Genomic DNA, 139,948 nt, shown 5'->3' with positions numbered 1-139,948 from the left:
AGACCGAGAACAGAAATAAATCAAAAGTCTAGTGTTTTATTTCTATCAGTATTTACTGACTAAGCGTTCAGAGTCACAATGCCAACGCACTTAACTGTGGACTAAAATATTTAAGCACAGCTGAGTCTGCACCTGAATCCTCATGACCTTCCTCCCATCTATCCGTTCATTTAGATCACTTAGAATATTTCATACTTCTGCTTGATTGCCAGAGAAGATATTTGCTGCGTAACTTACGCTTTCAAATCCAAAGCTGAGCACGCATTTGGGTCGGAGATATGCCCAACTTCCCACAACTCTCCAGGTACAGCCATTACCCAGCTGGCCAGCAGCCACGTGAGTAACATGCATTTTCCTCCCATATGCAAACATAGGCTACTACTGGAAGAGTCCACCAGAAATCACAGATTAATAGGAAAAAAAAGAAAACCAGGAAAAACAGACAAAGTTTTCAATATAAGAGACACTGGGTATCAATGTAGAGACCCCCCACCTGCAGAATGCCAACTAGAAAAGATTTGACTTGCTGGAGGCAGAAGTTTTCCCAGTCCCAATCATCAAATGGTTTGGGTGGGAAGGGACCTTTCAAGGCCATCTAGTCCAACCCCCACCGTGAGCAGGGACGTCCCCAACCAGAGCAGGGTGCTCAGAGCCCCGTCCAGCCTGACCTGGGATCTTCCCAGGGATGGGGCATCCACCACCTCCCTGGGCGACTCAGGCTTGATGGATCAAGGAAAGGGTCAGAATTGCTTCCAAATCTTTTATATAATGATTTTAATGATGGCAATAAACATTCTCAAGCGTATTCAAAGATCTGATCCATTTTTTCAGGAGATGAGGATTTTTTCAAAAGCCTGAAAACACTCTCTAGCAACAGAGCCCATGAGTTTTCCAGATTTATTCAGCATGCCTAAATCAACACACCTTAAAGGGATTTTGTTCTTGAACCAGCTTATGTCCTTGGTGTAGCATGTTTGAACTCAACCATTAGTGAGAGCTGTTCTGAACGGCTTCTTCCCTTTTACATAATATTTACAGAGCAGAACTGGAAGTGGGAGAGGTCAGAAAGCGCTGGGCCACCCAAATGGAGAAGATTTTATTCATGCCCTTTACATGATGTACTTCAGACTTCGGTGGTTGTAAAGCATCGTTCCCTGCAGAAGTTCTTAGGAAAAACCGTATTCACAGATGGTGTAAGCCCCTGAGGAAAACAATCTTTCATTAACACCCATAACAGCGTCAGTAAGTGTATCTTATAAGTTTTATTATGCAAAAATGCATCACACTCTAATACCACAGGGGTTAGGCTCTCCATGGCAGACTTTACCCGTTTCATAATTTTATTTCCAATTTAGCAACAGGAATTAAACATGTCGTGTATGCTAAGCGCGAAGAATCAGAACGACATCAGAAAGAAATCAGGTTTTAGAGGAACCTGAACAGAAACTAAGCACTAGCTCTGAGCAACTTCAAGCTTTTTCTGCCAGTCAGTGTGACCTTCCTGCAGCAGGGCTCTCAGGTTATCATGATATATACAGGTATGTTCTCCATACAGTGTTATGAATACCCACGTGGCTTTTTTTTTTTTTTTCCCCTCTCTCCTGGATTTGCTGTTTCTAGCTCCTAAGGAAGCCCCGGCTTCGTTGGATGATGCAGAGAGGGAGGAAATAGTGCCAGCCACGCTCCTGCCACACAGCCCACACACTTGGGTTGCGCAGCGGTACACAACAGCATCTCTTGTAGAACAGCTATACTGATTTTAGGTTTAATACTGAGGTGAGACGGTTCCCCTCTAGGTTAACGACGCCAGCAAGCAGCTCAGACCCCAAGCTAACCGAGCAAGCCGGAGATTCCCCAACCACAGGACTGTTCTCGGCGAAACCGGGTGCTTGGGGTTGAGCTCAGCGTTCAAAGCAAGCAGCTGGCAACCGCTAAAAGCAGGAAAAATCTCCTCAGCGGCACTTCTGACAACACACCTCCAGCTGCGAGCGGCAGCTCCCCTGCTATTGCAACAGGTCCTGACGCTATCGGGGATGAAAATCTGTACAAAGAGTTTGCACTATCCTGATTTCTTTCTCCGGCTTTGGACTGGCAGGGCAATTACAGGCATCTTGCAAACATCTGATCCTTAAACGAACTCGACTCCAGCTTTAGCTTCCTGCAGAGCCTGGCGGGTGCCTCTCAAAGAGCGTTCCCTGCTACAGCAATCGGCGGAGGAGCCAGTCGTATCACATTGTGCCAGGAATGCTGAGATGTAGACAAGCGCTCAGTTAAAAAAAAAAAAAAAAAAAAGCTGATGCCATCAAGCTATCAACTGCTCAACGCGATCTGAAGCCAGGAATACAAAATGGAAGTGTCAGTGCGTGATCTCAGCCCTCGTGCAGGCAGGTGATTATCAAACCCAAAGCTGCCAGACAGGAACCAGGTCCTTGTTCCAGTCTTAATGAAGAGGCAGGGAGGGCTAAAGCAACCCCATCCCATTTTCTAGTGGCTCAGCAGGTCATTACTAGTCCAAGTACAGAAGCGTGGCAGTCTCAGTGCTGCAGTAAGCCACAGACTTGTTTTGATGCAATAAATCCCTTGAAAGAAAGAAAAAAACAACTTTGGCTGGGAACTAATCTTCTTTGATAAGAATCAGCGTGGGAACTGGAAGCTCCAGTAACAACTAGTCAAAGTCTATTTATACAAGACATCCATGCCAGAGATCTGTAAGAGAACTGACATTTGAAAGTATGCACAGAGAAAGTCTCCACTAATGCACTCATTTCAGCAAACGAGAATTTGGAAAATACAGTTTCAGCGGTTTCACGAACCTCTGTCTAGAAACCGTTATCTCATACTATGCTTTTATCATTGAACGATGGCTTTCAGATTAGAACGATCTCTGCGACGGTGAGGCTAACATCCGATTATTTGGAAACAGGACAAGTGTTGCAGCCAAGTCCAGGTCTTGCACTGGGCGTTCACCCAAGGCTTCACCATGGCCTTGAGTGAACTCCAGGCACTCACTACTTCATCTTCATCTCCACACCTGTAAAGCAATGACATTCACCCTCCCATCACCCTTCAGACAGGGGCTCAGGTTGGAAACACAACTGATTAGGCCATTCCAACTAAAACCAAAGGCAGAATATGAATTAGCAGCAGCTGAATGTCAGAGCCCTCCTACTAGGCTCAGTTAGGAGACAGAAAACCAGCAGGAAAGAGCATAAGCATCTTTGGCTCGGTTAATTAGGCACAGGTTTGTAGGTTGACCATTTAAAAGGAAAAGCAGAGAGAAGTTTGAGTTTCTACATGGAGTAGTTGGGAGTTTGCTTCCAAAACTTGGGTTTTTGCTGTGACCATAGAACTGGGAGCAAAAAATCCTCAATGCTTTTCCAGCCAGCACATGCTGGTGCAAGCTTAAAGGCCACAGTCCTGCATGTTTTCGACTCTAGCCATGGCTTTATCCTCCTGCATCTTCATACTGTGGGGACCAGCTCCCTTCCCAGCACACACCCACCTCCAGCGCATGCCCTCGCTGCTGTCCTACGCACTATCACAGAGCTTTCTGAAATGAGAAAAGCCACCCAGAAACTCCATCCAGTTGGACCAGCCACAAGAATTGCCTCAAGAGTCTTGCCTTTGGCTTTAGAGTACTGCCTGCTGCTTTGATGAGGCTTCTTCTGCCCACACTAATCCCTTTCTCCCATCATTTCTTCTTCCTTCAGGTAGATTTATCAAGGCAAGCATCCCAGAGAACAGCTGTGTTAATCATTTTGCTTCGTTTATCTCCACTTTTTTTGACCCTCTCTATTGAAGCCGTAAGTTCTTCAGAGCAGGAGCCATCTACTGCTCCGCAACGCCTTAGATGCGCTACACTGAGCTCCACACCCAGACACATCCATCGCTGCCACAGCTAACAGCAGCGACCTTTCACTGCAGCTCTTTGAATGTTATGAATAATAATTCAGATCATTCCTGAGGCAGACAATAATATTCCAGCTCTACCACCTGCAGCTCCACAATGGATTTCATCAGTAACTCAAAACAGCACCTGCCTCTGAGCCAATTACTTCATTGTCGGTGTTTGCTTCATATCCCTGCTCGGAGCTGAGCACGCTTCAGGAGCATACTCAAACGGGTTCTTCAGTGCTATTATTTTCCCTTTTAGAAGCAGATCACCTCAAATTAAGATACTGGACCTGATGAGACAGAGACATCCGCTGAAGAGTTGAGAGAGCCGGGGGGCTCAGCCTGGAGCAGAGGAGGCTCCGGGGAGACCTTCCTGCAGCTGCCAGGGCTGAGAGGGGCTGGGGAGAAAGGTGGGGACGGGGCTTTTAGCTGGGCCTGTAGCGACAGGACAAGGGGTAACGGTTTTAGACTGGAAGAGGGGAGGTTTAGACTAGACATAAGGAAGAAGTTTGTGACCATGAGGGTGGTGAACCCCCGTCCCAGGCTGCCCAGAGAGGTGGTGGATGCCCCGTCCCTGGGCACATCCCAGGTCAGGCTGGACGGGGCTCTGAGCACCCTGCTCTGGTTGGGGACGTCCCTGCCCATGGTGGGGGTTGGACTGGGTGAGCTTCAACGGTCCCTTCCAACCCAAACTGTACTATGATTCTATAAGTGACCCTCGGCGCCTGGAATCTTTTGGGACTCCCTGGAGTCCAGCACCAGCTTTCACGTAGAACTACTAAGTGCATCCAGCTGGTCTGGAAATGGATTTCCACCACTCAGATTTCTGAAGCCCGGTATCAGACACGACTTCCAGCGGTTACTCACTCACCGGACCGGAAAGGCCGAAGGCAGCAATGGGACAGGGGTGCGAGCAGGCTGCAGAAGGCAGCGATCCCCCGCCACACCACACCTTCCAGAAGCGCCGACATTACCTACAGCCCCACAACTTTGGGAACAAACGCTCCCTTTGAACCGCTTTTCGCTTTCGAAGACGACAGCAGCCCAGGTAAGAGACGTGAGCTGTAGAGGGCTTTCAGCCTGGGCACCACAGCTGAGCTTCCACGGCACCCCCGAGGCTTTGAGACCACGGCAAGGGATGGGGCGCCGGAGAAATTCTCTATACAAAGAAAAGAGAGTTTTATAAATTGCAAAGGCGAGGCGTAACAGCCAAAGCAGAGACGTTGTTTCTGAGCACCTTTTGATTCTTTTCTACTCGAAAATGGACAGAAAAATTACCTTTTATGGCGCATGAGCTTACTGGGCCCACAATCCGTTTTAAAAATTACTGAATTTAGGTATTTTTGACAGTATCTCCATGTGGCCACAAATCAATTCCAGCTACTAATGATTCATCTTGCTATCCAGTAGCTGCACCTTTGATGTTTCATTATTCCCTATAAGCCTCACCACTCCTCTTCTGAAAAGCTGTAATTTTTTGATCAACAAATATATCAGAGGTGAGATCTTGTGCTTCTGGGCACGTAAGTGCCCCCAGGTCTAAAATAAGAGCTGTATCTTTAAAGCCAAAAATATGTTGAAAGTCCTAAATAATTTCAGGAGTCTCCAGTATCAGGTAGGTGTTGGGGGGGGGCGGAAAAAAAGTGCTTCAGATGCCTCCTCTGCATTTAGGCTTTTAAACTTAAAGTAAGATCCTATTTTAGGCATATTTTGATTTGGTGTTTTGGCCAGAGAGGAGAAGACAGAGGAATCAGACCACTGAGACCCAGGTTCGGCCGCACGCTTTGTTAGCTGTATTCATAATTCTCCTGAGCGAGGCTGGATCAAGCAGCTCCGCCATATAAATTGCTGTTTATTTCCCTGTTAAGTCATGAATTCATAAACACTTCTTCCACTCTACCCCGATGCTCTGAATGGCAAGCGAGCTCGAAGGAATTAACAGGAAATGGGGTTTGGATTCAATAATAAAACTCACATAGTCAAACACGAGCTACGCACCAACAGTTGTTGTGAACTCCAGATCACCCCAGCCATTCCCAAGCCGTTGCTATTTCAGTGCTGCAGCGTTTGCGTCCTTGGAAGAGGAAAATCACGTCTCTGCGGCGCCGCGCTTTGCGTCCCGTGTACGAAATGTTTCCTCTCCCTCACCTGCTTCCCAGGTGCTTCCCGGTCCATTTATGACCGTCCGTTCTCCGCACGCGCCTGGCGTTGAAGGACGGTCTCAAACCTCTCGGTACAGCCAAAGAGAGACTATCCAGGTTGCAAAACAGGAAAAAAAGTTCTAGTGTGACCATGTCAGAACACCACAGGACTCAAATTTAGATTTTTTTTTTTGTAAATGATGTTTCGTTCTTTTTTTTTTGTTTGGGCCATTTTTATTTTTAGGTATAGAATAATTATGTGGGATAAAAAGATTAAACAATTGTGAAAATTCTCTTACTAAAGTTATAATGAAAAAGTTGATGAAACTACTGAGACTACAGACTCTATTCTTACTGTTCAACAGCTGAACACAGCATAAATAACTTTCTTATTTTAAAGTTAATTTCGTTTTTAAGGGTAGCCCTTTTTACAATTATTTCTTTTAACCTTGACGGCTTCCAATTTTATTCGATAGTAGCTGTTGAGACGAGAAACCACTTAATCTCACAATTCACCCTAAGTTACGCAGCAGGTCTTGGTGAGCGTGATAAAGCCGTATTTCCAATTTACAGGCACAACCGATTTTACGAGGTGAATAACGCACTCCCATTTCCACTCCAGCAGATAGTCAGCAGCTGTATCTCCTACAAACAAGGACAAGCACCATCCTGTAAAGAAAGGCTGGGGAAAACCAGGCTGAAGCATGCCACCGTTGCGCATCTGCTCAATATACTCCACCGTGGTCCTCGGACTACCCAAGAGGAGTCACCAGAGGAAAAGCTGCCACCAGATGTGCAGTCAGGAAGAGGAGACCACAAGACAAGCTTAAGCAGCATCAAATCACAGACTTATGAAATGCCTAGGAAGGGGAAAGAAGGGAAGAAGTCACCCCCAAAATCCTGTTTCATTTCCTGGTAATTTTAGCATCAGAAATGGGCCCTCTGAGCAGCTTACCAGACAGAGCAGGAATCAAAGCCCTCAGATACACATATACCACCTGATACACTAAATATTTTTTCAACCCAAGCGATCCAAGCATCTTTCTGGCTCACACAGATCCTGAGGGTCACCCCTGGCTCGGTCTATTCTAGAAACCATTAACTTGAGTATCCACGTGGCCTCTCAAATGTGTTTGTGTTCTTCACAGAAATGGAAACAAGAAACAGAACTAAGAAATGCAAGACAGCAATCTGACCGCTAGCTTGGATGCCCAACAGATTTGGCACACCCATATGATGGATTTCACTAGTGTAGTGGTGAAGATGGGATAAACCCTGCTGGGCCAGAACAGGTCTGTACTTTTCCAACGGTGACATCAGGAGATGCTATTTAAGCATGGCTTAGTCACCATCTCCATCCCCCCGGAGAAGTCCTCTCACCCATGCCAAACACATGTCCTACCAACTCATGGTTAGTCCTCACTCTGGTTCCAGTGCTGTTGGGCTTCGAGCAGCTCTGCATCCACCTCACCACCACCCTTCTGGGTCCACAAACATCACATTCCCCACCACCACCCAACTTCTCCATAAGTGGAAGAGCCCCAGCCTTTTCACGGCCTCTTAAGACAGCTGCTTTACCTCCTCGATCATTCTCATTACCTTCCTCTGTACAGACAGATCTCTAGTAATTTGCCAAGAAAAGTGCAATTCAGCCCTTATTTGGATTGTTTACTGCGTTAACAACCAACACCTAAATGCATCTATCTTATCTTTGATTTCTTCGCTATATCAGCTAGAAACTCCATGTCATAAATAAATCTCAGACTCTGTCCACTGTGCAAAAGTCAGCTCCAGATAATTCCTTTCAGCGGATGCACACGTGATGCACTGGGCACTTCCCAGAATACAGAACAGGAGAGCTCCTGCCCAGGTAAGGTCAATCTGAAGAGTTCATGCACCTGAAAAGTAGAGTCCTGCACCCTCGAAGAGCTTTTTCATAGAATGACAAAACAGTTGGGGTTAGCAGGCAGCTCTGAAGATCACCTCGTCCAACCCTCCTGCTAAAAGCAGGGCCAGTCAGAGCAGGTTGCTCAGGGTTGTGTCCAGTTGGCTTTTGAACATCTCTAAGGATGGAGACTCCACGGCCTCTCTGAATTATTCGACAGCACCTTCCACCAGCTTCTCCACTGACAAATAACACAGATGGGGATTATATGACTTCACATCTGACACCTTAAGCTTCAAAGTACCTGTAACACCTTCACAGATAGACCTTCAAGACGAGTTATTTAAGTTTGTGGGTAGAAGCGAATTGTTGTATTATGTGGCACTCCTTTCAGAGGTGTAGAACGACAAAAGCTGGAGCAAAGTGATGAAATGAACTTAGCTATGAAAACCTGAGACCAGACTTGGTACAAAACAAATATTTGATACAAATACCGGCTTTTCAGGATCTCAGAAATCCAACCCACGTAACATTTTCCCCAAGCCTTACTAAGATAACTGAAGTCAGAACTAGCTTTCCCTTCTTCTAGGCTCCACCTTGCACGTCTGACAGATCCAGGATATTGATTCTCTCTTCTGTAGAAGTCGACAGTTCAGAGACAGCCTCTATCCGCCTCCTTTAATCCTGTTCTGGGACACTCACTCCACCAACGAGCCTCCCTCCAGTCCCAGGCGGCAGCTACATCTACCACCACGAGCCTCCCTCCTTGCAGTGCTGCACTGGATTTTGGGCGCAGGAAATGAAAGGGCTATTGTGAAGGTCCCTGAAAACATCTGGCTGAGCACTCACTCCTTCAATGACCCTCTTTGTTTAATGCGCCACATCACGTTCTGCGGTCCAGGCTGCATTACGAGCCATTCCAGTGGAGTGAGGCAATATCTTAGAGATTCACAAGTTTCTGCTTCTGTGCCCTTCAGCCCCGCTGCCTTCTTGCCTCTCATCTGGGAAGAGCTTCTAAGCTTTCATTTTGCAAATCAAGACTCGAGATATATTTTCAGACACTCAAGCGAGATCACAGCTAACATTTGAGCTGCAAATTTTGACCTTTCTACAGTGCCTCCCAGAGAGTCGGAAAAGGCTCTGAAGTAACGTAGCTTCTTCAGTCCAAGTTTCCTATTTGTTTTTGATCTCCACTTAACCTTTCGGTTTTAACAACCGAAATGTTGAGAGGACAAGGAATCAAATATTCAGGAGCGCCTTTTGTCTCCTCCCTCTCGCCACCGATCACTGTTAATCATCACCACGCCAGCAGCCATTTAAAGAAGTCGGCACGGTCTTGTCTGTCTGTCAGGTGGGAAACACCAGTTATATAAAAGGAGCGATGTACCTTGGGTGCGCTGGGGCTAGAGTTACTGCTGTTGCTTGGCACCATGTCTTCATTTTGAGATAAACTAATTCAGACCTTTGTTTAAATACATAGATGCACAGGGCGGGGAATTAAAGCAGCACGTTGTTCTCTGATGTCACCCAACTCCACCGGCGGTGAGAACATGCCTCTTGTTGGCTGGTGCCTCCAAATTCTTTCTGCACTGCTCTTGTGTTTGGCTTCCTGGGGCTACTTGACTGAGTCTCCGCACCCTGTGGCGGGTACCATCCGTTGTAACACTGGTTAAAAGCCATTCAAAGAAATATTGTGCAGTCTTGGAACCAAATCTAACTGCTTTGTCTCCAAAGCCCATACTTCAATCAAAAGCCTGCTCTTCCAGCAAGACCTCCACATCCTTTGGTCTTGCACCAGCCTTCTCATCCCTTTAGACCCCTATTACCACGTGCGAAGGTTGGGAGCTGAAACCAGCCAAATGCCAACCACTGAACAAAGAGGAGATGCTACATGAGTTTTCAGGTTGCATTTAATGATACTGCACACAGACCCGCCGTACATCATACCTAAGACTGTGCCAGCTTAGGTCACCAGTAACAGGGCTGACGGATTTAGCAGACAGAGCTCAGCAGCAGGGAATATTTATCACCTGGCTGTTCCTACCAGTAAATTTCAGAGGCACCACCCAGCATCTCAGATACCCAGATCATTAGGTTAAGAAATCTATTCAATTCCTTTCAACTTCTACTATATCTAAGTGCCACGGCACGCATAAGCACACAGTAAATACCCAAGAGCGGGGCTTAGTCACTAAAACCAAGGTCAGTCCGCACTGCGCGTGCCTGGGGCATCAATCTGAAGCAGAAGGGTTTAGCGATGCCAGGGCTGACAGCTAGTCACCACTTGAGAGGTCTCCCCATCTCTCCGAAGGATTCCTTCCCCGTTCCAACTTACTGACTTTAAATATCTGCTGCGCAGCACCATTACATCATCTTGGCAGGTCACCGGCTAAGCACCCACTCTCCGTCCAGCAAGCCGCGCTCCCATACCGCTTTTAAAGAACTGAAGCAGAAAAGGAAGGATAATAAAAACACACAGGATCGTTTCTGCTATTCCACACTGATGGTGAGGACCACCTCCCAGTTGCAGAGCCCGCTGCAAGTCAACAGCGGCGTTTGCAAGCAAAGGTGCAACCTCAGAACAAATAAGGCTAGCAAGTCTCGCTAGAGCAGATTTTGGCTTTCAAGAATAATTTGCAAAGGTGCAATTTAGATACCAAAGGACGGATTATATCTGGTTTTCCCTGTGGTCCAGGTGGTTGCTTGCACAGGGGAAACAACTACGCAAAAAATAATAATAATTAAAAAAAATCCTCTGTAGTGACCCACTCCTTAGGTAAGTTTGTGACCATAAAGCAATTTTCCAACCTGAAGAATTTCTCACAAAATAGCAGGTCATGGGAACCATGACAGCTTGCAGATGACAAATCCTGTTTCAAACATGTTCCTTCAGCTGTGTCCGCTTGGCTCCTTGAGGAACTGTGATGCCAATGACAAGAGTTTAACTACGCTAATACCATGCACAGGAAAGTGTGCTCGTATTTTTAGAAAGCACATGAGGACTTCAACATTTTCTTTTTTAATTTTATTTTAAACTTTATTTCACTCAACTGGAGGCACAGCTAAGAGATGCTACTCCGTAGAAGTTTATATGCACGCAGTATGGCATGGGTGGATTGTGAAAGCATTACTGCAAGCACCACAGATTTACAGCATTACTCACAAAGGACAGAAACTCAAGTGATTCATGCTCATCTTTCTAGAAAAGCAGCTTAAGTTTCCTTCCCATCCTTGCATGTCTAGGACAACATGTTCATGAAGGTCTCATTGCCTAACTCTTCCCTCAGTACTCGTCATAACTTCCGTCCAAGATGTTGGGCTGTATTTTCTGGTGGAGATACAAGTTCCTCAAAGAATAAGTCTCTAAAAAGAATTAGATGCTACTAAAGAATAGTCAATCAATAGAAGGGCAGCCTTGCATTTGCGTTGTCCTTCAAAGCAAATGCTCTCAGCTGCGTTTTGCATGACCTTGAGCTCTTACTGAATTGCCAGCCCCAAAAGAGCAGCCCTAACGCCAGAGAGAGGGGTGCTGGCAGGTTTCCATTGCTGTGAGTCTTCCCATGAAGACACCCACCTTTGTTCCAGTCCTCACAACATTTGTTTGTTACCCTGCCGTATTTAAGCTTCTCCGTCATCATACTGTGGGACGTACGTCACAGGGAAAGAAAGGCAGCGTGATAAAGGGAATATTCATCTCCGAAGGTTGACAGGGCAGGAAACCCACTTGCCTGGTTGATTCTTGGAAAGCGTAGGACAGCAGTGAAAATGTTAAAGTTTACATTCATGAATTTCACGTTTGGAGCCTGTTCCCTCTATAACAATATCATCTTGTCATGCTGCTTTTTAAAATTCACTGACCACTTCCCAGACTCAAGCGAATTATTCTGGGTGAAGGTGGTAATTTTAGTTTGGCAAAATGCAGTTCACTTCATCTACACCAAATAAAAAGCGACTCAAAAGAGCCAAAACAAAATACTTGAGACATATTAACTTAGAAGTCAACAGAAGATGACTCCACCACACTCCACCAGCTCTTTTCTCTGTCATCCTCTGGGAGGGACGGCTTTGTAAGTAAACTCTTAGTCAGAAAGAGACACAAGTGCTTCACGAAACAGTATTACAAAAGCCATATTACAAAATCTCCCCCAAAACAGGAAGAGGAGTAAGGCCCAGTCCACAGGCAGGAGGGATACCATGACTTCACTAATTCTGAGAGATTATTGTAAACCCTTCTTAATTAGGGCTTTAGTCTGCTAATTCCACTTAATAAAATCAGAGTTTTTATTTGGTTCTGTACCTCATAAAAAGGGTATTGGGAGAAGTTCCTTCCATCTGTGTAGGATCAAAATGGAGATACAATTTCTGGACCTACGGGCTGAGAGCACACCAGCTGTCCAGGTGTTTTGTGCACAGAATTAGCCTCAGTGTTTGGGTTTCCTTAAAATCAAGGACAACCCATCAGGATGCAGAAGTCCACGAGAAAGACTTCTGCCATTGCTGGAAGAATCAGCAAAGGTGTCCTCAATCATTACTCCAGTATCATCAGAAGAGACTTTACCCAGTCCCAAGATCTGCGATTTCCCATGTCATTTCAAACCAACAAATGACAGCCAACAGAAGAGCAGCCTTTCGTCCTCTTCCTTCCTCTCCATATTCTTCTTACCCTGCCCCACTGGAGCATTAACAGTTTTTGTCTGTTGATTTTTCAGCTGAATCAGGCCCCCAGCAGATTTACACTAACACAAGCACAAGGGACTGCTCTTTGCCTGCCGACCTCTGTAGGTTAGCTTCAAGACATCTTGAGGCTGCAGCTTTTGGAAAACCAGGTGAAGGAGATCAAAATTTCCAGTGAGCTAAGCTTGTATTACTGGTGCTGGTATCTTCAAAGGAAAGAAAACCAACCCAAAACCCAAACCCAAACTGTTTTGTGGCCTCCGAGGTCTGCAGTCAAGAACGAGTGTCTCCAAGTGACTTGATGTGTTAGGTATCTGCCCTCTTTCCGCTATCCTTCCATAAAAAGAAAAGAATCCCAACCTCCAACGGCCCCAGTCTCCCATCCGCCGCCACCAGCGTCACCAGGTGCTCACTCACAGCTGCACTGTGCCTCCCAGCAGTGTTGGCCATCACCAAGGCAAAGAAGTTAGAACCAAAATCCAGGGTCTCTATAGCTATTGGGTAGCCCGGTGCAGTTACTGGCCATTTTGGTTAAAGCCTGCCATACAGGTTGCTCAGTAGTGAGGTTGTGCTGCTCTGGAGCTAATGAAGCATCACAACTCATCAAGCTCTGACGGCCTGACTGTGCAAAATCCAACAGTCATGGAGACAAATGCCCAACCCACCAGCAGACAGCCAGGAGGCCTCACTCTACCAAAACTCTACTGCTTACGACACAGATGCTGTGTCTCAAGCAGCAAACAAATGCAAGGGATGATTACAAGCTGCTGAAGAGTAATTTTCATTACATCCCAGTAATCTATTAGCAGTACATTAGGACAGCTGAATAACCTCCTTTCCTTTCAGGGCCACCTGGAATCCTACTGGTTCAAAAAAAGCTCAGACAACCCAGACCAGACTTCTTGTCCCAAGCTTCAAACCAAGCAGATGCTTGTCTGCCCAAGGCCAAAAACTATTATCTGCCCACCTTAAATACTAGCTCGAAAGTATGCTGACCTTTACAGTAGCCATGACAGCTATGTATTGAGAGAGTTAGGTCATACGCCATGATGGGGACAGCTGCTAGAAATAGTTTAATATCATCACTATGTCAGATGCTTATTGCAGTTCTTCCACTTTGCTTGGCACTCACGAGCTTGTCGTTGCATGATGGCCTTGGCCATCGACTGCGTTTTAAATACAGGAAACGTAGCGCAGCAGTTCAGATGTCCTCAAGGCCATCCTAACACCAGCTCCACGTAATCCTCAGAGGGTCACTGCTGCAGTGCTCCTCCCAGCTTTTTACCTTGCAGAATAGAGATATCCAGCCAGAACAGCAGCAACGTTTTGGTTATGAGACACTGTGGCATCATTATCCCCCAACACAAGACATCGCCTAGCTTTTCCTCCCTCCACTGTCCTTTAACTCCTCCAAAAAGGCATCTAGTTCAACAGCAGCCCTCACCAAAATGCTTCTGTTGCAGTTTAAGAGCAGCTTTTATCGAAACCAAACTTTTCATAGAAAACATGAATGCTCCAGCAGGAAGCAAGTCCATCGGCCACATTCCTTCACTCCAAGATTGCATCATCATACGCACGTTACTGCTGGGCAACCACATCTCACCCTGAGGTGGAGGAGCCCAGGTTCCTCCACACGGGAGGAGCCTCAGCAGAAGTGATGGCAAGTTGTGCCTAAACCAAATCCCCAAGGCCATGAGAATCCACCATTTCAGAGAAAGATTGCCAGAACGAAGAGATTGGCATAAGTGACCTAAGAGCACAGCCTGTTAACTTTAACAGAATGACTCTGTTTAAAGAGTCATACAGGTTTCTTCTGTTCCTCATTTGTCAAGCTATATAAAGCAGGATACTCTGCGACTTTTTTTTTTTCCTCTCCAATTTTTATTATTACCTAGGAAGATTGCTTAAGAAACTGAGTTGAGAACCAGTGGAGGACTTAAGTGCATGCTCTCAATGGCATAAATTATCTTTTCATTTCCCTAAATTCAGTATTACACAAGATGACTTCTTGAAGAGTGGCTGAACTCCTACGGTTACTGCTTACAGGTGGAAAAACAACAACATTGCACAATTTCACAGTTAAACAGGGTCACCTTCCTAAGAAGTCATGCAAACACGAATTAAGATATTACATGCAGTTAGATACCTATTCATCGTTCTGTGCAACATCAGGAGAGCCAGTAAAGCAACTTCACTAATACAGAAAAAAATTAATCCCCAAAAGAAGTGCTATCCAGTCCACAACAAATCTTGTTTTCCATCTTTATTCTTTAAGGTCAGATTCGCAACAGGCTAGGAGGAACGAAGAGGAAGCAGCCTGCCAAATGACATTAAAACATAAGCACTCAAAAATTTGGACTGTGGAGACACAGATGAATACGCAGTATTAGAATTTATACTCAGTAGGTGTAGCAATCAAGAAAAAAACCCATAGCATGACATAAAAAGCCACGGCAGAGCAAACAGTTTAGACTGCATTAGAACCCGTAATGGACACGTGCCAAATCTAATGGTTGATGGTAGCCAGCCATCCCTGAGGTGAGGGTGGTGGTGGTGGGACTGCATGTCCCTTCGTTTACAAGGTCAAGGGGATTCTGCCCAAACCACCATGCTCCACACGTGATCTCAAGGGTTCAAGCCCTTCCATCACCAGCACCGCCATGCAGACCTCCGCAGAGTAACCAGCTACCTTGGCTGGCAGCAGCAGGTTTCCAAAGCAGAGGACATGACGACCACCTCCTACCACTCCAAATCAGCAGGAAGCTTCCTGGCTGGTGACAACCCAAAAGAAGAGAGAGGATCATGCCAAGACAAACCAAACACGGTTGCCAGGGGTTGCTTAGAAACCTTTGAAAACTACATTGAAAATTCAGATTTTGATGAAGCACAGTAAAACAAGCAGAAGTTTTGCTTTAAATCAGCTTTTCCCAGAGCCAAGTACACTGTCTCCAGTGTCTTCCCGTTCCCCTCACTCCTGCTGCTTTGCAGGTCACCTTTGGGCCCGAATGCTTCAAGGTTTTCACAAGCTCGGTTGGCAAGCACACAGCTGGGTACCTGCCTACAGGGCTAAGTCTTTCTAGATGGTCAAAATCACCCAGCAGAATAATATTTCAATAAAAGATGGTGATGTATGGAGGGTACATGCTGAAAAGAGAAAGAATGAAGTTACTGCAGCACGGTGCAGCCCTGGCATCTAATCAGGGAGACAGATGAAGGCAGCAATCTGTCTCCTTAAGATATGCACATTTTAATTTTTTTTTTTTTTTTTTTTTTTATTGCTGCATAACTGTATTTGAAGATGCTCATAAAATGGCTGCAGCACGAGGGGGCTGCACCAGGAGCATTCCCCTGCAATCACCACGGAAGTAATGAGAAATCTCGTCATTAGCAGTGTTTAATTGCCAGTAGCCAGAACACTCCTTAACATCCATTATTAGCTTTGGAACATACCTGCAGACCAGGATCATAAACCAGGTTTTGCTTCAGAGCTTAAAATCCTGCTGCGGCTGTCATTGAAGGTCAGCTCAGGACGTCACCTCGAGACATTATGCGCAGATCTGTCACCGAGCTCCCCCAAACACCCAGGTGACTGTGTGGGATCACATGCACGAGTCCATTTTAGCCCACCCCAAGCAACCCTTCAGGTTACCTTCTGCACCGGAGCATTCCTCTTGGCTTGCAGTTGCACTAAAGACTCTCCCAAAATAAATTATACAGAGATCGGTTAGCAGGGCAAAGCAACGCTGCCCATCAACATACCAGAAGCAAGTGGGTAACTCATCTTCAGGTTCAGTGCAAGAACCCAGTTTAAATTCCTCCTATCTTCAAGGCTCAAAGCAACTCCACACCAGCCTACACCAGTCTTCGTTCCCCACCACACCAAAATCTGTCTCCTCCTACTCCATGCTATTTATTTTGGTGTCCCAGCTAGCCCATCAGCTACCCTGCACGCATGACGATCCCTTCTCATGCAGCCATTCCTTCCACTTATTAAAACTCAGTTACAAAGAGATGAATTACCCAAGTCTGCTCCAACCTACTGCTTCCCGCAAAACACCTCTCAAATGGTTAAGTTCTTCCACGGAGGATTATGGTAGTATTTTTTCTCCAAGGTAAACGTGATGGACATCCACAGATAGGAGTCATTTGCAACCATTCTAATAGCCAGGGAAATAGATACTCAGCAATGACTTTTGCATATGTGACTGCCAAAAAAATCCACCTGCGGATGTAATAGCAGAGCAGCAGTGAAAAGCTCATGTTTTGAAGAAATCTAGAAACCTGCACCTTCCACCCCACCACCAAGATGCACATATAGACTCGCAGCTGAGAGAGCGTCTTCAAAATCCCCACTTGGAAGGCACTTCACCCAGCAGGGGCAGAACCTCAAACCACCCTCCCAAAAGGCGAGAGTAACACATCGTGTTACTCTCGAGGAAGCAAGCTCACAGCGATCAAGGATTTTATCGTCACACAAACGAGAGCCATTTTACTGGGGCTCGACTGAAGATGTGAGGACATTCTTCGCATAATTCATGTTCTCACCATGTTTTTTCCAAATCCCACACCCTGGATCTTCATTTCAGCCTCTTGTTAACATGTGGTTACAGCTCACGGTGGTCAAACAACTCCACCCCCTCCCAAAATAGCCAGAAATTAATGCCATTTTTTACAGGGATTAGCTGCTAACCACAGTCTCTCAGCACGACGGTTAATTCCCATCAGAATACAGCAGAGCTATATCAGCAATACACCACCTGAGAGACAAAGCAAGGTACCAGCAGTGCAAAGAAGATGTAAGTTTGCGTATGCAGGCATCAAAGACGAGACGAGATCCTGGAGTGTGAAAACATCTTTTCCCTACAAGATATTGAAGGAACGGTAGCGAGACTAATGGGGGTGGGAGGACAGAAGAGGGGAGGGTGGGGAAAAAAAAAGACAGAGACAAAAAATGTGAGTGTATCAGCAGCTCAACAGTTGGAGAAAAAAAATAACCAAAAATCAAGCTACGAGAACAGCAGAAACAGCAACTTGGGCACAAGGAAAGCAGTCGTGCCAAGAGCATCGGGAAGAGCAATATTCAGGCACCTGCAGCAAGATGCAAGACAGCTCGTGCAGAGAATGACCACAAAAGCGGTGGGAGGAGAAGCAAACCCACAAGGCTGTTCCCAGAGGAGCAGGACGGAGGCCCTCGCACTGCAAAACGAGAAGAAGCTTCATGAAGCCCTTCGTTTGGAGTCCAGCAGGAAAAGCCACCAGGAGAGTTTCTTTTTGTTTCTGCAGCTTCTCACTAGAGCCGAGAAGGAAGAATCAAAAGATGTGAAAAAGCAAGAGAGTAGAACCGGAGCAGAAGAAAGAAGTGAGAAATAAAGACAGAAGAGGGCAATGAGGAGTGTTTTTCCAGCAAATCCCACATGGCTGCCCAGTACAATTCTCTGACCTCCCTGGCCCGTTACAACTGCCGGGACAGTCCAGCAAATCCTGGCGTAGCAGCTGCATAGACAACATGGAGGAGCAGAAACAAAGGTTGCGTGGAACGCTGTATTGTCAAGCCTCGGAAGGGGTAAGATGAAGAGAGGAAAAAAAAACCAAACCCAACATGAGGCTGAACAAAGTCTTCAGCAAGAAGGAGCCCAGCAACAGTAATGAGTTTAAGAAAATTGCATCACTGGTGGTATTTGTAATGTCTGCTGTTGGAGCAAGGCTGAGCCGACTACCTACAGAAATATGTATCCCTAAGAGTGTAATCCTGCACAGCGGCCAGATACAACCATTTATTCATTAGGGGTTTTCCACTCAACGCTGACATTCAAGATGAGGGTCTGGTTCCATAGCACTATGGGTTGCAAAACCACGCCAGGACAGATCTGCCAATGGGGGAAGTTACCAAGGGTAAGAGAGCCTCAAAAACCTTCCAGGAAAAGAAGATATCAAACCAGCAAGCTTGGGTTTAGTAATCTGCTGGGCTTTTTACACCAGAGGTAGATATGGACTGAACTTGAAGAACTTAAAACCTTGAGAGCTTTATTGCAGTTGCTGGTGTTGAAATACCATAACGAAGCTGCAGGGAGGTTAACGGGTTGAGAGTGGGGACTGAGGGAGTCATGGCAGCGTAGCTGGCACACCATATGCTTTACATTCAACTCACTCCGCATGAGACAGACGAGAGGCCCCGTGCATTGCTACGCATGCACATTTGCACGAGTACTCACCATGGAGTACTGACCTGCCAGACCCTCAGTCTAGCTTGCCATCCCTTAAGTGCTTTTTAGGGCTGTATCCCAACAGACATGAACAGGCTTATGCTCTAGAAACACGCTGGCTAGACTCCAGCATGAGAGTCACAGCCATACACGCCCAAGCTTAGCTATGAAGGAGCCTACAGCTCAGTGAGAAAATGATAAAACTTGGGTTTGTAGAGACTGTGTGGACAGATAGAGGGTCAAAGGAGGTCTTAACCCTTCTCCCAGTTGAAAACACATGGCTAGGTCTGCTGTTCCAGCAAGGCAGCCTGGTACCTGAGCACTTTTGAAAGTGTGGATCTACTGATCAAGTGCAGCACCCACATACCAGGCAGCTAAGACACACCAGAGACTCCAGCTTTATGAACATGCAGATGAGTAACACATACCCAAACACTTCTAGATGTGTGCAGGAAATCCTGGAGACCTGAAAACACAGCCCAACCGCCATGGGACACAGGGATATTTTTTGTGTCAGGGCTTTACTGACTCCTGAGCAATGGAAAAGGAGGTCACCAGTGTTGTAACCTCACAGAAAGGCATGAGATATGTAAGACTAATTGCACTTAAAAAAACCCCAAACCATCCCCATCCCCTTCCCTGGGCATCCAGTCCTCATCTGAACTTGTTGAGATGTCAAGTCACTAGAAGAATAGCATTAGTCTGGCCAGAAGCACGTCTAGCCTGGCACCCTACAGACAAAAGCAGATGTCTACATCCTAGCAAGACTAGTGCAAGCATATAGGAATTCTTTAACATATTAGTACTACACTAATGCAACAGGAAAAACCATGTGTAGGACAAAGGTTACAGTACATGAACACTATAGGAAAGGAGGAAGAACAGCTGACTGGCTAAGGTAGACACCGTAAAATAAGATTTGGTCTTATACCATTTAATAGTAGGTGCCTTGGAAGTCGTCACATAGCTGTCAGTATGATTAATTGCTATTTATTCAGTGCCAGAGCAGGTAGTGACTGCTGTGCTGGCAAGTGGGAAAGCCAAGTGAAGAGGAGTTGGGAGGGTAGGAGTGGGGGAAGAAATACTCTGGAGCCAGCAGAGATGAGGAGCTGACTCAAAACTTTGGGATCTGTGGTTAGAGTTACAGACTGGAAGCTAGACTGCAAGAGAGACTGCTGTGGGATAACCAAGCTGTAAAGTAAGTCTAGTCATGGAAATACCTGCAGTACTAGTCAAGTCAGGAACTTCATTTCACATAAGGCATATTTAAATAGATATTTTTAAGTCTTTAGGACTCAAAGCAGATTTTTAAGCTAGGCTACTACGCTATTTTAAGATGGCTCATCAGAGCAGCAAATTAAGTTGGCCAGCAGATAGCAAAGTCAAGCTAGTATCAACAGTGCCGGTTAACTCTGTTTTTTGAAGGAAGAACAGGTTGACACAGAATTTGGTGTGGTCTCAGGTACTCAAAAAAAGGATCCATAAAAAAACCAACAAAACCATTTTTAGCAACTTGGGTAGTGATGAGCTACTCTACAGCAAAGCCACTGATTAACTTCCTAGTATAAAGCCCACTTCCCTCGCCCCACTCAATTTAAAATGGAATTATTCCCTACTCAAGAGCCGGTAGCTTGATTAAGGCAAAGTTATTCCTGGCCTGTTTTCCCAGGCTTTCTCAAACTCGAACACTCCCCCCACCAAAAAATGCTCAAAGATGCAGAAGGTCAAGCTCCACCACTCCAGAGAACAGAACAGGAGAGAAGCTGCTATTGAACGAGAAGAGTTTCAGCAAGCCCACTCATCGCCCACGTCTTTGAAGATCTGGAGCTCTGGACTAATTGTTACAAAAATGATCCATTTTTTCAACGACAGTATTGAAAATTGTTACCTGTTACAGCAATTTTGGTATAACATGGCCAAGGACTACAGCAATTAAGGTCTGTTTTTATTACGTAGGACTGACAAGTGACCCAAGTCTCAACACCCACACACTATACGTAGTAAGAAAGAACGGACTACAGGCTACCAAATCCTTCTTCTGAACCTGCTACCTTTCTAGTTCTTTGTAAGAATCCTCAGCAATTCACAGCAGCATCTTCTTCCAATAATAGGTGCCTAGAACAAAGAACCAGAAAGGCTTGATTATATGAGCGATGCCTTAGGTGAGCAGATCAGACTCCTGTCCCTATGCAAGAGCAAAAACTCCTCTTTTATCCGTGCCATTCTTGTAACGGAGATGGCCAGGAAAAAGAGGGCAGAGGAAATGAAGAGATCCCTTTGAAAGGCCACAGAAAACCAGGTAATCAGGTTAAAAGGATGCTATGTAATAGAATTTTTAAGAATGACAAGAGAATTTGGACAGAACGGCTATATTTAACATGATTACCGGTGCAGCGGTGATTCAAGCTGGATGTTACTACGTGGCAGCTGAGTCACGGGGACTCTCCATGGAAAGGCTCTTAACCTGCTGCACCACCGGGGTGACTCAAAGAGCCCAACAAGCCTCCTGCGGTTAAACAAAGTCGCAGTACTTTGCTGACAGAAAGCCTGCGTGCACGTTGCCGCAGCACAGCTTTTACGGAGAAGCTACTTATACCAGCAGCTATTGTGTGCTCAAGTCTCACGGTAAAGCCTTTAATCCAGTAATACCGCCCTAAAAAAAGTTTGGGAGCTTGCTTCAAAATGACAAAGCCAAGCAGGTCCCTTGAACCCAAACAGCAAGACAGTAAGATAAGGCACGGTCTGCAGAATCAGCCAGACCTGCAATTTGCGTGCTGATGAGAACCCTGCAGCAGAGTACCGCAGCAGGAAAATTAGTCAAATCATCATCCAGACACCACTTAGTGACTTGAAGGAAACGCTGGCTGTTCGTTGCCTTTCAGGATAAGCGATCTTACCGCAACATTTTCTGGAACTTGGGGGACGACAGTTGTTATTTAGCCATGAACAAGACATCGTCATCTTCAAAACTTGCTTTGCCTGTCTTGCACAGCACGAGTTTCAGATGATGTTCGCAACTCACAATATCAAAGTGCTCTTTGCATCTCACACAGTTCAGCAGAAACATTTACCACCAGAAACCATCAGAACTTCCAAAGTCTGAACTGCTCCAGACATTCTCCAAGTAAAGCAAGTTTACGTAAGTATCTATGGAGAAAATCTGTAGTCAGCTTGACATGGGCTACAAAAAAGGCCACAGTTTTGGTTCTGAGATGTTTGAGAACAAGTTTATCTAATGCAGAGGCAATCAAAGGACGTACTGCTTAGAAAAACAGTAAAATTAAAAAACAGGTGCTACCAGCCAACAATGAAAGGCAAAGTGAATAACTCTGTAGATCTAAAAGGCTCTTCTGGAAAAAAATCCATCAAAAAAACCCTTTGAAGTCATGACACAGTCAAAAGTCCCCACTGCTCTGCGGTATTTTCATTCCAGCCTTGTACCACCTGGGCCTCCAGATCAGATCCTCAGCTCCTTTTATCAACTTGTTTCTCAACACCTAGAAGAGCAGATCACCACAAATGGGACTGCAAGTTAAACTGAGCATTCAGTTTAGAGTAAATCTTGTTATCTGCTCTCTAACAGTAGATGCTGCTGACACTTCGGCAACAGCCTGACCAGTCACTACGCACAACTTCTAAAGAAGTGGCAGCAGAAGGAGACAAACAGAACCATAGAACAGTTTGCGTTGGAAGGGACCTTCAAGATCATCTAGTTCCAAGCCCCCTGCCATGGGCAGGGACACCTTCTACTAAACCAGGTTGCTCAAAGCCTCATCCAACCTGGCCTTGAGCACTTCCAGGGATGGGGCATCCACAACTTCTGTAAGCAACTGGGTCCAGTGTCTCACCACGATCCCAGTAAAGAATTTCCTCTTAGTAACTATTCTAAATCTACCCTCTTTCAGTTCAAAAAAATCACGCCTTGCCCTATCACTACACTCCCTGATAAAGAGTCCCAGAATCTGCAGAAACATGAGAACTTGATGGTAAACTTACATACCGGGGGGACCCAGATTCATAGAATGGGTTGGGTGGGAAGGGACCTTTCAAGGCCATCTAGTCCAACCCCCTGCCATGAGCAGGGACATCCCCAACCAGAGCAGGTCGCTCAGAGCCCCGTCCAGCCTGACCTGGGATGTGCCCAGGGACGGGGCATCCACCACCTCTCTGGGCAGCCTGGGCCGGGGGTCACCACCCTCATGGTCAAAAATTTCTTCCTTAGATCTAGTCTAAATCTCCTCTCTTTTAGTTTAAAACCGTTACCCCTTGTCCTATCGCTACAAAACCTGCTAAAAGCCCCGTCCCCACCTTTCTCCCCAGCCCCTCTCAGCCCTGGCAGCTGCAGGAAGGTGTCCCCGGAGCCTTCTCTGCTCCAGGCTGAGCCCCCCCAGCTCTCCCAGCCTGTCCTCCCAGCAGAGCTGTTCCAGCCCTCGGAGCGTTGCTGGGGCCTCCTCTGGCCCCGCTCCAGCAGGTCCGTGTCTCTCCTGTGCCCAGGGCTCCAGAGCTGGACGCGGCACTGCAGGGGGGTCTCCCCAGAGCGGGGCAGAGGGGCAGAATCCCCTCCCTCGCCCTGCTGGCCACGCGGCTTTGGGGGCAGCCCAGGACACAGTTAGAACAGAAGTTGGTGCGGAGCCAGAAGCAGAAGCATTAGCACATCTGAAGGGAGATCTGGTCTCGATGCGGTGGCACTGCTGCCCAAGACAGATCAATGTTAGTCAATGAAGAGTCTTTCTGTTGGTTTACAGGGCTGTATGTTGGGTGATGAGACTTTCCTTTTGGGCTCATCAATATAATGTGGATGTTGACAGCTGTCAGGACAGATGCCAGGCAGGATACTGCTCAGACCACAGTTCAAGGTTGTTGTTAGAGGTCACCCTCCAAGAGCCATCCTTCCAAAGCGAGTTCTGTCACCAGCTAATGTCTACTTCTGTCTGCCTAGGAGATGGACTCCTTGGACTGAATTAGGGGAGAAACACCCCCCGAAGACACGTTTAAGCAATCAGAGTGCAGATGCAGTGAACAGTCTGCAGCTACTCACTGATACAGGTATAAGAAGATATTTTGCCTCTCCGCAGTCTGCCCTGAACAGAACTTTTATGCCCCCCAGCACTGTGTAACATCACACGTGTGCCCTCAAAAAGGGGAAAATGGCATTTTATCTGCAAGCAGGAGGGAAGGCAATGAAAGCTTCATTACCAGGCAGTAATAAGCTACTAAGTGGCATCAGCTTCATTGGCCTTCAGAAGCGGGATCTCCCAGGCCCCACGGCTTTGCTAGACAACACCACAGACCGCTCTGTTAGTCTTCTACACGCACACTGCTCTGAACATTTTGGCTGTGCCTTCTACCCCATAGCAGGTATGTATTCGAAATTTCAAGACAGTCCAGTGTTTTGAGGGAAAGGAAATCTAGTCCCAACCCGCAACACCATCACAAGAGAGACACCATAAACCCAAACGCTTGTGCTGAAAAAAAGAGTAGAAACTCATCAAGAACCAAGCAAATCCTTGCTCACAAGTTCAAGCTAAGATTGCCTGATGGTGTGGCACTCCGAGCACGCAGGAGAACCCTGCCCAAAGACAGATACCCCAGCAGTCCTACCTCAACTGAACACGAGATCTCCAGTCTGGAGAAATGACTATTTCAGCTGACTGGGCAACAAATTTCAAAGGAGTAACAGGAACTGCCAGACACGCTGAACATGGGTCGAGGGTTCTTCCTACACAGCTCTAAGCAATACCTTCCCTGCACTCGGTACCAGTGATTGCTTCACTCAACATGTCCACTCTGCTCAATTCAGCCTTTCCGGACACTAATTGCTCAGAGCAACTTCGGAGCTGGAAGGAAGCTTGCCTGCCAATCTGAAAGTCAATGACCCGTGCTCCTAAAAGCCATGGTCACACAGCCTAAATTGTAGCTAAAAATGAGGCAAGATGATAAGTAGAGACAATGAAGAAAATTTCTTAAACATCAAAGGTTTTTTTCCTAGCACATTTTATAATTTATTGCTATTTAGGCTGATAAATGGCACTAGTACAAAGTGCCATAACCAGAGGCAAGTGTGAGACATATGTTTAGTATAAAATGTGCTTGTTCCCCAATAATCAGGCAAGGCTAGAATTTGAGGTGGGGAGAGAGGTAGATATCCACCGAGATGCATCCTAAAGCAGCATCCCCAAGGAGATCCTGCCCATTTTCTCTTTGCACTTGAAACATGAAAAATTAAGTCCCACAGTGGCTTTAAACAGAAATAAAATTTACACACCATTAACAGCCAAAGCACAATGCGAGAGTCAATAAGCGACTCTACTATGGTCCAGCCATTACTCCAAGTGCACTCTGTATGTCCTCAGAAATTTATTTATAAAGCATTTTCTTTTTCTTCCCTCTGTGCACAATGGACACAGAGCACAACAGTTTTTATATGACAAATCAATAGAGAGTCCTAAAAACCAAATCATATTACAGCTGCATTAGAAATTTTCTTGGACTGTGGCTCATAAAGTATTGAATATTTTCAATTACTCTTCTTTCTCCTTCTCCAGCTGACGTAAGAGTTCCTGAGTCGGATGTAAAAATCTGCTCCAAACATTTTCACCCTATGGAGCAATTTAAGGCTTCTTCTTCTTTTTATCAGGTAAAAGAAAATTTGTGAACAACATGCGAACCTAAAACAGTGGTTGCATTAACTGTATCACACAAAATTGGTACACCAAGTTGGAAGAGTTTGCATTTAACAACATCTGTATTCTGTATATCTCCAGGAATGTGAAGAAAAGGCATCCTTTAAAAATAATACTTCAGTACAGTGGATTAAAGGGTTAGAAACTAGAACAACAGTATAGCTAAAGTGGAGCCCCTTCCTCTAATTTAAGAGCTGATCTGAGCTTAGGGAAGAGAGAGTTTCTTGACACCATCAAATAGCATGGCTTAGGAAGGCAAACTTGAGCTCACCTCCCAGAAACCATGAAAGCACGAGTCAGAGGATGCAGGTCAGAATCCACCAACAAAGCCATTCAAGCTCTATGTCGTGATGCAGGTGTCTCCTCTTCTTCCATCCCACATGTCATGGTAGCAGTCACCTCAGCAAGCTGGACACCCACAAGCACATCTTTGCTCTCCCTGGAAATCTACTAGGTTTCTAAGCTTTAGACTATGAAAAGTATGAGAAGAGATTTCAAAGCACCAGTAAACTGGATTTTTTTAGTTTTTGTTTAATATACAGAGGCTCCTCAGAAGCCTTACAGAATCATCAGATGGTTTGGGTTGGAACGGACCTTCAAGATCATCTAGTTCCAACCCACCTGCCATGGGCAGGGACACATTCTACTAGACCAGGTTGCTCAAAGCCTCATCCAACCTGACCTTGAGCACTTCCAGGGATGGGGCATCCACAACTTACCCTTCCCACCCCTTTTCTCATTTAAGGGATGCGCTCTGAGCTGTCCTGCCATCTCACCTCCCAGCCCCTAGACCTAAAGGAGTGCTTGGAAGGAGATGACTAGGAGATGACATTCCCCACACTTTGCCATTTCTATTTCATGTCCAGCCACACTCGGATTTTTAACTCTGAGTTCTTCGTGTCTTTTGATCTTCTGTATCAAATGGATTGCCGCATTAAGACTTCATTATCTTTCCTAGCCAAAAATACTCCAAGTATCTCAACAGCTCTGCAATGAAAGGAAGCATTTAGTCTTCGGTAGAAGAGACTTTCAAGGGAAGAAAGTAGCGTATAGCTTCAGCTCCAAACAACATCAGGAGAGCTTTGTTTTAATCTTCCTCCCCCACTGATACCAACCAGGATCTACAACCAAGGTAGCAAGCACACAGCCCAGCTGGTAATGAGGTCTACTTTGTCCGTCTATTTAAGTTTTATTCATTTTGCCTTTGCAACGATGCAATCACCGTAGGTTCAGTCTGACGGCTTTTCTAAAGCAGAGGTACTTAACCTTCAAATAATTCCCTTCACATTACAGCCCTTTATTTTTTCCCTCCTTGTTCATCCTTGCAAACCCTTCAGTCAATGCTGAAAAAAACTCCCAAACAATAAATTGGACAGGGCTGTGCATCACTTCCAAGCATTCTATACACAGATGTTGCCTAATACTGTCTTTAAAAAGAACACCGTGCAACCGCACTAGCATCCACTTTTTATCACTGAATACTAGCATGGGATTTTTTGTGGTGGTTGGATGCCATCACTTTGCTGCTTTCTGAAAGTCTCACTTCCAGCTTTCAATAAATACAAAACATTTCTAGGCAAAGTGTTTGTCTACAATACAAACTTCTGTTCATCAAGAAGGATCAGGAACATCTGCCTCTGTCCTGGGGCATCCTCAGACCATCTTTCTGTCCTTCAGCCTCTCTCTTTGGCTTCTTGCCTGTTCATGCACAGTTCACTTCTGTTGTTCCGGATGAATGACAATACGTCTTCCCAACCTCAAGTTCTCCCTTTCAGTTTTTGATTCTATGAAGCAGACAGAGCAAGAGCTACAACAAATCCTCAAATACTAATGCCAACTGCATCGTTAATAGCAGCTCAGGTGAAAGAGCAAAGGAAGTGCCAAAAGCACAGCTACTTCCAGCAAAATACCCACCACGCAGTAAAGCGGAGATGAGCACTCAGGAGTCACCCTGAGCATTTCACCCGGGGAAACAGAGTAGAGTTGGCCATGTTATTTCTACTCCGTTGAGTAGAAAATTGCAACTGCACAGAAGGCGGCTAGTAGTGATATCGATTTGTTAACCTGTGCTACTCCCTGCTCAGACAGCTCTTCTTCATATGTGACATAGGGAAACCTTCTGATGCTCACCTGAAGTCTTCCACTCTTAGTTTTTGCTTATAAAGCAATCATCATTCACATTATTTCCAAGCTAAGAGGATGTTATCTTTCATAAGACTGACTACATGAGCAGATATAAAGAGCATTTGCTAAACAGTTTAAACGGCGCTTTGTACAAGTCAGATTATTCCAAGTTAACTCCAAACATCCAGTCGCCCACACCAGGCTTCAGCTGGAGCCTGTCTGCAGACCTCTGCGGCAGAGCAAGAGAAGGTGGTCCTGCAGTACTGCACCACTTCCCCCTTGACACTATTCTCTGAAGCTACTCCAGCTCTCAAACAGTTGTGTACACCAACAGCAGAAAGTGGTAGTTTGAGACCCCACCCAGACTACTGCGTCCAGCTCTGGAGCCCTCCGCACAGGAGAGACACGGACCTGCTGGAGCGGGGCCAGAGGAGGCCCCAGCGACGCTCCGAGGGCTGGAACAGCTCTGCTGGGAGGACAGGCTGGGAGAGCTGGGGGGGTTCAGCCTGGAGCAGAGGAGGCTCCGGGGAGACCTTCCTGCAGCTGCCAGGGCTGAAAGGGGCTGGGGAGAAAGGTGGGGACGGGGCTTTTAGCTGGGCCTGTAGCGACAGGACAAGGGGTAACGGTTTTGAACTGAAAGGGGAGAGATTTAGACTAGATCTAAGGCAGAAATGTTTCACACTGAGGGTGGTGAACCCCTGGCCCAGGCTGCCCAGAGAGGTGGTGGATGCCCCATCCCTGGGAACATCCCAGGTCAGGTTGGACGGGGCTCTGAGCACCCTGCTCTGGTTGGGGACGTCCCTGCTCATGGCAGGGGGTTGGACTAGGTGAGCTTTGAAGGTTCCTTCTAACCCACACCATTCAATGATTCCATGATTACGCTGATTTTCCAAGACTTTTTCCCCCTCTACGACCCCTGTTCACCCTTCTAGTTCTGACAGTGCTTGTGCTGAGGTATATGCTGTTCTTGCTCTTGTACTTTCTACCGTATATCTTACCAATGCAAAAAGGGTTAACATTTATGTTACTACGCCAATATTTGCCACTATTCCAAGACACCTACACAAGCCTCTTGCTTACAAACTTTGTCTGGTCCAATCTAGATCCTACCACTTCAGGCAAGTCTCCAGGGAGGCCATTCTTAAGCTCACGTATCTCTGCACTGCCTAACCAAATACCTTGACAGCATTCCTAATTGCACAACTTTCCAGGACAAAAACGGCTAAAAAAAACCCAGAAGAGACATTAACTCTCCCTATATTCTCCCTGAATTAAGTTTTGCGGGAATATTTTTACATTTCCTGCTTTCACTATTGTACCCAAATGATTTCTCTCAGAGTTACAGTAATGAGGTAAAGACACGGCATTAAATACAAGTATAATTTAGGAACCCAGCGGTCGCTTAGGCACTGAGGTGCTGTCCACGTCCGCATCGCAACCACTCCGAACTTCACTGCGTTTCCTGCACTCCACTTCATTCCTCATCACTATCAAAGTTCCTCCCTCCGCACGCAACTTTGATGCGTAGCCTGGAGCATCCTCTCCCTCCTTCACATCCATTTTTCTTCTTGCTAGTTTACGTCCCTCTGGATTAACACTGTGGTTATGCTGGTTTTCTCCCCACGTTTCTACTTTGCCAATCAATCCTACCCTCCTGACACACCACCTTGTTCCTACTACTTTCTACCTATATAGGGCTTAAGTCATTTATTGCTCATTCCTTTCTCATCTTCTACTTGCTGACCTCTGTCCTTTGACAGACTGTTGCAGGTTTTTGTAGCCCTCTTGGATGTTTGTGCCTTTCTATTCCCAGTCTAAACACCTCTTAGGGATGTATTAGAAAGAAAATATGATTACAGGACACTGAAGTGTGTAGGTCACTCAGCAAGGATGCTGTTTGAGTCAAAACAGGTCTAAAGTTTCACGTAGCTCTAAGTTCTTACCAAGCTAACACCGATTAAGTTAAAAGGCGTCATCAGAAAACTAGCTCAAACAGCCACATCTTGCCTTAAAGGGTACTATGGACAGATGTTCTTAGAAATTCATAGTCCAGGGAGTGCAGTTTTTAATTGATTGCCATTGATCACTGCAGTTAATTGGATCTTGTCTTCCACCAGCCAATTCCTTGCTCTCCTGGCAAGAGGGTTCACTTTATAACACGGCCAGAATACTTAATAGTATGAAACACTCTCTTGGATATACTCCTGAATGCTATGGACCACATAACCATGATTCTACCTTGTCCACAATTTCATTACGGCTGCTAGTTTATGTCCATACTAGAGAGCCAACGAGGAAGGGAAGGTCTCCTGCTTCCTGGAGGGAGCCGTGCCTTTGCCTCCCGCAAAGGCTGCCTTTAAAAAAGACAGGAGATAACCAGCCTTTATATAGCTCCAGGATACAGATCTTCCAAGAGTCTACTCACAGAAGAGCGTGGCAATTATATTTCAGCACACTGTAGCATTAAAATATCACTTAGGGAATGGGAAAATAAAGGATACTTAGCAATATTTAAGATCCAGTTATTTAAACCATTAGGAGATACTCACCTCGAAGATATTTAAGTTCATGTGTTCCCAACACAGTCAAGTTATGTACTGGAGCTTTGTTAAGAGGACACCAGGATCACCAAAAATGCTAGCCTTTTCTTTATGCCATCCTGCCACAGTCCAATCCCCTTAAAAGCTCTACCGTCAGCCACAAAACCCTTTGGAGCTACACGAAGTCACGGTCCCAGAGCTGTTGTTGCTATATACCTATTGCCCAGGACCACAGAAGACGAAGACAGGCTCCACTCTCAGCAGACAGGGTACCGAGCTAGCAAACCTTTGCTCCAACTTGCTATAAACAATCCTATTTCGGCTCCTTTCCTTCCTGAATTCACACCCGAGCCCAAGCCTCGGGCATTACGTCGCAGATATTGCCCCCAAAGAGAGGAAGTGGTTTTATGCCAGTCCGTATTCCCAGCTGAAGTCAGTCACCAACGCAGCTCAGCGCTGACGCCAGACGATGTTCCCGGCCCCTCATACCTACTGTCCCATGGAGAGGTGTGGGAACCTGCCGCGAAAAAGCAGGGCAGCTGATACTACCCAAAAAGCCACTTTACTCCCCGTTTCAGGGGGGCAGGGACTGCGCTCCTTCCTTCAGGGCACCAAGCAGCACTGAAGAGCCGGCACTGCGGGGCTTTAAGGTCTCTGGGATGCAATTCTGCAACAAATGCCAACTGAGGCAGTTTGGTTTCTTAGGATTTAACCACGACACACTGGAATTGGAGCAAGCTGCGTGCCATAATCACACAAACGCACTAGAGGAGCGCAATAACATACCTGTGAGACATTAATTTCAGTTTTAGTTATCTTAACATGGTATTAATACCTCTTCTAGTAATTTCAATCAACAGATTACCAGAAAACTTCTAGCCTTTCAAATCTCTGGCTAAAAATCATCTGACCTCTATTTGTAGAACAACCAGTGCAGCGAGACTGAACTAGAACACACCCCTTCTAAATTTCAGTGCCACATCCTCGAGATGAACACGCACAAGGCTCTCACCACTTTGGGATAAATCCCGTGCCTGTATTCAGAACGGCAGGTCAGCACTCCGAGGACTGACTTTAAGTTGTCAATATACTGAAGAATCAAGGAAAAAAAAAAAAAACCAAAAAACGTTCTAGACCTAAGACAGCATTTTGTTAAAAAAAGATTCTGCTGCTAGGCAAGATCCCAGCAGCCTGATCCCAGCAGCAGAATTGAGTTGAATGACTGGAAACAAGATGAAAGTATGAAATAAAAAAAAAAAAGTATGAAAGTTATGTGACAGGCGCTTTCCTGCCACGCTGACACTACAGCCAAAGGCCCACCTTGGGATGGGATCTGCAAACACCGAGATAATCCTGAGGGTTAACTGATTTCTGCCACACAGGGATAGTCTGAAAAGCATAAGGAAAAGAGAAAGCAAGCACTCGTATCAGTTATGTGGGTGGAGGGAGATACGCGAGTCATTGATAACCTTTAATTACTTCAATGTGCAGATTGGCAGCCTTCCCCAGTAGCCTCTGTAGGTCCCTTTTCCAAGCTCACAAGTTCTCCAGAATGAAACCAACTCCAGGACATCTGTTCATGGCACTAGCATGTTAAATACACTGCCCTCGTCTCAATTTTCCCCATTTAGGTATTTTGCATCTTTCTGTGAAAAGGAACAAAGAAGGGAATCAGAATCCCAGTCTTAGCAGTGGGATCTGAAACAGAGAGGGACTACTCTTAAGTTCATTCTCTTTAGCTTTGAAACATCTAACCCCAGAGCGCCAAAATGAAGTATTTTTGTTTCAGTTTTGACTATACGGGCAGTTACGCATAACGTTTGCAGTTCTCCACGCTAAGGCAAAGCAAGCACGCTTCCATTCTGAAGGCTTGCCTTGTCATCAGCCCCTGGGAGGGTGCTTTGAAGCATGCGGTTATACTATGAGACACAAGACTTCAATCTGTAGTGGCTGAGTAGACTTGCTTTATAGGTAGGTATTCCTGCAAAATCATACCCCAAAAACGTTGCTTTCTCCCTGTTTAAAAGTCTTAATGAAAGATATTTGCACTCCACAGGGAGAAAATTTATACAGTGTTATCTGCAAGTGTGTTTTTAGTCCCATCATCCACATGCTCGAAGCGCAGATGGAGAGACATATGCCAGGAGTATCCAAAAGTACATAGAGATTTTCATATTTTCCCTCTTGCTAAAAGGATAGGCATCTCAAGATTCAAATGGCTACAGACCCCCCGGTTTAGTTATGAGACACATTGATTCACATGCTTGAGGAACAGTCAAATAACGCCCGCGGTGGTGCATGGGCAAGAACTGGTGGAAAGCTCATCCATAGTCAGGCAAGATCAAGCAAGACTATGACAGCAGAACATCCCAAATGGATAGCCACTGCCCATAAACTCCAGCCAAACGTTCCTTTGTGGTTTTGGAGCACTATCTCTAGCCATCTTTGATCCACTTTTGGAGCAACCTTCAATAGATTCCCATTTAATAGGCAGGAACGTTCGCAAGTACGCCTATCAGTACCAGCCACGGCGACACGAATATAACCTGTGGCTTACAGGACTGGATCAGATGCTTCCTACAAAGAAAAGCATCAGACAACAGAGGGTTCTGCTGCCAAACCTGTTCCTCCTGTGCACCAAGCTTGGTTTCTGCCACGGGTTTGCATTAGTCTCCTGTTTGGAGTGTCACCTTTCCAGAAGACAACCTGGGGGATTGTGGAGATGACAAAACAAGCTCTGGTCTCCCCCCACTGCGTTATTCTATGTTCCTCCTATAGCCTTCTCCGCACAAGCCCTCCTCAACCTCATTCTGTGCTCTGCTCTAAGTAGTGAAGTCATGCCTGGGAACAAGGTTGACTGTTTTCATCCTCCACTACAAGAACCTACTTTTTGACACTGTTAAGACAATTCATAGAAAAGGCCCTTTTGTCAAGAGTCTTGCCTCAGCTTGGAAGCCCATCCCATGGTAGAACAGATTTTGAGTAAGGCGGGCATTGTACCTTCTCAGTCCCGGTGGCTTTAAAACCCCGATCAACACAATCAGAGGAAGCCTCCTCTCCTTACAGAGCTTATTCCTGCTTCTATTTGTAATGAAAAACCCTGTCCACGCACCTTCTCCCTTCCAGCTGAAGAAGAAAGGTGCATTGCTTAGGCGAGTTCGAGTTTGACAGAAAAATAATTACTGCAGAGGCACTTGTCATGGTTTGAAGTTCTAGGCACATCACTTACCTTGAACAAAAACCTAGAGAACTTCCTATTAAAAGAGGGAACAAAAAAGAAAAGTCTAAGACAAAAAAATGTGCTAAGGTATTATCTAAACCACTGTTTTTTTTCAGGAGGGGGGATATTTTTTGAGCAGGTGCTCCACCTACTTTCACACGTACGATCCACGGCACTGAGCGGCCACACTACAATACAGATTCCTCAAGGTGACATTAAGGAGACGTTAGATATGCAGAACTAGAAGGGGAAAAGAAAAGGCTTCTAAATGAAAGCAGTGTTGATGTATTCATTTGCAATTTTTCCTTACAGCAGTGCTGCTGGGAGCTCTGACAGATTCAACAGCGTCTCTTGAAAATGGCACAGAAGGTGGAAGTAGGGACCTGAATGCTCTGCAGCCTTGGGTGGGGCAGGGGGGTGTAATAAAAGCCCTTTTAATCTGGGGAAAAAAAAAAAAAAAGAGCTTCCTTTATGCTTTTGTGACCCCACTGCTCAATTTCATCAAGCTTCGCTCAATTAGGGACACACATTATGATGCAAGCTACTGCGGCCCTCGCATCATCCACACAGGAGACCGCAAGTCAGCAACGCGAGACCTCCACCGCAGCTGAGAACCAGCAAGGAGACTTTCCCCTCCGCACTGTGCCAGGAAGCCCCAGGGAGGTCCAGCACGTCTCCATCAGTGCTGCGCAACTTCTGCGCCAGAGCTGGAGCACGAGGAGAGCGCACGTCTGCCCGCAGCCTCCTCCAGAAACATACCTCCGGTGGCCGCTGCTCGGCTGCTCTGGATGGAGGTCCTTCTAAACCGCTCAAAGGGGATGATAAGAAAAATGGAGACAGACTTTTTAGCAGGGCCTGCAGTGACAGGACAAGGGGTAACAGTTTTAAACTAAAAGAAGGGAGATTTAGGCTAGATCTAAGGACGAAATCTTCCACAGTGAGGGTGGTGAAACCCTGCCCCAGGTTGCCCAGAGAGGTGGTAGATGCCCGATCCCTGGGAACACCCCAGGTCAGGCTGGACGGGGCTCTGAGCAACCTGCTCTGGTTGGGGACGTCCCTGCTCACGGTGGGGGTTGGACTGGGTGAGCTTGAAAGGTCCCTTCCAGCCCAACCCATTCTATGATTCTAAACAGAATTCCCAACGGTTGGAGAGCCTTCTAAATGGCAGGTCCTGCCCTGTGCAAGCAAGTAAAGAAGCACCTTCCTGCTCTCCTGAAAGCCAGGCAGAGGAAAAAAAAAAAAATAATAATACGAGCTCTAACAATCCCAGTGCTTTTGATATTAGTCCTGGGTGTAGAGTGGCACGCTGAGATACATCTGCTCTTATTTCCCAGAGCGGGCCTTAGGTACAGGTCAAAAAGTTGAAGGGAAGACTTTTTGGGAAGCGTCTCCTTTCAAATATGCATCGAGATACATTGCCATGAAGGAGAAAGGCAAGAAACCCGCTGGGGATGTCGCAAAGGGGGTAGGTTTCAAATCACTCCCATCTGTCTCCTGCCTACCTTGGAAAGAAAAACTGTGTTAAAAAGAAAGCGTGCCGTGGGAATGGCTCCTTTAGGTGTTCAGCTGCCAGTGCTGCAGATGTCCTTGAGAGACAACCACCAGAAGCCCGAGGTAGCTCCTGCGACTTGAGCAACCTCTTGTTCTCTTCCCCGCGCTCCTTTTTGCGATACCCACAGCGGCGCAGGCTGCCAGGGACCGTGGGGAGCCAACCTGCTCCCTTCTCCGTACAACCCCTGGATTTAACTTCCAACGAGGGCTGAAACATGATCTCGACTCCAAAAAAACCCCAACAAAACCCCAAGCAGCAAGTAGCAGAGGTCACGCTTAGTCAAGCAGATGCAAAGCAGGGAATCAGAGTCTAGCAGCCTCAGCAGACAACCGCCTCCGTGCTCGTTTCACCCAAATCCCACTACTTTTCTGGGAAGTAGAAGAAAACCACACGCCTCACAGAGCCTGCTGATCCGGTCAGAGATGCATGCACACAAATCCCTCAACTCCTCTGCTCCGAATAGTGATTCTTCTGCTTGGTGGTTTGTGTTTTTTTTGGTGTGGGGTTTTTTTGGTTTTTTTTTCCCCCGTCTCCTAATTCTTCCCAAATGCTCCTGACCACATTAAATGTTACGAGAGTAAGAGGCGTTTGTGTTTTTGTTATTTTTTTTTAAGCCTCAGCCACCGCAGTGCACCAGGCACATGGAGAAGGCTCTACAGGATTTCTCCTGTCCCTGGCTTTGAGGGGATGTGGATTCACAGATGCACACGTTAGATTAAAGGGAGCAAAGCAGCTTATGAAGCAGAACAACAGCATCCAGAAAGCCAACTTCAGGTCGGCAACAGGATTCAGAAAGTACTTAAGAGACAGCTTAATTACTAATAAAACTGATGATACATCCGTATATCCTCCAAAGCCTTGCGTGCGTGCTCGGTGTGCTGCTTGGCCGGCTTGAGACGTGTTCCTCAACGTGAGCAATTTAACAGATGGACACCAAAAAAAAAAAAGCCCCAGCATACCAAAAGGAAGCAAGACCGGCTCTTCCAGAAGCAGCGGTTTCCCTTTTGAGTCCACGTGTAACTCTGCATCTCAGCACGCTGCCAGGGACAGCATGTTGCTGTTTCATTTCTAGTCTTTCAAAAGACTTAGACTTCAAAAGAGGGACTATTTGTCTAAACATCCCAGACAGACCGTGGGTTGACTCTAGTAACCTGAATTCCACCGTTATTTAAACGTGCCGTACCGTCCATCCTCCTCTTCCAGAAAGGAAACTGCCACGTGGCAGTCAATACGCGACTGCACTTTTCCATCTAACGCAACGATCTCTCCCAACTGTGTGTGAAGTGCTCTCAGGCTCGCAAGCAGCGCTACAGAAAGATCAATAAAAATCATAATACTATAGCTTCAATTCGCAGAGTAAGTAACGTCTCTGGATGGTAAAAAGCTTGGGTTTCCAAACACGTTGCCCGTGGAAGTCATTTACATTCAAGCAGAGCGCAGAGCAGAGAGGGAAGATCAATAAAAATGCAACAAGGCAGACAGAGAAGTGTCATCACCTCGGGAAGAGGCAGCCCAGAAACCGCGCGCATCTGACCAGAGCACAAATGGACCAGGCACGTGCGTTTTCTGCAGGGGCTACGCCATACGGAAGGCTCCTAGCTTCAATTCAGACATTTTTTTAATACTTCTCGGTGGTAAAGAGGATGGGGACTCCCGGCCCAGAAAGCTGAGATCCCAGACCTGGGCGTTATTTTACCGCATGACTTCTGACACATCAGGGTCTCTTCTCTTCCCATCTGTAGAATGGGAAGAGAGCTGGGGTTGCTCAGCCTGGAGAAGAGAAGGCTCTGCGGAGACCTTATAGCAGCTTTCCAGTACTTAAAGGGGGCCTACAGGACAGATGGATGGGGAAGGATTCTTTATCAGGGAGTGTAGTGATAGGACAAGGGGTAACGGTTTTAAAATGAAAGAGGGGAGATTTAGACTAGGTATTAGGAAGAAATTCTTTGCAATGAGGGTGGTGAAACCCCAGTCCAGGTTGCCCAGAGAGGTGGTCAATGCCCCAGCCCCGGGAACATCCCAGGTCAGGCTGGACGGGGCTCTGAGCACCCTGCTCTGGTTGGGGATGTCCCAGCTCATGGCAGGGGGTTGGACTTGGATGACCTTCAAAGGTCCCTTCCAACCCAACCCATTCTATGATTCTATATACACAGATGCAGAATATGCCCGTCCTACGGTGAGGTCAGAAATTCTATGTTTCAGTATTCAAGGCTGTATTTTTATCCAATGTTTGCTGAGGTTTTTAATCTAATTTATAACCCGCAGTCCCTATGCACAGCACTATTATAAAAGAAGAGCAGCCTGCAAAGCCACCTTCAGGTCAGGTATCGACTGATCCAGGGCTGGCTCAGTCACCGGTGTCCGTAACCCCTTCCTCTATGCCACATTCAAGCCCAGATATCGCTAATCCCCTCCTCCTTACACCTCTCCCTCCCTTCCAGCAAGGGCTTCACAGTCCAACAGTGTTTTAAAAAGTCAGCACAAACGAGCAAACTTTAACATTAACCAGAAGTCAAAAAGCTCTGCTCCATACCAGAAACATAACCTCCAACCAATGTTCAATCCAAGAACAAAACCTTCAAGGATCACACTGTCTGTAAAATACAATAAGCAAAACCTTCTCCCTCTGACAGTCTATTTCAGGCTTCATTTGCTGCAAGTTTTATGAGATGTTAATCAACAACCAAAAATCTCCACATCTTTCACTGCAGGAATAGTGGCTTCTGCTCTCTAAATTACACCACTGGGCTACAACACGTCACAGTTAATGAGCCCTCTCTGCCCGTTTCCATCTCCTTCCCATTTATTGTTTAAAAATACTTTGAACAATTTGAAAACAATATTTTTGTTTTTCCATTCGAGAGCGCAGAGATGAGGATGTCCAGTTGCCTGCCAACCAGCTGGGTCAGTACCGAAAATCAGAGTGATGTATTTGACTCCCTAAAAGTTGGGCAGCCATAAGGACTGCCTCTTGCAGAACTGTTTGTGAGAATACTTTGAAAGGGCAGGAGCAGCCCCAGCAGCAAGAGGAGGAAAATAAATACAATCACCAGATCTATTAAGGCCAGAGAAACGGTGAGAGATGCAGAATTTGAGAAATGAGGCACCTCCCCTTGTAACAGCACAATGTGGTTCTTTCACTGCTAGCCAGGAGCTGTTAAACCGAGAAAAAAAACCAGCTTTGGGGGTTCCTGTGAGCAATTTAAGGAATAACGACTAATTCCAAGGGCACGGTGCAGATGCTATCTCGAGAGTGCTCCAGTTCTTCTCCTCAGCACCTGGAGTACATTTATCCCTCACATGCTTCTTGGCAACTGGAATTAAAAATAGCCAGCCTGGATTAGTTGCGAAGTGAAAAAAAAAAAAAAAACCCACAAAAAAAAAAACAACAGAGAAGTATTACAGCAGAAATGTTTATTTTTGAGAAAGAAGAGGAAAGGTCTAGGCTCAATGCGTTATCTAGAGCATGTAAGGAAATAATCACTGAAGCAAAAATGCAGGAGGGAGCACATGGCTGCTGAAGACAGGAACAAGAAATTATTTTTTTAAAAGGTACTGGAGGAAAGAGGTCATCGTAACATTTGTTGTGATCTTAATCGGTACCAAAATGAAGTTCTCGCTGACATTTATTATCTGAGGCAAACATGTCCAAATAAGCATGCCATAAAAAGGCTGCTGTACAGTGACAGCGGCTACAGTCAAGCCTAAAAATCCTACACCTGGTGACTTACGATCCATGCCCGGAGCCAGTCTCCTCCACGGCTCTGCCGCACCGGCAGGGAACTTGCAACCCTACCAGATTATACATAAATTTTACTCCTGGAATCAGCCCAGTCCCTAGAGACTTCTCGGTTGTATTTAGTGGTTTCGTTTCGGTTTGCGGGTTTTTGTTTAAAGGTTGGTGGGTAGGGATTTTTTGTTTGTTTGTTTGTTTGAAATCATGTATATTCACAAGTTACTAGGGAGAATTTGTGGTTATATATACATATATATATATATACACACACAAGGTACTAGAGCTGCTAAAACCTTCATCTTTCAGAAGAGGAACAACACACCACAAGTCTTTGGTCTTAATATGATTGCCAGAATGGTTTGAGGACTTGAGCCTTGCCCAAACCGGTCTTAAACCATGATACCTACTCATGAGACACGATGTCTTCTATCTAGATTATAGTTTACTGAGAAACTTACCCAGAAAAACTTGCCCTGGATCTTCAGCTTCACCAGCCTAAATACAGATTGAGTAGACAAAGCAGATTGAGAGAGATAATGGTCAGGTCAGTTGACCTGAAGAAGGAGAAGCCACAAAAGGACTCTGCTGGAACAGGGATTTAGGAAGCTGCTTCTAGTTCACTATCTAAAGCAATTACTCTGTGGGGGGAAGATGTCTACACCAACATGCTGCACGTTTCAACATCTCAAGCCTTCAACCGCACAAACATTTCCCAGATGACAACTCCCACGTGGTGGCAGGAGCTGGTGGAATGCAGCGTAAGGACTTGTTCAAGACCAAAGTAGGTCACCTTCAAATCCAGGTACAGAACTATGGATTCACCTAATCCTCCGGGATAGCTCCTCACCAAGTTTTAAACAAGCACAAAGTTGAGACAACTCCTTCCCTGGAGCTCTACCTGGGAACATCAGGCTTATCCTTAGAGAGGACCTACATGATGCAACAGGTCTCTTCCACCTTCCTACTAAGGAAGGGTCACATTGGTCCATGTGACAAGATTTTCTGATTTTCTTTGTTCAGTCTAAGCTGAAATATTTCAGCAAACAAGACTCGATCATTTCTCTAGGAAGAAGGTTTCCCAGCAAAGTTCAGCGTCAGGAAGCACCCAACACGCAGCCTGGACATCCCTTAACCCTCCCTGGAAGTGTTAAGGCCAGGCTGGACGAGACTTTGAGTAACCTGGGCTAGCAGAAGGTATCCCTGCCCATGGCAGGAGGGCTGGAACTAGATGATCTTTAAGATCCTTTCCAACCCAAATCATTCTACGATTCTGTGATCTCGCCAGGACGGGCTTAAGGATTTTGGAAACTCAGAGTCCTAATTGAGAGATGAATTGTAGATATCACAACCACAGGCAATAAGGCAGTTCTCAACTGCTGAAAGCCACAGCTCTAAAGATAGACTTATGTACAGACAGGCTGCTGGGGTTGTCTCATATTTTACCAGGTTTTTTTTTTAATATTAAAGAGGTGGAGGAGCAGCTCTGTAAACAGGCAAGCAAAACAAACACACACCAGATCTACGATGAGCGGCACCGTGCTCCCGAGTGGCTCTGCCCTTGCGCAGGGCTGTTTGACAACACATGCCCAGGAGGTCTGATGTCAAACTGATCGTGCATGCGCAGTTGTTATTTTCCTATTTTTCAGAAGCCAGGCATCCAGAAAAGCAATCATTTTCCATAAGATACTTTAAAAAAAATTTATTATTTTAGACAGGATTTGGGATTCAACCACGTTATCTAGAGCACCTAGAAACCCTACAGCTAGCTGATGGGTTGGAGAAGCTTTCTCTACCATCATGTCTAGGCCCTATATTCCTGCTTCAAGATGATCATTCATATAGTTATAACCCACAATCATATATCACTCGTATAGTTATAATCCACAGTCACAGCTCCAAAACTCCCAATATAGGCTAGGAAGAATGAGGCAGAAGGGATTTACTTTTAAATCAGAATAAAAAGCTGGCCTTGCCATCCACATGACCTATATCATCTCACTGCTCTTACGCTGCCAGGTTCATTAGCGTATAGAAACATATCTTCATTAAACTTCATAAAGCTGGTCAAAAGTACGTCCAGCATCACTGTTAAACTTAACAGCTGCAGCAGCTGTCTAGGACTAACCGTAAAACCCACTTTGTGGTTGCAACCAGGGTAGAAAGTGGCTCCCGCCCCAACGGGACGGCTGCAGCAAAACAATTTTCCCCAAACCAAAATAAAACCCACGCGCGCACCAACCACACGCTCACCACCACGGGTATCAGGAGAATCCTTTGTGAAACGCAACGTCAGTCAGGATTTGGACAACCTCCAGCAGTCCAGACTTCAGATGTCCCCCTCTCCTTCTAACCTTTTACAGTTGGACGCGATGACCTTAAGAGTCTTCTTCCCAACCGAAATGATTCTGTGATTCTCTGACCCCTCCTCGCTTCCACCAGCCCAACGCAACACCCCGGCAGCAAGTCCCACCGCAGGCAATGGTGGGATCCTCCCAGCAAAGACACAGCCGGCACTTGATTTAACCACATTTATCCTCCTGCATCTATTCACCCACCTTTTGTTCAGCTGCAAGCTACGAAGCTCTGGGCTCTTGGCCAACTGGCTGCATCGCCTCTCTCTTGCTCTCTCAGAGCTGCAGGTTACAGGAGACGATGACATTTCTGCTTCTCTTATTAGGATAGTTAATGACCTAATTTAAGCCATGTAGAGTATACCCAGGAATTACAGTTACAGGCTCCTCAAATGAAGTTAACAATAAATCACAGAAATTCAGCTGTGAGCACTTCTCAGGCACATTTAGATCAGCAATATTAATTTTACCAGGAGGACAGCAAGTTTGCTCCCTCCCCTCTTTTTAAGCCACTGAAGAATCTTGATGTTTTGCTAGCAGCCTCCTTTGAAAAGCGCCTTTGAACCCATCTCCAGCTCCGTTGGAAGAGAGCTGGATGAAGACATCTGGCTCGCAGAGCCGCTAAACCTTGGTTTTGTCTCGATCCGCAGCAGGAAGAATACAGCAACCATAGATTTCAGTGGGAAATACCCAGTCAGTGGCTCCTTTAGCAACAGAGTGAAGGCTTCCCTAGAGATTGAGGGCCTCAACATTTGCCTTTCTTCCCAAAGGAAGAGCACTGAAATGATCTCTCCCGAGGGTATTAGCATAACTCAAGTCATTGGGATTAACATTAAAGAGTCATTTAGACTTGAAAGCTATCCCAGGTACCGGTGGAGTGAGGTGTGCTGCCATCTGCGTTTCCAACTCCAGCGCAGGGTTAGATTAATCCAAATTATAGGCTGGGAGGATAGCTCCTGATCAGCTGAGCATACGTACCAGCCAAGACACGCAGAAAGAAGTTACCGGTTGCTGATGGGCAAGGATCTACAAAACCCCGTGGGAGATGGCTGTGCTTCCCTTTGACCGCAGGAAGGGTAACACCACTAGATGTCTTGAGCTCTCCCTCTTGCACCCTTCCTAAGCGATGGGGGAAGAAATCTATAGCTTCTCCCTACCAAAAAAAGAGGTGTATGGCATGGAACAATACTCGGTAAGAGGACTACAAGAGGCATTTATCAGCCAGCGTAAGATCACACCTTGCAAGCACGAGCCAAGATCTTGCATCCACAGACTAATTCACATCCACAAGCACCAAATACCAAGTACTGTCAGTCTTCCCCCCCTCCTCCCCAAAGGCAGCAGTGAGACAGTTTTCAGCAGCCAGATGATGGAATTGCGAGGGTGTTGGTTCCCCCCCCTGCACCCCGCCAGCACCAAAGAAATCAGCTCTCAACGTTGCTGCAAATGAAGGCAACAGATTTTTCAGCAAGGTGCAATCACGCTGTTTTTAACGATCATGTGGTGTATTAACATTCAGTCGCCTGGGCGGACGCTTCATGGAGGAGATCAACCAACAATCCATGGACGGAAGCGGCAATGACACGGCCACCGATGCTGGCCCGGTGGCACGAAGCACAGCGTCACACCTTGCTTCAAACTGGTCCCAGAACACACCCCTGTCCAAGCCACCTGCTGCTTGCAGGCACCCGAGAGCTCACACCAAGCTCCCCAATTACATTAATTTTCTTTTAAAAACATATTCCCCCCCCCTTAAGCCCACCCAGCTGTATATGCCAGGTGAGGTACTGGAGCAGAGCAGCTGCGGATTTATCTGTAGAGGTCACTCAAGGGTTGATTAAACTGCTATTGCGAAGGAAGGAAGGAGGGGAAAAAAAAAAAAAAAAAAAGAAAAAATTCCCACCCTGCAGTTTTTGCAGCCGGAGAATGCAGGTCTGGGGAGGCAGCAGAGCAGCGCAGAGAGGAAAAAAAAAAACACCAACCAAAAATCCCAACCGGTGGCTCGCCATCCATCGCAGATGTGAAATAAATAAACCCCATTCCAGCAGAAACACCACAACTCGGCCGTTTCTCCCCTCTCCATGCCCAGTGCATCCCCCCCGCTCAGACACACAGCCCCGCGCTGCCTGCTGCAGCCCCACCATCCGCCTCCCCCAGCCCACCCAGCTCCTGCAGGCAGCCCCATCCCTGCCCGCACCCCTTCCCCAGCGCATCCCTGCATCCGCACCCACTTGTGGGCCACCCTGTGTGCCCCCCCCCTTCGCCCTGCCACACCTTACACCTCCATAAAAATACCACCCATGGGGTGGGATCCATCCCAGCCCTAACCCCCCTGCTGAGCATCCACAGGGACCAGGATGGGCTTGGATCCAGCCCGTCCATAGGGAGCAAGAGGGGATCCTTCCCCTCCATGGGGAGCAAGAGGGGATCCAGCCCCTCCATAACCCCTCCACAGGGAACAGGGTGGGATCCAGCCCCTCTATAACCCCTCCAAGAGGAGCAGGGTGGGATCCAGCTCTTCCATACCCCACCACAGGGAGCCAGAGGGTATCCAGCCCCTCCATAGCCCCTCCATGGGGAGCAGGGTGGGATCCAGCCCCTCCATAACCCCTCCACAGGGAACAGGGTGGGATCCAGCCCCTCCATAACCCCTCCACAGGGAACAGGGTGGGATCCAGCCCCTCTATAACCCCTCCAAGAGGAGCAGGGTGGGATCCAGCTCTTCCATACCCCACCACAGGGAGCCAGAGGGTATCCAGCCCCTCCATAGCCCCTCCACGGGGAGCAGGGTGGGATCCAGCCCCTCTATAACCCCTCCACGGGGAGCAGGGTGGGATCCAGCCCCTCCATAGGGTTCAGGGTGGGATCCAGCCCTTCCATACCCCACCATCGGAGGGTATCCAGCCCCTCCAAAACCCCCCTTCCTCAGGTAGCAAGGTGGGATCCAGCTCCCCTCCCCTTTGCCAATGTCCCCTGGAAATCAGGGTGGGGTTGGGATCCATCCCACCCCCCTATCTCCCTACCACAGGGAACCAGGTGGGTGCATCCAGCCCCACCCTCACGCTCCAAAAAGAGAAGTGGGGGGGCAAAGTGGGGTTAGGATTCAGCCCCCACCCCACACCCACAGAGAGCAGGGTGGGGTTAGGATCCAAACCTACCCTGTGCAGAGCAGGTGGGGATGCCCCCCCCCGCTTCAAATCAAGGTGGTGCTGGCAGCCCCCCCCCCGCCAGAAAGACCGTAGCAAAAGAAAACACCCCCTCCTCAAAAAGGGGCACAGATACCCCACAAGGTGGCGGGGGGGAGGGCAAACAGCCCTCAGGGCACCCCAAAGAGGTGGGGGCACCCCTATAACGCCTATATAGGTCTATGGGGGGGGGGGACAGGGAAGAACCCCCGACGGGTAATAAAAAGGGACCCAGACCCCCCTCAGCGCCCCCGGGGGGGCTGATGGGGGCCTGGGTCCCTTATGACAGGGGGGAGCAGACCCCAACCGCCCCCCTCCATAGGCCTCAGGCCCCTCAGAGGGCTCAAGCCCCCCCCCAATCCCCAACCCCCCCCTCCGGCCCCCCCCGCGGTGCACGGTTCTCACCTCTCCGCCATGTTCCCGGCGGCCTTACCGCTCGGCGGCAGCCCCGGTCCCGGTCCCGGTTCGGCCTCCCATGGCCCCGGTAAAACCAACCGATGGACCCGAATCCCACCCCCCTCCCTCCCCCGGTTGTCCCCTCGGCCGCGCCGCCACCGACTGAGGCCGGCGCTCGCGCCGCGGCCCCGCCGCGTCCCGCCGTCACCAGCGACAACGGCGGCGCCGCCAATGGGGAGAGGCGGAGGGGGCGGAGCCGGGTAGGTTTCGCCACGCCCCCTCCACCCGCCTCAAGCCGCGCCCTCGAGTGGGCGGGGAGAGCCGCGAGGGTTGATGGGAGCGGTAGTTCGGCGGCGGGCGCGCAAGTGCGCATGGGCGGGGAGGGGCGCCGGCGCGTGCGCCGGGCACACGCGTGTGCGCGGACGCGGTGGGGGGGGTGTGCGTGGGGGCGTGCCTGCAGCGCACGCGCGCCCGCACACACCGGTATGCTTACGGTGCACGCGCCTGTACACACGTACAGCGCACACGCGCGCGCTCACAGCACGCGGCGCAGTCGAGCGCGGGCACCCGCAGAGCGCACGTGTACGGCTGCGTGCGCACGGGTCCAGGTAGCGCGCGTGCGCGTGCCCGTGCAGCGCACGCGTGTACACCGCGCACCCGCGTGTGCGCGCGTACGCGTGCGGCTATACCTGCCTCGAGGACTGCGTGCAGTCCCGTACGCGCGTGTACGCATGCAGCGCGCTGTGCGCGCGCCCGTACAGCTCACCCCGGCGTACACGCGTGGACGCGCGCGCCGGCGCGCCACATGCGCGCCGGCACGCGCCGCACACGGCGCACACGCTAACAACGCACACCGGTACACGTCGCGCGCTCCACGGCCGCACATGTGTGTGTGGACGCAACACACCGCGGTGGCGCACGCGCGCGTGTAGGTACGCCCGCCGCGCACAGGCGTGTGCACGCGCAGTGCACGCACATACGTGTGGTATGCGTACACTTACACGCCGCACGTGCACATGTAGAACTGGTGCAAACAGCGCACGTACATGCACATGTGTCCTGGAGCATTGTACACCTATAGTATGCACACGCACACGCGCATGCTACAGGTGCGCATGCGTGTGCAAACACGCTGCACACAGGTACACGTATAAGCACCGCACATGCTGTGTGCACGCACATGCACACACATTTTCCAGTACACAACCTGCACACGTGTTAGGACACACATGCACACTGCATGCACGTATACTGTGCACTCACGTGCCCACACAGCACACGTGTGTGTTACCTATACTCACTACATGGATATATGTACATGGTGTGTATGTGTGTTTACGCTTACACACTGCGTATGCATGCACAAGGCGCCCAGTGCCCATATATGTCCATGTACACACACGTATGACTGTACAACGCGCTGCACGCGTGTGCAGAGATGTACATGTGGTACATACGCGTGCACAGACACACGCCGCACACCGCACGTAGGCACGCGGCACGCTGTGCACGTACACGTGCTGCGCACACAAACTGCACACGCATTAGCGTGTACGCACCGCACGCATGCGCGCGCACACACACGCTGTGCCCCGCAGCAACCCACGGGTCCCCCGGAACCTGCACCCCACAGGGACCCCCTGTGCCCCACAGCCCCCCTGTGTCCCCACAGCCCCCTGACCCCCACCCATAGCCACGTACCCAGCCCCTCCCTGGTGTCACTGGGACGGCGCGGGGGACCCCAGACCCGGGGGGGGACACCAGCCCCTGGGGCCGCGCCGGCACAGCCTGGTCTCCCCGACGTGGGGGTCCCCGCTGCAGCTCGGCCCCTCCGGTCCAAACTCTTCTCTTCGCAGCCGGGTCTCACCTCGTCTAGCCCGCTTCCCGTCACCTCGCTCCTCCTGCTCCCGCGGATGTGTCCGCACCGGGATGCCCATCAGCACCTCCCCCCGCCGTCCCCCGCCGTGCGTAATGGGGGGGACACCCCAATGGCCTGAACACCCCAAGGGTGAAGCTCAAAATGGTTGGGAGTGGGACCCCCCCGCCCCCCTGATGAGGGACACCTGGCCAGGGTGAACCGTGTCCTGGGCTGCCCCCAAAGCCGCGTGGCCAGCGGGGCGAGGGAGGGGATTCTGCCCCTCTGCCCCGCTCTGGGGAGACCCCCCTGCAGTGCCGCGTCCGGCTCTGGAGCCCTTGGCACAGGAGAGACACGGAGCTGCTGGAGCGGGGCCAGAGGAGGCCCCAGCAACGCTCCGAGGGCTGGAACAGCTCTGCTGGGAGGACAGGCTGGGAGAGCTGGGGGGGCTCAGCCTGGAGCAGAGGAGGCTCCGGGGAGACCTTCCTGCAGCTGCCAGGGCTGAGAGGGGCTGGGGAGAAAGGTGGGGACGGGGCTTTTAGCTGGGCCTGTAGCGACAGGACAAGGGGTAACGGTTTTGAACTGAAAGAGGGGAGGTTTAGACTAGATCTAAGGCTGAAATGTTTCACACTGCGGGTGGTGAACCCCCGGCTCAGGCTGCCCAGAGAGGTGGTGGATGCCCCATCCCTGGGAACATCCCAGGTCAGGCTGGACGGGGCTCTGAGCACCCTGCTCTGGTTGGGGACGTCCCTGCTCATGGCAGGGGGGTTGGACTAGATGGCCTTGAAAGGTCCCTTTCCACCCAAACCTTTCTATGATTCTATGACACCAGTGCTGAGGACACCAGGAGAGCTTGCAGCAGCTTTTGCCCTGTTCCCAAACATTTGGGGATGGCATTACTAAATGAATTGGGAGCAGCGGCTCATTGGGTTCAATTTGTCAGGAGGGAACAAGTTTGGTCAATGTACGAAACGACTCACAAAACCTTTTATTACCTTTCAAGCCCCAGCATAATTTCTGACTTGCAAATTTGAAGGGATTTGGCCAGCTGTCTGCCTGGGTGTCTCACCAGGGTGATGGTGATGTTGGCATTGGCGTTGGCGTCTCTGGTGAAGAGGTGCCCATGCCTGAGGCTCCCAGGTGCCAGCAACAAACCAAACCGTCTAATGCTCTTTGACACAGCTATAACATCTTGTTGATGTCTTGGTGGCTTTTTGGAGCAGACAAACTCGAGAACATCATGTTTTCTCCTCCAAGCTCCCTTGAGGTGCACGGTGCAGGACAGAGCCTGGGAAATGGTGGGTTCTCAACATTCTGGTGTTTTCCTGGTGGCTTCTTTCTCCTGCCACTTCAGCTTGACATTGCTCTTTTGTTTGTTTTTTTTTTTTTTTTTTGGCAAACTTTTAGTTTTGGGCCATTGTTACTCATTTTTTAAATTTCGTCTCATTTATACAGAATAAAAGAGCACTTCCCTCCTTCCCACCAGACACCCTTGATCCAAGAAAGACCATTGCCATCATCTTCACTTATGCCAAAGAGAGATGTGATTCCTGCACCGAGGCTGCTGGAAACCAAGATGATTTGGTCCCACATGCTCTTCAATGCAACCTCAGAAGGGATCTGGTGAAGGAACTGGATTAAAACCAGCTCCCCAAAATGTGCCTGAATAAGCTCAACGTGAACATATGTGTGATGGGACGGGCCATGGAGCAGTTTTGTGGTACGTCCGAGATAGATAGGGCTCTGCTCTCAAGTGAAAGCTTTACTGGAGGACACCATTCCCTGCTTCAGTGGGGTCACCTCGTGTCCAAGCACCCCAGCAGCACATCACTGCATGTCAGGAAGTCGTCCCCACATCATCTGCTGCAGGAGGAATTAGGATGCCAGCAAGGGATTTAACACCCAGGGGTGCCTTCAACACTCCACATCCAAACCTTGAGGCACCACCCCTGGCTCCTGGGGGCCTGGGCTCCATCACCCAGTGCTTTGGCAACACGGTGGGGTCCAGCACCAAAGCACGGACTGATCTCAGCAGTGAATGGGTGAGCCCCAATTACCCCAGGCTCTGCCCCAGTATCGACCAGTTTGCAGGGCATCAACTGCTGTTCCTTGGAGGACCGATGTGAGCTTGACAGACCATGCAAAGAAACCAAACTTGAAGGCCAGAAGGATTTAGAGCTAACACAACCCCACCCAACACCATTCCTCCCATTTCTGAGCGACAAAGGTGTCCAGGGCCCTTGTCCCCAATGCTTTGGAGCTGAGGGTCAAAAACAGCTCCATGACACCTACCCAAAACCTCGTGACAGCAGAGCAGAGCCTGGCATGGACAGGGGTGTCTTCTCTGACTTGCTGCAGCATGCGAGCAGCAGCCGGTGCGTTAGCTGCAGCATTGATCTGGGACCTGGTGACGTGAAGGCGCGTGTCCCTGGCTAACCCCGGCGGTCACTCATCCCAGGGTAGGCTGATCCGCCACTGTGCTCTGGAGGGAGAGCAGGCATGAGCTGGTGTCTGTGAGTAATGTCGCTGGTGGAGCTGCTCTTCTCCGCGTTCCTGCTTGCATCCCTGGGGAAGGATAACACCACCCTGATGTACGTGATGATGTCGTGATGATTAACATTTGAGGTCAGGTTGGACGGGGCTCTGAGCAACCTGCTCTAGTTGAAGATGTCCCTGCTCATGGCAGGGGGTTGGACTAGATGGCGTTTGAAGATCCCTTCCAACCCAAACTGTTCTATGATTCTATGATCACACAAGACCATTTGCAAGTTGATTTTCCTAATAAGGCAGTGGGGAGAGCCCAGGCTTGAAGGGCAGTGATGGGCAGGGGGTTTAGCCAGGTTGTCCCCAGCCAGGGCTGACGCCTGCTCCAGGATTGCTGACCCCATGATGTGGTGCACAGCTTACCTTGGATTTAGCTTGGTCTCTGAATCTACATTTTGTTAGAAAAAGGACGCGGCAGGTAAATGGTTTGAAGGGACAGAATTGTGTCACTGTGCCACCTGTTGCTCTAGGGGCCAGCTCAAAACTCTCATTGCAGTTAGGAGCTGGATGGCCACAAACTGAGTCTCCCTTGAGCCCACCTTGCTCCCCTGCCTTCAAGCAGGTTTCTCTGCCTAGCATGGCTCAGCAGATCCATCCCACGGCAGGTCTCACACAGAACATAACTTCTCCTTCGCCCCCTGAGCTGAAAGACGGGGATGGAGAGCACAATAAACTCCTCAAAATCCAGCAGGAAACAGTTAAGGACCTGTTAAGCCACCTGAACACCCACAAGTCTATGGGGCCCGATGGGATCCACCCAAGAGTACTGAGAGAGCTGGCGGAGGAGCTTGCCAAGCCACTCTCCATCATTTATCAGCAGTCCTGGTTAACAAAGGAGGTCCCAGAAGACTGGAGGCTTGCCAATGTGACGCCCGTCTACAAGAAAGGCCGGAAGGAGAATCCTGGGAACTACAGGCCTGTCAGCCTGACCTCTGTACCGGGGAAGATTATGGAGCAGTTGGTCTTGAGGGTGCTCAGAGGGCATGTGCAGGACAACCAGGGATCAGGCCCAGCCAGCATGGGTTCATGAAAGGCAGGTCCTGCTTGACCAACCTGATCTCCTTCTATGCCCAGGTGACCCGCCTAGGGGACGAGGGAAAGGCTGTGGACGTTGTCTACCTGGACTTTAGTAAAGCCTTTAACAGTGTCTCCCACAGCATTCTCCTGGAGAAACTGGTGGCTCGTGGCTTAGACAGGTTTACTCTTTGCTGGGGAAAGAACTGGCTGGATGGCCGAGCCCAGAGAGTCCTGGTGAATGGAGTTAAATCCAGTTGGTGGCCGGTCACAAGCGGTGTTCCCCAGGGCTGTTTTGGGGCTGGTCTTGTCCAATATCTGTATCGATGATCTGGATGAGGGAATTGAGGGCTCCCTCAGTAAGTTTGCAGAGGACACCAAGTTGGGTGGGAGTGTTGATCAGCTGGAGGGTAGGAGGGCTCTGCAGAGGGATCTGGACAGGCTGGATTGATGGGCAGAGGTCAACTGGATGAGTTTTAATAAGGCCAAGTGCAGGGTCCTGCACTTCGGCCACAACAACCCCATGCAACGCCACAGGCTTGGGGAGGAGTGGCTGGAGAGCTGCCCGGCGGAAAAGGGACCTGGGGGTGCTGGTTGACAGCCGGCTGAACATGAGCCAGCAGTGTGCCCAGGTGGCCAAGAAGGCCAACAGCGTCCTGGCCTGTATCAGCAATAGTGTGACCAGCAGGAGCAGGGCAGGGATCGTGCCCCTGTACTCAGCACTGGTGAGGCCACACCTCGAATCCTGTGTTCAGTGTTGGGCCCCTCACTACAAGAAGGACGTTGAGGTGCTGGAGCGTGTCCAGAGAAGGGCAATGAAGCTGGTGAGGGGTCTGGAGCGCAAGTCTGATGAGAAGCGGCTGAGGGAACTGGGGTTGTTCAGTCTGGAGGAGGCTGAGGGGAGACCTCATCACTCTCTACAAGCACCTGAAAGGGGGTTGTGGTGAGGTGGGGGTTGGTCTCTTCTCCCAAGTAACTAGTGATAGGACAAGAGGAAATGGCCTCAAGTTGCACCAGGGGAGGTTTAGATTGGATATTAGGAAAAATTTCTTCACTGAGAAAACTGGTCAAGCATTGGAACAGGCTGCCCAGGGAGGTGGTGCTGTTGCCATCTCTGTAAGTATTCAAAAAATGTGTGGATGTGGTGCTTCAGGACATGGTTTAGGGAGCATGGTGGTGTTGGGTTGACGGTTGGACATGATGATCTCAAAGGTCCTTTCCAACCTTAATGATTCTGTGGTTCGGTAACTACTTTTTCCAACATCTGCTGCAGAGACTGCTTCATGCTTTCTGATGGGTCTCACAGGCATTGGGGAAGGGGCTTCACCAGCATCCCCATAGCCAGTATATGAGATGAGTCTGTGACATGATCAGAAATTTCCCTTTCAGCTCCAATCACCACTTCTTCCCTGCTGCTTCCTAGCTTGAGCTGGAAAGGGGACTTCTGGGTCCCACACCGAAACATGGGCAATTTAACAGCATCAAGAGGGAGCAGCCAGAGATGGAGACAGCCACGTTGGGAACACGCTGTGGTCCCAGAAGCCACTTGCTAAGAACTCGAAGGATGACAGAATGGTTGAGGTTGGAAGGGACCTCTGGAGATCATCTGCTCTGACCCCTCTACTCAAGTGGGGCCACGTACAGCTGGTTGCCCAGGACCGTGTCCAGACGGCTTTTGAATATCCCCAAAGATACAGACTTCACTCCTGCACAACCTGTGCCACTGCTCATCACCCTCACAGTAAAAAAAAATTGTGTCCTGATGTTCAGACGGAACCTCCTGTGTTTCAGGTTGTGCCCACTGCCTCTGGTCCCGGCACTGGGCACCACTGCAGAGACCCTGGCTCTGTCCTCTAGGCACCCTCCCTCTCCAGGCTAATGAGTCCCAGCTCGCTCAGCCTTTCCTCACACAAGAGATGCTCCAGTCCCTTCATCGTTCTCATGGACCAACGCTGGACTCTCTCCAGTATGTCCACCTCTCTCTTCTACTGGAGAGCCCAGTACTGGACACAGGACTCCACGGGTGGCCTCACCAGGGTTGAGATGTGCTGGCAACACTCCTCCTACTGCAGCCAAGGACACCATTATCTTGCTTTGCTGCAAGGGCACGTTGCTGCCCCATGTTCAGCTTGCTGTCCCAAGCTCATCTCCAGGGCCTTTTCTGCAGAGCTGCTTTCCAGCTGGGGGACACCCTGCATGTCCTGGTGCCTGGGGTGCTTCCTCCCCAGGTACAGGACCTGGCACTTCCCCTTGCTGAACTTCCTGAGTTTCATGTCAGTCCATTTCTCCAGCCTGGCGACGTCCCTCTGAATGGCAGCACGACCCTACTTGGGTCATCCTGGTGTCATCTGCAAACTTGCTGAGGGGACAGTGCCCCATCATCCAGATCATCAGTGAAGATGTTGAACTGGACCAGCCTGCAGCTGAGGTCATTCTGCACCCTTCACACCAACACTGCTGTAGCTCCAAAGAGACAGCTTTCCACTGCTGGAACAGGTCCAAAGCCCTGGGGCACACTTTGCTGTGTCTACCCAGCAGAGCTGGCCTTGCTGCGTGTTTGCAGAATGACCATGCATGGCAGGAGATTGATTCTGCTCTGTGCAATGTCCTGGCAGAGAAGGGCCAGTGCTGGGAGTCACCTTCTGCTATGGCCAGCAGAGGCCACCCAGTCCACAGATCATGGTCCAACCTGGGAAACTGGGTGCCCCAGAGTGGACTGGGGGGATCTCACACTGGAAACAGAGATGGTTGAGCAGCTCTGGGGTCAATGCAATGGAGAGCAGTCTTCTACTGATGCACGCACAAACAGCCTGGACACAACAGATACAGCTTGACCCATTGAGACATGAAAGAGTTTTGTGAAGAAGGGTGCCTGAATATGAAGCAGAAAGACTGAACATGGACAGTCATCAGATATTCCTAGAATCATAGAACGGTTTGGGTTGGAAGGGACCTTTGAAGGTCATCTAGTCCAATCCCCCTGCCATGAGCAGGGACATCTTCAACCAGAGCAGGGTGCTCAGAGCCCCGTCCAGCCTGACCTGGGATGTTTCCAGGGATCGGGCATCTACCACCTCTCTGGGCAACCTGGGACAGGGTTTCACCACCCTCATCATAAAATATTTCTGCCCCTCTTCCTCAAACAGTGGGATTTTGTCTAAAAAGTAAGAAGATATGGGTCCTATCTTGTACTCTTCTGGCTTTTGATTACTACTTTTTGTCCATCTTTAATCTGCAATCTGAAAGGAGGAGATATTTTGGTTTCCCACGATTCCAGATGCTGGAGCTTTGCAGAAAACAGCAAACGTCTGGGGACACAGTCACAATGAAAGATGCAGTGACCTGCATGTCACCCAATGGAAATGTGAACATCTGGAAACATTTTGAACAGTGGGAACTGTGTTGCATTTTAAAGCTCTCCTGTAATTACTTAAATAACGTACCTTCAGTCCCTGCAGTGTCACTTGAACATGATCAAACACGCTTTAGTTGCCCACGGATGGCCAGAGCAGTGGGTTTCATGGGAGAGGCACCCACCCAAGTTGAAGATGTCCCTGCTCATTGCAAAGGGGTTGGACTAGATGGCCTTGAAAGGTCCCTTCCAACCCAACATATTCTATGATTCTATGAACATGCATAAGCAAGAGAGCTGGGCACAGCTCAGGCAGTCTGTACCTGCCTGCTCCCGGTATTCAGGTCCTGGCACAGCTGCAGGACGACTTTGGAGATCAGCTTTCCTGGGGAGGGGGAAAGTAACTGCCGGGACAAGGCTGTCCCCATGTAGCTGCAATGCCCCGCACTACCCTTGCTGAGGAGAACGGCAGAGAGGTGTCCTTAGTCCCGGGACAGTCCTCTTCTCCCAGATGGTATCCCAGAGATCCCTGCCTCCCACCAGTGCCCAGGCCATCAGTCACAGCCACCCACATGGACAGGAGGCATGGAAACCAGTGCCAGAGCCCCAGCTCCCTGCAAGATGTGGCTCTCCCAAGCTCACAGCCCCGAGCCCTGGGACTTGGCTTTGGCCTCTGCTTGTCCCTTCCAGGCCACGTCCTCCCTTCTCTCTGCTTGGTGCTTTCTGGAAACCTTGAAGCAAATTGCTCTGTCTTTTAAACCTTGTGATGAATGCAAGATGCCAACATTTCAAGCCCATGAATACCTGCCATCTCTGTTGCCATGGAAACAGAAGACTTATGTTTTAATATTTTTAAGATGTATAAAGACTTGAAACATCTCTCAAACCCCTAATGATTAAACAAGAGAAACAATGACAAAATAAACACACCCTTCCATCAAGGTACGTTTGCAAAAGCCGCAGCAGCACAAACCTTAAGAGCTGGGGTTAAGAGCTCCACCCCAACTACATTCATCCATGTTTCCTTGTCACACACAGTGTCAAATTATTCTGCATTCACTGGGAGAGGGAGGCTCTGGGATCAGCCAGGGGCTGCAGGGACATGAAGATGCGGGGATGCCTTGAAGGAAAGCACAGGGACAGCTTTCTCCACCTCTAACCCAGCCAACGGGACAGCTGCTCCCCGCTGAGGAGGGTTCAGAAGGAGCATCCTCGTGGTGCCCAGATCTACCCTGTCAGAGGTAAATGCAGCTCACCGGGGTCACTTCACCTCTGCATGTCCCTGCACCCAGTTCCTGGCTTTATCCTGATGGGCTTTACCTCTACTGGAACCAGCTTGCCTACCCCAAGCCCAAACCAAGTTGGGATGCAAACAGCAAAAAGTTGTGCCCATGGTGGGACAAGGGAGAGGGGCTGAGGAGGTCCAGGATGTCCTGCCAGCCCAAATGGTCCACCAAAGCACCACGTTGATGTTAAAGACGTGACCCTCACAGTGTGCTCAGGAGCCTGGGATTCATCTGCTCACAGTAAGGGGCAGCTGAGAAAACAGCACAGTCCCCGATGGCTTGTGACTCACTGCCACCCATGGTCACTGTCATTGCCACACAAGAGGACACTGCAGAGAGGAGCTGAAGGTGAGCGTCCTGCCTGAGGCTGCAGGCCTGAGGTTGTTGTGGCCATGTGGGTGGTGGAAAAAGTCTGATAAATGCAAGGCTTCCCAGATTCAGCTGTGGTGGATGCTGGACTCCATGGGAAGGTAGGGCAGTATTTTGGGAACCCCCATGTAGATTGAATGGGGAACATACAGATGAAGGGGCCCACAGGCCTCCCACGTGGGTTAGTAGGGGACCCTACGTCAAGGGCACCCGGCGACAGTTCCCTGAAACCTTACATCAAGGTGGGGACAGGGACACAGGACCCCGTAGGGGTGGCCCTGGGACCCCGCAGTGAAGGAGGACGGTTTCATGGGACTGCCAGGCGGTTGGGCTGGGGGGAGGATGACAGGACCTCACATGGTTGGTCCAAGGACCCTGTGGATGAGGAACGGTGACATGTGATGGGTGGGGGATGTCTGTCCTGAGGGGTGTGTGGCACCCAGCAGGGCAGATGTTTGCTTTTGAGAGTTTCAGTTGTTGCTCTTATCAGCATTTTTTAGCAGCGTTTTAACTTTGTAATCCGTTCGTCTGCCCCCCCCGCCCCGTTCTCCCACAGTTTAGTTTTGGTGTTTCCTTGCCATTTTTTCCTTTTTTTTTTTTTTATTTGACATTTTTCTCTCTTTCTCCTCCATTTTTGGCAGGTTTTTTTTGGGCCCATTGGTTGATCTTAACAATTTGTTGAGGCAGGGCTTTCTAACCAGGTGTTTTTCATCTTGTTTTAGCAGCCGCCTTCCCCCCGGAAGGGCTTTGTGGGGTAGTTTTGTCATTGGCATTTATTCCTGTGGAGTTTTATGTATTTACTCAAAGCAGGAGAGGATGCATAGAGGTTTTGTATCTTCAGCAGGTTATTTTCGCTTTCCCAGCAGTTGCTTGCAGGGCCTGTTGATATATTTATGGATTGCAGCTTCTTTTGGGGGTGGTATTTAATCAGGGCGTTTTCCCTCCATCTTACCCCTCCAAGTCCCCCAGCTCCTCTCCTATGAGGCATTTGGTTTGGCTTTTGGCAGCATTTCTACTAATTCCTTCCCTCTCTCCTGAAGATGAGAGTCAGGCATTGGAACAGGCTGCCCAGGGAGGTGGTGGAGTCGCCATCTCTGGAAGTGTTCAAAAAACGTGTGGATGTGGCACTTCAGGACATGGTTTAGGGGACATGGTGGCACTGGATTAATGGTTGGACTTGATGATCTTAAAGGTCCTTTCCAACCTAGTGATTCTGTGATTCTGTGATTATTTACAGTACAGTTACTGTTGATTTTGGGGTACTGACAGGCAACTTCTGGAAGCTTCCAAGGGTTTCTGCAGGAGCTGGGGCCTGTCAGCTGCGCCCTGATTGGCAGGCTGCTAGCCCCCCCGTGACTGGCAGGTTGTTAGCTGCCTCCTGATTGGCTGGTTGCTTGAGGGCGCTGAGGGAGTGCCTGGCTGGGGTGAGGGAAGGCAGCGGCCGCAGGGCTGAGGTGGGGACTGGCAGGGGATGCTGGGGGTGCACAGCCCATCCCGTCCTGTCCCGTCTTGTCTCATCTTGTCCCAGTGCCACACGGGGCTGCTGTGGAAAGACTGTGCCACCAGCCTCGGTGCTGGGGTGGCCGTGGCCTTGCTGGTGGGACATGTCTGTGGCAGCCAGGGCACCGCGGTTGTGCTGTTGGAGCAGATCCTGCGTGTCGGACGCAGCCTGTCTTGGCCCAGCTGTGTGGTGGGTGCTGCCAGGGCGCTCTGGGGGGAGATGGGATGCGTGTGACACAGTGAGGTAAGAGCACTTTTGTCTGCAGGCTTATAGTCATTGTGGGATGTCAGAGGCAACAAGATGGGCTTCTCTAAGTGTAGGAGTGGTAAAAGAGGGGCTAGTAAAAATAGGGACTTGTAGGAAAGATGAGGATGGACATTTTAGCAGGGCCTGTAGCAGTAGAAGAAAGACTAATGGTTTTAAACTGAAAGAGGGCAGATTTAGACTAGATGTAAGGAAGACATTTGTGACAGTGAGGGTTCTGAAACCCTGGCCCAGGTTGCCCAGAGACGTGGTAGATGCCCCAGCCCTGGAAACATTCCAGGTCAGCTTGGACGGGGCTCTGAGCAACCTGCTCTAGTTGTAGATGTTCTGGCTTATTGCAGGGGGGTTGGACTGAGTGGCCTTGAAAGGTCCCTTCCGACCCAAAGATTCCATGATTCTATGACTTGGAGGGGGAAGAGAGGCAGGGAAAATGCCCTGATTAAATAACAGCCCCCAAAAATCTGCAATCAATAAATATGTCAACAGACCCTGCACTTCTTGCCCATGCTGCACGGTGCCAGGGACACCCATGCGGGGTCCCCGCTCTTGGCCCCATCTTGCTGTGGTCTCCAGCCCAACCGCCTGGCAGTCCCCATGACACCATCTTCCCTCACAGTGGGGTCCTGGGGACACCCACACAGAGTCCCGTGTCCCCGGCCCCCTTTGCTGCCAAGACTCTGGGCAACCCATGAAGGGGCCCAGCTCACCACTCACCTTGATGTGGGGTTCTCAGTTGTCCCAAGGGTGGGCCCTTGTCGCATGGTCTGCCTGGCAGCACGACATCCATTCCACTTACGTGGCAGTCCCCAGGCCATGGTCTCACCTTGCCATTGAGGCCCCAACTGATCCCTTGACAGGGATCCTCAGCCACCTTCCCCTCTTCACTGCAGTGCTCCGCAGTGACCCATGCAGGGGGTCTGCGGACCACCATCCTCCCTGCTGCTGGGGCCCTGGACCACCTGTGCAGGGGACCCCAAGCCACCATCCCTCTGCTCTGAGGTCACAAGACAGGCGTAGCGGGCTGGCGGCAAGGCAGGGACGGACCAAATGCGATGGAAGCAGCAGCACCTCACACCCAGTACAGCTGCCAAGACCTGACCAGCCTGCCAGGCCTGAGAGGAAAGGGGGGCCTCTCACCTGCAAACCACAGCACACGAATGTCACAGGGTGACCTCACTGACGACACCCCACCACTCCTATGCTTTGGCCACGTATGAACAATGCCCTGACATGCACTTTCCATGCAAATCCTCCCGAATACCGACTCTCACTTAAAAGCTGCCGCCAGGGCATGATAGACGTGTCCGGGAGAGGAGGACATGAAAATGGAGAGTTGTGGGAAGGAAAACACACCCCAGCTCATTACACACGAGGCTGTGGCATGCGAGAGCTGCTTGCCGCAAAGGGCCGTCATGCGCAAAGGCTGTGTCACTTCCTCGGGCGTTTGGGGACCAGCATAAAAGCCCGCCCGGCGCCTCTCTCCCTCACACACTTCTCCTGACGCCTTCTCCTCCACGCTCAACCAGGTGAGCTTGAACCCCCTTCCCCTTCGTCTCCTGTCCTACCTGGCCTGCCTCCTCCAGAACCCTCTGCCCCCAGCCTCAGCAGCCCAGACGCCTCCCCACCGCCACGCTCCCCACTGCCCCACAACAGGCCTCCCCACTCCCTTGCCCTCCTGCAGCACTGCCCCTCGCACCCCCGCGCCCCTCCTCCTCCTCAACAGCCTCTCTTCCAGGGCCCCGCCACACCACACACATGGCCTGCTACGACCTCTGCCGCCCCTGCGGACCCACCCCGCTGGCTAACAGCTGCAACGAGCCCTGTGTCAGGCAGTGCGAGGACTCCCGCGTCGTCATCCAGCCTCCCGCCGTGCTGGTCACCCTGCCAGGACCCATCCTCAGCTCCTTCCCCCAGAGCACCACCGTCGGATCCTCCTCATCGGCTGCCGTGGGCAACGAACTCAGCTCCCAGGGAGTGCCCGTCTCCTCCGGCGGCTTCGGCTACGGCTACGGTTTAGGAGGCCTGGGCTGCTTTAGTGGCCGAAGAGGCTGCTACCCCTGCTAAGGGCCCTCCACACCACCCCTGACGGCAACGACACACGCCCTGGAAGCCACGGCATAGCTTGAGGACGCAGCTCCGCGCTCTGGCTGCCACGTTGGCCTGCTGCCCACAGCTCCTCCTCTCCAGACAGCGAGCAAGGAAGCAGGGAAGGGCCCAGCCCGGCTGCCTCAACACATGGCCCATGTACCTCCTCCTCTTCTCCCGCTGCCCTCTTTGCATTCGCCCCTTCTGCCAGGTCCACTACTCTCCACTGCAAACACCTTCTCTCAAGACAAAGGCCAGCGGGGGACCTCCGCTGGGCTGCTCCCAACGCAGGGCAGGAAGACCCTGGTGCTCTGGCAAAATCTACGGCAAGCTAAGGACCTTGGCTTATGCTTGCCCTACTTGCTCCTCAGACCGCCTCCCTTCCACTCCGTGCTCCTGCCTTTTCACTCTTTTCCCTCAATAAAGATGTCCTGCATCCCAACCTGAGACGCCTCCACTTCCTTTCTTCTCCCAAGGCTCTTCCAACCTCACCCGCCACAAAGCCAGGGCTCAACACGCCACCGGGGTGGGTGGAAACGGGCCACGAGACCTCTCCTAGGACATATGCCGCCACAACCAACTGCAGGACCGGCTGGCACCTGGGCGGCTTCCAGAACGTGACGCAAGCCCATCACTGGCTCAGACAAAGCCTTTGACACGACAGCGCTCCCCTGCGCACGCCTCTGACCAGGTCTCCCCGTGCCAGCACACACTCGACTAACTCTCTTCCCCAGCGTGACTCCCCGGCCCTCCCAGCAAACAGAATCACAGAAGCATTTCTTTCGGCAGGAACCTCTGGAGAGCGTGAGCTTCGACCTCCCCTCCTCAAGCAGGGCCAGCTAGAGCAGCTTGTCCGGGGCCACGGCCACTCGGCTTTCCAGTACCTCCCAGGGCGCAGACCCCACTACCTCTTCCACTCTTTGACTGCCCTCACACTGAAAAGGGCTTGCCGCCTTTGCCCGTGGAATTCCGTCTGTTTTCACTTGTGCCCAGGGCCTCCTGTCCTGCCCCTCATCACAAGCCTCTGGGCCCAGCCCTTCAGCCGCTTTGCAGACCACCTCCACTGGCCCCTTACGCAACCCATGCTTTCTCAGCTTGTCTACGAGCGTGTGACGACAGACGGTGACAAAGGCTTCATTCAAGTACAGCTCAACAACTGCCACTGCTCTCCCCTCGTCCAACACCCAGTCACCTCAACGTGGAAGACACGGAGGTCGGCCAAGCACGATGTCCCCTTCGGAAATCCATGCCGACCACTTCCCATCACCTTCTTGTCCTTCTCCCCGGGCTTGATGACCTTCAAGATCATCAAGTCCAACCATTAATCCAGCGCCACCATGTCCCCTAGTACATGTCCTGAAGTGCCACATCCACACATTTTTTGAACACTCCCATACATGGTGACTCCACCACCTCCCTGGGCAGCCTGTTCCAATGCTTAACCACCCTCTCTGTGAAGAAATTTTTCCAAATCTCCAATCTAAACCTCCCCTGGCACAACTTGAGGCCATTTCCTCCCGTCCTGTTACTAGTTATTTGGGAGAAGAGACCAACACCCATGTCGCCACAACCCCCTTTCTGGTAGTTGTAGAGAGTGTTAAGGTCCCCCCTCAGCCTCCTCTTCTCCAGACTGAACAAGCCCAGTTCACTCAGCTGCCCCTCATCAGACTTGTGCTCCAGACCCCTCACCAGCTTCATTGCCCTTCTCTGGACACGTTCCAGCACCTCAGTGTCCTCCTTGGAGTGAGGGGCCAACACTGAACACAGGATTCGAGGTGCGGCCTCACCAGTGCCGAGTACAGGGGCACGATCACTGCCCTGCTGCTGCTGGCCACACTATTCCTCATACAGGCCAGGATGCTGTTGGCCTTCTTGGCCACCTGGGCACACTGCTGGCTCATGTTCAGCCGGCTGTCAACCAGCACCCCCAGGTCCCTTTTCCGCTGGGCAGCTCTCCAGCCACTCCTCCCCAAGCCTGTAGCATTGCATGGAGTTGTTGTGGCCGAAGTGCAGGACCCGGCACTTGGCCTTATTAAAACTCATCCAGTTGACCTCTGCCCATCGATCCAGCCTGTCCAGATCTCTCTGCAGAAACCTGCTACCCTCCAGCTGATCAACACTCCCACCCAACTTGGTGTCCTCTGCAAACTTACTGAGGGAGCCCTCAATTCCCTCATCCAGATCATCGATACAGATATTGGACAAGACCAGCCCCAAAACAGCCCTGGGGAACACCGCTTGTGACCGGCCACCAGCCGGATGTAACGCCACTCACCATAACTCTCTGGGCTCGGCCATCCAGCCAGTTCTTTCCCCAGCAAAGAGTAAACCTGTCTAAGCCACGAGCTGCCAGTTTCTCCAGGAGAATGCTGTGGGAGATGCTGTCAAAGGCTTTACTAAAGTCCAGGTAGACAACATCCACAGCCTTTCCCTCGTCCCCTAGGCGGGTCACCTGGGCATAGAAGGAGATCAGGTTGGTCAAGCAGGACCTGCCTTTCATGAACCCTTCCTGGCTGGGCCTGATCCCTTGGATCCCTTGGACCAATTGGTGGATAACGAATTGGGTGGATGGTCGTGCCAATTGTATCCTGGGCTGCATCAAAAGCAGCGCGGCCCGCGGGTTGAGGGAGGTGATTCTGCCCCTCTGCTCTGCTCTCGTGAGACTGGAGTACTGTGTTCAGCTCTGGGGCCCCCAGCATTAAAACGACGGGGACCTGTTGGAGAGTTTCCAGAGGAGGCCGCAAAGATGATCAGGGGCTGGAGATCCTCCCCGTTGAGGACAGACTGAGAGAGTTGGGGAGCCTACAGCAGTTGTTTAGGCTAGAGAAGGGAAGGCTCTGCAGAGACCTTATAGCGACCTTCCAGTAGCTAAAGGGTGCCTACAGGGAAGACGGGGAGGGACAGTGTGTGTAGTGATAGGACGAGGGAGAAAGGAGTTTGAGGTGAGATATTAGGAAGACACTCTTTACTATGAGGGTTGTGAGACACTGGAGAAAGCTGCCCAGAGATGTTGTGGATGCTCCCTCCCTGCAAGTGTTCAAGGCCAGCTTGGATGCGCACTCTGATCTAGTGGAAGCTGTCCCTGCCCTTGCTGGGGGGAGTTGGACTAAATGATCTTTACGAGCCCTTCCAACCCAACCCATTCTGTGCTTCCATGAGCTCCTTGTCCGTATCTTGACCCACAAACCTTTCATCATGTTTTCTCTCCCCTTTCTGAATGAGGAGGGAGAGTGATGGAGCAGTCTGGTGGGCACCAGACATCCCCGCACACTTAAACCCCCACACATGAGGAGCTTGCGTCAGAGGCACGGGTGAAAGTGCATTAGCACATCCAAGCCCACCAGGTGCCAGTGGGAGGTGTTGCTGGGGACACACTTCCTAAGAGAGGCCGCGTGGCCCTTTTCCACCAACCCAATGGCCTCTCGAGAGCCGGCTTTGTGCTGGGTGAAGTTGGCAGAGCCTGGGGAAAAGAAAGGACGTGGAGGCGCCCCAGGCTGGGATGCAGAAATTTATTGAGGGAAAAACACGGTGAAAAGGCAGGAGGGCCAAGTGGGAGGGAGCCGGTCTGAGGTACAAGTAGGGCGACCATTGGCCAATGTGCTTGCAGCAGGGAGTACGTGACACAGTAGAAGGGGCGATGCAAAGAAGGAAGTGGCAGAAGAGGAGGAGGTACCTGGGCCATGTGTCGGGGCAGTCCAGGCTGGGCCCTTCCCTGCTTGCTTGGTGCCTTGAGAGGAGGAAGTGTGGAAGGCAAACCCACGTGCCAGGAAGGGCCTGATGTGCGTCCTTCGTCTCTGTTGTGACTTCCCGGGTGTGGGTGGCACCTATCGGGTGTTGTGGGGATCCCTTAGCAGGGGTAGCAGCCTCTTCGGCCACTAAAGCAGCCCAGGCCTCCTAAGCCGTAGCCGTAGCCGTAGCCGAAGCCGCCGGAGGAGACAGGCACTCCCTGGGAGCTGAGGACGTTGCCCACGGCAGCCGATGAGGAGGATCCGACGGCGGTGCTCTGGGGGAAGGAGCTGAGGATGGGTCCTGGCAGGGTGACCAGCACGGCGGGAGGCTGGATGACGATGCGGGAGTCCTCGCACTGCCTGACACAGGGCTCGTTGCAGCTGTTAGCCAGCGGGGTGGGTCCGCAGGGGCGGCAGAGGTCGTAGCAGGCCATGTGTGTGGTGTGGCGGGGCCCTGGAAGAGAGGCTGTTGAGGAGGAGGAGGGGCGCGGGGGTGCGAGGGGCAGTGCTGCAGGAGGGCAAGGGAGTGGGGAGGCCTGTTGTGGGGCAGTGGGGAGCGTGGCGGTGGGGAGGCGTCTGGGCTGCTGAGGCTGGGGGCAGAGGGTTCTGGAGGAGGCAGGCCAGGTAGGACAGGAGACGAAGGGGAAGGGGGTTCAAGCTCACCTGGTTGAGCGTGGAGGAGAAGGCGTCAGGAGAAGTGTGTGAGGGAGAGAGGCGCCGGGCGGGCTTTTATGCTGGTCCCCAAACGCCCGAGGAAGTGACACAGCCTTTGCGCATGACGGCCCTTTGCGGCAAGCAGCTCTCGCATGCCACAGCCTCGTGTGTAATGAGCTGGGGTGTGTTTTCCTTCCCACAACTCTCCATTTTCATGTCCTCCTCTCCCGGACACGTCTATCATGCCCTGGCGGCAGCTTTTAAGTGAGAGTCGGTATTCGGGAGGATTTGCATGGAAAGTGCATGTCAGGGCATTGTTCATACGTGGCCAAAGCATAGGAGTGGTGGGGTGTCGTCAGTGAGGTCACCCTGTGACATTCGTGTGCTGTGGTTTGCAGGTGAGAGGCCCCCCTTTCCTCTCAGGCCTGGCAGGCTGGTCAGGTCTTGGCAGCTGTACTGGGTGTGAGGCGCTGCCGCTTCCATCGCATTCGGTCCGTCCCTGCCTTGCTGCCAGCCCGCTACGCCCGTCTTGTGACCTCAGAGCAGAGGGATGGTGGCTTGGGGTCCCCTGCACAGGTGGTCCAGGGCCCCAGCACCAGGGAGGATGGTGGTCCGCAGACCCCCTGCATGGGTCACTGCGGAGCACTGCAGTGAAGAGGGGAAGGTGGCTGAGGATCCCTGTCAAGGGATCAGTTGGGGCCTCAATGGCAAGGTGAGACCATGGCCTGGGGACTGCCACGTAAGTGGAATGGATGTCGTGCTGCCAGGCAGACCATGCGACAAGGGCCCACCCTTGGGACAACTGAGAACCCCACATCAAGGTGAGTGGTGAGCTGGGCCCCTTCATGGGTTGCCCAGAGTCTTGGCAGCAAAGGGGGCCGGGGACACGGGACTCTGTGTGGGTGTCCCCATGACCCCACTGTGAGGGAAGATGGTGTCATGGGGACTGCCAGGCGGTTGGGCTGGAGACCACAGCAAGATGGGGCCAAGAGCGGGGACCCCGCATGGGTGTCTCTGGCACCGTGCAGCATGGGCAAGAAGTGCAGGGTCTGTTGACATATTTATTGATTGCAGCTTTTGGGGGTCTGTTATTTAATGAGGGCATTTTCCCTGCCTCTCTTCCCCCTCCAAGTCATAGAATCATGGAATCTTTGGGTCGGAAGGGACCTTTCAAGGCCACTCAGTCCAACCCCCCTGCAATAAGCCAGAACATCTACAACTAGAGCAGGTTGCTCAGAGCCCCGTCCAAGCTGACCTGGAATGTTTCCAGGGCTGGGGCATCTACCACGTCTCTGGGCAACCTGGGCCAGGGTTTCAGAACCCTCACTGTCACAAATGTCTTCCTTACATCTAATCTAAATCTGCCCTCTTTCAGTTTAAAACCATTACCCTTGTCCTATCGCTACAGGCCCTGCTAAAATGTCTGTCCCCATCTTTCTTATCAGCCCCCTTTAAGGACGGGAAGGCTGCAAGAAGGTCTCCCCGGAGCCTTCTCTGCTCCAGGCTTAATAACCCTAACTTCCTCAGCGTGTCCTCACAGCAGAGCTGTTCCAGCCCTCTGAATGTTTTTGTGGCCTCCTCTGGCCCCACTCCAACAGGTCCGTGTATCTCCGTGTGCTGAGTGCTCCAGAGCTGGACGCAGCACTGCAGGGGCATCTCACCAGAGCAGAGCAGAGCAGAGCAGAGCAGAGCAGAGCAAAGGGGCAGAATCCCTCGCCCTGCTGGCCACGCTGCTCTGGATGCAACTTTCAGGGCTACAAGTGCACATTTCCCGCTCATGTGCAGCTTTTCATCCCCCAGGATTCCCAAGTCCCTTTCGGCAGGGCTGCTCTCCATCCCTTCATCCCCCAGCCTTGTGCTGATACCGGCGGTTGCCCCGACCCAGGTGCAGGACCATGCACTTGGCCTTGTTGACCCTCATGTGGTTCACACGGGCCCATTCCTTAACGTTGCCTGGGTCCCTCTCGATGGATCCCATCCCTCAGGCATGTCAACCACACCACTCAGCTTGGTGTCGTCTGCAAACGTGCTGAGGGTACACTCGATCCCACTGGCTATGTCATGGATGAAGATAATTAAGGAGTACTTGTCCCAGTGTGGAACCCTGAGGGACACCACTTGTCACCGATCTCCATCTGGACATTGAGCCATTGACCACCACCCTCTGGGTGCGACCATCCAAGCAATTCCTCATCCACCCAACAGTCCACCCACCATATCCATCTCTCTCCAATTTGGAGAGAAGGATGTTGTGGGGGACCGTGTCAAAGGCCTTACAGAAGTCCAGAGAGGCGACATCCATCGCTCTTCCCTTGTCCACTGATGCGGTCACTCCATCCTAGAAGGCCATTCGGTTGGTCAGGCAGGATCTGCCCTTGGTGCAGCCATGCTGGCTGTCTCGAATCTCCTCCCTGTCCTCCATGTGCCTTGGCATAGCTTCTAGGAGGATCTGTTCCATGATCTTCCCAGGCACAGAGCTGAGGCTGATGGGTCGGTAGCTCCCAGGGGCCTCCTTGCTCCCTTTTTTGAAAATGGGTGCAATGTTTCCCTTTTTCCAGTCTCCAGGGACTCTACCTGACTGCTATGACTTTTCAAATGTCATGGAGAGTGGTTTGGCAACTACATCAGCCAATTCCCGCAGGACCCTGGGATGCATCTCATCAGGTCCCATAGACTTTTCTATGTTCAGGTTTCTCAGGTGGCCTCAAACCTGATCTTCTCTTACAGTGGGACAGACTTTGGTCCTCCAGTCCCGTCTTGCAGTCCAGCCACTGGAGAGGTGTGGGAAGAGACACCACCAGTGAAGAGTGAGGCAAAGAAGTCATCGAGTACCTCAGCCTTCTCCTCATCTGTGCTTACCTCTCTTGCTCATCAAGGGGGGTACGCTTTTTTTGACCTTCCTTTTCTGGCTGAGATACCTGTAGGAGACCTTCTTATTGTTCTGTGCGTCGCTTGACACGTTCAGCTCCAGCCATGCCTTGGCCCTCCTGACCTCATCACTACAGAACCACAAAGTGTCCCTGTACTCATCCCAGAAAACCTGTCCCTGCTTCCACTGCCTGTGCATTTCCTTCTTGCCCTGTAGTTTGCCCAGCAGGACTTGCCTCTGCCATGCCGGCCTCCTGCCTTCCTTTCCTACAGGCGTAGGAACGTACGCTACAGGCATAGCGAGCTGGGAGCCAGGCAGGGAGGGAGCAAAAGCCATGGAAGGGGCAGTGCCTAACGACTCATACACCTGCAAAGCCCTGAGCAGTGTTCCAGGGATGAGGAAATAGCAGCCTCCCTGTCACAACGCACCTGCAAACATCACTTGAGTGCCACAAGATCACCTCACTGATGACACCCCAACTCTCCAATGCGTTAGACGCTTCTGCCAAAAGCCATGACCCGCATCTTCCATGCAAATCCTCCAGAACCCTACTCTCACTTAGAAGATGCCGGCAGGGCCACATGGACATGTCTGTGAGAGGAGGACATGACAACGCAGTGTTGTGGGAAGGAAAACACGGCTCACCTCATTTCCTGAGAGACGGCCTGCAAAACACTCACCTGGGCTGAACTGGGGCAGGCCTTGCCGTTCATCCACCCTTCGGCCTGCGTCCAACCACCACCAGGGCCTCGGCTCTGCAGCCACGTGCTGCAGGCTCGCCTCCCATGTCCTCTGCAGTCTCCACATCCTCCTTCTACCCGCCAGTCCCTGTTCAGACCAGTGGCCTCACCCCTCAGCACTCACCCCAGCTAAAATCAGAGAATCACAGAATCACAGAATCACTAGGTTGGAAAGGACCTTCAAGATCATCAAGTCCAACCATTAATCCAGAACCACCATTTCCCCTAAACCATGTCCTGAAGCGCCACATCCACACGTTTTTTGAACACTTCCAGGGATGGCGACTCCACCACCTCCCTGGGCAGCCTGTTCCAATGCCTGACCACCCTCTCAGTGAAGAAATTTTTCCTAATATCCAATCTAAACCTCCCCTGGCGCAACTTGAGGCCATTTCCTCTCGTCCTATCACTAGTTACTTGGGAGAAGAGACCAACACCCTCATCGCCACAACCCCCTTTCAGGTAGTTGTAGAGAGCGATAAGGTCTCCCCTCAGCCTCCTCTTCTCCAGACTAAACAACCCCAGTTCCCTCAGCCGCTCCTCATAAGACATGTGCTCCAGACCCCAAAGACCCCAAAGGCCCTGGCTCACCAAATCCTCTGCCTGCCTGCTGCTCCCACTCCCCCTCTGCCTCTGGCCACACTCACGGGCTCTCCAGAAACCCACCTGCCCTTGTGACGTGATCCACACCAAGCACTGTGTCCCGCCACAGCCCAGGCTGCACATGTGCCGGCCCAGCTAAGGGGAGCGCTGCGCTACGCAAGGGCCAGCACAAGGCTTTGGGGAGCGTCGCAGGACTCCCCACGTCACAGGGCTTGCGAGCTCTGAACCAGGGCTGCCACGACCACGGCCGGCTCTCGCAAGCAGCCCTCCTCTGCCCGCTTGCACTACCACCCCCAGCGATGGCACCAAGGGGGCATAACCCAAGCAGGCAGCCCCCTTTCTCCCAGCTACGACCTTACGAGCAAGAGGGGCACCAAGACACGCACACAGCACGCCCAACGGGAAAGGCCAGGCCTCAAAACAGCCTGAGCGAGCTGGGAGCCAGGCAGGGAGGGACTGAACGTGATGGAAGGGGCAGCGCCTCACGCCCGCCACACCTCCAAAGCCCAGACCGGCCTGCCAGGGCTGCGAGGAAATGGGGGCCCCTCTTCACAACGCACCCGCAAACCACAGCACACAAGTGCCACAGGATGACCTCACCGATGACACCCCACCTCTCCTACGCTCCGGTCACGTCTTCGGCCTGTCCTGACATGTGCCATCAACACCAAGCCTTTGGCCTCTAATACTCGCACTTAAAAGCTGCCGCCAGGGCCCACGTGGACACGTCTTCAAGCAAAGGACATGAAATTGCAGCATTGCGGGAAGGGAAACACACCCCACCTCACAGCCTGCCAGGCTGTGGCATGCAAGAGCCGCTTGCTGCAAAAGGCCGTCATGCGCAAAGGCCGCCCCGCCCCCTCGGGGACCAGCATAAAAGCCCGCCCGGCGCCTCTCTCCCTCACACACTTCTCCTGACGCCTTCTCCTCCACGCTCAACCAGGTGAGCTTGAACCCCCTTCCCCTTCGTCTCCTGTCCTACCTGGCCTGCCTCCTCCAGAACCCTCTGCCCCCAGCCTCAGCAGCCCAGACGCCTCCCCACCGCCACGCTCCCCACTGCCCCACAACAGGCCTCCCCACTCCCTTGCCCTTCTTCAACACCGCCCCTCGCACCCCCACGCCCCTCCTCCTCCTCAACAGCCTCTCTTCCAGGGCCCCGCCACACCACACACATGGCCTGCTACGACCTCTGCCGCCCCTGCGGACCCACCCCGCTGGCTAACAGCTGCAACGAGCCCTGTGTCAGGCAGTGCGAGGACTCCCGCGTCGTCATCCAGCCTTCCACCGTGGTGGTCACCCTGCCAGGACCCATCCTCAGCTCCTTCCCCCAGAGCACCGCCGTCGGATCCTCCTCATCGGCTGCCGTGGGCAACGTCCTCAGCTCCCAGGGAGTGCCCGTCTCCTCCGGCGGCTTTGGCTATGGCTACGGCTACGGCTTAGGAGGCCTGGGCTGCTTTAGTGGCCGAAGAGGCTGCTACCCCTGCTAAGGGCCCTCGACAACACCCCTGACAGCCACCACCGACATCCAGGAAGCCACGGCATGGCTTGAGGATGCACCTCCGGCCGTTGCCGCCATATGGGTCTGCCGCCCTGCTCTTGGCTCCTCTCCTCAAGGCACCAAGTGGGAAGGGGACCAGCCCAGGTCCAGCACACATGGCCCATGTGCCTCCTCCTCCCACTTCTTTCTTTGCATCGTCCCTTCTGCCATGGCCGCTGCTCTCCGCTGCAACCACTTCCTCACAAGACAAAGACCGCCAGAGACCTACGGTGTGCCACTCCCACAGCGGGGCAGGAAGACCTCGGTGCTCTGGCCACATCCATCTCACGCAAGGGACCTCTGCTGATGGTTGCCCTATTTGCACCTCAGACTGGCTCCCTTCCACTTGGCATTCCTGCTGTTTCACTCTTTTCCCTCAATAAAGTTCTCTTGCATGCCAGCCTGAGACGCCTCCTCTTCCTTCCGTCTCTCAAGGCTCTTCCAACCTCACCCAGCACAAAACCAGGGCTCAAGACGCTGTCGGGGTGGGGGGAAAAGGTCTGCAAGGCCTCTCTTAGGAACTATGTCCCCAGCAACAACTATAACACAGAGCAGCACAGGGGGCTTCCAGCCTGTGACACAAGCCCTTCGCTTGCCCAGACCAAGGCTTGGGCACGCTCCTGCGCCTCTACCCATGCCTCTGACGCAAGCTCCCCGTGATGGCACGCACTTGACCAACTCTCTTCCCCAGCACGACTCTCTGGCCGTCACAGCAAGCAGAAGCACAGCAAACAGAATCACTGAGTGCACAAGGAACCTCCGGAGACCATGTACTTCAACCCAACTTGCTCCAGCAGGGTCAGCTCGAGCAGGCTGTCCAGGACCATGTCCCGTCACGTTTTCAGTAGCTCCAAGGATGGAGACGCCAACACCTGTCTGCGCAACCGGTTCCACTGCTTGAGCACCCTCACCCTGGAAAAAGGTTGCCTTCTCTTCAAGGAAAGGGCACGTCTTTTCAGCTTTCTCCATTTGCTCGTGCCCTGGCCGTGGGCACCGGTGAGAACAATCTGACTCCCCTGTCCTCATTCCCTCTCACTCGGGACTTGCATGCGTGGATTGACATCTCCCCTGTGCGCCCTGGCATCCTGGCTCAAAAACCTCCCAGCTTGCACAGCTTCTCCTCATAGGAAGGATGCTCCAGTCCCTTCAGCACTTCCAGTCCCTTCAGGCACTTCCCTGGGTGGCCCTGCACTTGACTCGCTCCACTAAGTCCGTGTCCTCCTTCCCCTGGCGAGCCCCCAGCTGCACACATGACTCCACATGGCGCCTGCCTCACCAGCACCGAAGAGAGAGCAAGATCACCTCCGCCGACCTGCTGGCAACGCTCTTCCCAATGCTGCGTTGGAGACGCTTGGCCTCTTTTGCCGCCAGACTGCATTGCTGCCTCGTACTCAGCTGCTTCTCTACCAGGACCACACAGGCCTGTTGCACTAGGACAAGGGGTAACGGTTTCAAACTAAAAGAGGGCAGATTTAGACTAGATCTAAGGAAGAAATTTTTGAGAATGAGGGTGCTGAAACCCTGGCCCAGGTTGCCCAGAGAGGTGAGAGATGCCTCAGCCCTGGAAACATTCCAGGTCAGCTTGGAAGGGGCTCTGAGCAACCCGCTCAGGGGCTTGCCTAGCTGAAGATGTCCCTCCTCATGGTAGGGTGGTTGGACTAGATGAGCTTGAAAAGTCCCTTCCAAAGCAAACTATTCTGTGATTCTAAGCCAGTCCTGAACCCCTGTTGGGAAATGACACATTGTTCCTCCTCCTTCCTTTCCTCCTTCCTTTCTGTCTCTTTTGCATATTCCAGCTTTCCTTTCGCCTTCACTCAGCCTATTTCTTGTTAGTGTTGGAGAGTGGTGCTGGGAAGGAAGTTGGTTAAGAGTGTGCTGATAAGGGCAGATTGCATCAGAGGCACGGCCAGATGAGCATTACTGTACCCCAGCCTGTGTTTGGCCAACTGAAGGGCTTATGTCATGAGCTGAAAGGCAGACTTGTTCCAGTCTGCTGTTGGTGACATGCTTCCCAGAAGAGCTCTTGGCACCTTGGGGCACTCACCCACAGTTGTCGGCAGCAATCTCTCTGGTTGTATTGCGATGTCACGGCTTTGCCAAGCACGAAGTAGGCTGATCACAAGACTGCTGCGCACCCACGCAGATGGCCTCTTGAGCCCTGGCTTTGTGCCGGGTGACGTTGAAGACCCTCAGAAGAAGAAATGTACAGCAGGCGTGTCACGCTGGAATACAGGAGAACTTTACTGAGGCAAAAAAGTGAAAAGGCAGGAGCGCCACGGCGGAGTGCGCCAAACTGAGGTGCAAATAGGGAGGCCACCAGCCGAGGTCATTCGTGTGCAGTAGCTTTTGCCAGAGCCTCGAGGTCTTCTGGCCCTGTGGCTGGAACGGCACACCAGATTTTCCCAGTGGCCTTTGTCTTGTGAGATGCTGGATGCATCACAAAGTGATGGAAACAGCAGAAATGGCGAAGCAAAGAAGGAAGTGGGCAAAGAGGAGGAGATACACGGGCCATGTATGCAGGCAGCCCAGGCTGGACCCCTTCCCTGCTTGCGTGGTGCCTTGAGAGGAGCAACCGTGGACGGTGAACACATGTGCCAGGAAGGGGCTGGAATTGCATAATCAGTCCCCACCGTGGCTTCCAGGGTCTGGGTGGTGGCTGTCAGGGGTGGTGTAGAAGGCCTTGGCAAGGGTAGCAGCCTCTTCTGCCACTGAAGCAGCCCCGGCCTCCAAAGCCGTAGCCGTAGACCAGCTAGACCTGACCAGCCTGCCAGGCCTGAGAGGAAAGGGGGGCCTCTCACCTGCAAACCACAGCACACGAATGTCACAGGGTGACCTCACTGACGACACCCCACCACTCCTATGCTTTGGCCACGTATGAACAATGCCCTGACATGCACTTTCCATGCAAATCCTCCCGAATACCGACTCTCACTTAAAAGCTGCCACCAGGGCATGATAGACGTGTCCGGGAGAGGAGGACATGAAAATGGAGAGTTGTGGGAAGGAAAACACACCCCAGCTCATTACACACGAGGCTGTGGCATGCGAGAGCTGCTTGCCGCAAAGGGCCGTCATGCGCAAAGGCTGTGTCACTTCCTCGGGCGTTTGGGGACCAGCATAAAAGCCCGCCCGGCGCCTCTCTCCCTCACACACTTCTCCTGACGCCTTCTCCTCCACGCTCAACCAGGTGAGCTTGAACCCCCTTCCCCTTCGTCTCCTGTCCTACCTGGCCTGCCTCCTCCAGAACCCTCTGCCCCCAGCCTCAGCAGCCCAGACGCCTCCCCACCGCCACGCTCCCCACTGCCCCACAACAGGCCTCCCCACTCCCTTGCCCTTCCTCAACACCGCCCCTCGCACCCCCGCGCCCCTCCTCCTCCTCAACAGCCTCTCTTCCAGGGCCCCGCCACACCACACACATGGCCTGCTACGACCTCTGCCGCCCCTGCGGACCCACCCCGCTGGCTAACAGCTGCAATGAGCCCTGTGTCAGGCAGTGCGAGGACTCCCGCGTCGTCATCCAGCCTTCCACCGTGGTGGTCACCCTGCCAGGACCCATCCTCAGCTCCTTCCCCCAGAGCACCGCCGTCGGATCCTCCTCATCGGCTGCCGTGGGCAACGAACTCAGCTCCCAGGGAGTGCCCGTCTCCTCCGGCGGCTTCGGCTACGGCTATGGCTTAGGAGGCCTGGGCTGCTTTAGTGGCCGAAGAGGCTGCTACCCCTGCTAAGGGCCCTCCACAAAACCCCTGATAGCCACCCCCCACACCCGGGAAGTCACAACACAGATGGAGGACGCACATCAGGCCCTTCCTGGCACGTGGGTTTGCCTTCCACACTTCCTCCTCTCAAGGCACCAAGCAAGCAGGGAAGGGCCCAGCCTCGACTGCCCCGACACATGGCCCAGGTACCTCCTCCTCTTCTGCCACTTCCTTCTTTGCATCGCCCCTTCTGCTGTGTCACGTACTCCCTGCTGCAAGCACATTGGCCAATGGTCGCCCTACGTGTACCTCAGACCGGCTGCCTCCCACTCGGCCCTCCTGCCTTTTCACCGTGTTTTTCCCTGAATAAATTTCTGCATCCCGGCCTGGAGCGCCTCCACGTCCTTTCTTTTCCCCAGGCTCTGCCAACTTCACCCAGCACAAAGCCGGCTCTCAAGAGGCCATTGGGTTGGTGGAAAAGGGCCACGCGGCCTCTCTTAGGAAGTGTGTCCCCAGCAACACCACCCACTGGAAGCTGGGAGGGGACACAGCCAGGACAGCTGACCCGGGCTGGCAAAAGAGATATTCCCTACCAGACTATGTCATTCCCCGTACATAATGTACGTTATGGCCTCAAGTTGCGCCTCATTATGGCCCAGTACATTATGGCCTCAAGTTGCGCCAGGGGAGGTTTAGATTGGATATTAGGAAAAATTTCTTCACTGAGAGAGTGGTCAGGCATTGGAACAGGCTGCCTAGGGAGGTGGTGGAGTCACCATCTCTGGAAGTGTTCAAAAAACGTGTGGATGTGGCGCTTCACGACATGGTTTAGGGGACATGGTGGCGCTGGATTGATGGGTGGACTTGATGATCTTGAAGGTCCTTTCCAACCTAGTGATTTTGTGATTCTGTGATAAACTGGAGTTAGCCGGGAGGCGGGAATCGCTGCTCAGGGATGGGCTGTCGATCACCGGGTGGTGAGCAATTGCTGTATTGGGCATCACTTGTTCTTGTCATTCCTTCATACGTATTATTCTTCTTGTTAGCGTTGTTGTTTCCTTCTCTCTTGCTGTCCTATTAGACTGCTTTTATCTCAACCCACAAGTTTTTCCCAATTCTCTCCCCCGTCCCACTGGGGGAGGGGGGACTGGGCGAGCAGCTGCGTGGTGCTTAGTTGCCGGCTGGGGCTAAACCATGGCAGCTGGCCCCTTCCTGGCTCCCTTGCTCGCTGTCTGGAGAGCAGGAGTGTGGCCCAAAGCCCAGTTGGAGGCAAGTCTCAAGTGGTGTAACCCAGGGCTCGGATCCGTGGGGCCAGCACTGTTCAATATCCTGATCAGTGACTTGGGCTGTGGGGTGGAGTGCCCCTTCAGCAAGTTGACAGATGATAATCCTCATTTTAAAAGGTAAAAGCGGAAGGCCCGGGTTAACTACCACCCAGTCAGTGTCACCTCTGTGTTTGGCAAGATCATGAAGCAAATCCTCCTGGAAACCGTGCCAAGACACGTGGAAAATGGAGAGGAGATTGCTGACGGCCAACATGTCTTCACGGAGGTCAGATGGTGTCTGAGAAATTCAGTGGCCTTCTACAATGGACCTACAGCACTGGTGGGTAAGGGAAGAGCAACTGATGTCATCTACCTGGACTTGTGGAAATCATGTGATACCGTCCCACATAACACCCTTGTCTCTAAACTTGAGAGATGAGGATCTGTTGGGTAGACCACAGAATCGTTAAGGTTGGGAAGGACCTTCAAGATCATCAAGTCCAACCATTAATCCAGCGCCACCATGTCCCCTAGTACATGTCCTGAAGTGCCACATCCACACATTTTTTGAACACTCCCATGCATGGTGACTCCACCACCTCCCTGGGCAGCCTGTTTGTCCTGGTTTCAGCCAGGATAGAGCTGGTTTTCCTCACAGAAGCTAGTGTGAGACTGTGTTTTGGATTTGGGATGAGGAACTGTTGATAATGTGCTGATGTTTCGGGTTGTTGCTGAGCCGTCAAGGACAGTCCAGCTTCTTGTGCTGGCCTGCCAGCGAGCAGGCTGGGGGTGCACGGGAAGCTGGGAGGGGACACAGCTGGGACAGCTGACCCAGGCTGGCCAAAGAGATATTCCATACCATACGACGTCATGCCCAGTACATAAACTGGAGTTGGCCGGGGGGGCGGAAATCGCTGCTCGGGGACGGGCTGTCGATCACGGGGTGGTGAGCAATTTCTGTATTGGGCATCACTTGTTCTTATACATTCCTTTGTTGGTATTATCATTATTGTTCCCTTCTTTCTTTCTGTCCTATTAAACCGTGTTTATCTCAACCCACGAGGTTTTTCCTAATTCTCTCCCCCGTCCCGCTGTGGGAGGGAGAGTGAGCGAGCGGCTGCGTGGTGCTTAGTTGCCGGCTGGGGCTAAACCACGACAGTCCTTTTTGGCGCCCAACGTGGGGCCCGAGGCTTGAGATAATAACGGTTGCAGGTCACAATATCAGTTTGATTTGCATCATGCTCTCGTCTTTGCTGTACATGTTAAGGATCGGTGTTGGTTTCTGCGGGCTGCTGTACTCTGCAATGATTAGTAATGTCTCGCCTGTGAATTTTGTTTTTAGAGCAGTGACCTTGAGCTTAATGTGGTATCATCTGAGCTCTGTACTAAAGCCGTTACTGTATTTTGGCTACAGTCTTGTGGAGACGATTAGCAATTATACTTCTGCCTCTGAAAGGTTTTTTATGGAGGAAATGCAGAATGGTACCTTTGATACCCTCTATCATAACATTTCCTCCTTCATCACAATAATTTTTCAGTATTTTGAACACCCTTGGCTGGTTAAAATACCTCTATTGCTACTTCTGGGGAACATGGTTTCAGTTTTGTCTAAGGTTGGCAAGCAATTTAAGAATATCACCCGGAGATCTGCCCCAAGGCTGGATAGTTATGAATGGCAGGGTGTGTGGAACAGCATGGGCAAATGCCTGGGGCGGTGGGCACCTCCGGTGTTTTGGAGCTTCACTCCCGAACAAGTGCAGAATCCTGATAAACTAGCAGAATATCTGGAAGAAGTATGCTGTCAGCCTGGCAGCTCCAAGGAGACACAAATCATTGCCATGTGCTGGGGCCTGGCCCATGCCTACCGAACCCTATTTAACACTGTGCAAAGGGGAGAGGGGCTCTCTGGGTCTGATGGCAATGTGGCAGGCACTGTGACTACTCCAACGTCTGTAGCAGGCACTGTCACTACTCCAACCCCCACGGCGGGCACTGCCACTACTCCAACCCCCACGGCGGGCACTGTAGCTACTCAGACTGTTGCAGCTGAACCAGAGGACCAGCCCATCCCGGTATCAGTTGCCCCTGTACAAAAGAAGAAATCTTGGAAGCGGAAGTCAGCTCGTTTAGTAAGGGAGGAGGAAGATCCTGCTAAGAAGGAGCCAGAGGAAGAGAGTGAGGAGGCAGAGTGCTCTGAAGCAGGGCCATCACAAGCACGGAAGAGGGAAGAGAGCGAGTCATCGCTTGAGGAGGAGGAAGAGGAAGAACTTATAAAAGAGACGGTAACTACCCGATCTCTATCCCTGAGTGAATTGCGAGATATGCGAAAGGATTTCAGCCGTCGTCCAGGTGAGCACATTGTCACCTGGCTGCTCCGATGCTGGGATAATGGGGCCAGTAGCCTGGAATTAGAGGGTAGGGAAGCCAAGCAGCTGGGATCCCTTTCTAGGGAAGGGGGCATTGACAAAGCAATTGGAAAAGGTGCACAAGTCCTCAGCCTCTGGAGACGACTCCTGTCGGGTGTGAAGGAAAGGTATCCCTTCAAGGAAGATGTTCTATGTCACCCAGGCAAGTGGACCACCATGGAGAAAGGTATCCAGTACCTGAGGGAGCTAGCGGTGCTGGAAGTGATTTATGGTGACTTGGACAATGGACAATCATCCAAAGATCCAGATGAAGTCAATTGCACGCAACCTATGTGGCGGAAGTTTGTACGGAGTGCACCATCATCATATGCCAACTCATTAGCAGTAATGGCCTGGAAGGACGGAGAGAGACCAACGGTGGATGAATTGGCTGGCCAACTCCGGCAATACGAAGAAAGTCTCTCTTCCTCCCTACGGGCCTGCGTCTCTGCTATAGAGAAACTGTCCCGAGAGTTCCGGCAATTCAAAGAGGATATGCCCTACCCTCCACCCATACGGACCAGTGTCTCAGCCATTAGGAGTAAGCGCTCTTCTGTTCAAGAGAGAAGATATAGAGGATACACACCACGAGCCACCCTGTGGTTTCAATTGCGTGACTACGGAGAGGACATGAGGAGGTGGGATGGAAAACCTACCTCGACCCTAGAGGCACGAATACGCGAGCTGCAAGGAAAAACAATTACAAAAGGGGGTTCAGGTTCCTCGAGGAAAATCGTCGCTCCACTTTCCAGTGGGCAGCTTCCCAGAAAGAATAGAAGAGCTGATCTCACCTCTGATCCTCTTGAAGGGACTTCTGATTCCTATTTACAAGAAGTGGGTAACGAGTACTATGAGCCGGATTAGAGGGGCCCTGCCTCCAGCCAGGCGGAGGAGAGGGACAACCGAGTTTATTGGACTGTGTGGATTAGATGGCCTGGCACGTCAGACCCACAGGAATATAAGGCTTTAGTGGACACCGGTGCACAATGTACCCTGATGCCATCAAGCCATATAGGGGCAGAACCCATCTGTATTTCTGGAGTGTCAGGGGGATCCCAACAGCTGACTGTACTGGAGGCTGAAGTGAGCCTAACTGGGAATGAGTGGCAGAAGCACCCCATTGCGACTGGCCCGGAGGCTCCGTGCATCCTGGGCATAGACTACCTCAGCAGAGGGTATTTCAAGGATCCAAAAGGGTACCGGTGGGCTTTTGGTATAGCTGCCTTGGAGACGGAAGAAATTAAACAGCTGTCCACCTTGCCTGGTCTCTCAGAGGACCCTTCTGTGGTGGGGTTGCTCAGGGTCAAAGAACAACAGGTGCCGATCGCTACCACAACAGTGCACCGGCGGCAATATCGCACCAACAGAGACTCCCTGATCCCCATCCATGAGCTGATTCGTCGGCTGGAGAGCCAAGGAGTGATCAGCAAGACTCACTCACCCTTCAACAGCCCCATATGGCCAGTGCGAAAGTCTAATGGAGAGTGGAGACTGACAGTAGACTATCGTGGCCTGAATGAAGTCACGCCGCCACTGAGCGCTGCTGTGCCGGACATGCTAGAACTTCAATATGAACTGGAGTCAAAGGCAGCCAAGTGGTACGCCACCATTGATATTGCTAACGCGTTTTTCTCGATCCCTTTGGCAGCAGAGTGCAGGCCACAGTTTGCTTTCACTTGGAGAGGTGTCCAATACACCTGGAATCGACTTCCCCAGGGGTGGAAACACAGCCCTACCATTTGCCATGGGCTGATACAAACTGCACTGGAACAGGGTGAAGCTCCAGAGCATCTGCAATACATTGATGACATCATCGTATGGGGCAACACAGCAGAAGAAGTTTTCGAGAAAGGGAAGAAAATAATTCAAGTCCTTCTGAAAGCTGGTTTTGCTATAAAGCAAAGTAAAGTCAAGGGACCTGCACAAGAGATCCAGTTTTTAGGAATAAAATGGCAAGATGGACGTCGACAGATCCCAACGGATGTGATCAACAAAATAACAGCTATGTCTCCACCAACTAGCAAAAAAGAAACACAAGCATTTCTGGGTGTTGTGGGTTTCTGGAGAATGCATATTCCAAATTACAGTCTGATTGTAAGCCCTCTTTATCAAGTGACCCGGAAGAAGAACGATTTTAAATGGGGCCCTGAGCAACGACAAGCCTTCGAACAAATCAAACAGGAGATAGTTCATGCCGTAGCCCTCGGGCCAGTCCGGGCAGGACAAGATGTTAAAAATGTGCTCTACACGGCAGCCGGGGAGAATGGCCCTACCTGGAGTCTCTGGCAGAAGGCACCAGGAGAGACTCGAGGTCGACCTCTAGGGTTTTGGAGTCGAGGATATAGGGGATCTGAGTCCCGCTATACTCCAACTGAAAAGGAGATATTGGCGGCATATGAAGGAGTTCGAGCTGCCTCAGAAGTGGTTGGTACTGAAGCACAGCTCCTCCTGGCACCCCGACTGCCGGTGCTGGGCTGGATGTTCAAAGGGAGGGTCCCCTCTACACATCATGCGACTGATGCTACGTGGAGTAAGTGGGTCGCGCTTATTACACAGCGGGCTCGAATAGGAAATCTTAATCGCCCGGGAATCTTGGAAGTGATCATGGACTGGCCAGAAGGCAAAGATTTTGGAATATCACCGGAAGAGGAGGTGGCGCGTGCTGAAGAGGCTCCACCATATAATGAACTGCCAGAGAACGAAAGGCAATATGCCCTGTTTACTGATGGGTCCTGTCGTATTGTAGGCAAACATCGAAGGTGGAAAGCTGCTGTATGGAGCCCTATACGACGAGTTGCAGAAGTGGCTGAAGGACAAGGTGAATCAAGTCAGTTTGCGGAGGTGAAAGCCATCCAGCTGGCTTTAGATATTGCTGAACGAGAAAAATGGCCAGTACTCTATCTTTATACTGACTCATGGATGGTAGCAAATGCTCTATGGGGGTGGCTGCAGCAATGGAAGCAGAGCAACTGGCAACGCAGAGGCAAGCCCATCTGGGCTGCTGAATTGTGGCAAGATATTGCTGCCCGACTAGAGAATCTCGTCATAAAAGTACGTCACGTAGATGCTCACGTACCCAAGAGTTGGGCCACCGAAGAACATCAAAACAACCATCAGGTGGATCAGGCTGCTAAGATTGAAGTGGCTCAGGTGGATCTGGACTGGCAACATAAGGGTGAATTATTTATAGCTCGGTGGGCCCATGACACCTCAGGCCATCAGGGAAGAGATGCAACATATAGATGGGCTCGGGATCGAGGGGTGGACCTGACCATGGATGCTATTGCACAGGTTATCCATGAATGTGAAACGTGTGCTGCGATCAAACAAGCCAAGCGGTTAAAGCCTCTCTGGTATGAAGGACGATGGTTGAAATATAAATATGGGGAGGCCTGGCAGATTGACTATATCACACTTCCACAAACTCGCCAAGGCAAGCGCTATGTGCTTACCATGGTGGAAGCAACCACCGGATGGCTGGAAACATACCCTGTGCCCCATGCCACCGCCCGGAACACTATCCTGGGCCTTGAAAAGCAAGTCTTATGGCGACATGGCACCCCCGAAAGAATTGAGTCAGACAATGGGACTCATTTCCGAAACAACCTCATAGACACCTGGGCCAAAGAGCACGGCATTGAGTGGGTGTATCATATCCCCTATCATGCACCAGCTTCCGGAAAAATTGAACGATACAACGGACTGTTAAAGACTACACTGAGAGCAATGGGTGATGGGACATTCAAAAATTGGGATAAACATTTAGCCAAAGCCACCTGGTTAGTCAACACTAGGGGATCTACTAATAGAGCCGGCCCTGCCCAATCAAAACTTCTACGTACTGTAGAAGGGGATAAAGTCCCTGTGGTGCATGTGAGAAACATGCTGGGGAAGACAGTCTGGGTTACTCCTGCATTAGGAAAAGGCAAACCCATTCGTGGGATTGCCTTTGCCCAGGGACCTGGGTGCACTTGGTGGGTAATGCGGAAGGATGGGGAAGTCCGATGTGTACCTCAAGGAGACTTGATTTTGGGTGAAAACAGTCAATGATTTGAATTGTATTATGTTAATTGTTCAGAATGACATTACTACTATGGCTGCTATCTACCATATCAATGGTATTATAGTAAGAATCACCCAGACTGATGAAGAATGAGCTTCACTGAAACCAAGCAACGTGCAGCAGTGATGAAACCAGAACTGGCTTCAGCAGCTTGCGCCCAACAAATCCCTCGAGATCGACATCTTCGACCTGCAGATCATGGACATGGACCGTGCCAGATGACAATCCAACACCACATACCATCTCCCCTGCCCTGAGAGACTGCTATGATGGATGAAGCCCAGAGTCATGGACTGACTGAACTCCATAGACATTTTAAGTGATGGCCCATGGACTAAGAGAGTGATATCTGTGTGTATATATTAAAGGACAGGAAGAGTAATAATGCATAATTGGAATGTATTGAAAAGTATAGGACCTGGGCATGACGTAAATGGTATGGAATAAGGGGTGGATACTGTCCTGGTTTCAGCCAGGATAGAGCTGGTTTTCCTCACAGAAGCTAGTGTGAGACTGTGTTTTGGATTTGGGATGAGGAACTGTTGATAATGTGCTGATGTTTCGGGTTGTTGCTGAGCCGTCAAGGACAGTCCAGCTTCTTGTGCTGGCCTGCCAGCGAGCAGGCTGGGGGTGCACGGGGAGCTGGGAGGGGACACAGCCGGGACAGCTGACCCAGACTGGCCAAAGAGATATTCCCTACCATACGACGTCATGCCCAGTACATAAACTGGAGTTGGCCGGGGGGGCGGAAATCGCTGCTCGGGGACGGGCTGTCGATCACGGGGTGGTGAGCAATTTCTGTATTGGGCATCACTTGTTCTTATACATTCCTTTGTTGGTATTATCATTATTGTTCCCTTCTTTCTTTCTGTCCTATTAAACCGTGTTTATCTCAACCCACGAGGTTTTTCCTAATTCTCTCCCCCGTCCCGCTGTGGGAGGGAGAGTGAGCGAGCGGCTGCGTGGTGCTTAGCTGCCGGCTGGGGCTAAACCACGACACAGTTTCACCCGTGCCTCTGACACAAGCTCCTCATCTGTGGGGGTTTAACTGTGCGGGGATGTCTGGTGCCCACCAGACTGCTCCATCACTCTCCCTCCTCATTCAGAAAGGGGAGAGAAAACATGATGAAAGGTTTGTGGGTCAAGATATGGACAAGGAGCTCATGGAAGCACAGAATGGGTTGGGTTGGAAGGGCTCGTAAAGATCATTTAGTCCAACTCCCCCCAGCATGGGCAGGGACAGCTTCCACTAGATCAGAGTGCGTATCCAAGCTGGCCTTGAACACTTGCAGGGAGGCAGCATCCACAACATCTCTGGGCAGCTTTCTCCAATGTCTCACAACCCTCATAGTAAAGAGTGTCTTCCTAATATCTCACCTCAAACTACGATCTTTCGGTCTAAAGCCACTCTCCCTCGTCCTACCATTACACACACTGTCCCTCCCCGTCTTCCCTGTAGGCACCCTTTAGCTACTGGAAGGTCGCTATAAGGTCTCTGCAGAGCCTTCCCTTCTCTAGCCTAAACAACTGCTGTAGGCTCCCCAACTCTCTCAGTCTGTCCTCAACGGGGAGGATCTCCAGCCCCTGATCATCTTTGCGGCCTCCTCTGGAAACTCTCCAACAGGTCCCCGTCGTTTTAATGCTGGGGGCCCCAGAGCTGAACACAGTACTCCAGTCTCACGAGAGCAGAGCAGAGGGGCAGAATCACCTCCCTCAACCCGCGGGCTGCGCTGTTTTTGATGCAGCCCAGGATATGATTGGCACGACCATCCACCCAATTCCTTATCCACCAACTTGTCCAAGGGATCCAAGGGATCAGGCCCAGCCAGCATGGGTTCATGAAAGGCAGGTCCTGCTTGACCAACCTGATCTCCTTCTATGCCCAGGTGACCCGCCTAGGGGACGAGGGAAAGGCTGTGGATGTTGTCTACCTGGACTTTAGTAAAGCCTTTGACAGCATCTCCCACAGCATTCTCCTGGAGAAACTGGCAGCTCGTGGCTTAGACAGGTTTACTCTTTGCTGGGGAAAGAACTGGCTGGATGGCCGAGCCCAGAGAGTTATGGTGAGTGGCGTTACATCCGGCTGGTGGCCGGTCACAAGCGGTGTTCCCCAGGGCTGTTTTGGGGCTGGTCTTGTCCAATATCTGTATCGATGATCTGGATGAGGGAATTGAGTGCTCCCTCAGTAAGTTTGCAGAGGACACCAAGTTGGGTGGGAGTGTTGATCAGCTGGAGGGTAGCAGGTCTCTGCAGAGAGATCTGGACAGGCTGGATCGATGGGCAGAGGTCGACTGGATGAGGTTTAATAAGGCCAAGTGCCGGGTCCTGCACTTCGGCCACAACAACTCCATGCAATGCTACAGGCTTGGGGAGGAGTGGCTGGAGAGCTGCCCAGCGGAAAAGGGACCTGGGGGTGCTGGTTGACAGCCGGCTGAACATGAGCCAGCAGTGTGCCCAGGTGGCCAAGAAGGCCAACAGCATCCTGGCCTGTATCAGAAATAGTGTGGCCAGCAGGAGTAGGGCAGTGATCGTGCCCCTGTACTCGGCACTGGTGAGGCCGCACCTTGAATCCTGTGTTCAGTGTTGGGCCCCTCACTCCAAGGAGGACACTGAGGTGCTGGAATGTGTCCAGAGAAGGGCAATGAAGCTGGTGAGGGGTCTGGAGCACAAGTCTGATGAGGAGCAGCTGAGTGAACTGGGCTTGTTCAGTCTGGAGAAGAGGAGGCTGAGGGGGGACCTTATCACTCTCTACAACTGCCAGAAAGGGGGTTGTGGCGACATGGGTGTTGGTCTCTTCTCCCAAATAACTAGTAACAGGACGGGAGGAAATGGCCTCAAGTTGCGCCAGGGGAGGTTTAGATTGGAGATTTGGAAAAATTTCTTCACAGAGAGGGTGGTCAAGCATTGGAACAGGCTGCCCAGGGAGGTGGTGGAGTCACCATGTCTGGGAGTGTTCAAAAAATGTGTGGATGTGGCACTTCAGGACATGTACTAGGGGACATGGTGGCGCTGGATTAATGGTTGGACTTGATGATCTTGAAAGTCATCAAGCCCGGGGAGAAGGACAAGAAGGTGATGGGAAGTGGTCAGCATGGATTTCCGAAGGGGACATCGTGCTTGGCCGACCTCCGTGTCTTCCACGTTGAGGTGACTGGGTGTTGGACGAGGGGAGAGCAGTGGCAGTTGTTGAGCTGTACTTGAATGAAGCCTTTGTCACCGTCTGTCGTCACACGCTCGTAGACAAGCTGAGAAAGCATGGGTTGCGTAAGGGGCCAGTGGAGGTGGTCTGCAAAGCGGCTGAAGGGCTGGGCCCAGAGGCTTGTGATGAGGGGCAGGACAGGAGGCCCTGGGCACAAGTGAAAACAGACGGAATTCCACGGGCAAAGGCGGCAAGCCCTTTTCAGTGTGAGGGCAGTCAAAGAGTGGAAGAGGTAGTGGAGTCTGCGCCCTGGGAGGTACTGGAAAGCCGAGTGGCCGTGGCCCCGGACAAGCTGCTCTAGCTGGCCCTGCTTGAGGAGGGGAGGTCGAAGCTCACGCTCTCCAGAGGTTCCTGCCGAAAGAAATGCTTCTGTGATTCTGTTTGCTGGGAGGGCCGGGGAGTCACGCTGGGGAAGAGAGTTAGTCGAGCGTGTGCTGGCACAGGGAGACCTGGTCAGAGGCGTGCACAGGGGAGCGCAGACGTGTCAAAGGCTTTGTCTGAGCCAGTGATGGGCTTGCGTCACGTTCTGGAAGCCCCCCAGGTGCCAGCCTGTCTTGCAGTTGGTTGTGGCGGCATATGTCCTAGGAGAGGTCTCGTGGCCCGTTTCCACCCACCCCGGTGGTGTGTTGAGCCCTGGCTTTGTGGCGGGTGAGGTTGGAAGAGCCTTGGGAGAAGAAAGGAAGTGGAGACGTCTCAGGTTGGGATGCAGGACACCTTTATTGAGGGAAAAGAGTGAAAAGGCAGGAGCACGGAGTGGAAGGGAGGCGGTCTGAGGAGCAAGTAGGGCAAGCATAAGCCAAGGTCCTTAGCTTGCCGTAGATTTTGCCAGAGCACCAGGGTCTTCCTGCCCTGCGTTGGGAGCAGCCCAGCGGAGGTCCCCCGCTGGCCTTTGTCTTGAGAGAAGGTGTTTGCAGTGGAGAGTAGTGGACCTGGCAGAAGGGGCGAATGCAAAGAGGGCAGTGGGAGAAGAGGAGGAGGTACATGGGCCATGTGTTGAGGCAGCCGGGCTGGGCCCTTCCCTGCTTCCTTGCTCGCTGTCTGGAGAGGAGGAGCTGTGGGCGGCAGGTCAACGTGGCAGCCAGATCGCAGAGCTGCGTCCTCAAGCTATGCCGTGGCTTCCAGGGCGTGTGTCGTTGCCGTCAGGGGTGGTGTGGAGGGCCCTTAGCAGGGGTAGCAGCCTCTTCGGCCACTAAAGCAGCCCAGGCCTCCTAAGCCGTAGCCGTAGCCGTAGCCGAAGCCGCCGGAGGAGACGGGCACTCCCTGGGAGCTGAGTTCGTTGCCCACGGCAGCCGATGAGGAGGATCCGACGGCGGTGCTCTGGGGGAAGGAGCTGAGGATGGGTCCTGGCAGGGTGACCACCACGGTGGAAGGCTGGATGACGACGCGGGAGTCCTCGCACTGCCTGACACAGGGCTCGTTGCAGCTGTTAGCCAGCGGGGTGGGTCCGCAGGGGCGGCAGAGGTCGTAGCAGGCCATGTGTGTGGTGTGGCGGGGCCCTGGAAGAGAGGCTGTTGAGGAGGAGGAGGGGCGCGGGGGTGCGAGGGGCAGTGCTGCAGGAGGGCAAGGGAGTGGGGAGGCCTGTTGTGGGGCAGTGGGGAGCGTGGCGGTGGGGAGGCGTCTGGGCTGCTGAGGCTGGGGACAGAGGGTTCTGGAGGAGGCAGGCCAGGTAGGACAGGAGACGGAGGGGAAGGGGGTTCAAGCTCACCTGGTTGAGCGTGGAGGAGAAGGCGTCAGGAGAAGTGTGTGAGGGAGAGAGGCGCCGGGCGGGCTTTTATGCTGGTCCCCAAACGCCCGAGGAAGTGACACAGCCTTTGCGCATGACGGCCCTTTGCGGCAAGCAGCTCTCGCATGCCACAGCCTCGTGTGTAATGAGCTGGGGTGTGTTTTCCTTCCCACAACTCTCCATTTTCATGTCCTCCTCTCCCGGACACGTCTATCATGCCCTGGCGGCAGCTTTTAAGTGAGAGTCGGTATTCGGGAGGATTTGCATGGAAAGTGCATGTCAGGGCATTGTTCATACGTGGCCAAAGCATAGGAGTGGTGGGGTGTCGTCAGTGAGGTCACCCTGTGACATTCGTGTGCTGTGGTTTGCAGGTGAGAGGCCCCCCTTTCCTCTCAGGCCTGGCAGGCTGGTCAGGTCTTGGCAGCTGTACTGGGTGTGAGGCGCTGCCGCTTCCATCGCATTCGGTCCGTCCCTGCCTTGCCGCCAGCCCGCTACGCCCGTCTTGTGACCTCAGAGCAGAGGGATGGTGGCTTGGGGTCCCCTGCACAGGTGGTCCAGGGCCCCAGCAGCAGGGAGGATGGTGGTCCGCAGACCCCCTGCATGGGTCACTGCGGAGCACTGCAGTGAAGAGGGGAAGGTGGCTGAGGATCTCTGTCAAGGGATCAGTTGGGGCCTCAATGGCAAGGTGAGACCATGGCCTGGGGACTGCCACGTAAGTGGAATGGATGTCGTGCTGCCAGGCAGACCATGCGACAAGGGCCCACCCTTGGGACAACTGAGAACCCCACATCAAGGTGAGTGGTGAGCTGGGCCCCTTCATGGGTTGCCCAGAGTCTTGGCAGCAAAGGGGGCCGGGGACACGGGACTCTGTGTGGGTGTCCCCAGGACCCCACTGTGAGGGAAGATGGTGTCATGGGGACTGCCAGGCGGTTGGGCTGGAGACCACAGCAAGATGGGGCCAAGAGCGGGGACCCCGCATGGGTGTCTCTGGCACCGTGCAGCATGGGCAAGAAGTGCAGGGTCTGTTGACATATTTATTGATTGCAGCTTTTGGGGGTCTGTTATTTAATGAGGGCATTTTCCCTGCCTCTCTTCCCCCTCCAAGTCATAGAATCATGGAATCTTTGGGTCGGAAGGGACCTTTCAAGGCCACTCAGTCCAACCCCCCTGCAATAAGCCAGAACATCTACAACTAGAGCAGGTTGCTCAGAGCCCCGTCCAAGCTGACCTGGAATGTTTCCAGGGCTGGGGCATCTACCACGTCTCTGGGCAACCTGGGCCAGGGTTTCAGAACCCTCACTGTCACAAATGTCTTCCTTACATCTAATCTAAATCTGCCCTCTTTCAGTTTAAAACCATTACCCTTGTCCTATCGCTACAGGCCCTGCTAAAATGTCTGTCCCCATCTTTCTTATCAGCCCCCTTTAAGGACGGGAAGGCTGCAAGAAGGTCTCCCCGGAGCCTTCTCTGCTCCAGGCTTAATAACCCTAACTTCCTCAGCGTGTCCTCACAGCAGAGCTGTTCCAGCCCTCTGAATGTTTTTGTGGCCTCCTCTGGCCCCACTCCAACAGGTCCGTGTATCTCCGTGTGCTGAGTGCTCCAGAGCTGGACGCAGCACTGCAGGGGCATCTCACCAGAGCAGAGCAGAGCAGAGCAGAGCAGAGCAGAGCAAAGGGGCAGAATCCCTCGCCCTGCTGGCCACGCTGCTCTGGATGCAACTTTCAGGGCTACAAGTGCACATTTCCCGCTCATGTGCAGCTTTTCATCCCCCAGGATTCCCAAGTCCCTTTCGGCAGGGCTGCTCTCCATCCCTTCATCCCCCAGCCTTGTGCTGATACCGGCGGTTGCCCCGACCCAGGTGCAGGACCATGCACTTGGCCTTGTTGACCCTCATGTGGTTCACACGGGCCCATTCCTTAACGTTGCCTGGGTCCCTCTCGATGGATCCCATCCCTCAGGCATGTCAACCACACCACTCAGCTTGGTGTCGTCTGCAAACGTGCTGAGGGTACACTCGATCCCACTGGCTATGTCATGGATGAAGATAATTAAGGAGTACTTGTCCCAGTGTGGAACCCTGAGGGACACCACTTGTCACCGATCTCCATCTGGACATTGAGCCATTGACCACCACCCTCTGGGTGCGACCATCCAAGCAATTCCTCATCCACCCAACAGTCCACCCACCATATCCATCTCTCTCCAATTTGGAGAGAAGGATGTTGTGGGGGACCGTGTCAAAGGCCTTACAGAAGTCCAGAGAGGCGACATCCATCGCTCTTCCCTTGTCCACTGATGCGGTCACTCCATCCTAGAAGGCCATTCGGTTGGTCAGGCAGGATCTGCCCTTGGTGCAGCCATGCTGGCTGTCTCGAATCACCTCCCTGTCCTCCATGTGCCTTGGCATAGCTTCTAGGAGGATCTGTTCCAGGCACAGAGCTGAGGCTGATGGGTCGGTAGCTCCCAGGGGCCTCCTTGCTCCCTTTTTTGAAAATGGGTGCAATGTTTCCCTTTTTCCAGTCTCCAGGGACTCTACCTGACTGCTATGACTTTTCAAATGTCATGGAGAGTGGTTTGGCAACTACATCAGCCAATTCCCGCAGGACCCTGGGATGCATCTCATCAGGTCCCATAGACTTTTCTATGTTCAGGTTTCTCAGGTGGCCTCAAACCTGATCTTCTCTTACAGTGGGACAGACTTTGGTCCTCCAGTCCCGTCTTGCAGTCCAGCCACTGGAGAGGTGTGGGAAGAGACACCACCAGTGAAGAGTGAGGCAAAGAAGTCATCGAGTACCTCAGCCTTCTCCTCATCTGTGCTTACCTCTCTTGCTCATCAAGGGGGGTACGCTTTTTTTGACCTTCCTTTTCTGGCTGAGATACCTGTAGGAGACCTTCTTATTGTTCTGTGCGTCGCTTGACACGTTCAGCTCCAGCCATGCCTTGGCCCTCCTGACCTCATCACTACAGAACCACAAAGTGTCCCTGTACTCATCCCAGAAAACCTGTCCCTGCTTCCACTGCCTGTGCATTTCCTTCTTGCCCTGTAGTTTGCCCAGCAGGACTTGCCTCTGCCATGCCGGCCTCCTGCCTTCCTTTCCTACAGGCGTAGGAACGTACGCTACAGGCATAGCGAGCTGGGAGCCAGGCAGGGAGGGAGCAAAAGCCATGGAAGGGGCAGTGCCTAACGACTCATACACCTGCAAAGCCCTGAGCAGTGTTCCAGGGATGAGGAAATAGCAGCCTCCCTGTCACAACGCACCTGCAAACATCACTTGAGTGCCACAAGATCACCTCACTGATGACACCCCAACTCTCCAATGCGTTAGACGCTTCTGCCAAAAGCCATGACCCGCATCTTCCATGCAAATCCTCCAGAACCCTACTCTCACTTAGAAGATGCCGGCAGGGCCACATGGACATGTCTGTGAGAGGAGGACATGACAACGCAGTGTTGTGGGAAGGAAAACACGGCTCACCTCATTTCCTGAGAGACGGCCTGCAAAACACTCACCTGGGCTGAACTGGGGCAGGCCTTGCCGTTCATCCACCCTTCGGCCTGCGTCCAACCACCACCAGGGCCTCGGCTCTGCAGCCACGTGCTGCAGGCTCGCCTCCCATGTCCTCTGCAGTCTCCACATCCTCCTTCTACCCGCCAGTCCCTGTTCAGACCAGTGGCCTCACCCCTCAGCACTCACCCCAGCTAAAATCAGAGAATCACAGAATCACAGAATCACTAGGTTGGAAAGGACCTTCAAGATCATCAAGTCCAACCATTAATCCAGAACCACCATTTCCCCTAAACCATGTCCTGAAGCGCCACATCCACACGTTTTTTGAACACTTCCAGGGATGGCGACTCCACCACCTCCCTGGGCAGCCTGTTCCAATGCCTGACCACCCTCTCAGTGAAGAAATTTTTCCTAATATCCAATCTAAACCTCCCCGGGCGCAACTTGAGGCCATTTCCTCTCGTCCTATCACTAGTTACTTGGGAGAAGAGACCAACACCCTCATCGCCACAACCCCCTTTCAGGTAGTTGTAGAGAGCGATAAGGTCTCCCCTCAGCCTCCTCTTCTCCAGACTAAACAACCCCAGTTCCCTCAGCCGCTCCTCATAAGACATGTGCTCCAGACCCCAAAGACCCCAAAGGCCCTGGCTCACCAAATCCTCTGCCTGCCTGCTGCTCCCACTCCCCCTCTGCCTCTGGCCACACTCACGGGCTCTCCAGAAACCCACCTGCCCTTGTGACGTGATCCACACCAAGCACTGTGTCCCGCCACAGCCCAGGCTGCACATGTGCCGGCCCAGCTAAGGGGAGCGCTGCGCTACGCAAGGGCCAGCACAAGGCTTTGGGGAGCGTCGCAGGACTCCCCACGTCACAGGGCTTGCGAGCTCTGAACCAGGGCTGCCACGACCACGGCCGGCTCTCGCAAGCAGCCCTCCTCTGCCCGCTTGCACTACCACCCCCAGCGATGGCACCAAGGGGGCATAACCCAAGCAGGCAGCCCCCTTTCTCCCAGCTACGACCTTACGAGCAAGAGGGGCACCAAGACACGCACACAGCACGCCCAACGGGAAAGGCCAGGCCTCAAAACAGCCTGAGCGAGCTGGGAGCCAGGCAGGGAGGGACTGAACGTGATGGAAGGGGCAGCGCCTCACGCCCGCCACACCTCCAAAGCCCAGACCGGCCTGCCAGGGCTGCGAGGAAATGGGGGCCCCTCTTCACAACGCACCCGCAAACCACAGCACACAAGTGCCACAGGATGACCTCACCGATGACACCCCACCTCTCCTACGCTCCGGTCACGTCTTCGGCCTGTCCTGACATGTGCCATCAACACCAAGCCTTTGGCCTCTAATACTCGCACTTAAAAGCTGCCGCCAGGGCCCACGTGGACACGTCTTCAAGCAAAGGACATGAAATTGCAGCATTGCGGGAAGGGAAACACACCCCACCTCACAGCCTGCCAGGCTGTGGCATGCAAGAGCCGCTTGCTGCAAAAGGCCGTCATGCGCAAAGGCCGCCCCGCCCCCTCGGGGACCAGCATAAAAGCCCGCCCGGCGCCTCTCTCCCTCACACACTTCTCCTGACGCCTTCTCCTCCACGCTCAACCAGGTGAGCTTGAACCCCCTTCCCCTCCGTCTCCTGTCCTACCTGGCCTGCCTCCTCCAGAACCCTCTGCCCCCAGCCTCAGCAGCCCAGACGCCTCCCCACCGCCACGCTCCCCACTGCCCCACAACAGGCCTCCCCACTCCCTTGCCCTTCTTCAACACCGCCCCTCGCACCCCCACGCCCCTCCTCCTCCTCAACAGCCTCTCTTCCAGGGCCCCGCCACACCACACACATGGCCTGCTACGACCTCTGCCGCCCCTGCGGACCCACCCCGCTGGCTAACAGCTGCAACGAGCCCTGTGTCAGGCAGTGCGAGGACTCCCGCGTCGTCATCCAGCCTTCCACCGTGGTGGTCACCCTGCCAGGACCCATCCTCAGCTCCTTCCCCCAGAGCACCGCCGTCGGATCCTCCTCATCGGCTGCCGTGGGCAACGTCCTCAGCTCCCAGGGAGTGCCTGTCTCCTCCGGCGGCTTCGGCTACGGCTACGGCTACGGCTTAGGAGGCCTGGGCTGCTTTAGTGGCCGAAGAGGCTGCTACCCCTGCTAAGGGATCCCCACAACACCCGATAGGTGCCACCCACACCCGGGAAGTCACAACAGAGACGAAGGATGCACATCAGGCCCTTCCTGGCACGTGGGTTTGCCTTCCACACTTCCTCCTCTCAAGGCACCAAGCAAGCAGGGAAGGGCCCAGCCTGGACTGCCCCGACACATGGCCCAGGTACCTCCTCCTCTTCTGCCACTTCCTTCTTTGCATCGCCCCTTCTACTGTGTCACGTACTCCCTGCTGCAAGCACATTGGCCAATGGTCGCCCTACTTGTACCTCAGACCGGCTCCCTCCCACTTGGCCCTCCTGCCTTTTCACCGTGTTTTTCCCTCAATAAATTTCTGCATCCCAGCCTGGGGCGCCTCCACGTCCTTTCTTTTCCCCAGGCTCTGCCAACTTCACCCAGCACAAAGCCGGCTCTCGAGAGGCCATTGGGTTGGTGGAAAAGGGCCACGCGGCCTCTCTTAGGAAGTGTGTCCCCAGCAACACCTCCCACTGGCACCTGGTGGGCTTGGATGTGCTAATGCACTTTCACCCGTGCCTCTGACGCAAGCTCCTCATGTGTGGGGGTTTAAGTGTGCGGGGATGTCTGGTGCCCACCAGACTGCTCCATCACTCTCCCTCCTCATTCAGAAAGGGGAGAGAAAACATGATGAAAGGTTTGTGGGTCAAGATACGGACAAGGAGCTCATGGAAGCACAGAATGGGTTGGGTTGGAAGGGCTCGTAAAGATCATTTAGTCCAACTCCCCCCAGCATGGGCAGGGACAGCTTCCACTAGATCAGAGTGCGCATCCAAGCTGGCCTTGAACACTTGCAGGGAGGGAGCATCCACAACATCTCTGGGCAGCTTTCTCCAGTGTCTCACAACCCTCATAGTAAAGAGTGTCTTCCTAATATCTCACCTCAAACTCCTTTCTCCCTCGTCCTATCACTACACACACTGTCCCTCCCCGTCTTCCCTGTAGGCACCCTTTAGCTACTGGAAGGTCGCTATAAGGTCTCTGCAGAGCCTTCCCTTCTCTAGCCTAAACAACTGCTGTAGGCTCCCCAACTCTCTCAGTCTGTCCTCAACGGGGAGGATCTCCAGCCTCTGATCATCTTTGCGGCCTCCTCTGGAAACTCTCCAACAGGTCCCCGTCGTTTTAATGCTGGGGGCCCCAGAGCTGAACACAGTACTCCAGTCTCACGAGAGCAGAGCAGAGGGGCAGAATCACCTCCCTCAACCCGCGGGCCGCGCTGCTTTTGATGCAGCCCAGGATACAATTGGCACGACCATCCACCCAATTCGTTATCCACCAATTGGTCCAAGGGATCCAAGGGATCAGGCCCAGCCAGGAAGGGTTCATGAAAGGCAGGTCCTGCTTGACCAACCTGATCTCCTTCTATGCCCAGGTGACCCGCCTAGGGGACGAGGGAAAGGCTGTGGATGTTGTCTACCTGGACTTTAGTAAAGCCTTTGACAGCATCTCCCACAGCATTCTCCTGGAGAAACTGGCAGCTCGTGGCTTAGACAGGTTTACTCTTTGCTGGGGAAAGAACTGGCTGGATGGCCGAGCCCAGAGAGTTATGGTGAGTGGCGTTACATCCGGCTGGTGGCCGGTCACAAGCGGTGTTCCCCAGGGCTGTTTTGGGGCTGGTCTTGTCCAATATCTGTATCGATGATCTGGATGAGGGAATTGAGGGCTCCCTCAGTAAGTTTGCAGAGGACACCAAGTTGGGTGGGAGTGTTGATCAGCTGGAGGGTAGCAGGTTTCTGCAGAGAGATCTGGACAGGCTGGATCGATGGGCAGAGGTCAACTGGATGAGTTTTAATAAGGCCAAGTGCCGGGTCCTGCACTTCGGCCACAACAACTCCATGCAATGCTACAGGCTTGGGGAGGAGTGGCTGGAGAGCTGCCCAGCGGAAAAGGGACCTGGGGGTGCTGGTTGACAGCCGGCTGAACATGAGCCAGCAGTGTGCCCAGGTGGCCAAGAAGGCCAACAGCATCCTGGCCTGTATGAGGAATAGTGTGGCCAGCAGCAGCAGGGCAGTGATCGTGCCCCTGTACTCGGCACTGGTGAGGCCGCACCTCGAATCCTGTGTTCAGTGTTGGCCCCTCACTCCAAGGAGGACACTGAGGTGCTGGAACGTGTCCAGAGAAGGGCAATGAAGCTGGTGAGGGGTCTGGAGCACAAGTCTGATGAGGGGCAGCTGAGTGAACTGGGCTTGTTCAGTCTGGAGAAGAGGAGGCTGAGGGGGGACCTTAACACTCTCTACAACTACCAGAAAGGGGGTTGTGGCGACATGGGTGTTGGTCTCTTCTCCCAAATAACTAGTAACAGGACGGGAGGAAATGGCCTCAAGTTGTGCCAGGGGAGGTTTAGATTGGAGATTTGGAAAAATTTCTTCACAGAGAGGGTGGTTAAGCATTGGAACAGGCTGCCCAGGGAGGTGGTGGAGTCACCATGTATGGGAGTGTTCAAAAAATGTGTGGATGTGGCACTTCAGGACATGTACTAGGGGACATGGTGGCGCTGGATTAATGGTTGGACTTGATGATCTTGAAGGTCATCAAGCCCGGGGAGAAGGACAAGAAGGTGATGGGAAGTGGTCGGCATGGATTTCCGAAGGGGACATCGTGCTTGGCCGACCTCCGTGTCTTCCACGTTGAGGTGACTGGGTGTTGGACGAGGGGAGAGCAGTGGCAGTTGTTGAGCTGTACTTGAATGAAGCCTTTGTCACCGTCTGTCGTCACACGCTCGTAGACAAGCTGAGAAAGCATGGGTTGCGTAAGGGGCCAGTGGAGGTGGTCTGCAAAGCGGCTGAAGGGCTGGGCCCAGAGGCTTGTGATGAGGGGCAGGACAGGAGGCCCTGGGCACAAGTGAAAACAGACGGAATTCCACGGGCAAAGGCGGCAAGCCCTTTTCAGTGTGAGGGCAGTCAAAGAGTGGAAGAGGTAGTGGGGTCTGCGCCCTGGGAGGTACTGGAAAGCCGAGTGGCCGTGGCCCCGGACAAGCTGCTCTAGCTGGCCCTGCTTGAGGAGGGGAGGTCGAAGCTCACGCTCTCCAGAGGTTCCTGCCGAAAGAAATGCTTCTGTGATTCTGTTTGCTGGGAGGGCCGGGGAGTCACGCTGGGGAAGAGAGTTAGTCAAGTGTGTGCTGGCACAGGGAGACCTGGTCAGAGGCGTGCGCAGGGGAGCGCTGTCGTGTCAAAGGCTTTGTCTGAGCCAGTGATGGGCTTGCGTCACGTTCTGGAAGCCGCCCAGGTGCCAGCCGGTCCTGCAGTTGGTTGTGGCGGCATATGTCCTAGGAGAGGTCTCGTGGCCCGTTTCCACCCACCCCGGTGGCGTGTTGAGCCCTGGCTTTGTGGCGGGTGAGGTTGGAAGAGCCTTGGGAGAAGAAAGGAAGTGGAGGCGTCTCAGGTTGGGATGCAGGACATCTTTATTGAGGGAAAAGAGTGAAAAGGCAGGAGCACGGAGTGGAAGGGAGGCGGTCTGAGGAGCAAGTAGGGCAAGCATAAGCCAAGGTCCTTAGCTTGCCGTAGATTTTGCCAGAGCACCAGGGTCTTCCTGCCCTGCGTTGGGAGCAGCCCAGCGGAGGTCCCCCGCTGGCCTTTGTCTTGAGAGAAGGTGTTTGCAGTGGAGAGTAGTGGACCTGGCAGAAGGGGCGAATGCAAAGAGGGCAGCGGGAGAAGAGGAGGACGTACATGGGCCATGTGTTGAGGCAGCCGGGCTGGGCCCTTCCCTGCTTCCTTGCTCGCTGTCTGGAGAGGAGGAGCTGTGGGCAGCAGGCCAACGTGGCAGCCAGAGCGCGGAGCTGCGTCCTCAAGCTATGCCGTGGCTTCCAGGGCGTGTGTCGTTGCCGTCAGGGGTGGTGTGGAGGGCCCTTAGCAGGGGTAGCAGCCTCTTCGGCCACTAAAGCAGCCCAGGCCTCCTAAGCCGTAGCCGTAGCCATAGCCAAAGCCGCCGGAGGAGACGGGCACTCCCTGGGAGCTGAGTTCGTTGCCCACGGCAGCCGATGAGGAGGATCCGACGGCGGTGCTCTGGGGGAAGGAGCTGAGGATGGGTCCTGGCAGGGTGACCAGCACGGCGGGAGGCTGGATGACGACGCGGGAGTCCTCGCACTGCCTGACACAGGGCTCGTTGCAGCTGTTAGCCAGCGGGGTGGGTCCGCAGGGGCGGCAGAGGTCGTAGCAGGCCATGTGTGTGGTGTGGCGGGGCCCTGGAAGAGAGGCTGTTGAGGAGGAGGAGGGGCGCGGGGGTGCGAGGGGCAGTGCTGCAGGAGGGCAAGGGAGTGGGGAGGCCTGTTGTGGGGCAGTGGGGAGCGTGGCGGTGGGGAGGCGTCTGGGCTGCTGAGGCTGGGGGCAGAGGGTTCTGGAGGAGGCAGGCCAGGTAGGACAGGAGACGAAGGGGAAGGGGGTTCAAGCTCACCTGGTTGAGCGTGGAGGAGAAGGCGTCAGGAGAAGTGTGTGAGGGAGAGAGGCGCCGGGCGGGCTTTTATGCTGGTCCCCAAACGCCCGAGGAAGTGACACAGCCTTTGCGCATGACGGCCCTTTGCGGCAAGCAGCTCTCGCATGCCACAGCCTCGTGTGTAATGAGCTGGGGTGTGTTTTCCTTCCCACAACTCTCCATTTTCATGTCCTCCTCTCCCGGACACGTCTATCATGCCCTGGCGGCAGCTTTTAAGTGAGAGTCGGTATTCGGGAGGATTTGCATGGAAAGTGCATGTCAGGGCATTGTTCATACGTGGCCAAAGCATAGGAGTGGTGGGGTGTCGTCAGTGAGGTCACCCTGTGACATTCGTGTGCTGTGGTTTGCAGGTGAGAGGCCCCCCTTTCCTCTCAGGCCTGGCAGGCTGGTCAGGTCTAGCTGGTCTACGGCTACGGCTTTGGAGGCCGGGGCTGCTTCAGTGGCAGAAGAGGCTGCTACCCTTGCCAAGGCCTTCTACACCACCCCTGACAGCCACCACCCAGACCCTGGAAGCCACGGTGGGGACTGATTATGCAATTCCAGCCCCTTCCTGGCACATGTGTTCACCGTCCACGGTTGCTCCTCTCAAGGCACCACGCAAGCAGGGAAGGGGTCCAGCCTGGGCTGCCTGCATACATGGCCCGTGTATCTCCTCCTCTTTGCCCACTTCCTTCTTTGCTTCGCCATTTCTGCTGTTTCCATCACTTTGTGATGCATCCAGCATCTCACAAGACAAAGGCCACTGGGAAAATCTGGTGTGCCGTTCCAGCCACAGGGCCAGAAGACCTCGAGGCTCTGGCAAAAGCTACTGCACACGAATGACCTCGGCTGGTGGCCTCCCTATTTGCACCTCAGTTTGGCGCACTCCGCCGTGGCGCTCCTGCCTTTTCACTTTTTTGCCTCAGTAAAGTTCTCCTGTATTCCAGCGTGACACGCCTGCTGTACATTTCTTCTTCTGAGGGTCTTCAACGTCACCCGGCACAAAGCCAGGGCTCAAGAGGCCATCTGCGTGGGTGCGCAGCAGTCTTGTGATCAGCCTACTTCGTGCTTGGCAAAGCCGTGACATCGCAATACAACCAGAGAGATTGCTGCCGACAACTGTGGGTGAGTGCCCCAAGGTGCCAAGAGCTCTTCTGGGAAGCATGTCACCAACAGCAGACTGGAACAAGTCTGCCTTTCAGCTCATGACATAAGCCCTTCAGTTGGCCAAACACAGGCTGGGGTACAGTAATGCTCATCTGGCCGTGCCTCTGATGCAATCTGCCCTTATCAGCACACTCTTAACCAACTTCCTTCCCAGCACCACTCTCCAACACTAACAAGAAATAGGCTGAGTGAAGGCGAAAGGAAAGCTGGAATATGCAAAAGAGACAGAAAGGAAGGAGGAAAGGAAGGAGGAGGAACAATGTGTCATTTCCCAACAGGGGTTCAGGACTGGCTTAGAATCACAGAATAGTTTGCTTTGGAAGGGACTTTTCAAGCTCATCTAGTCCAACCACCCTACCATGAGGAGGGACATCTTCAGCTAGGCAAGCCCCTGAGCGGGTTGCTCAGAGCCCCTTCCAAGCTGACCTGGAATGTTTCCAGGGCTGAGGCATCTCTCACCTCTCTGGGCAACCTGGGCCAGGGTTTCAGCACCCTCATTCTCAAAAATTTCTTCCTTAGATCTAGTCTAAATCTGCCCTCTTTTAGTTTGAAACCGTTACCCCTTGTCCTAGTGCAACAGGCCTGTGTGGTCCTGGTAGAGAAGCAGCTGAGTACGAGGCAGCAATGCAGTCTGGCGGCAAAAGAGGCCAAGCGTCTCCAGGGCAGCATTGGGAAGAGCGTTGCCAGCAGGTCGGCGGAGGTGATCTTGCTCTCTCTTTGGTGCTGGTGAGGCAGGCGCCATGTGGAGTCATGTGTGCAGCTGGGGGCTCGCCAGGGGAAGGAGGACACGGACTTAGTGGAGCGAGTCAAGTGCAGGGCCATCCAGGGAAGTGCCTGAAGGGACTGGAAGTGCTGAAGGGACTGGAGCATCCTTCCTATGAGGAGAAGCTGTGCAAGCTGGGAGGTTTTTGAGCCAGGATGCCAGGGCGCACAGGGGAGATGTCAATCCACGCATGCAAGTCCCGAGTGAGAGGGAATGAGGACAGGGGAGTCAGATTGTTCTCACCGGTGCCCACGGCCAGGGCACGAGCAAATGGAGAAAGCTGAAAAGACGTGCCCTTTCCTTGAAGAGAAGGCAACCTTTTTCCAGGGTGAGGGTGCTCAAGCAGTGGAACCGGTTGCGCAGACAGGTGTTGGCGTCTCCATCCTTGGAGCTACTGAAAACGTGACGGGACATGGTCCTGGACAGCCTGCTCGAGCTGACCCTGCTGGAGCAAGTTGGGTTGAAGTACATGGTCTCCGGAGGTTCCTTGTGCACTCAGTGATTCTGTTTGCTGTGCTTCTGCTTGCTGTGACGGCCAGAGAGTCGTGCTGGGGAAGAGAGTTGGTCAAGTGCGTGCCATCACGGGGAGCTTGCGTCAGAGGCATGGGTAGAGGCGCAGGAGCGTGCCCAAGCCTTGGTCTGGGCAAGCGAAGGGCTTGTGTCACAGGCTGGAAGCCCCCTGTGCTGCTCTGTGTTATAGTTGTTGCTGGGGACATAGTTCCTAAGAGAGGCCTTGCAGACCTTTTCCCCCCACCCCGACAGCGTCTTGAGCCCTGGTTTTGTGCTGGGTGAGGTTGGAAGAGCCTTGAGAGACGGAAGGAAGAGGAGGCGTCTCAGGCTGGCATGCAAGAGAACTTTATTGAGGGAAAAGAGTGAAACAGCAGGAATGCCAAGTGGAAGGGAGCCAGTCTGAGGTGCAAATAGGGCAACCATCAGCAGAGGTCCCTTGCGTGAGATGGATGTGGCCAGAGCACCGAGGTCTGCCTGCCCCGCTGTGGGAGTGGCACACCGTAGGTCTCTGGCGGTCTTTGTCTTGTGAGGAAGTGGTTGCAGCGGAGAGCAGCGGCCATGGCAGAAGGGACGATGCAAAGAAAGAAGTGGGAGGAGGAGGCACATGGGCCATGTGTGCTGGACCTGGGCTGGTCCCCTTCCCACTTGGTGCCTTGAGGAGAGGAGCCAAGAGCAGGGCGGCAGACCCATATGGCGGCAACGGCCGGAGGTGCATCCTCAAGCCATGCCGTGGCTTCCTGGATGTCGGTGGTGGCTGTCAGGGGTGTTGTCGAGGGCCCTTAGCAGGGGTAGCAGCCTCTTCGGCCACTAAAGCAGCCCAGGCCTCCTAAGCCGTAGCCGTAGCCATAGCCAAAGCCGCCGGAGGAGACGGGCACTCCCTGGGAGCTGAGGACGTTGCCCACGGCAGCCGATGAGGAGGATCCGACGGCGGTGCTCTGGGGGAAGGAGCTGAGGATGGGTCCTGGCAGGGTGACCACCACAGTGGAAGGCTGGATGACGACGCGGGAGTCCTCGCACTGCCTGACACAGGGCTCGTTGCAGCTGTTAGCCAGCGGGGTGGGTCCGCAGGGGCGGCAGAGGTCGTAGCAGGCCATGTGTGTGGTGTGGCGGGGCCCTGGAAGAGAGGCTGTTGAGGAGGAGGAGGGGCGTGGGGGTGCGAGGGGCGGTGTTGAAGAAGGGCAAGGGAGTGGGGAGGCCTGTTGTGGGGCAGTGGGGAGCGTGGCGGTGGGGAGGCGTCTGGGCTGCTGAGGCTGGGGGCAGAGGGTTCTGGAGGAGGCAGGCCAGGTAGGACAGGAGACGAAGGGGAAGGGGGTTCAAGCTCACCTGGTTGAGCGTGGAGGAGAAGGCGTCAGGAGAAGTGTGTGAGGGAGAGAGGCGCCGGGCGGGCTTTTATGCTGGTCCCCGAGGGGGCGGGGCGGCCTTTGCGCATGACGGCCTTTTGCAGCAAGCGGCTCTTGCATGCCACAGCCTGGCAGGCTGTGAGGTGGGGTGTGTTTCCCTTCCCGCAATTCTGCAATTTCATGTCCTTTGCTTGAAGATGTGTCCACGTGGGCCCTGGCGGCAGCTTTTAAGTGCGAGTATTAGAGGCCAAAGGCTTGGTGTTGATGGCACATGTCAGGACAGGCCGAAGACGTGACCGGAGCGTAGGAGAGGTGGGGTGTCATCGGTGAGGTCATCCTGTGGCACTTGTGTGCTGTGGTTTGCGGGTGCGTTGTGAAGAGGGGCCCCCATTTCCTCGCAGCCCTGGCAGGCCGGTCTGGGCTTTGGAGGTGTGGCGGGCGTGAGGCGCTGCCCCTTCCATCACGTTCAGTCCCTCCCTGCCTGGCTCCCAGCTCGCTCAGGCTGTTTTGAGGCCTGGCCTTTCCCGTTGGGCGTGCTGTGTGCGTGTCTTGGTGCCCCTCTTGCTCGTAAGGTCGTAGCTGGGAGAAAGGGGGCTGCCTGCTTGGGTTATGCCCCCTTGGTGCCATCGCTGGGGGTGGTAGTGCAAGCGGGCAGAGGAGGGCTGCTTGCGAGAGCCGGCCGTGGTCGTGGCAGCCCTGGTTCAGAGCTCGCAAGCCCTGTGACGTGGGGAGTCCTGCGACGCTCCCCAAAGCCTTGTGCTGGCCCTTGCGTAGCGCAGCGCTCCCCTTAGCTGGGCCGGCACATGTGCAGCCTGGGCTGTGGCGGGACACAGTGCTTGGTGTGGATCACGTCACAAGGGCAGGTGGGTTTCTGGAGAGCCCGTGAGTGTGGCCAGAGGCAGAGGGGGAGTGGGAGCAGCAGGCAGGCAGAGGATTTGGTGAGCCAGGGCCTTTGGGGTCTTTGGGGTCTGGAGCACATGTCTTATGAGGAGCGGCTGAGGGAACTGGGGTTGTTTAGTCTGGAGAAGAGGAGGCTGAGGGGAGACCTTATCGCTCTCTACAACTACCTGAAAGGGGGTTGTGGCGATGAGGGTGTTGGTCTCTTCTCCCAAGTAACTAGTGATAGGACGAGAGGAAATGGCCTCAAGTTGCGCCAGGGGAGGTTTAGATTGGATATTAGGAAAAATTTCTTCACTGAGAGGGTGGTCAGGCATTGGAACAGGCTGCCCAGGGAGGTGGTGGAGTCGCCATCCCTGGAAGTGTTCAAAAAACGTGTGGATGTGGCGCTTCAGGACATGGTTTAGGGGAAATGGTGGTTCTGGATTAATGGTTGGACTTGATGATCTTGAAGGTCCTTTCCAACCTAGTGATTCTGTGATTCTGTGATTCTCTGATTTTAGCTGGGGTGAGTGCTGAGGGGTGAGGCCACTGGTCTGAACAGGGACTGGCGGGTAGAAGGAGGATGTGGAGACTGCAGAGGACATGGGAGGCGAGCCTGCAGCACGTGGCTGCAGAGCCGAGGCCCTGGTGGTGGTTGGACGCAGGCCGAAGGGTGGATGAACGGCAAGGCCTGCCCCAGTTCAGCCCAGGTGAGTGTTTTGCAGGCCGTCTCTCAGGAAATGAAGTGAGCCGTGTTTTCCTTCCCACAACACTGCGTTGTCATGTCCTCCTCTCACAGACATGTCCATGTGGCCCTGCCGGCATCTTCTAAGTGAGAGTAGGGTTCTGGAGGATTTGCATGGAAGATGCGGGTCATGGCTTTTGGCAGAAGCGTCTAACGCATTGGAGAGTTGGGGTGTCATCAGTGAGGTGATCTTGTGGCACTCAAGTGATGTTTGCAGGTGCGTTGTGACAGGGAGGCTGCTATTTCCTCATCCCTGGAACACTGCTCAGGGCTTTGCAGGTGTATGAGTCGTTAGGCACTGCCCCTTCCATGGCTTTTGCTCCCTCCCTGCCTGGCTCCCAGCTCGCTATGCCTGTAGCGTACGTTCCTACGCCTGTAGGAAAGGAAGGCAGGAGGCCGGCATGGCAGAGGCAAGTCCTGCTGGGCAAACTACAGGGCAAGAAGGAAATGCACAGGCAGTGGAAGCAGGGACAGGTTTTCTGGGATGAGTACAGGGACACTTTGTGGTTCTGTAGTGATGAGGTCAGGAGGGCCAAGGCATGGCTGGAGCTGAACGTGTCAAGCGACGCACAGAACAATAAGAAGGTCTCCTACAGGTATCTCAGCCAGAAAAGGAAGGTCAAAAAAAGCGTACCCCCCTTGATGAGCAAGAGAGGTAAGCACAGATGAGGAGAAGGCTGAGGTACTCGATGACTTCTTTGCCTCACTCTTCACTGGTGGTGTCTCTTCCCACACCTCTCCAGTGGCTGGACTGCAAGACGGGACTGGAGGACCAAAGTCTGTCCCACTGTAAGAGAAGATCAGGTTTGAGGCCACCTGAGAAACCTGAACATAGAAAAGTCTATGGGACCTGATGAGATGCATCCCAGGGTCCTGCGGGAATTGGCTGATGTAGTTGCCAAACCACTCTCCATGACATTTGAAAAGTCATAGCAGTCAGGTAGAGTCCCTGGAGACTGGAAAAAGGGAAACATTGCACCCATTTTCAAAAAAGGGAGCAAGGAGGCCCCTGGGAGCTACCGACCCATCAGCCTCAGCTCTGTGCCTGGAACAGATCCTCCTAGAAGCTATGCCAAGGCACATGGAGGACAGGGAGGTGATTCGAGACAGCCAGCATGGCTGCACCAAGGGCAGATCCTGCCTGACCAACCGAATGGCCTTCTAGGATGGAGTGACCGCATCAGTGGACAAGGGAAGAGCGATGGATGTCGCCTCTCTGGACTTCTGTAAGGCCTTTGACACGGTCCCCCACAACATCCTTCTCTCCAAATTGGAGAGAGATGGATATGGTGGGTGGACTGTTGGGTGGATGAGGAATTGCTTGGATGGTCGCACCCAGAGGGTGGTGGTCAATGGCTCAATGTCCAGATGGAGATCGGTGACAAGTGGTGTCCCTCAGGGTTCCACACTGGGACAAGTACTCCTTAATTATCTTCATCCATGACATAGCCAGTGGGATCGAGTGTACCCTCAGCACGTTTGCAGACGACACCAAGCTGAGTGGTGTGGTTGACATGCCTGAGGGATGGGATCCATCGAGAGGGACCCAGGCAACGTTAAGGAATGGGCCCGTGTGAACCACATGAGGGTCAACAAGGCCAAGTGCATGGTCCTGCACCTGGGTCGGGGCAACCGCCGGTATCAGCACAAGGCTGGGGGATGAAGGGATGGAGAGCAGCCCTGCCGAAAGGGACTTGGGAATCCTGGGGGATGAAAAGCTGCACATGAGCGGGAAATGTGCACTTGTAGCCCTGAAAGTTGCATCCAGAGCAGCGTGGCCAGCAGGGCGAGGGATTCTGCCCCTTTGCTCTGCTCTGCTCTGCTCTGCTCTGCTCTGCTCTGGTGAGATGCCCCTGCAGTGCTGCGTCCAGCTCTGGAGCACTCAGCACACGGAGATACACGGACCTGTTGGAGTGGGGCCAGAGGAGGCCACAAAAACATTCAGAGGGCTGGAACAGCTCTGCTGTGAGGACACGCTGAGGAAGTTAGGGTTATTAAGCCTGGAGCAGAGAAGGCTCCGGGGAGACCTTCTTGCAGCCTTCCCGTCCTTAAAGGGGGCTGATAAGAAAGATGGGGACAGACATTTTAGCAGGGCCTGTAGCGATAGGACAAGGGTAATGGTTTTAAACTGAAAGAGGGCAGATTTAGATTAGATGTAAGGAAGACATTTGTGACAGTGAGGGTTCTGAAACCCTGGCCCAGGTTGCCCAGAGACGTGGTAGATGCCCCAGCCCTGGAAACATTCCAGGTCAGCTTGGACGGGGCTCTGAGCAACCTGCTCTAGTTGTAGATGTTCTGGCTTATTGCAGGGGGGTTGGACTGAGTGGCCTTGAAAGGTCCCTTCCGACCCAAAGATTCCATGATTCTATGACTTGGAGGGGGAAGAGAGGCAGGGAAAATGCCCTCATTAAATAACAGACCCCCAAAAGCTGCAATCAATAAATATGTCAACAGACCCTGCACTTCTTGCCCATGCTGCACGGTGCCAGAGACACCCATGCGGGGTCCCCGCTCTTGGCCCCATCTTGCTGTGGTCTCCAGCCCAACCGCCTGGCAGTCCCCATGACACCATCTTCCCTCACAGTGGGGTCCTGGGGACACCCACACAGAGTCCCGTGTCCCCGGCCCCCTTTGCTGCCAAGACTCTGGGCAACCCATGAAGGGGCCCAGCTCACCACTCACCTTGATGTGGGGTTCTCAGTTGTCCCAAGGGTGGGCCCTTGTCGCATGGTCTGCCTGGCAGCACGACATCCATTCCACTTACGTGGCAGTCCCCAGGCCATGGTCTCACCTTGCCATTGAGTCCCCAACTGATCCCTTGACAGAGATCCTCAGCCACCTTCCCCTCTTCACTGCAGTGCTCCGCAGTGACCCATGCAGGGGGTCTGCGGACCACCATCCTCCCTGCTGCTGGGGCCCTGGACCACCTGTGCAGGGGACCCCAAGCCACCATCCCTCTGCTCTGAGGTCACAAGACGGGCGTAGCGGGCTGGCGGCAAGGCAGGGACGGACCGAATGCGATGGAAGCGGCAGCGCCTCACACCCAGTACAGCTGCCAAGACCTGACCAGCCTGCCAGGCCTGAGAGGAAAGGGGGGCCTCTCACCTGCAAACCACAGCACACGAATGTCACAGGGTGACCTCACTGACGACACCCCACCACTCCTATGCTTTGGCCACGTATGAACAATGCCCTGACATGCACTTTCCATGCAAATCCTCCCGAATACCGACTCTCACTTAAAAGCTGCCGCCAGGGCATGATAGACGTGTCCGGGAGAGGAGGACATGAAAATGGAGAGTTGTGGGAAGGAAAACACACCCCAGCTCATTACACACGAGGCTGTGGCATGCGAGAGCTGCTTGCCGCAAAGGGCCGTCATGCGCAAAGGCTGTGTCACTTCCTCGGGCGTTTGGGGACCAGCATAAAAGCCCGCCCGGCGCCTCTCTCCCTCACACACTTCTCCTGACGCCTTCTCCTCCACGCTCAACCAGGTGAGCTTGAACCCCCTTCCCCTCCGTCTCCTGTCCTACCTGGCCTGCCTCCTCCAGAACCCTCTGTCCCCAGCCTCAGCAGCCCAGACGCCTCCCCACCGCCACGCTCCCCACTGCCCCACAACAGGCCTCCCCACTCCCTTGCCCTCCTGCAGCACTGCCCCTCGCACCCCCGCGCCCCTCCTCCTCCTCAACAGCCTCTCTTCCAGGGCCCCGCCACACCACACACATGGCCTGCTACGACCTCTGCCGCCCCTGCGGACCCACCCCGCTGGCTAACAGCTGCAACGAGCCCTGTGTCAGGCAGTGCGAGGACTCCCGCGTCGTCATCCAGCCTTCCACCGTGGTGGTCACCCTGCCAGGACCCATCCTCAGCTCCTTCCCCCAGAGCACCGCCGTCGGATCCTCCTCATCGGCTGCCGTGGGCAACGAACTCAGCTCCCAGGGAGTGCCCGTCTCCTCCGGCGGCTTCGGCTACGGCTACGGCTACGGCTTAGGAGGCCTGGGCTGCTTTAGTGGCCGAAGAGGCTGCTACCCCTGCTAAGGGCCCTCCACACCACCCCTGACGGCAACGACACACGCCCTGGAAGCCACGGCATAGCTTGAGGACGCAGCTCTGCGATCTGGCTGCCACGTTGACCTGCCGCCCACAGCTCCTCCTCTCCAGACAGCGAGCAAGGAAGCAGGGAAGGGCCCAGCCCGGCTGCCTCAACACATGGCCCATGTACCTCCTCCTCTTCTCCCACTGCCCTCTTTGCATTCGCCCCTTCTGCCAGGTCCACTACTCTCCACTGCAAACACCTTCTCTCAAGACAAAGGCCAGCGGGGGACCTCCGCTGGGCTGCTCCCAACGCAGGGCAGGAAGACCCTGGTGCTCTGGCAAAATCTACGGCAAGCTAAGGACCTTGGCTTATGCTTGCCCTACTTGCTCCTCAGACCGCCTCCCTTCCACTCCGTGCTCCTGCCTTTTCACTCTTTTCCCTCAATAAAGGTGTCCTGCATCCCAACCTGAGACGTCTCCACTTCCTTTCTTCTCCCAAGGCTCTTCCAACCTCACCCGCCACAAAGCCAGGGCTCAACACACCACCGGGGTGGGTGGAAACGGGCCACGAGACCTCTCCTAGGACATATGCCGCCACAACCAACTGCAAGACAGGCTGGCACCTGGGGGGCTTCCAGAACGTGACGCAAGCCCATCACTGGCTCAGACAAAGCCTTTGACACGTCTGCGCTCCCCTGTGCACGCCTCTGACCAGGTCTCCCTGTGCCAGCACACGCTCGACTAACTCTCTTCCCCAGCGTGACTCCCCGGCCCTCCCAGCAAACAGAATCACAGAAGCATTTCTTTCGGCAGGAACCTCTGGAGAGCGTGAGCTTCGACCTCCCCTCCTCAAGCAGGGCCAGCTAGAGCAGCTTGTCCGGGGCCACGGCCACTCGGCTTTCCAGTACCTCCCAGGGCGCAGACTCCACTACCTCTTCCACTCTTTGACTGCCCTCACACTGAAAAGGGCTTGCCGCCTTTGCCCGTGGAATTCCGTCTGTTTTCACTTGTGCCCAGGGCCTCCTGTCCTGCCCCTCATCACAAGCCTCTGGGCCCAGCCCTTCAGCCGCTTTGCAGACCACCTCCACTGGCCCCTTACGCAACCCATGCTTTCTCAGCTTGTCTACGAGCGTGTGACGACAGACGGTGACAAAGGCTTCATTCAAGTACAGCTCAACAACTGCCACTGCTCTCCCCTCGTCCAACACCCAGTCACCTCAACGTGGAAGACACGGAGGTCGGCCAAGCACGATGTCCCCTTCGGAAATCCATGCTGACCACTTCCCATCACCTTCTTGTCCTTCTCCCCGGGCTTGATGACTTTCAAGATCATCAAGTCCAACCATTAATCCAGCGCCACCATGTCCCCTAGTACATGTCCTGAAGTGCCACATCCACACATTTTTTGAACACTCCCAGACATGGTGACTCCACCACCTCCCTGGGCAGCCTGTTCCAATGCTTGACCACCCTCTCTGTGAAGAAATTTTTCCAAATCTCCAATCTAAACCTCCCCTGGCGCAACTTGAGGCCATTTCCTCCCGTCCTGTTACTAGTTATTTGGGAGAAGAGACCAACACCCATGTCGCCACAACCCCCTTTCTGGCAGTTGTAGAGAGTGATAAGGTCCCCCCTCAGCCTCCTCTTCTCCAGACTGAACAAGCCCAGTTCACTCAGCTGCTCCTCATCAGACTTGTGCTCCAGACCCCTCACCAGCTTCATTGCCCTTCTCTGGACACATTCCAGCACCTCAGTGTCCTCCTTGGAGTGAGGGGCCCAACACTGAACACAGGATTCAAGGTGCGGCCTCACCAGTGCCGAGTACAGGGGCACGATCACTGCCCTACTCCTGCTGGCCACACTATTTCTGATACAGGCCAGGATGCTGTTGGCCTTCTTGGCCACCTGGGCACACTGCTGGCTCATGTTCAGCCGGCTGTCAACCAGCACCCCCAGGTCCCTTTTCCGCTGGGCAGCTCTCCAGCCACTCCTCCCCAAGCCTGTAGCATTGCATGGAGTTGTTGTGGCCGAAGTGCAGGACCCGGCACTTGGCCTTATTAAACCTCATCCAGTCGACCTCTGCCCATCGATCCAGCCTGTCCAGATCTCTCTGCAGAGACCTGCTACCCTCCAGCTGATCAACACTCCCACCCAACTTGGTGTCCTCTGCAAACTTACTGAGGGAGCACTCAATTCCCTCATCCAGATCATCGATACAGATATTGGACAAGACCAGCCCCAAAACAGCCCTGGGGAACACCGCTTGTGACCGGCCACCAGCCGGATGTAACGCCACTCACCATAACTCTCTGGGCTCGGCCATCCAGCCAGTTCTTTCCCCAGCAAAGAGTAAACCTGTCTAAGCCACGAGCTGCCAGTTTCTCCAGGAGAATGCTGTGGGAGATGCTGTCAAAGGCTTTACTAAAGTCCAGGTAGACAACATCCACAGCCTTTCCCTCGTCCCCTAGGCGGGTCACCTGGGCATAGAAGGAGATCAGGTTGGTCAAGCAGGACCTGCCTTTCATGAACCCATGCTGGCTGGGCCTGATCCCTTGGATCCCTTGGACAAGTTGGTGGATAAGGAATTGGGTGGATGGTCGTGCCAATCATATCCTGGGCTGCATCAAAAACAGCGCAGCCCGCGGGTTGAGGGAGGTGATTCTGCCCCTCTGCTCTGCTCTCGTGAGACTGGAGTACTGTGTTCAGCTCTGGGGCCCCCAGCATTAAAACGACGGGGACCTGTTGGAGAGTTTCCAGAGGAGGCCGCAAAGATGATCAGGGGCTGGAGATCCTCCCCGTTGAGGACAGACTGAGAGAGTTGGGGAGCCTACAGCAGTTGTTTAGGCTAGAGAAGGGAAGGCTCTGCAGAGACCTTATAGCGACCTTCCAGTAGCTAAAGGGTGCCTACAGGGAAGACGGGGAGGGACAGTGTGTGTAATGGTAGGACGAGGGAGAGTGGCTTTAGACCGAAAGATCGTAGTTTGAGGTGAGATATTAGGAAGACACTCTTTACTATGAGGGTTGTGAGACATTGGAGAAAGCTGCCCAGAGATGTTGTGGATGCTGCCTCCCTGCAAGTGTTCAAGGCCAGCTTGGATACGCACTCTGATCTAGTGGAAGCTGTCCCTGCCCATGCTGGGGGGAGTTGGACTAAATGATCTTTACGAGCCCTTCCAACCCAACCCATTCTGTGCTTCCATGAGCTCCTTGTCCATATCTTGACCCACAAACCTTTCATCATGTTTTCTCTCCCCTTTCTGAATGAGGAGGGAGAGTGATGGAGCAGTCTGGTGGGCACCAGACATCCCCGCACAGTTAAACCCCCACAGATGAGGAGCTTGTGTCAGAGGCACGGGTGAAACTGTGTCGTGGTTTAGCCCCAGCCGGCAGCTAAGCACCACGCAGCCGCTCGCTCACTCTCCCTCCCACAGCGGGACGGGGGAGAGAATTAGGAAAAACCTCGTGGGTTGAGATAAACACGGTTTAATAGGACAGAAAGAAAGAAGGGAACAATAATGATAATACCAACAAAGGAATGTATAAGAACAAGTGATGCCCAATACAGAAATTGCTCACCACCCCGTGATCGACAGCCCGTCCCCGAGCAGCGATTTCCGCCCCCCCGGCCAACTCCAGTTTATGTACTGGGCATGACGTCGTATGGTAGGGAATATCTCTTTGGCCAGTCTGGGTCAGCTGTCCCGGCTGTGTCCCCTCCCAGCTCCCCGTGCACCCCCAGCCTGCTCGCTGGCAGGCCAGCACAAGAAGCTGGACTGTCCTTGACGGCTCAGCAACAACCCGAAACATCAGCACATTATCAACAGTTCCTCATCCCAAATCCAAAACACAGTCTCACACTAGCTTCTGTGAGGAAAACCAGCTCTATCCTGGCTGAAACCAGGACAGTATCCACCCCTTATTCCATACCATTTACGTCATGCCCAGGTCCTATACTTTTCAATACATTCCAATTATGCATTATTACTCTTCCTGTCCTTTAATATATACACACAGATATCACTCTCTTAGTCCATGGGCCATCACTTAAAATGTCTATGGAGTTCAGTCAGTCCATGACTCTGGGCTTCATCCATCATAGCAGTCTCTCAGGGCAGGGGAGATGGTATGTGGTGTTGGATTGTCATCTGGCACGGTCCATGTCCATGATCTGCAGGTCGAAGATGTCGATCTCGAGGGATTTGTTGGGCGCAAGCTGCTGAAGCCAGTTCTGGTTTCATCACTGCTGCACGTTGCTTGGTTTCAGTGAAGCTCATTCTTCATCAGTCTGGGTGATTCTTACTATAATACCATTGATATGGTAGATAGCAGCCATAGTAGTAATGTCATTCTGAACAATTAACATAATACAATTCAAATCATTGACTGTTTTCACCCAAAATCAAGTCTCCTTGAGGTACACATCGGACTTCCCCATCCTTCCGCATTACCCACCAAGTGCACCCAGGTCCCTGGGCAAAGGCAATCCCACGAATGGGTTTGCCTTTTCCTAATGCAGGAGTAACCCAGACTGTCTTCCCCAGCATGTTTCTCACATGCACCACAGGGACTTTATCCCCTTCTACAGTACGTAGAAGTTTTGATTGGGCAGGGCCGGCTCTATTAGTAGATCCCCTAGTGTTGACTAACCAGGTGGCTTTGGCTAAATGTTTATCCCAATTTTTGAATGTCCCATCACCCATTGCTCTCAGTGTAGTCTTTAACAGTCCGTTGTATCGTTCAATTTTTCCGGAAGCTGGTGCATGATAGGGGATATGATACACCCACTCAATGCCGTGCTCTTTGGCCCAGGTGTCTATGAGGTTGTTTCGGAAATGAGTCCCATTGTCTGACTCAATTCTTTCGGGGGTGCCATGTCGCCATAAGACTTGCTTTTCAAGGCCCAGGATAGTGTTCCGGGCGGTGGCATGGGGCACAGGGTATGTTTCCAGCCATCCGGTGGTTGCTTCCACCATGGTAAGCACATAGCGCTTGCCTTGGCGAGTTTGTGGAAGTGTGATATAGTCAATCTGCCAGGCCTCCCCATATTTATATTTCAACCATCGTCCTTCATACCAGAGAGGCTTTAACCGCTTGGCTTGTTTGATCGCAGCACACGTTTCACATTCATGGATAACCTGTGCAATAGCATCCATGGTCAGGTCCACCCCTCGATCCCGAGCCCATCTATATGTTGCATCTCTTCCCTGATGGCCTGAGGTGTCATGGGCCCACCGAGCTATAAATAATTCACCCTTATGTTGCCAGTCCAGATCCACCTGAGCCACTTCAATCTTAGCAGCCTGATCCACCTGATGGTTGTTTTGATGTTCTTCGGTGGCCCAACTCTTGGGTACGTGAGCATCTACGTGACGTACTTTTATGACGAGATTCTCTAGTCGGGCAGCAATATCTTGCCACAATTCAGCAGCCCAGATGGGCTTGCCTCTGCGTTGCCAGTTGCTCTGCTTCCATTGCTGCAGCCACCCCCATAGAGCATTTGCTACCATCCATGAGTCAGTATAAAGATAGAGTACTGGCCATTTTTCTCGTTCAGCAATATCTAAAGCCAGCTGGATGGCTTTCACCTCCGCAAACTGACTTGATTCACCTTGTCCTTCAGCCACTTCTGCAACTCGTCGTATAGGGCTCCATACAGCAGCTTTCCACCTTCGATGTTTGCCTACAATACGACAGGACCCATCAGTAAACAGGGCATATTGCCTTTCGTTCTCTGGCAGTTCATTATATGGTGGAGCCTCTTCAGCACGCGCCACCTCCTCTTCCGGTGATATTCCAAAATCTTTGCCTTCTGGCCAGTCCATGATCACTTCCAAGATTCCCGGGCGATTAAGATTTCCTATTCGAGCCCGCTGTGTAATAAGCGCGACCCACTTACTCCACGTAGCATCAGTCGCATGATGTGTAGAGGGGACCCTCCCTTTGAACATCCAGCCCAGCACCGGCAGTCGGGGTGCCAGGAGGAGCTGTGCTTCAGTACCAACCACTTCTGAGGCAGCTCGAACTCCTTCATATGCCGCCAATATCTCCTTTTCAGTTGGAGTATAGCGGGACTCAGATCCCCTATATCCTCGACTCCAAAACCCTAGAGGTCGACCTCGAGTCTCTCCTGGTGCCTTCTGCCAGAGACTCCAGGTAGGGCCATTCTCCCCGGCTGCCGTGTAGAGCACATTTTTAACATCTTGTCCTGCCCGGACTGGCCCGAGGGCTACGGCATGAACTATCTCCTGTTTGATTTGTTCGAAGGCTTGTCGTTGCTCAGGGCCCCATTTAAAATCGTTCTTCTTCCGGGTCACTTGATAAAGAGGGCTTACAATCAGACTGTAATTTGGAATATGCATTCTCCAGAAACCCACAACACCCAGAAATGCTTGTGTTTCTTTTTTGCTAGTTGGTGGAGACATAGCTGTTATTTTGTTGATCACATCCGTTGGGATCTGTCGACGTCCATCTTGCCATTTTATTCCTAAAAACTGGATCTCTTGTGCAGGTCCCTTGACTTTACTTTGCTTTATAGCAAAACCAGCTTTCAGAAGGACTTGAATTATTTTCTTCCCTTTCTCGAAAACTTCTTCTGCTGTGTTGCCCCATACGATGATGTCATCAATGTATTGCAGATGCTCTGGAGCTTCACCCTGTTCCAGTGCAGTTTGTATCAGCCCATGGCAAATGGTAGGGCTGTGTTTCCACCCCTGGGGAAGTCGATTCCAGGTGTATTGGACACCTCTCCAAGTGAAAGCAAACTGTGGCCTGCACTCTGCTGCCAAAGGGATCGAGAAAAACGCGTTAGCAATATCAATGGTGGCGTACCACTTGGCTGCCTTTGACTCCAGTTCATATTGAAGTTCTAGCATGTCCGGCACAGCAGCGCTCAGTGGCGGCGTGACTTCATTCAGGCCACGATAGTCTACTGTCAGTCTCCACTCTCCATTAGACTTTCGCACTGGCCATATGGGGCTGTTGAAGGGTGAGTGAGTCTTGCTGATCACTCCTTGGCTCTCCAGCCGACGAATCAGCTCATGGATGGGGATCAGGGAGTCTCTGTTGGTGCGATATTGCCGCCGGTGCACTGTTGTGGTAGCGATCGGCACCTGTTGTTCTTTGACCCTGAGCAACCCCACCACAGAAGGGTCCTCTGAGAGACCAGGCAAGGTGGACAGCTGTTTAATTTCTTCCGTCTCCAAGGCAGCTATACCAAAAGCCCACCGGTACCCTTTTGGATCCTTGAAATACCCTCTGCTGAGGTAGTCTATGCCCAGGATGCACGGAGCCTCCGGGCCAGTCGCAATGGGGTGCTTCTGCCACTCATTCCCAGTTAGGCTCACTTCAGCCTCCAGTACAGTCAGCTGTTGGGATCCCCCTGACACTCCAGAAATACAGATGGGTTCTGCCCCTATATGGCTTGATGGCATCAGGGTACATTGTGCACCGGTGTCCACTAAAGCCTTATATTCCTGTGGGTCTGACGTGCCAGGCCATCTAATCCACACAGTCCAATAAACTCGGTTGTCCCTCTCCTCCGCCTGGCTGGAGGCAGGGCCCCTCTAATCCGGCTCATAGTACTCGTTACCCACTTCTTGTAAATAGGAATCAGAAGTCCCTTCAAGAGGATCAGAGGTGAGATCAGCTCTTCTATTCTTTCTGGGAAGCTGCCCACTGGAAAGTGGAGCGACGATTTTCCTCGAGGAACCTGAACCCCCTTTTGTAATTGTTTTTCCTTGCAGCTCGCGTATTCGTGCCTCTAGGGTCGAGGTAGGTTTTCCATCCCACCTCCTCATGTCCTCTCCGTAGTCACGCAATTGAAACCACAGGGTGGCTCGTGGTGTGTATCCTCTATATCTTCTCTCTTGAACAGAAGAGCGCTTACTCCTAATGGCTGAGACACTGGTCCGTATGGGTGGAGGGTAGGGCATATCCTCTTTGAATTGCCGGAACTCTCGGGACAGTTTCTCTATAGCAGAGACGCAGGCCCGTAGGGAGGAAGAGAGACTTTCTTCGTATTGCCGGAGTTGGCCAGCCAATTCATCCACCGTTGGTCTCTCTCCGTCCTTCCAGGCCATTACTGCTAATGAGTTGGCATATGATGATGGTGCACTCCGTACAAACTTCCGCCACATAGGTTGCGTGCAATTGACTTCATCTGGATCTTTGGATGATTGTCCATTGTCCAAGTCACCATAAATCACTTCCAGCACCGCTAGCTCCCTCAGGTACTGGATACCTTTCTCCATGGTGGTCCACTTGCCTGGGTGACATAGAACATCTTCCTTGAAGGGATACCTTTCCTTCACACCCGACAGGAGTCGTCTCCAGAGGCTGAGGACTTGTGCACCTTTTCCAATTGCTTTGTCAATGCCCCCTTCCCTAGAAAGGGATCCCAGCTGCTTGGCTTCCCTACCCTCTAATTCCAGGCTACTGGCCCCATTATCCCAGCATCGGAGCAGCCAGGTGACAATGTGCTCACCTGGACGACGGCTGAAATCCTTTCGCATATCTCGCAATTCACTCAGGGATAGAGATCGGGTAGTTACCGTCTCTTTTATAAGTTCTTCCTCTTCCTCCTCCTCAAGCGATGACTCGCTCTCTTCCCTCTTCCGTGCTTGTGATGGCCCTGCTTCAGAGCACTCTGCCTCCTCACTCTCTTCCTCTGGCTCCTTCTTAGCAGGATCTTCCTCCTCCCTTACTAAACGAGCTGACTTCCGCTTCCAAGATTTCTTCTTTTGTACAGGGGCAACTGATACCGGGATGGGCTGGTCCTCTGGTTCAGCTGCAACAGTCTGAGTAGCTACAGTGCCCGCCGTGGGGGTTGGAGTAGTGGCAGTGCCCGCCGTGGGGGTTGGAGTAGTGACAGTGCCTGCTACAGACGTTGGAGTAGTCACAGTGCCTGCCACATTGCCATCAGACCCAGAGAGCCCCTCTCCCCTTTGCACAGTGTTAAATAGGGTTCGGTAGGCATGGGCCAGGCCCCAGCACATGGCAATGATTTGTGTCTCCTTGGAGCTGCCAGGCTGACAGCATACTTCTTCCAGATATTCTGCTAGTTTATCAGGATTCTGCACTTGTTCGGGAGTGAAGCTCCAAAACACCGGAGGTGCCCACCGCCCCAGGCATTTGCCCATGCTGTTCCACACACCCTGCCATTCATAACTATCCAGCCTTGGGGCAGATCTCCGGGTGATATTCTTAAATTGCTTGCCAACCTTAGACAAAACTGAAACCATGTTCCCCAGAAGTAGCAATAGAGGTATTTTAACCAGCCAAGGGTGTTCAAAATACTGAAAAATTATTGTGATGAAGGAGGAAATGTTATGATAGAGGGTATCAAAGGTACCATTCTGCATTTCCTCCATAAAAAACCTTTCAGAGGCAGAAGTATAATTGCTAATCGTCTCCACAAGACTGTAGCCAAAATACAGTAACGGCTTTAGTACAGAGCTCAGATGATACCACATTAAGCTCAAGGTCACTGCTCTAAAAACAAAATTCACAGGCGAGACATTACTAATCATTGCAGAGTACAGCAGCCCGCAGAAACCAACACCGATCCTTAACATGTACAGCAAAGACGAGAGCATGATGCAAATCAAACTGATATTGTGACCTGCAACCGTTATTATCTCAAGCCTCGGGCCCCACGTTGGGCGCCAAAAAGGACTGTCGTGGTTTAGCCCCAGCCGGCAACTAAGCACCACGCAGCCGCTCGCTCACTCTCCCTCCCACAGCGGGACGGGGGAGAGAATTAGGAAAAACCTCGTGGGTTGAGATAAACACGGTTTAATAGGACAGAAAGAAAGAAGGGAACAATAATGATAATACCAACAAAGGAATGTATAAGAACAAGTGATGCCCAATACAGAAATTGCTCACCACCCCGTGATCGACAGCCCGTCCCCGAGCAGCGATTTCCGCCCCCCCGGCCAACTCCAGTTTATGTACTGGGCATGACGTCGTATGGTATGGAATATCTCTTTGGCCAGCCTGGGTCAGCTGTCCCAGCTGTGTCCCCTCCCAGCTTCCCGTGCACCCCCAGCCTGCTCGCTGGCAGGCCAGCACAAGAAGCTGGACTGTCCTTGACGGCTCAGCAACAACCCAAAACATCAGCACATTATCAACAGTTCCTCATCCCAAATCCAAAACACAGTCTCACACTAGCTTCTGTGAGGAAAACCAGCTCTATCCTGGCTGAAACCAGGACAAACAGGCTGCCCAGGGAGGTGGTGGAGTCACCATGCATGGGAGTGTTCAAAAAATGTGTGGATGTGGCACTTCAGGACATGTACTAGGGGACATGGTGGCGCTGGATTAATGGTTGGACTTGATGATCTTGAAGGTCCTTCCCAACCTTAACGATTCTGTGGTCTACCCAACAGATCCTCATCTCTCAAGTTTAGAGACAAGGGTGTTATGTGGGACGGTATCACATGATTTCCACAAGTCCAGGTAGATGACATCAGTTGCTCTTCCCTTACCCACCAGTGCTGTAGGTCCATTGTAGAAGGCCACTGAATTTCTCAGACACCATCTGACCTCCGTGAAGACATGTTGGCCGTCAGCAATCTCCTCTCCATTTTCCACGTGTCTTGGCACGGTTTCCAGGAGGATTTGCTTCATGATCTTGCCAAACACAGAGGTGACACTGACTGGGTGGTAGTTAACCCGGGCCTTCCGCTTTTACCTTTTAAAATGAGGATTATCATCTGTCAACTTGCTGAAGGGGCACTCCACCCCACAGCCCAAGTCACTGATCAGGATATTGAACAGTGCTGGCCCCACGGATCCGAGCCCTGGGTTACACCACTTGAGACTTGCCTCCAACTGGGCTTTGGGCCACACTCCTGCTCTCCAGACAGCGAGCAAGGGAGCCAGGAAGGGGCCAGCTGCCATGGTTTAGCCCCAGCCGGCAACTAAGCACCACGCAGCTGCTCGCCCAGTCCCCCCTCCCCCAGTGGGACGGGGGAGAGAATTGGGAAAAACTTGTGGGTTGAGATAAAAGCAGTCTAATAGGACAGCAAGAGAGAAGGAAACAACAACGCTAACAAGAAGAATAATACGTATGAAGGAATGACAAGAACAAGTGATGCCCAATACAGCAATTGCTCACCACCCGGTGATCGACAGCCCATCCCTGAGCAGCGATTCCCGCCTCCCGGCTAACTCCAGTTTATCACAGAATCACAAAATCACTAGGTTGGAAAGGACCTTCAAGATCATCAAGTCCACCCATCAATCCAGCGCCACCATGTCCCCTAAACCATGTCGTGAAGCGCCACATCCACACGTTTTTTGAACACTTCCAGAGATGGTGACTCCACCACCTCCCTAGGCAGCCTGTTCCAATGCCTGACCACTCTCTCAGTGAAGAAATTTTTCCTAATATCCAATCTAAACCTCCCCTGGCGCAACTTGAGGCCATAATGTACTGGGCCATAATGAGGCGCAACTTGAGGCCATAACGTACATTATGTACGGGGAATGACATAGTCTGGTAGGGAATATCTCTTTTGCCAGCCCGGGTCAGCTGTCCTGGCTGTGTCCCCTCCCAGCTTCCAGTGGGTGGTGTTGCTGGGGACACACTTCCTAAGAGAGGCCGCGTGGCCCTTTTCCACCAACCCAATGGCCTCTTGAGAGCCGGCTTTGTGCTGGGTGAAGTTGGCAGAGCCTGGGGAAAAGAAAGGACGTGGAGGCGCTCCAGGCCGGGATGCAGAAATTTATTCAGGGAAAAACACGGTGAAAAGGCAGGAGGGCCGAGTGGGAGGCAGCCGGTCTGAGGTACACGTAGGGCGACCATTGGCCAATGTGCTTGCAGCAGGGAGTACGTGACACAGCAGAAGGGGCGATGCAAAGAAGGAAGTGGCAGAAGAGGAGGAGGTACCTGGGCCATGTGTCGGGGCAGTCGAGGCTGGGCCCTTCCCTGCTTGCTTGGTGCCTTGAGAGGAGGAAGTGTGGAAGGCAAACCCACGTGCCAGGAAGGGCCTGATGTGCGTCCTCCATCTGTGTTGTGACTTCCCGGGTGTGGGGGGTGGCTATCAGGGGTTTTGTGGAGGGCCCTTAGCAGGGGTAGCAGCCTCTTCGGCCACTAAAGCAGCCCAGGCCTCCTAAGCCATAGCCGTAGCCGAAGCCGCCGGAGGAGACGGGCACTCCCTGGGAGCTGAGTTCGTTGCCCACGGCAGCCGATGAGGAGGATCCGACGGCGGTGCTCTGGGGGAAGGAGCTGAGGATGGGTCCTGGCAGGGTGACCACCACGGTGGAAGGCTGGATGACGACGCGGGAGTCCTCGCACTGCCTGACACAGGGCTCGTTGCAGCTGTTAGCCAGCGGGGTGGGTCCGCAGGGGCGGCAGAGGTCGTAGCAGGCCATGTGTGTGGTGTGGCGGGGCCCTGGAAGAGAGGCTGTTGAGGAGGAGGAGGGGCGCGGGGGTGCGAGGGGCGGTGTTGAGGAAGGGCAAGGGAGTGGGGAGGCCTGTTGTGGGGCAGTGGGGAGCGTGGCGGTGGGGAGGCGTCTGGGCTGCTGAGGCTGGGGGCAGAGGGTTCTGGAGGAGGCAGGCCAGGTAGGACAGGAGACGAAGGGGAAGGGGGTTCAAGCTCACCTGGTTGAGCGTGGAGGAGAAGGCGTCAGGAGAAGTGTGTGAGGGAGAGAGGCGCCGGGCGGGCTTTTATGCTGGTCCCCAAACGCCCGAGGAAGTGACACAGCCTTTGCGCATGACGGCCCTTTGCGGCAAGCAGCTCTCGCATGCCACAGCCTCGTGTGTAATGAGCTGGGGTGTGTTTTCCTTCCCACAACTCTCCATTTTCATGTCCTCCTCTCCCGGACACGTCTATCATGCCCTGGTGGCAGCTTTTAAGTGAGAGTCGGTATTCGGGAGGATTTGCATGGAAAGTGCATGTCAGGGCATTGTTCATACGTGGCCAAAGCATAGGAGTGGTGGGGTGTCGTCAGTGAGGTCACCCTGTGACATTCGTGTGCTGTGGTTTGCAGGTGAGAGGCCCCCCTTTCCTCTCAGGCCTGGCAGGCTGGTCAGGTCTAGCTGGTCTACGGCTACGGCTTTGGAGGCCGGGGCTGCTTCAGTGGCAGAAGAGGCTGCTACCCTTGCCAAGGCCTTCTACACCACCCCTGACAGCCACCACCCAGACCCTGGAAGCCACGGTGGGGACTGATTATGCAATTCCAGCCCCTTCCTGGCACATGTGTTCACCGTCCACGGTTGCTCCTCTCAAGGCACCACGCAAGCAGGGAAGGGGTCCAGCCTGGGCTGCCTGCATACATGGCCCGTGTATCTCCTCCTCTTTGCCCACTTCCTTCTTTGCTTCGCCATTTCTGCTGTTTCCATCACTTTGTGATGCATCCAGCATCTCACAAGACAAAGGCCACTGGGAAAATCTGGTGTGCCGTTCCAGCCACAGGGCCAGAAGACCTCGAGGCTCTGGCAAAAGCTACTGCACACGAATGACCTCGGCTGGTGGCCTCCCTATTTGCACCTCAGTTTGGCGCACTCCGCCGTGGCGCTCCTGCCTTTTCACTTTTTTGCCTCAGTAAAGTTCTCCTGTATTCCAGCGTGACACGCCTGCTGTACATTTCTTCTTCTGAGGGTCTTCAACGTCACCCGGCACAAAGCCAGGGCTCAAGAGGCCATCTGCGTGGGTGCGCAGCAGTCTTGTGATCAGCCTACTTCGTGCTTGGCAAAGCCGTGACATCGCAATACAACCAGAGAGATTGCTGCCGACAACTGTGGGTGAGTGCCCCAAGGTGCCAAGAGCTCTTCTGGGAAGCATGTCACCAACAGCAGACTGGAACAAGTCTGCCTTTCAGCTCATGACATAAGCCCTTCAGTTGGCCAAACACAGGCTGGGGTACAGTAATGCTCATCTGGCCGTGCCTCTGATGCAATCTGCCCTTATCAGCACACTCTTAACCAACTTCCTTCCCAGCACCACTCTCCAACACTAACAAGAAATAGGCTGAGTGAAGGCGAAAGGAAAGCTGGAATATGCAAAAGAGACAGAAAGGAAGGAGGAAAGGAAGGAGGAGGAACAATGTGTCATTTCCCAACAGGGGTTCAGGACTGGCTTAGAATCACAGAATAGTTTGCTTTGGAAGGGACTTTTCAAGCTCATCTAGTCCAACCACCCTACCATGAGGAGGGACATCTTCAGCTAGGCAAGCCCCTGAGCGGGTTGCTCAGAGCCCCTTCCAAGCTGACCTGGAATGTTTCCAGGGCTGAGGCATCTCTCACCTCTCTGGGCAACCTGGGCCAGGGTTTCAGCACCCTCATTCTCAAAAATTTCTTCCTTAGATCTAGTCTAAATCTGCCCTCTTTTAGTTTGAAACCGTTACCCCTTGTCCTAGTGCAACAGGCCTGTGTGGTCCTGGTAGAGAAGCAGCTGAGTACGAGGCAGCAATGCAGCCTGGCGGCAAAAGAGGCCAAGCGTCTCCAACGCAGCATTGGGAAGAGCGTTGCCAGCAGGTCGGCGGAGGTGATCTTGCTCTCTCTTCGGTGCTGGTGAGGCAGGCGCCATGTGGAGTCATGTGTGCAGCTGGGGGCTCGCCAGGGGAAGGAGGACACGGACTTAGTGGAGCGAGTCAAGTGCAGGGCCACCCAGGGAAGTGCCTGAAGGGACTGGAAGTGCTGAAGGGACTGGAGCATCCTTCCTATGAGGAGAAGCTGTGCAAGCTGGGAGGTTTTTGAGCCAGGATGCCAGGGCGCACAGGGGAGATGTCAATCCACGCATGCAAGTCCCGAGTGAGAGGGAATGAGGACAGGGGAGTCAGATTGTTCTCACCGGTGCCCACGGCCAGGGCACGAGCAAATGGAGAAAGCTGAAAAGACGTGCCCTTTCCTTGAAGAGAAGGCAACCTTTTTCCAGGGTGAGGGTGCTCAAGCAGTGGAACCGGTTGCGCAGACAGGTGTTGGCGTCTCCATCCTTGGAGCTACTGAAAACGTGACGGGACATGGTCCTGGACAGCCTGCTCGAGCTGACCCTGCTGGAGCAAGTTGGGTTGAAGTACATGGTCTCCGGAGGTTCCTTGTGCACTCAGTGATTCTGTTTGCTGTGCTTCTGCTTGCTGTGACGGCCAGAGAGTCGTGCTGGGGAAGAGAGTTGGTCAAGTGCGTGCCATCACGGGGAGCTTGCGTCAGAGGCATGGGTAGAGGCGCAGGAGCGTGCCCAAGCCTTGGTCTGGGCAAGCGAAGGGCTTGTGTCACAGGCTGGAAGCCCCCTGTGCTGCTCTGTGTTATAGTTGTTGCTGGGGACATAGTTCCTAAGAGAGGCCTTGCAGACCTTTTCCCCCCACCCCGACAGCGTCTTGAGCCCTGGTTTTGTGCTGGGTGAGGTTGGAAGAGCCTTGAGAGACGGAAGGAAGAGGAGGCGTCTCAGGCTGGCATGCAAGAGAACTTTATTGAGGGAAAAGAGTGAAACAGCAGGAATGCCAAGTGGAAGGGAGCCAGTCTGAGGTGCAAATAGGGCAACCATCAGCAGAGGTCCCTTGCGTGAGATGGATGTGGCCAGAGCACCGAGGTCTTCCTGCCCCGCTGTGGGAGTGGCACACCGTAGGTCTCTGGCGGTCTTTGTCTTGTGAGGAAGTGGTTGCAGCGGAGAGCAGCGGCCATGGCAGAAGGGACGATGCAAAGAAAGAAGTGGGAGGAGGAGGCACATGGGCCATGTGTGCTGGACCTGGGCTGGTCCCCTTCCCACTTGGTGCCTTGAGGAGAGGAGCCAAGAGCAGGGCGGCAGACCCATATGGCGGCAACGGCCGGAGGTGCATCCTCAAGCCATGCCGTGGCTTCCTGGATGTCGGTGGTGGCTGTCAGGGGTGTTGTCGAGGGCCCTTAGCAGGGGTAGCAGCCTCTTCGGCCACTAAAGCAGCCCAGGCCTCCTAAGCCGTAGCCGTAGCCATAGCCAAAGCCGCCGGAGGAGACGGGCACTCCCTGGGAGCTGAGGACGTTGCCCACGGCAGCCGATGAGGAGGATCCGACGGCGGTGCTCTGGGGGAAGGAGCTGAGGATGGGTCCTGGCAGGGTGACCACCACGGTGGAAGGCTGGATGACGACGCGGGAGTCCTCGCACTGCCTGACACAGGGCTCGTTGCAGCTGTTAGCCAGCGGGGTGGGTCCGCAGGGGCGGCAGAGGTCGTAGCAGGCCATGTGTGTGGTGTGGCGGGGCCCTGGAAGAGAGGCTGTTGAGGAGGAGGAGGGGCGTGGGGGTGCGAGGGGCGGTGTTGAAGAAGGGCAAGGGAGTGGGGAGGCCTGTTGTGGGGCAGTGGGGAGCGTGGCGGTGGGGAGGCGTCTGGGCTGCTGAGGCTGGGGGCAGAGGGTTCTGGAGGAGGCAGGCCAGGTAGGACAGGAGACGGAGGGGAAGGGGGTTCAAGCTCACCTGGTTGAGCGTGGAGGAGAAGGCGTCAGGAGAAGTGTGTGAGGGAGAGAGGCGCCGGGCGGGCTTTTATGCTGGTCCCCAAACGCCCGAGGAAGTGACACAGCCTTTGCGCATGACGGCCCTTTGCGGCAAGCAGCTCTCGCATGCCACAGCCTCGTGTGTAATGAGCTGGGGTGTGTTTTCCTTCCCACAACTCTCCATTTTCATGTCCTCCTCTCCCGGACACGTCTATCATGCCCTGGCGGCAGCTTTTAAGTGAGAGTCGGTATTCGGGAGGATTTGCATGGAAAGTGCATGTCAGGGCATTGTTCATACGTGGCCAAAGCATAGGAGTGGTGGGGTGTCGTCAGTGAGGTCACCCCGTGACATTCGTGTGCTGTGGTTTGCAGGTGAGAGGCCCCCCTTTCCTCTCAGGCCTGGCAGGCTGGTCAGGTCTTGGCAGCTGTACTGGGTGTGAGGCGCTGCCGCTTCCATCGCATTCGGTCTGTCCCTGCCTTGCCGCCAGCCCGCTACGCCCGTCTTGTGACCTCAGAGCAGAGGGATGGTGGCTTGGGGTCCCCTGCACAGGTGGTCCAGGGCCCCAGCAGCAGGGAGGATGGTGGTCCGCAGACCCCCTGCATGGGTCACTGCGGAGCACTGCAGTGAAGAGGGGAAGGTGGCTGAGGATCTCTGTCAAGGGATCAGTTGGGGACTCAATGGCAAGGTGAGACCATGGCCTGGGGACTGCCACGTAAGTGGAATGGATGTCGTGCTGCCAGGCAGACCATGCGACAAGGGCCCACCCTTGGGACAACTGAGAACCCCACATCAAGGTGAGTGGTGAGCTGGGCCCCTTCATGGGTTGCCCAGAGTCTTGGCAGCAAAGGGGGCCGGGGACACGGGACTCTGTGTGGGTGTCCCCAGGACCCCACTGTGAGGGAAGATGGTGTCATGGGGACTGCCAGGCGGTTGGGCTGGAGACCACAGCAAGATGGGGCCAAGAGCGGGGACCCCGCATGGGTGTCTCTGGCACCGTGCAGCATGGGCAAGAAGTGCAGGGTCTGTTGACATATTTATTGATTGCAGCTTTTGGGGGTCTGTTATTTAATGAGGGCATTTTCCCTGCCTCTCTTCCCCCTCCAAGTCATAGAATCATGGAATCTTTGGGTCGGAAGGGACCTTTCAAGGCCACTCAGTCCAACCCCCCTGCAATAAGCCAGAACATCTACAACTAGAGCAGGTTGCTCAGAGCCCCGTCCAAGCTGACCTGGAATGTTTCCAGGGCTGGGGCATCTACCACGTCTCTGGGCAACCTGGGCCAGGGTTTCAGAACCCTCACTGTCACAAATGTCTTCCTTACATCTAATCTAAATCTGCCCTCTTTCAGTTTAAAACCATTACCCTTGTCCTATCGCTACAGGCCCTGCTAAAATGTCTGTCCCCATCTTTCTTATCAGCCCCCTTTAAGGACGGGAAGGCTGCAAGAAGGTCTCCCCGGAGCCTTCTCTGCTCCAGGCTTAATAACCCTAACTTCCTCAGCGTGTCCTCACAGCAGAGCTGTTCCAGCCCTCTGAATGTTTTTGTGGCCTCCTCTGGCCCCACTCCAACAGGTCCGTGTATCTCCGTGTGCTGAGTGCTCCAGAGCTGGACGCAGCACTGCAGGGGCATCTCACCAGAGCAGAGCAGAGCAGAGCAGAGCAGAGCAGAGCAAAGGGGCAGAATCCCTCGCCCTGCTGGCCACGCTGCTCTGGATGCAACTTTCAGGGCTACAAGTGCACATTTCCCGCTCATGTGCAGCTTTTCATCCCCCAGGATTCCCAAGTCCCTTTCGGCAGGGCTGCTCTCCATCCCTTCATCCCCCAGCCTTGTGCTGATACCGGCGGTTGCCCCGACCCAGGTGCAGGACCATGCACTTGGCCTTGTTGACCCTCATGTGGTTCACACGGGCCCATTCCTTAACGTTGCCTGGGTCCCTCTCGATGGATCCCATCCCTCAGGCATGTCAACCACACCACTCAGCTTGGTGTCGTCTGCAAACGTGCTGAGGGTACACTCGATCCCACTGGCTATGTCATGGATGAAGATAATTAAGGAGTACTTGTCCCAGTGTGGAACCCTGAGGGACACCACTTGTCACCGATCTCCATCTGGACATTGAGCCATTGACCACCACCCTCTGGGTGCGACCATCCAAGCAATTCCTCATCCACCCAACAGTCCACCCACCATATCCATCTCTCTCCAATTTGGAGAGAAGGATGTTGTGGGGGACCGTGTCAAAGGCCTTACAGAAGTCCAGAGAGGCGACATCCATCGCTCTTCCCTTGTCCACTGATGCGGTCACTCCATCCTAGAAGGCCATTCGGTTGGTCAGGCAGGATCTGCCCTTGGTGCAGCCATGCTGGCTGTCTCGAATCACCTCCCTGTCCTCCATGTGCCTTGGCATAGCTTCTAGGAGGATCTGTTCCATGATCTTCCCAGGCACAGAGCTGAGGCTGATGGGTCGGTAGCTCCCAGGGGCCTCCTTGCTCCCTTTTTTGAAAATGGGTGCAATGTTTCCCTTTTTCCAGTCTCCAGGGACTCTACCTGACTGCTATGACTTTTCAAATGTCATGGAGAGTGGTTTGGCAACTACATCAGCCAATTCCCGCAGGACCCTGGGATGCATCTCATCAGGTCCCATAGACTTTTCTATGTTCAGGTTTCTCAGGTGGCCTCAAACCTGATCTTCTCTTACAGTGGGACAGACTTTGGTCCTCCAGTCCCGTCTTGCAGTCCAGCCACTGGAGAGGTGTGGGAAGAGACACCACCAGTGAAGAGTGAGGCAAAGAAGTCATCGAGTACCTCAGCCTTCTCCTCATCTGTGCTTACCTCTCTTGCTCATCAAGGGGGGTACGCTTTTTTTGACCTTCCTTTTCTGGCTGAGATACCTGTAGAAGACCTTCTTATTGTTCTGTGCGTCGCTTGACACGTTCAGCTCCAGCCATGCCTTGGCCCTCCTGACCTCATCACTACAGAACCACAAAGTGTCCCTGTACTCATCCCAGAAAACCTGTCCCTGCTTCCACTGCCTGTGCATTTCCTTCTTGCCCTGTAGTTTGCCCAGCAGGACTTGCCTCTGCCATGCCGGCCTCCTGCCTTCCTTTCCTACAGGCGTAGGAACGTACGCTACAGGCATAGCGAGCTGGGAGCCAGGCAGGGAGGGAGCAAAAGCCATGGAAGGGGCAGTGCCTAACGACTCATACACCTGCAAAGCCCTGAGCAGTGTTCCAGGGATGAGGAAATAGCAGCCTCCCTGTCACAACGCACCTGCAAACATCACTTGAGTGCCACAAGATCACCTCACTGATGACACCCCAACTCTCCAATGCGTTAGACGCTTCTGCCAAAAGCCATGACCGGCATCTTCCATGCAAATCCTCCAGAACCCTACTCTCACTTAGAAGATGCCGGCAGGGCCACATGGACATGTCTGTGAGAGGAGGACATGACAACGCAGTGTTGTGGGAAGGAAAACACGGCTCACCTCATTTCCTGAGAGACGGCCTGCAAAACACTCACCTGGGCTGAACTGGGGCAGGCCTTGCCGTTCATCCACCCTTCGGCCTGCGTCCAACCACCACCAGGGCCTCGGCTCTGCAGCCACGTGCTGCAGGCTCGCCTCCCATGTCCTCTGCAGTCTCCACATCCTCCTTCTACCCGCCAGTCCCTGTTCAGACCAGTGGCCTCACCCCTCAGCACTCACCCCAGCTAAAATCAGAGAATCACAGAATCACAGAATCACTAGGTTGGAAAGGACCTTCAAGATCATCAAGTCCAACCATTAATCCAGAACCACCATTTCCCCTAAACCATGTCCTGAAGCGCCACATCCACACGTTTTTTGAACACTTCCAGGGATGGCGACTCCACCACCTCCCTGGGCAGCCTGTTCCAATGCCTGACCACCCTCTCAGTGAAGAAATTTTTCCTAATATCCAATCTAAACCTCCCCTGGCGCAACTTGAGGCCATTTCCTCTCGTCCTATCACTAGTTACTTGGGAGAAGAGACCAACACCCTCATCGCCACAACCCCCTTTCAGGTAGTTGTAGAGAGCGATAAGGTCTCCCCTCAGCCTCCTCTTCTCCAGACTAAACAACCCCAGTTCCCTCAGCCGCTCCTCATAAGACATGTGCTCCAGACCCCAAAGACCCCAAAGGCCCTGGCTCACCAAATCCTCTGCCTGCCTGCTGCTCCCACTCCCCCTCTGCCTCTGGCCACACTCACGGGCTCTCCAGAAACCCACCTGCCCTTGTGACGTGATCCACACCAAGCACTGTGTCCCGCCACAGCCCAGGCTGCACATGTGCCGGCCCAGCTAAGGGGAGCGCTGCGCTACGCAAGGGCCAGCACAAGGCTTTGGGGAGCGTCGCAGGACTCCCCACGTCACAGGGCTTGCGAGCTCTGAACCAGGGCTGCCACGACCACGGCCGGCTCTCGCAAGCAGCCCTCCTCTGCCCGCTTGCACTACCACCCCCAGCGATGGCACCAAGGGGGCATAACCCAAGCAGGCAGCCCCCTTTCTCCCAGCTACGACCTTACGAGCAAGAGGGGCACCAAGACACGCACACAGCACGCCCAACGGGAAAGGCCAGGCCTCAAAACAGCCTGAGCGAGCTGGGAGCCAGGCAGGGAGGGACTGAACGTGATGGAAGGGGCAGCGCCTCACGCCCGCCACACCTCCAAAGCCCAGACCGGCCTGCCAGGGCTGCGAGGAAATGGGGGCCCCTCTTCACAATGCACCCGCAAACCACAGCACACAAGTGCCACAGGATGACCTCACCGATGACACCCCACCTCTCCTACGCTCCGGTCACGTCTTCGGCCTGTCCTGACATGTGCCATCAACACCAAGCCTTTGGCCTCTAATACTCGCACTTAAAAGCTGCCGCCAGGGCCCACGTGGACACGTCTTCAAGCAAAGGACATGAAATTGCAGCATTGCGGGAAGGGAAACACACCCCACCTCACAGCCTGCCAGGCTGTGGCATGCAAGAGCCGCTTGCTGCAAAAGGCCGTCATGCGCAAAGGCCGCCCCGCCCCCTCGGGGACCAGCATAAAAGCCCGCCCGGCGCCTCTCTCCCTCACACACTTCTCCTGACGCCTTCTCCTCCACGCTCAACCAGGTGAGCTTGAACCCCCTTCCCCTCCGTCTCCTGTCCTACCTGGCCTGCCTCCTCCAGAACCCTCTGCCCCCAGCCTCAGCAGCCCAGACGCCTCCCCACCGCCACGCTCCCCACTGCCCCACAACAGGCCTCCCCACTCCCTTGCCCTTCTTCAACACCGCCCCTCGCACCCCCACGCCCCTCCTCCTCCTCAACAGCCTCTCTTCCAGGGCCCCGCCACACCACACACATGGCCTGCTACGACCTCTGCCGCCCCTGCGGACCCACCCCGCTGGCTAACAGCTGCAACGAGCCCTGTGTCAGGCAGTGCGAGGACTCCCGCGTCGTCATCCAGCCTTCCACTGTGGTGGTCACCCTGCCAGGACCCATCCTCAGCTCCTTCCCCCAGAGCACCGCCGTCGGATCCTCCTCATCGGCTGCCGTGGGCAACGTCCTCAGCTCCCAGGGAGTGCCCGTCTCCTCCGGCGGCTTTGGCTATGGCTACGGCTACGGCTTAGGAGGCCTGGGCTGCTTTAGTGGCCGAAGAGGCTGCTACCCCTGCTAAGGGCCCTCGACAACACCCCTGACAGCCACCACCGACATCCAGGAAGCCACGGCATGGCTTGAGGATGCACCTCCGGCCGTTGCCGCCATATGGGTCTGCCGCCCTGCTCTTGGCTCCTCTCCTCAAGGCACCAAGTGGGAAGGGGAGCAGCCCAGGTCCAGCACACATGGCCCATGTGCCTCCTCCTCCCACTTCTTTCTTTGCATCGTCCCTTCTGCCATGGCCGCTGCTCTCCGCTGCAACCACTTCCTCACAAGACAAAGACCGCCAGAGACCTACGGTGTGCCACTCCCACAGCGGGGCAGGAAGACCTCGGTGCTCTGGCCACATCCATCTCACGCAAGGGACCTCTGCTGATGGTTGCCCTATTTGCACCTCAGACTGGCTCCCTTCCACTTGGCATTCCTGCTGTTTCACTCTTTTCCCTCAATAAAGTTCTCTTGCATGCCAGCCTGAGACGCCTCCTCTTCCTTCCGTCTCTCAAGGCTCTTCCAACCTCACCCAGCACAAAACCAGGGCTCAAGACGCTGTCGGGGTGGGGGGAAAAGGTCTGCAAGGCCTCTCTTAGGAACTATGTCCCCAGCAACAACTATAACACAGAGCAGCACAGGGGGCTTCCAGCCTGTGACACAAGCCCTTCGCTTGCCCAGACCAAGGCTTGGGCACGCTCCTGCGCCTCTACCCATGCCTCTGACGCAAGCTCCCCGTGATGGCACGCACTTGACCAACTCTCTTCCCCAGCACGACTCTCTGGCCGTCACAGCAAGCAGAAGCACAGCAAACAGAATCACTGAGTGCACAAGGAACCTCCGGAGACCATGTACTTCAACCCAACTTGCTCCAGCAGGGTCAGCTCGAGCAGGCTGTCCAGGACCATGTCCCGTCACGTTTTCAGTAGCTCCAAGGATGGAGACGCCAACACCTGTCTGCGCAACCGGTTCCACTGCTTGAGCACCCTCACCCTGGAAAAAGGTTGCCTTCTCTTCAAGGAAAGGGCACGTCTTTTCAGCTTTCTTCATTTGCTCGTGCCCTGGCCGTGGGCACCGGTGAGAACAATCTGACTCCCCTGTCCTCATTCCCTCTCACTCGGGACTTGCATGCGTGGATTGACATCTCCCCTGTGCGCCCTGGCATCCTGGCTCAAAAACCTCCCAGCTTGCACAGCTTCTCCTCATAGGAAGGATGCTCCAGTCCCTTCAGCACTTCCAGTCCCTTCAGGCACTTCCCTGGGTGGCCCTGCACTTGACTCGCTCCACTAAGTCCGTGTCCTCCTTCCCCTGGCGAGCCCCCAGCTGCACACATGACTCCACATGGCGCCTGCCTCACCAGCACCAAAGAGAGAGCAAGATCACCTCCGCCGACCTGCTGGCAACGCTCTTCCCAATGCTGCGTTGGAGACGCTTGGCCTCTTTTGCCGCCAGGCTGCATTGCTGCCTCGTACTCAGCTGCTTCTCTACCAGGACCACACAGGCCTGTTGCACTAGGACAAGGGGTAACGGTTTCAAACTAAAAGAGGGCAGATTTAGACTAGATCTAAGGAAGAAATTTTTGAGAATGAGGGTGCTGAAACCCTGGCCCAGGTTGCCCAGAGAGGTGAGAGATGCCTCAGCCCTGGAAACATTCCAGGTCAGCTTGGAAGGGGCTCTGAGCAACCCGCTCAGGGGCTTGCCTAGCTGAAGATGTCCCTCCTCATGGTAGGGTGGTTGGACTAGATGAGCTTGAAAAGTCCCTTCCAAAGCAAACTATTCTGTGATTCTAAGCCAGTCCTGAACCCCTGTTGGGAAATGACACATTGTTCCTCCTCCTTCCTTTCCTCCTTCCTTTCTGTCTCTTTTGCATATTCCAGCTTTCCTTTCGCCTTCACTCAGCCTATTTCTTGTTAGTGTTGGAGAGTGGTGCTGGGAAGGAAGTTGGTTAAGAGTGTGCTGATAAGGGCAGATTGCATCAGAGGCACGGCCAGATGAGCATTACTGTACCCCAGCCTGTGTTTGGCCAACTGAAGGGCTTATGTCATGAGCTGAAAGGCAGACTTGTTCCAGTCTGCTGTTGGTGACATGCTTCCCAGAAGAGCTCTTGGCACCTTGGGGCACTCACCCACAGTTGTCGGCAGCAATCTCTCTGGTTGTATTGCGATGTCACGGCTTTGCCAAGCACGAAGTAGGCTGATCACAAGACTGCTGCGCACCCACGCAGATGGCCTCTTGAGCCCTGGCTTTGTGCCGGGTGACGTTGAAGACCCTCAGAAGAAGAAATGTACAGCAGGCGTGTCACGCTGGAATACAGGAGAACTTTACTGAGGCAAAAAAGTGAAAAGGCAGGAGCGCCACGGCGGAGTGCACCAAACTGAGGTGCAAATAGGGAGGCCACCAGCCGAGGTCATTCGTGTGCAGTAGCTTTTGCCAGAGCCTCGAGGTCTTCTGGCCCTGTGGCTGGAACGGCACACCAGATTTTCCCAGTGGCCTTTGTCTTGTGAGATGCTGGATGCATCACAAAGTGATGGAAACAGCAGAAATGGCGAAGCAAAGAAGGAAGTGGGCAAAGAGGAGGAGATACACGGGCCATGTATGCAGGCAGCCCAGGCTGGACCCCTTCCCTGCTTGCGTGGTGCCTTGAGAGGAGCAACCGTGGACGGTGAACACATGTGCCAGGAAGGGGCTGGAATTGCATAATCAGTCCCCACCGTGGCTTCCAGGGTCTGGGTGGTGGCTGTCAGGGGTGGTGTAGAAGGCCTTGGCAAGGGTAGCAGCCTCTTCTGCCACTGAAGCAGCCCCGGCCTCCAAAGCCGTAGCCGTAGACCAGCTAGACCTGACCAGCCTGCCAGGCCTGAGAGGAAAGGGGGGCCTCTCACCTGCAAACCACAGCACACGAATGTCACAGGGTGACCTCACTGACGACACCCCACCACTCCTATGCTTTGGCCACGTATGAACAATGCCCTGACATGCACTTTCCATGCAAATCCTCCCGAATACCGACTCTCACTTAAAAGCTGCCGCCAGGGCATGATAGACGTGTCCGGGAGAGGAGGACATGAAAATGGAGAGTTGTGGGAAGGAAAACACACCCCAGCTCATTACACACGAGGCTGTGGCATGCGAGAGCTGCTTGCCGCAAAGGGCCGTCATGCGCAAAGGCTGTGTCACTTCCTCGGGCGTTTGGGGACCAGCATAAAAGCCCGCCCGGCGCCTCTCTCCCTCACACACTTCTCCTGACGCCTTCTCCTCCACGCTCAACCAGGTGAGCTTGAACCCCCTTCCCCTTCGTCTCCTGTCCTACCTGGCCTGCCTCCTCCAGAACCCTCTGCCCCCAGCCTCAGCAGCCCAGACGCCTCCCCACCGCCACGCTCCCCACTGCCCCACAACAGGCCTCCTCACTCCCTTGCCCTTCCTCAACACCGCCCGTCGCACCCCCGCGCCCCTCCTCCTCCTCAACAGCCTCTCTTCCAGGGCCCCACCACACCACACACATGGCCTGCTACGACCTCTGCCGCCCCTGCGGACCCACCCCGCTGGCTAACAGCTGCAACGAGCCCTGTGTCAGGCAGTGCGAGGACTCCCGCGTCGTCATCCAGCCTTCCACCGTGGTGGTCACCCTGCCAGGACCCATCCTCAGCTCCTTCCCCCAGAGCACCGCCGTCGGATCCTCCTCATCGGCTGCCGTGGGCAACGAACTCAGCTCCCAGGGAGTGCCCGTCTCCTCCGGCGGCTTCGGCTACGGCTACGGCTTAGGAGGCCTGGGCTGCTTTAGTGGCCGAAGAGGCTGCTACCCCTGCTAAGGGCCCTCCACAAAACCCCTGATAGCCACCCCCCACACCCGGGAAGTCACAACACAGATGGAGGACGCACATCAGGCCCTTCCTGGCACGTGGGTTTGCCTTCCACACTTCCTCCTCTCAAGGCACCAAGCAAGCAGGGAAGGGCCCAGCCTCGACTGCCCCGACACATGGCCCAGGTACCTCCTCCTCTTCTGCCACTTCCTTCTTTGCATCGCCCCTTCTGCTGTGTCACGTACTCCCTGCTGCAAGCACATTGGCCAATGGTCGCCCTACGTGTACCTCAGACCGGCTGCCTCCCACTCGGCCCTCCTGCCTTTTCACCGTGTTTTTCCCTCAATAAATTTCTGCATCCCAGCCTGGGGCGCCTCCACGTCCTTTCTTTTCCCCAGGCTCTGCCAACTTCACCCAGCACAAAGCCGGCTCTCGAGAGGCCATTGGGTTGGTGGAAAAGGGCCACGCGGCCTCTCTTAGGAAGTGTGTCCCCAGCAACACCACCCACTGGAAGCTGGGAGGGGACACAGCCAGGACAGCTGACCCGGGCTGGCAAAAGAGATATTCCCTACCAGACTATGTCATTCCCCGTACATAATGTACGTTATGGCCTCAAGTTGCGCCTCATTATGGCCCAGTACATTATGGCCTCAAGTTGCGCCAGGGGAGGTTTAGATTGGATATTAGGAAAAATTTCTTCACTGAGAGAGTGGTCAGGCATTGGAACAGGCTGCCTAGGGAGGTGGTGGAGTCACCATCTCTGGAAGTGTTCAAAAAACGTGTGGATGTGGCGCTTCACGACATGGTTTAGGGGACATGGTGGCGCTGGATTGATGGGTGGACTTGATGATCTTGAAGGTCCTTTCCAACCTAGTGATTTTGTGATTCTGTGATAAACTGGAGTTAGCCGGGAGGCGGGAATCGCTGCTCAGGGATGGGCTGTCGATCACCGGGTGGTGAGCAATTGCTGTATTGGGCATCACTTGTTCTTGTCATTCCTTCATACGTATTATTCTTCTTGTTAGCGTTGTTGTTTCCTTCTCTCTTGCTGTCCTATTAGACTGCTTTTATCTCAACCCACAAGTTTTTCCCAATTCTCTCCCCCGTCCCACTGGGGGAGGGGGGACTGGGCGAGCAGCTGCGTGGTGCTTAGTTGCCGGCTGGGGCTAAACCATGGCAGCTGGCCCCTTCCTGGCTCCCTTGCTCGCTGTCTGGAGAGCAGGAGTGTGGCCCAAAGCCCAGTTGGAGGCAAGTCTCAAGTGGTGTAACCCAGGGCTCGGATCCGTGGGGCCAGCACTGTTCAATATCCTGATCAGTGACTTGGGCTGTGGGGTGGAGTGCCCCTTCAGCAAGTTGACAGATGATAATCCTCATTTTAAAAGGTAAAAGCGGAAGGCCCGGGTTAACTACCACCCAGTCAGTGTCACCTCTGTGTTTGGCAAGATCATGAAGCAAATCCTCCTGGAAACCGTGCCAAGACACGTGGAAAATGGAGAGGAGATTGCTGACGGCCAACATGTCTTCACGGAGGTCAGATGGTGTCTGAGAAATTCAGTGGCCTTCTACAATGGACCTACAGCACTGGTGGGTAAGGGAAGAGCAACTGATGTCATCTACCTGGACTTGTGGAAATCATGTGATACCGTCCCACATAACACCCTTGTCTCTAAACTTGAGAGATGAGGATCTGTTGGGTAGACCACAGAATCGTTAAGGTTGGGAAGGACCTTCAAGATCATCAAGTCCAACCATTAATCCAGCGCCACCATGTCCCCTAGTACATGTCCTGAAGTGCCACATCCACACATTTTTTGAACACTCCCATGCATGGTGACTCCACCACCTCCCTGGGCAGCCTGTTTGTCCTGGTTTCAGCCAGGATAGAGCTGGTTTTCCTCACAGAAGCTAGTGTGAGACTGTGTTTTGGATTTGGGATGAGGAACTGTTGATAATGTGCTGATGTTTTGGGTTGTTGCTGAGCCGTCAAGGACAGTCCAGCTTCTTGTGCTGGCCTGCCAGCGAGCAGGCTGGGGGTGCACGGGAAGCTGGGAGGGGACACAGCTGGGACAGCTGACCCAGGCTGGCCAAAGAGATATTCCATACCATACGACGTCATGCCCAGTACATAAACTGGAGTTGGCCGGGGGGGCGGAAATCGCTGCTCGGGGACGGGCTGTCGATCACGGGGTGGTGAGCAATTTCTGTATTGGGCATCACTTGTTCTTATACATTCCTTTGTTGGTATTATCATTATTGTTCCCTTCTTTCTTTCTGTCCTATTAAACCGTGTTTATCTCAACCCACGAGGTTTTTCCTAATTCTCTCCCCCGTCCCGCTGTGGGAGGGAGAGTGAGCGAGCGGCTGCGTGGTGCTTAGTTGCCGGCTGGGGCTAAACCACGACAGTCCTTTTTGGCGCCCAACGTGGGGCCCGAGGCTTGAGATAATAACGGTTGCAGGTCACAATATCAGTTTGATTTGCATCATGCTCTCGTCTTTGCTGTACATGTTAAGGATCGGTGTTGGTTTCTGCGGGCTGCTGTACTCTGCAATGATTAGTAATGTCTCGCCTGTGAATTTTGTTTTTAGAGCAGTGACCTTGAGCTTAATGTGGTATCATCTGAGCTCTGTACTAAAGCCGTTACTGTATTTTGGCTACAGTCTTGTGGAGACGATTAGCAATTATACTTCTGCCTCTGAAAGGTTTTTTATGGAGGAAATGCAGAATGGTACCTTTGATACCCTCTATCATAACATTTCCTCCTTCATCACAATAATTTTTCAGTATTTTGAACACCCTTGGCTGGTTAAAATACCTCTATTGCTACTTCTGGGGAACATGGTTTCAGTTTTGTCTAAGGTTGGCAAGCAATTTAAGAATATCACCCGGAGATCTGCCCCAAGGCTGGATAGTTATGAATGGCAGGGTGTGTGGAACAGCATGGGCAAATGCCTGGGGCGGTGGGCACCTCCGGTGTTTTGGAGCTTCACTCCCGAACAAGTGCAGAATCCTGATAAACTAGCAGAATATCTGGAAGAAGTATGCTGTCAGCCTGGCAGCTCCAAGGAGACACAAATCATTGCCATGTGCTGGGGCCTGGCCCATGCCTACCGAACCCTATTTAACACTGTGCAAAGGGGAGAGGGGCTCTCTGGGTCTGATGGCAATGTGGCAGGCACTGTGACTACTCCAACGTCTGTAGCAGGCACTGTCACTACTCCAACCCCCACGGCGGGCACTGCCACTACTCCAACCCCCACGGCGGGCACTGTAGCTACTCAGACTGTTGCAGCTGAACCAGAGGACCAGCCCATCCCGGTATCAGTTGCCCCTGTACAAAAGAAGAAATCTTGGAAGCGGAAGTCAGCTCGTTTAGTAAGGGAGGAGGAAGATCCTGCTAAGAAGGAGCCAGAGGAAGAGAGTGAGGAGGCAGAGTGCTCTGAAGCAGGGCCATCACAAGCACGGAAGAGGGAAGAGAGCGAGTCATCGCTTGAGGAGGAGGAAGAGGAAGAACTTATAAAAGAGACGGTAACTACCCGATCTCTATCCCTGAGTGAATTGCGAGATATGCGAAAGGATTTCAGCCGTCGTCCAGGTGAGCACATTGTCACCTGGCTGCTCCGATGCTGGGATAATGGGGCCAGTAGCCTGGAATTAGAGGGTAGGGAAGCCAAGCAGCTGGGATCCCTTTCTAGGGAAGGGGGCATTGACAAAGCAATTGGAAAAGGTGCACAAGTCCTCAGCCTCTGGAGACGACTCCTGTCGGGTGTGAAGGAAAGGTATCCCTTCAAGGAAGATGTTCTATGTCACCCAGGCAAGTGGACCACCATGGAGAAAGGTATCCAGTACCTGAGGGAGCTAGCGGTGCTGGAAGTGATTTATGGTGACTTGGACAATGGACAATCATCCAAAGATCCAGATGAAGTCAATTGCACGCAACCTATGTGGCGGAAGTTTGTACGGAGTGCACCATCATCATATGCCAACTCATTAGCAGTAATGGCCTGGAAGGACGGAGAGAGACCAACGGTGGATGAATTGGCTGGCCAACTCCGGCAATACGAAGAAAGTCTCTCTTCCTCCCTACGGGCCTGCGTCTCTGCTATAGAGAAACTGTCCCGAGAGTTCCGGCAATTCAAAGAGGATATGCCCTACCCTCCACCCATACGGACCAGTGTCTCAGCCATTAGGAGTAAGCGCTCTTCTGTTCAAGAGAGAAGATATAGAGGATACACACCACGAGCCACCCTGTGGTTTCAATTGCGTGACTACGGAGAGGACATGAGGAGGTGGGATGGAAAACCTACCTCGACCCTAGAGGCACGAATACGCGAGCTGCAAGGAAAAACAATTACAAAAGGGGGTTCAGGTTCCTCGAGGAAAATCGTCGCTCCACTTTCCAGTGGGCAGCTTCCCAGAAAGAATAGAAGAGCTGATCTCACCTCTGATCCTCTTGAAGGGACTTCTGATTCCTATTTACAAGAAGTGGGTAACGAGTACTATGAGCCGGATTAGAGGGGCCCTGCCTCCAGCCAGGCGGAGGAGAGGGACAACCGAGTTTATTGGACTGTGTGGATTAGATGGCCTGGCACGTCAGACCCACAGGAATATAAGGCTTTAGTGGACACCGGTGCACAATGTACCCTGATGCCATCAAGCCATATAGGGGCAGAACCCATCTGTATTTCTGGAGTGTCAGGGGGATCCCAACAGCTGACTGTACTGGAGGCTGAAGTGAGCCTAACTGGGAATGAGTGGCAGAAGCACCCCATTGCGACTGGCCCGGAGGCTCCGTGCATCCTGGGCATAGACTACCTCAGCAGAGGGTATTTCAAGGATCCAAAAGGGTACCGGTGGGCTTTTGGTATAGCTGCCTTGGAGACGGAAGAAATTAAACAGCTGTCCACCTTGCCTGGTCTCTCAGAGGACCCTTCTGTGGTGGGGTTGCTCAGGGTCAAAGAACAACAGGTGCCGATCGCTACCACAACAGTGCACCGGCGGCAATATCGCACCAACAGAGACTCCCTGATCCCCATCCATGAGCTGATTCGTCGGCTGGAGAGCCAAGGAGTGATCAGCAAGACTCACTCACCCTTCAACAGCCCCATATGGCCAGTGCGAAAGTCTAATGGAGAGTGGAGACTGACAGTAGACTATCGTGGCCTGAATGAAGTCACGCCGCCACTGAGCGCTGCTGTGCCGGACATGCTAGAACTTCAATATGAACTGGAGTCAAAGGCAGCCAAGTGGTACGCCACCATTGATATTGCTAACGCGTTTTTCTCGATCCCTTTGGCGGCAGAGTGCAGGCCACAGTTTGCTTTCACTTGGAGAGGTGTCCAATACACCTGGAATCGACTTCCCCAGGGGTGGAAACACAGCCCTACCATTTGCCATGGGCTGATACAAACTGCACTGGAACAGGGTGAAGCTCCAGAGCATCTGCAATACATTGATGACATCATCGTATGGGGCAACACAGCAGAAGAAGTTTTCGAGAAAGGGAAGAAAATAATTCAAGTCCTTCTGAAAGCTGGTTTTGCTATAAAGCAAAGTAAAGTCAAGGGACCTGCACAAGAGATCCAGTTTTTAGGAATAAAATGGCAAGATGGACGTCGACAGATCCCAACGGATGTGATCAACAAAATAACAGCTATGTCTCCACCAACTAGCAAAAAAGAAACACAAGCATTTCTGGGTGTTGTGGGTTTCTGGAGAATGCATATTCCAAATTACAGTCTGATTGTAAGCCCTCTTTATCAAGTGACCCGGAAGAAGAACGATTTTAAATGGGGCCCTGAGCAACGACAAGCCTTCGAACAAATCAAACAGGAGATAGTTCATGCCGTAGCCCTCGGGCCAGTCCGGGCAGGACAAGATGTTAAAAATGTGCTCTACACGGCAGCCGGGGAGAATGGCCCTACCTGGAGTCTCTGGCAGAAGGCACCAGGAGAGACTCGAGGTCGACCTCTAGGGTTTTGGAGTCGAGGATATAGGGGATCTGAGTCCCGCTATACTCCAACTGAAAAGGAGATATTGGCGGCATATGAAGGAGTTCGAGCTGCCTCAGAAGTGGTTGGTACTGAAGCACAGCTCCTCCTGGCACCCCGACTGCCGGTGCTGGGCTGGATGTTCAAAGGGAGGGTCCCCTCTACACATCATGCGACTGATGCTACGTGGAGTAAGTGGGTCGCGCTTATTACACAGCGGGCTCGAATAGGAAATCTTAATCGCCCGGGAATCTTGGAAGTGATCATGGACTGGCCAGAAGGCAAAGATTTTGGAATATCACCGGAAGAGGAGGTGGCGCGTGCTGAAGAGGCTCCACCATATAATGAACTGCCAGAGAACGAAAGGCAATATGCCCTGTTTACTGATGGGTCCTGTCGTATTGTAGGCAAACATCGAAGGTGGAAAGCTGCTGTATGGAGCCCTATACGACGAGTTGCAGAAGTGGCTGAAGGACAAGGTGAATCAAGTCAGTTTGCGGAGGTGAAAGCCATCCAGCTGGCTTTAGATATTGCTGAACGAGAAAAATGGCCAGTACTCTATCTTTATACTGACTCATGGATGGTAGCAAATGCTCTATGGGGGTGGCTGCAGCAATGGAAGCAGAGCAACTGGCAACGCAGAGGCAAGCCCATCTGGGCTGCTGAATTGTGGCAAGATATTGCTGCCCGACTAGAGAATCTCGTCATAAAAGTACGTCACGTAGATGCTCACGTACCCAAGAGTCGGGCCACCGAAGAACATCAAAACAACCATCAGGTGGATCAGGCTGCTAAGATTGAAGTGGCTCAGGTGGATCTGGACTGGCAACATAAGGGTGAATTATTTATAGCTCGGTGGGCCCATGACACCTCAGGCCATCAGGGAAGAGATGCAACATATAGATGGGCTCGGGATCGAGGGGTGGACCTGACCATGGATGCTATTGCACAGGTTATCCATGAATGTGAAACGTGTGCTGCGATCAAACAAGCCAAGCGGTTAAAGCCTCTCTGGTATGAAGGACGATGGCTGAAATATAAATATGGCGAGGCCTGGCAGATTGACTATATCACACTTCCACAAACTCGCCAAGGCAAGCGCTATGTGCTTTCCATGGTGGAAGCAACCACCGGATGGCTGGAAACATACCCTGTGCCCCATGCCACCGCCCGGAACACTATCCTGGGCCTTGAAAAGCAAGTCTTATGGCGACATGGCACCCCCGAAAGAATTGAGTCAGACAATGGGACTCATTTCCGAAACAACCTCATAGACACCTGGGCCAAAGAGCACGGCATTGAGTGGGTGTATCATATCCCCTATCATGCACCAGCTTCCGGAAAAATTGAACGATACAACGGACTGTTAAAGACTACACTGAGAGCAATGGGTGATGGGACATTCAAAAATTGGGATAAACATTTAGCCAAAGCCACCTGGTTAGTCAACACTAGGGGATCTACTAATAGAGCCGGCCCTGCCCAATCAAAACTTCTACGTACTGTAGAAGGGGATAAAGTCCCTGTGGTGCATGTGAGAAACATGCTGGGGAAGACAGTCTGGGTTACTCCTGCCTCAGGCAAAGGCAAACCCGCTCGTGGGATTGCCTTTGCCCAGGGACCTGGGTGCACTTGGTGGGTAATGCGGAAGGATGGGGAAGTCCGATGTGTACCTCAAGGAGACTTGATTTTGGGTGAAAACAGTCAATGATTTGAATTGTATTATGTTAATTGTTCAGAATGACATTACTACTATGGCTGCTATCTACGATATCAATGGTATTATAGTAAGAATCACCCAGACTGATGAAGAATGAGCTTCACTGAAACCAAGCAACGTGCAGCAGTGATGAAACCAGAACTGGCTTCAGCAGCTTGCGCCCAACAAATCCCTCGAGATCGACATCTTCGACCTGCAGATCATGGACATGGACCGTGCCAGATGACAATCCAACACCACATACCATCTCCCCTGCCCTGAGAGACTGCTATGATGGATGAAGCCCAGAGTCATGGACTGACTGAACTCCATAGACATTTTAAGTGATGGCCCATGGACTAAGAGAGTGATATCTGTGTGTATATATTAAAGGACAGGAAGAGTAATAATGAATAATTGGAATGTATTGAAAAGTATAGGACCTGGGCATGACGTAAATGGTATGGAATAAGGGGTGGATACTGTCCTGGTTTCAGCCAGGATAGAGCTGGTTTTCCTCACAGAAGCTAGTGTGAGACTGTGTTTTGGATTTGGGATGAGGAACTGTTGATAATGTGCTGATGTTTCGGGTTGTTGCTGAGCCGTCAAGGACAGTCCAGCTTCTTGTGCTGGCCTGCCAGCGAGCAGGCTGGGGGTGCACGGGGAGCTGGGAGGGGACACAGCCGGGACAGCTGACCCAGACTGGCCAAAGAGATATTCCCTACCATACGACGTCATGCCCAGTACATAAACTGGAGTTGGCCGGGGGGGCGGAAATCGCTGCTCGGGGACGGGCTGTCGATCACGGGGTGGTGAGCAATTTCTGTATTGGGCATCACTTGTTCTTATACATTCCTTTGTTGGTATTATCATTATTGTTCCCTTCTTTCTTTCTGTCCTATTAAACCGTGTTTATCTCAACCCACGAGGTTTTTCCTAATTCTCTCCCCCGTCCCGCTGTGGGAGGGAGAGTGAGCGAGCGGCTGCGTGGTGCTTAGTTGCCGGCTGGGGCTAAACCACGACACAGTTTCACCCGTGCCTCTGACACAAGCTCCTCATCTGTGGGGGTTTAACTGTGCGGGGATGTCTGGTGCCCACCAGACTGCTCCATCACTCTCCCTCCTCATTCAGAAAGGGGAGAGAAAACATGATGAAAGGTTTGTGGGTCAAGATATGGACAAGGAGCTCATGGAAGCACAGAATGGGTTGGGTTGGAAGGGCTCGTAAAGATCATTTAGTCCAACTCCCCCCAGCATGGGCAGGGACAGCTTCCACTAGATCAGAGTGCGCATCCAAGCTGGCCTTGAACACTTGCAGGGAGGCAGCATCCACAACATCTCTGGGCAGCTTTCTCCAATGTCTCACAACCCTCATAGTAAAGAGTGTCTTCCTAATATCTCACCTCAAACTACGATCTTTCGGTCTAAAGCCACTCTCCCTCGTCCTACCATTACACACACTGTCCCTCCCCGTCTTCCCTGTAGGCACCCTTTAGCTACTGGAAGGTCGCTATAAGGTCTCTGCAGAGCCTTCCCTTCTCTAGCCTAAACAACTG

General features: G+C 53.0%; 13 protein-coding genes across 13 annotated transcripts; 7 read left to right on the top strand and 6 right to left on the bottom strand.

Moving 5' to 3' along the window:
• The first annotated feature begins 57,561 nt into the window (after nucleotides 1-57,561).
• LOC309417271 (feather keratin-like) lies at nucleotides 57,562-59,085 on the top strand. The gene has a single exon (XM_082014744.1). It carries the CDS (start codon nucleotides 58,525-58,527, stop codon nucleotides 58,831-58,833), a length of 309 nt encoding a protein of 102 aa, XP_081870870.1. The 5' UTR covers nucleotides 57,562-58,524; the 3' UTR covers nucleotides 58,834-59,085.
• Nucleotides 59,086-62,429: 3,344 nt separating this feature from the next.
• LOC309402956 (feather keratin-like) lies at nucleotides 62,430-63,016 on the bottom strand (the record flags this gene model as incomplete). The annotated part of the gene is made up of 1 exon (XM_081996930.1): nucleotides 62,430-63,016. One exon carries the CDS (start codon nucleotides 63,014-63,016, stop codon nucleotides 62,702-62,704), a length of 315 nt encoding a protein of 104 aa, XP_081853056.1. The 3' UTR covers nucleotides 62,430-62,701.
• A 5,506-nt stretch (nucleotides 63,017-68,522) lies between these two features.
• LOC309402469 (feather keratin-like) lies at nucleotides 68,523-70,238 on the top strand. Its single transcript, XM_081996308.1, has one exon. It carries the CDS (start codon nucleotides 68,621-68,623, stop codon nucleotides 68,933-68,935), a length of 315 nt encoding a protein of 104 aa, XP_081852434.1. The 5' UTR covers nucleotides 68,523-68,620; the 3' UTR covers nucleotides 68,936-70,238.
• Nucleotides 70,239-72,401: 2,163 nt separating this feature from the next.
• Nucleotides 72,402-72,710, top strand: LOC309417318 (feather keratin-like; the record flags this gene model as incomplete). The annotated part of the gene is made up of 1 exon (XM_082014797.1): nucleotides 72,402-72,710. One exon carries the CDS (start codon nucleotides 72,402-72,404, stop codon nucleotides 72,708-72,710), a length of 309 nt encoding a protein of 102 aa, XP_081870923.1.
• Nucleotides 72,711-84,476: 11,766 nt separating this feature from the next.
• On the bottom strand, nucleotides 84,477-85,122 carry LOC309402955 (feather keratin-like). The gene has a single exon (XM_081996929.1). The coding sequence runs from the start codon at nucleotides 85,086-85,088 to the stop codon at nucleotides 84,774-84,776; it is 315 nt and encodes a 104-aa protein (XP_081853055.1). The 5' UTR covers nucleotides 85,089-85,122; the 3' UTR covers nucleotides 84,477-84,773.
• Nucleotides 85,123-89,381: 4,259 nt separating this feature from the next.
• Nucleotides 89,382-91,272, top strand: LOC309402468 (feather keratin-like). The gene has a single exon (XM_081996307.1). It carries the CDS (start codon nucleotides 90,682-90,684, stop codon nucleotides 90,994-90,996), a length of 315 nt encoding a protein of 104 aa, XP_081852433.1. The 5' UTR covers nucleotides 89,382-90,681; the 3' UTR covers nucleotides 90,997-91,272.
• A 3,407-nt stretch (nucleotides 91,273-94,679) lies between these two features.
• LOC309402735 (feather keratin-like) lies at nucleotides 94,680-97,187 on the bottom strand. The gene has a single exon (XM_081996658.1). It carries the CDS (start codon nucleotides 95,177-95,179, stop codon nucleotides 94,865-94,867), a length of 315 nt encoding a protein of 104 aa, XP_081852784.1. The 5' UTR covers nucleotides 95,180-97,187; the 3' UTR covers nucleotides 94,680-94,864.
• A 1,187-nt stretch (nucleotides 97,188-98,374) lies between these two features.
• LOC309417654 (feather keratin-like) lies at nucleotides 98,375-99,180 on the bottom strand. Its single transcript, XM_082015180.1, has one exon. The coding sequence runs from the start codon at nucleotides 98,958-98,960 to the stop codon at nucleotides 98,646-98,648; it is 315 nt and encodes a 104-aa protein (XP_081871306.1). The 5' UTR covers nucleotides 98,961-99,180; the 3' UTR covers nucleotides 98,375-98,645.
• Nucleotides 99,181-104,519: 5,339 nt separating this feature from the next.
• Nucleotides 104,520-105,165, top strand: LOC309417371 (feather keratin-like). The gene has a single exon (XM_082014866.1). It carries the CDS (start codon nucleotides 104,554-104,556, stop codon nucleotides 104,866-104,868), a length of 315 nt encoding a protein of 104 aa, XP_081870992.1. The 5' UTR covers nucleotides 104,520-104,553; the 3' UTR covers nucleotides 104,869-105,165.
• An 11,766-nt stretch (nucleotides 105,166-116,931) lies between these two features.
• LOC309417841 (feather keratin-like) lies at nucleotides 116,932-117,240 on the bottom strand (the record flags this gene model as incomplete). Its single annotated transcript, XM_082015411.1, has 1 exon — nucleotides 116,932-117,240. One exon carries the CDS (start codon nucleotides 117,238-117,240, stop codon nucleotides 116,932-116,934), a length of 309 nt encoding a protein of 102 aa, XP_081871537.1.
• A 2,163-nt stretch (nucleotides 117,241-119,403) lies between these two features.
• LOC309402731 (feather keratin-like) lies at nucleotides 119,404-121,562 on the bottom strand. The gene has a single exon (XM_081996651.1). It carries the CDS (start codon nucleotides 121,019-121,021, stop codon nucleotides 120,707-120,709), a length of 315 nt encoding a protein of 104 aa, XP_081852777.1. The 5' UTR covers nucleotides 121,022-121,562; the 3' UTR covers nucleotides 119,404-120,706.
• A 3,102-nt stretch (nucleotides 121,563-124,664) lies between these two features.
• LOC309417576 (feather keratin-like) lies at nucleotides 124,665-127,005 on the top strand. Its single transcript, XM_082015088.1, has one exon. The coding sequence runs from the start codon at nucleotides 126,626-126,628 to the stop codon at nucleotides 126,938-126,940; it is 315 nt and encodes a 104-aa protein (XP_081871214.1). The 5' UTR covers nucleotides 124,665-126,625; the 3' UTR covers nucleotides 126,941-127,005.
• Nucleotides 127,006-130,406: 3,401 nt separating this feature from the next.
• LOC309417182 (feather keratin-like) lies at nucleotides 130,407-130,813 on the top strand (the record flags this gene model as incomplete). The annotated part of the gene is made up of 1 exon (XM_082014633.1): nucleotides 130,407-130,813. The coding sequence occupies one exon, from the start codon at nucleotides 130,407-130,409 to the stop codon at nucleotides 130,713-130,715; it is 309 nt and encodes a 102-aa protein (XP_081870759.1). The 3' UTR covers nucleotides 130,716-130,813.
• Nucleotides 130,814-139,948: the final 9,135 nt, after the last annotated feature.

The sequence above is a fragment of the Phaethon aethereus genome (assembly GCF_964289735.1).
Source record: "Phaethon aethereus genome assembly, chromosome: 2".
In the NCBI taxonomy this organism is placed as follows: domain Eukaryota; kingdom Metazoa; phylum Chordata; class Aves; order Phaethontiformes; family Phaethontidae; genus Phaethon; species Phaethon aethereus.
The sequence above is the reverse complement of the archived record's forward strand: the minus strand, read 5'-3'. Positions and strand labels throughout refer to the sequence as shown.

Bases quoted from the DNA above. Each gene is read 5' to 3' on its own strand.
- LOC309417271 (XM_082014744.1), top strand. From the start codon at position 58,525: ATGGCCTGCTACGACCTCTGCCGCCCCTGCGGACCCACCCCGCTGGCT.
- LOC309402469 (XM_081996308.1), top strand. From the start codon at position 68,621: ATGGCCTGCTACGACCTCTGCCGCCCCTGCGGACCCACCCCGCTGGCT.
- LOC309402955 (XM_081996929.1), bottom strand. From the start codon at position 85,088: ATGGCCTGCTACGACCTCTGCCGCCCCTGCGGACCCACCCCGCTGGCT.
- LOC309402468 (XM_081996307.1), top strand. From the start codon at position 90,682: ATGGCCTGCTACGACCTCTGCCGCCCCTGCGGACCCACCCCGCTGGCT.
- LOC309402735 (XM_081996658.1), bottom strand. From the start codon at position 95,179: ATGGCCTGCTACGACCTCTGCCGCCCCTGCGGACCCACCCCGCTGGCT.
- LOC309417654 (XM_082015180.1), bottom strand. From the start codon at position 98,960: ATGGCCTGCTACGACCTCTGCCGCCCCTGCGGACCCACCCCGCTGGCT.
- LOC309417371 (XM_082014866.1), top strand. From the start codon at position 104,554: ATGGCCTGCTACGACCTCTGCCGCCCCTGCGGACCCACCCCGCTGGCT.
- LOC309402731 (XM_081996651.1), bottom strand. From the start codon at position 121,021: ATGGCCTGCTACGACCTCTGCCGCCCCTGCGGACCCACCCCGCTGGCT.
- LOC309417576 (XM_082015088.1), top strand. From the start codon at position 126,626: ATGGCCTGCTACGACCTCTGCCGCCCCTGCGGACCCACCCCGCTGGCT.